At 44.9% G+C, this 144,179-nt stretch overlaps 1 protein-coding gene across 3 annotated transcripts; it reads right to left on the reverse strand.

Moving 5' to 3' along the window:
* Window positions 1-41,505: 41,505 nt before the first annotated feature.
* Window positions 41,506-91,559, reverse strand: LOC138266030 (prosaposin-like). Of its 3 annotated transcripts, none has more exons than XM_069214347.1 (14): window positions 91,422-91,559; window positions 74,192-74,316; window positions 71,304-71,486; window positions 70,463-70,631; window positions 63,196-63,320; window positions 60,301-60,483; window positions 59,468-59,636; window positions 54,227-54,372; window positions 49,192-49,401; window positions 47,983-48,169; window positions 45,542-45,699; window positions 43,932-44,012; window positions 42,287-42,338; window positions 41,506-41,696 (listed from the first exon to the last, which is right to left on the reverse strand). In XM_069214347.1, exons 1-14 carry the CDS (start codon window positions 91,477-91,479, stop codon window positions 41,626-41,628), a joined length of 1,917 nt encoding a protein of 638 aa, XP_069070448.1. In that variant the 5' UTR covers window positions 91,480-91,559; the 3' UTR covers window positions 41,506-41,625. The 3 variants fall into 3 exon arrangements, with proteins under 3 accessions (XP_069070448.1, XP_069070447.1, XP_069070446.1); XM_069214346.1 differs by lacking the exon at window positions 91,422-91,559 and adding an exon at window positions 89,151-89,291; XM_069214345.1 differs by lacking the exon at window positions 91,422-91,559 and adding an exon at window positions 88,315-88,531.
* Between the last annotated feature and the right edge of the window lie 52,620 nt (window positions 91,560-144,179).

The following is a 144,179-nucleotide window of genomic DNA, read 5'->3' on the forward strand; positions in this document are numbered from 1 at the left end:
ACATTCTCCCTCTCCTAAAGAGTCTTAAGTCTCTTCCCTCTGTGGCGTTGTTATATCAAAGTCACCTAAACTGTCCCCTAATTCCCTATTGGTCAATTAATCGTGTGTTCATACTTTGTTCACTAAATTTCTATACCAAATCTATGAATTCTAATATTTCACCATTCAAATGCAGTTGATTGGTCCGCCTTACGATGTTCTCATCATCCAGCTTGTTAGGTAACAATATTGTTGCATCTTCCACTCCAGTCAGTATCTTCATTGTTCTTGTCCTGGGAAAGTCAGTCTCACACACATTACATCGAAAATGTTACACTAGTGGGATCATCATCTCCTTGCAGTCAGTTCACATGAAAAGCTTCCATTAAGCACATTTAACAAGACAATGGACATTTCACAGTTTAATTCACTCCGTCAGCATTTATATTAAACGCGAAGATATACAGCATCTGCATGAGGCCTGGCAAAACAGGCCAAGACACTCGCTAAGTTAAGGCCTACAATTAATAGAACTAAAGCATACTTCATAAGCCTTAATATGACATATTACTGCATTAATTTAGTACATATTCAATATTTCATAAGTATTAATCACTCAGTACATTTCGTGAACATTGGTGGCCATTCTTCGAGGACACATTTTCAAATGCGTGCATTATTTTTCTATGTTATTTAATTTTTTACTTAAACTCATTATTCAAAATACATAAACACTCATTAATAATTTCAAATTAAAACACCTGCGCTAGTAATCCCTCCTCTGATGAATAAGTATGTCATCACACTAACACCCACAAACTTTTACAATTCAATTTCTTCATAATTTTGTCTTCCCCTTGAATTGTCCCCGTAAAAATTGTCCTTTCTTTTCTTCCCTTCTCTGATTATTCTTAGACCTTTTCAATTTAGTCTTTTTACACAATGTGCATAATTCCCATATCCCAATTAGAAAAACCACAGCAATTAATATTCCCTGTAATATTTTAAATAGAATCCCATTCCAAATGTTGCTGAGCCAATTTCCCACTGAAGCAAACCCTTTGCCAACCTTTTCCCAAACACCTGGTTCTTTCAATTCTTTCAAATCAGCACTTGTATTAGTCAGATTAGTAAGTAAGTCTCTTATCTCTTTACTGTTATCAGGTATATACAAACAGCAATGCCTAGAACAAATCATTCTACATACTCTGCCATCCTTTGCTAAAAGAATGTCTAAAGCAAGACGATTTTGAAAAATCATAGCTCTAACCGCAGCTAATTCAGTATCTATCAGGAGTATGACCCCTGAAAAATTTGTCAGCATGTTATCCACAATAGTAGACAACTTTTGAATCATAATCAAATTCAGAATGACTCCCAATGAAGGAATCACTGCTCCAAATATATCTCCCACTATTGCAGAAGAGTACTCTCTCCTCTGTCTCTTATGATGTAATTCAGTCACTTTCGGAAACTTTTTCAAATCCTCCATTTCATAAATCTTTGGGAAACCTATCCCCAAATAACATGTCCCATACCATCCTCTTGGAAGAGGGTAATAAGCATTAAGTCCACAAATATAATATATCCCTGGAATTGCAGGGTCCTGTTCATTCAACATAAAAGTCCATTTACTCTGAAACAAAAAACACATGCCTGCATTCACTCGTACCCACAAATAAAGTGTCAGTGCGTGATTTAGGCCTATATATACAAAGCTTCCCTACGTGTTGTGCATCTAAAGCCAATTTCCCTTGCATTTTAATTGCAGTATAAGCATAATCATTCTTGTAAGTCCTTTTCTCTAAGTCTTTTTCTAATTTCTCCTTTAACGTCTTTCTCCTGTTGTCTGTGTGATCTAAAAAGCTCTTCTCTAAAGGTGTAAGCAAGCATGTCAGATTGTTGCTGTGTGCATAAGCTGTGCCAAATGTTAATGTAGGTTCAAAGAATCCTCTAACTAATACCTTAGCTACCTTATTCAAATACCTAATTATAGAAGCAAACGAAAACACCATGCCATGCTTTGAATAGAAGTATTGAATGTACTCCTGGTTATAAAACCTTGTTAGTGACAGACTACAACTTATCCCGTACGTTAGGGGTAAACTATGATATGTGACTCCTTCCTCAACTCATGAAGGAATCTGCGTACACACAAAACAATTCTTCCCATCCATTGTCTCAACATACTCACTCAATAAGCGATAGAAAACGTTAGAAGAAAGTTCTCCCTGCGCATTAGTATAATCATGCAAATAGTTCTCATCTAACTTAGACTTCTCTAATGCCGTTAGTGCAGTAGTCATCTCAAAAGCATAAGTATGGTTGGCTCCTCTCATATCAAGAACAGACATACCCACAATCAACACCACAAATAATATCCCACACATAGGTGGTCATTCTGACCCTGGCGGTCTTTGACCGCCAGGGCGGAGGACCGCGGGAGCACCGCCGACAGGCCGGCGGTGCTCCAATGGGGATTCCGACCGCGGCGGTAAAGCCGCGGTCGGACCGGCACCACTGGCGGGGTCCCGCCAGTGTACCGCCGCCCCATTGAATCCTCCGCGGCGGCGCAGCTTGCTGCACCGCCGCGGGGATTCCGACCCCCCCTACCGCCATCCAGATCCCGGCGGTTGGACCGCCGGGATCCGGATGGCGGTAGGGGGGGTCGCGGGGCCCCTGGGGGCCCCTGCAGTGCCCATGCCACTGGCATGGGCATTGCAGGGGCCCCCGTAAGAGGGCCCCTACATGTATTTCACTGTCTGCTGCGCAGACAGTGAAATACGCGACGGGTGCAACTGCACCCGTCGCACAGCTTCCACTCCGCCGGCTCGATTCCGAGCCGGCTTCATCGTGGAAGCCTCTTTCCCGCTGGGCTGGCTGGCGGTCTGAAGGCGACCGCCCGCCAGCCCAGCGGGAAAGTCAGAATTACCGCCGCGGTCTTTCGACCGCGGAACGGTAACCTGACGGCGGGACTTTGGCGGGCGGGCTCCGCCGCCCGCCAAGGTCAGAATGAGGGCCATAATTTCCAAACCAATGCTTATATATTTACAGTGCCTAGCACCTCTACCTTGTTTATTAAAGTCAGCCATGATCTGTAATAAATCAAATAGCAGAAGAAATTTAGAAAAACTTGCAGCAAAAACACAAAAAAGACAACTCTTCTTTCAACAGTTCAGTTTCGCTTACCAGAACCCTCTTCCTTGTCAAAATCGGTTAGCAGCTTTGTCAAAATCAGGTTTCAAAAGTCAAATCAGGTTATCAGTGTCTCTTACGGTTATTTTCAAAGGTCTCTTTCTCCAAAACGTTTTTCTCTCAGATAGTTTCAACAGTTCAGTTCATTAGCTTCCTTCAGGTCACCTCAAAATACTGACCCGGAACTTCTCTATCAAAACAAAAAGACAAAAACTCTTGCTGCCATTCCTTTGTAGTTGCATATGCCCATTCAGGACCTGCTTATCATCAATTTGCTATTCTCTTTCTCTTCAATTTTCGATCACCATTCAGTTCTCCTTCACTTAGATCTTCTTTCCTTGTGGTGTCTACTTCTTCCTCGATTGTTGGTTTGACAACCACCTCTTTCCCTTTCTCCACTTGCCGGCCACTTATCTTCTTTTAGTGGACCCAATGTCAGTATTCTCTTCCATATTGAACTTGAACCTTTTCCTTGTTCTGTGGTGTTTTCTCTTGACGGACCTGCAACCAGTTCAGAAGAAGTCAGATCACTTTGACTTCGATCCACCTCAACTCCTTCCACTTCTGGGTCTGGCAATTGCTCTGTTTGTCTCTCAAGATCGTCTGCTTCTGGGAAAACCCTCCTCTGACTAGGCCTTCCTGCTGCTTCAGTTGAAATAGGTTATTCAATACTCTCCTGGAGGTCTCCTCCCTCGTCTCTCACAGGAGTGACTAAAGCGTCCTCAACGAGCTCAGATCCGATCTCAGTTCCTCTTTGCTCTACTTCCAGCCCTGAGACGTCTCTCTCTGTTGTTGGTACTCTCAGCAATGCTTCTTCATGATCCAGTGGACATGCCACTTTCTTCGTGTGACTTGTTTGAATCCAGTTTGGGATCCCAGCACACTTCACAGCTGTAGTAGTCATCAGGACCACTTGGCATGGTCCCTTCCAACGAGGCTCTAAACACGTCATTCTCATGTATTTGCGGACAACAACCCAGTCCCCTGCTCTCAGGTTGTGCCCTGGGTCATGGATCGGTGGCAGTGTGGTGGCCTCCACTTGATGAGAAAAAGAGCGGACTACATCAGCCAGACCCTTGCAGTAATCCAACACCATTTCATCTGTAATGTTGACAAGTGCATTTGCTGGCACTGCTGGTAACCTCATTGCTCTGCCCATGAGGATCTCATGGGGTGACAATCCTGTTTTCCTGTTGTGACATCTGTCAACAAATTAAAGTTTCCATGGCCAAGCGCCCGCCACAGACACCCCTCTTAATTTCCAATAGACCATTACAATGTGTGTACTTGGACCACTGCGGTCCATTAACACCTGATAGTGCATACAAATACATATTAGTCGCTGTTGATTCATGCTCCAGATTTGTGTGGGTGTGGCCACAACGCTCGGCTGACGCTCAGACTTTTATTAAAGATTTGCCAGTCTTTATCAGTACATATGCAGTTGCGGCGAACCGTTCGGACCAGGGCCCTGCTTTCGCCTCAAGGGCATTCAGGGACGCCATGACTTCATTGGGGGTCCAACTGCAGTACTCGTCTCCATTTCATCCTGAGGGAAATAGTGTCGTGAAGCGATTAAACCGCGATTTAAAGCAATCCTTAACAGCCAGAGTCTTAGGTACGGGTCGTAGTTGGCTAACCCACCTGTATGGAGTTCAGAGAGCACTAAATAACTTGCCTAGAAGGTCCCTGGGGGGTCGTACTTCATATGAGTGCCTGTTCGGAACTCAAATGTTTGTTCCGGATCTTAATGGTCCTGGCGTGGATGCAGCAGAAACACCTTTTGACATAAATGATCGTGTCACTGTTTTACAGGAGTTACAACAGTTCCATGAGGATAACTCTTCTAAAAGTGCTGCCTCCACAGGAATTAAGGATGTGCCTGTAACATCTACTGGCTGGATTCCTAGGGTAGGGGATCTTGTACGTGAAAAGGTCGCAGTGAAAAAATAATTTGGCCCTTCTTATCGGGCACCAGTCCCTGTACTGGGGATACACGGTACCAGAACTGTTACTCTACCACCGTTGCCAGGTGCCAAAGAAAATGGTTTTGTTTCAATTGACAATGTCAAACTACAACATGTGGCCGATTCTGCACAGCCGACCAAGAGGAACATCCAGTAGTTCCCGAATACCTCTCACTACTGGAGAAGAATTTCCGCTTCAAGTTGTTTATACCAACACTGACACCTCTCTGGGCTTGGGGAGGGTGGATGATGATCTTACATTAGTTCCACTAACAACAAGCAATTTAGAAACGTTTGATCAAGTCACCACGACTACTAGCCAGACGGATGGTGCTGTCCACTATTGACCACGGCTACACTTTTTGCACAAACTGCCTCTGGTTACTTTGCCGACTTCAATGATGGTCTATCGGACTAATTTGCCTCTTCGACAGCTGACCTGTCAGGTGCACGTAAGCTAATACATTGGCTTAAAGACACATATTTCATTTTGCCATGGAACTATGTATGTCTTTCTTTGACTGTCCTAGTATTTCTACTTTGAATTGGGTTTGTTATTATCTTTTTCTTGTTGATACATGGTCATTTTCTTCCCGAGAGATCAGCGGTTGAACAGGTGGAGGAGGTTTTGAAACCACATTTTTCATCACATAAGGTCCGAAGAGACTTATCATTTGTGAACATTTCCGCAGTGCCAATTCCTGATGGGATTGTTTGGTACAAAGAGATGTTTGATATATATGGTCCCACGGAAATCATTCAAATACCGTATGTGTTAAAATTATCTATGAAAGATGTAGTCATACCAGGCATTGTGTCTGATTATTGGGATGTGAAAACAGTTGATTCTATGATGACAAAATTGCAATATTATACTGTCTATGAAAACGAAGATGTTTACCAGTTTAAAGAAAAATATGGTGATATGTTTTGCTATAATTATTATGGGCACCACTTCATACACAGAGCGAGTAGTCCCAAAACGATATTTAATTACACGCAATGGGAACATTGTCCAACTCCACCACCAGGGAGTTCAAAAACTTATACTGAAAAGTTTGCGTATTTTTCTGGGCATCGTCAAAAAAATGCTGAGCCATATTATTTTAAAGTAACTCCTACTAAGGATATACATATGTTATTGACCAACATGAAATGTATATATTCGGAATCCTTTGTTTCCCAGTTATCAATTGAAGGTTCTGAGAATTAGTCCAAATATATTTATTTGAAAAGTGTTTGGGGAACAAAAAATTGGCAGACTAAGGGTACAGAAACATTGTTTAGAGCATGTCTATTCTCTGTTCAAAATATCTTTTTAAATGAAACAGTGCAACAAACAAGTTGTTTAGGCTTAGCGACAATTAGAGAATTATACATGCCCAGTATATCTGCCCCTGCAAATTTGACAACTGGCAAAAATACACAAATGCAACCATACACGAGCCTAATGAGTGGGTCCAGAATGGTACGTTTAATGCTTCACTGACACGTCCAGGCGGGTGGTTATTGTGGCCCATAGATACCAACAGGTGTCATCAACGTTTTGTCACCTCCTCGGGGGGTTTACGGACGAGTAGGCCAGACCCTCGCTATATATCACCAGAACATGCTGACATAATTACAACATATAGGCCCTCATTCCAACCCTGGCGGTCATGGACCGCCAGGGTGATTGGACACGGAAGCACCGCCAACAGGCTGGTGGTGCTTCAGTGCCCATTCTGACGCTGCGGTCAGAAAAGGGGATCCGGCGGTTTCCCGCCGGATTACCCCTGGCTGGGCTGAATCTCCATGGCGGCGCTGCTTGCAGCACCGCCATGGAGATTCCGACCCCCTTCCCGCCATCCTGTTTCTGTTGGTTTTTACCGCCAGGGACAGGATGGCGGGAACGGGTGTCGTGGGGCCCCTGGGGGCCCCTGCACTGCCCATGCCACCGGCATGGGCAGTGCAGGGGCCCCCTAACAGGGCCCCAGCATGATTTTCACTGTCTGCTTAGCAGACAGTGAAAATCGCGACAGGTGCAACTGCACCCGTCGCACCCCTGCAACACCGCCGGCTCCATTCGGAGCTGGCCTCTGTGTTGCAGGGCCTTTCCCGCTGGGCCTTGGCGCTCCCTTCCCACCCGGGTCAGAATGACCCCCATAGTGTAGGAAAATTGTGCCAACAGTGGCTAAAATCGTCCTCACTTGATGCAGTTAAAGCGCACCTCAATCTCTTGTCTAACAACACTGACTTATAAGATTTCTTGTCAGGCCCCAAGATACCACGTAGGAAACGGTTCTTGTATGAAGTATACAATGAAATATGGAAACTTTCTCAATAAGAGGCTGCAGCCTGGGTAAGGCAAATAGATCAGGAAAATTTGAAAAAGGCATTAGATGTTGTGGATAATGGGATACACACCTTGTCCGACCGGATATATACAATTAATAAAATTGTTTCTTCTGCTATAGACATTATACGATTGGGTATGTCATCTTTATATCATAGACAGAGTCAGACCAGGTCCATTATGCAGTTGGGTTGGACACTTCAGACAGTGAAGGCGGGTCGTGTTCCATGGCAGCACATCAGTGCCAGGGAAATATTTTTTTCCTTTAATTTGACGCGGCAACAACAACTAATGGCTAAGAAAGAAGCGTCTTATGTCATGCTTAACATTGAAAACATAGAAAGACTGCCTTTTACCGTGGCCGAGATTCCTTTGGCAGGGTGGTTATTACATAGGGTTATTAATCTGCCTATTTCAACATTACAATTCACTTCTTGTTTGCAACACATTCCGGTAGGCAGATATGAAAAGTTGGGAGATAGTTACATCCATGAGGTGTGGGAGTTTCCCTTCTCGTACAAATGCCTCAATGGCATGAAAGAGGTCTTTCTTAACGGTAGCGAATGCAAGACTTCAGTCCGCCATTTGATGATTTGTAAGCAGCTGTCCTTGCATGGGGCGTGTAATGCCTCTGTTGCAAACTTGGCTTGCTATCAACTTGGGAGTTTCAGTCCCCTTGATTAAATGCACGTTCCAGGTGCTTTCACACAGCAGCCACGTCCTTCTCAATAGTGAAGACTGTTGTGGCATGCAGGCCGGAATAGTTTACGTTGTTTCGGTCTCTAAGGTCGTTACATGCTGCAGGAACGTGTTGTCTCCCCCCACTAAATTAAGGGAGGTAGCTGACATCTGGCCTCATATTGCTACCTCCAAGGTGAATTTTGACAGGTTGAGTAGACTCAAGGCTTTATTGTTTCAGAAGCATGTGGCCCTTACATCTGCACGCGAGACCTACGCACTTCAAGTGGCAAGGTCGTCGGCAGAAATACAGACCCTGTTAAATACGAACTTTCCAAGACACTTTGGTGAACTTGTGGGACATATATTCAATGCGTCCAGCACGGCTGGATTAGCACACTTTTTCAAAGCTGTTGGTATTGGTTTTGTTCACACCTTCTCCTCCATATTCGGTTTGATACCTTCAGCTATTCACTCAATTTTCGGAAGTCTTTTTGGGGTTTTTCCAATAACTTTGGCTTTATTAGCCGGCATTTTGCTGTTGCTGTAGTTTTTCTGCAATGGCTGTCCCGCCGCAACAAGGACAAATGAAGGCGCTCCCATCAGCGCAGCTGTGTCGTGAACGCATTATGCAGCAGTTTGGAGCAGCACTCCTGGAACATTTGGGGTGTGACTGGTCTTTGTCATTCAGACCGGTTTTAGATTGTGTGCAGCCCGTGTTTCGGTGCCATTGGTGCTCTTTTGAATATGCACTAGAAGTTTGTCTTTCACAGCAACGCCCCTCAGTGATTGATGCTGATCTGTTATTGTTCTTGTTGAGGGTTCATTACCAGACATGCACAGTGCGGCTGCGTTTGCTGAGAGAAGCTGATTACGAGCTACCCTTCCTGGAGGAAGTTAACATCGACTCATTAATGGTCACTGCACGGGATGCCGCCTTGGTTGATACTGGGGCAATGGAACACACCTGCTCCTTAGTCGTTTTTGGCGCAGATTTACCGGTTCTGTCATCTGCCAAAGTGGAAGATCTCCTGCTTTCCATGAATTGTGATTGATTCGGAACTGTTCTAAATTGGCATTTCAGTTTGAATTTGGCTCTGAAGCACATGCTCATTTCTAAATTGTCAAGTAATATGCTTGTGTGTCCTCTTAACTTTTCAAAATTTAGTAGGGTTTTAAATATATTTTAGGTTAGGGCATTTTAGCTTTGGCTTGAACCACTTTCTACCGACAAGGGAAGGGTGTTGTGTAGCCATTTTATGTGTAGCTCCATGCACATTAGTTAACATACTAGGCCGCTGTGCACTTTGCCCTAGATATATTTTATTCAGATTCATCCTAGTACATGTCAAGAGGGAGATTCCAGCCAGGGAACCACAACTGTATGCTGAATGCCCCGTTGCAGATGCTGATACAGATTACAGGCCTTTGCTCAGTTATGAGGGTTGATGTCAGGTTTAGAGCTTAACATGCTGTGCTCGAAATATAACTTAGAGAGAAAATAATCTAGCGGCAATATGATAGCCTTATTCTTCTGCTTCACTCTTGTCGTTACTATTTTAATATTACTGTGTTGTGTAGTTCTGGTTATTGCAGCTCACGCTTTGCTATCCAAAATGCAGTCAGTTTATTAAACCCATCTTTAAAACTTATACTGCCTTTATTGTCATTTATATATGAGACCGCACTGTGTATGAGAGAACCGGTTGTGACCTGAGTGACCACGACTTCCCTGAGAAGTACTGATATGTCATGCGCTCGGCTGCCCAATTGTCTCTGCCATTGGGGGGAGATGAGGCACTGCTAGGTAGCTGGAGCAAAACCCGGATTTGGAGTGACAAGCGTCATCCACCGTGGGTCAGACTCAGTCCCCCACATTGTAGGCGATCTTGCTGCTATAAATTCAGTAGTCTCATTAAGATAATGAGAGGCTACGCGACAAAGGTATCATTCATCTGTTCCACTAGTCCTGATGCTTCAGGGCGGTAACTACTATGCAACTTCTGCTCAATGTTCAGTGCTGCGCACAGTAATTAAATTATTTTGTTGTTGAAGTGAATTTCCCTATCTGATTCTAAAGAGATTGGAAACCCAAAACACGGTATCAGTTCCCTAAGCAGTAGTTTCACTACTGTGAGACTATCATTTCTTAATGTAGGGTACGCTTCAATCCAGTGACTAAAGATGCACACAATCTCCAACACATATCTCAAACCACCACACACAGGCATCTCAATAAAATCCATTTGCATTCCGCTCAATTGTCCTCCTGCTCTTCCAATGTGGCTCCGATTAACCACTGTCCCTTTCCCCTCATGTAACTGTTGGCAAATGGCACAAAAATGGCAAACTGCTTCCTCAACTTGTCTAAACTTTGGGTTGAACCAATCATGTTTAAACAGATGAACCATGGCATCCCTCCCAATATGTGCTTGACCATGATAGTACCTTGCCATTTGATACTACAAGCTGATTGGCAAAACCAATTGACCCTCCTCAGAAACCCACAGTTCATCTTGTCTTTGAACACATTTCATTTTGACCAATGAACGATTTTCCTCCTTGTCAACATTATTCTGTAAAGATTTTCATTCTTCCAAAGTGTCAAATACCTTCGAAGCATAGCTTGCACAAGTTTCGTCTTATTCCGGTAACAGTTCCCACTTGTCTTTGAACTATATACAGTTCAATGCGCAAATCCTTGTGACTTGATCCACATATCCATTTCCTAATGGCACATAGTCCTGCGACTTTAGATGTGCACTGCATTTCACCATGGCAATCTTTTCAGGCATTTGAATTGCAGATACAGTTCTTTAATTCACTCACCATTTCTCACTGGTGAACCAGGAGAGGTCAGGAAACCTCTCTGTGACCACAATTGACCAAAATCATGAACTATTCTGAATCCATATTGGCTATCCGTATAGATTGTAACTCTCAACTGGGCAGAAACATGGCACGCTCTAGTAAGGATGACCAGTTCCACTACCTGGGCAGAATTCACTCCTCGAAGCCAGGAAGCTTCCAAGGTACCTGTAATTATGCACATAGCATATCCCGCTCTCAGTGTCCCTGTATTGTCTCTCAGACAAGAACCATCAACAAAAATAATTTGGTCATTTTCCTCCAATCGGGTATCTCTAATGTCAGGTCTTGGTTTTGTGCACAACTCAGTTACTTCGAGACAATCATGTTCAACATCTTCCTCTTTTCCAATTTCAGCATTTTCACTCGGAAGTAAGGTTGTCGGGTTCAGCACTGTACACCTTTTCAATGTCACGTTCGGTGACCCCAAAATGCTCATCTCGTACCTAGTCAACCTAGCACCAGTCAAGTATTGTGTTTTCATCCTTGTCAGTAAAATCTCAATCAATTGAGGGACCATTACATTCAAGGGATATCCCATCACCACACCTTCATACTGTGAAAGACTTTGACCAACTGCGGCAACTGCACGCAAACAACCTGGTAAGGCTGCTGCAACTAGGTCCAAAGTAGCTGAAAAATATGCTACTGGGCAATGTGCGCATCCATGGACTTGAGTCAAGACAGACAATGAACATGCGTCACGCTCCTGACAAAACAATGTGAAAGGCTTTGTGTAGTCAGGCATACCCAACGCTGGAACTCTGCACAAACTCTCTCTCCACTCAGTGAACGCTTTCATCTCATCGTGGTCTAACACTATGGAATCAGTGACTTCCTTATGAGTCAGATTCTGCAATGGTTTTGAAATAACTGAAAAATGTGGGATCCATTGGCAACAGTCGCCCACCATGCCCAAAACATCCTGACATCTCTCTGTGTGATTGGGGGATTTATCTGCAATAGTGTTGTAATTTTTTCTCTGGATATCTTTCTCGACCCTTTCTTAATCTGATGACCCATATACTTCACTACTTTTTGACAGTACTGCAATTTCAGTGGAGACACTTTATGACCCTTCTTTCCCAAATGGTTCAACAAGGCAATAGTATCATACTTGCACTCATCCCTTGTCTTGGACGCAATCAGTAAGTCATTGATGTACTGCACCAGAGTTGATCGGAAAGGCAATTCCAACGACTCCAAATTATTTTTCAAAATCTGATTGAATAAGGAAGGTGACCGTGAATACCCTTGAGGAATTCTGCACCAGCAATAGACTCAATCCAGGAGTTTGAAACAAAAGAGAAATTGGCTATCCTCATGAAGGGGCGCAGAAAAGTGTGTTTGTGACATATCAATCATTGTGAACCACTCTGCATCACATGGAATCTGAAATAGTATCAAAGCTGGATTTGGCACTACAGGACAACATTTGACCACTATCTCATTTATTTTTCTCAAATCCTGAACAATCCGAACCTTCCCACAAGGCTTCTTCAAACCCATTATCAGTGAGTTACATGGACTGCTCAACACTTCCTTCAGAACTCCCTGCTTCACAAAATCTGCAATTATCTGAGCCACTTTCATCAGGAGATTTTGTGGCATGTGGTACTGCGGAAGTTTGGGAAAAACTGCATTCAGTTGTATGGTGACTTTGACTGGCTCCACTCCTTTAAACAAACCTACTTCGTTTCCTGTCAGATCCCACACTTTCTCTTGTACTGTTCCCTGCAAATCAGGATGGAGCTCTTTCACAGTGAACATCGGGAAAAACTCAATCAAAGGGTACTCCTTATTTGTATTTTCACACTGTTTCTGGGGCTTGGTCTTCCTCATCATCACTATTTTTCAGACTCTCAATTCCGTCATTTGAGCAAGTAATCACACATTTTGTCTTACACAGCAAGTCTCTTCCCAGTAGAAATACCGGACTTGAATCGCAGACTACAAACTTATGCAGTCCCTGAAAATTGCCAATCTCTTATGTACCTCTAAAGAAGTCACAAGCACACATGGCTCCTCGTTTGAACTGTCACTCGTCCATTCATCATTCATTCCATCCTCACTATGTAAGGGGAATTGGTGTACTGTGTCACTATTTCTGTTTTGCCTCTGACCTGTGGCCTTTTGAAAAACCATCATCTGTTGCTGCTCCATCGGGGCTTGTGGTATTTGCATATGCTGTCTAGGTACCATGGGAACCTGCTGCTGCATTGGCTGTGACTATGACACTTGTGCATGGGGCATTTGCACCTGCAGCATGGGCTGAAAATTTTGCACTTGATTCACATTGTTCTGAAAATTGGAATTAGGACCCCTCAGTATCGGTCCTCTCACATTCTGAAATAAATTGACGTCATTACTTTGTTGAAGACCACCTTCTTGTACCATCATTGGACACTCCCATTTCAAATGAGCCACAGCTCCGCAAATGTGACACGGCAATAGCTTCTTCGTTCCCTGCACATCATTCGGAAACACTACAGTATTCAAATCCAGACCACAATTCATATTACCGCCACGACCTCTACCTCTCATCTGGGGCTGAAACATAACATTTCCCTGCTGCTGTGGCACCTGCTGCACAAAATTCCCTTGCACATCTGTTTGAGCTGCTTTAATCTGCATCACCATCGCCTTCTCTTTCAACTTTTTCTGTTTCAACTCAATCTCATCGCTGCAGTATTTCCCATACTGCAACACCTCATCAATCGGCTTCAATTGCCAGCAAATCAAATGATTCCTAATCATCTGGCTAATTTCGGGTCTCAATCCTTCCACAAATATGAACAAAAAGTGTATCATGTCTTTCACCTCAATTGTTTCTGTACCACTGTAATGCTTGAACGCCTGCAACAATCTCTCATTGTACGCATGTATTGACTCCTTTGCTTCCTTAGCTGTCCTGCCAATCAATATTCTTCGGCGAAATCCTCGATTTCAGAAACTCATTCACGTTATAGTAATATTTCATTACCTCAGGAGATGGCGCACCTGTATTCTTATCTCTCTCCCATTCACTTGTTGGCCAGTTTTCACTCCTCTTACACTCGACCCACAAGTCAGCTGGAACCACTATCTCTAGTAATGTGTTCAAGTCCTACCACAAACCTGTCTGTCTGCTGATACCATTCTACTGGCTTTTCTCCCAATTTTGGATAATCATTTGTAAATGATGGCATGTCACTTCTGCTCCAAGGAAACATGAACAGAAATCCCCCTGGAATTTCTTTCATTGGTAATATCTTTACTGGATCTTTGTTCTGTTGCACATTTTCAGTCAACTCCAAAGAGTCCCTTTTTCTCTTGTCTCTTTTCTTTACCCATCTGCCTTCTCATTTGTCTAATGCTCCCCAGGTCTGAGCATTCTGCAGTAATTCTTTAAGGTGTGCCTTCATTTCGGCCGACCTCATATGTTCAAAATCCTTTGCCTCAAAATCTAATCTGTAACTCCTTTTCAAATGCTTCATTTTCTCAATCCCTATGCCGTATTTCTCTGCCAAATCTGCTAATCTCTGATGCACCCTGCTCACTTCTCTTATAATCTTTGGGCACAAGTATCTCAAATCTGCCACTGTGTAGGACTCTAACTATTCACCCCCATCGTTCCCTCAATTAGTTCACCCGCTTCAATGCTTAGTCTGGCACAATTCAAATACTCCTCTCCTTTAGGAGCATTCTGTGGGGTATTCAGTTTGTCTAACCATTCAGTCAATTGCTGACCTGTCAGTCCCTGTAACGAAATGTTACTCGCTTGAATCGATGGCACCTGCTGGGAAACTGCATTCGAATTCTGCTGTATCAATAATTTCAGGCTCTGGCTTACATTCGATCCTGTCACAGCATCTGGAAGTGCAACAAGTGGACTGAAAACTAACAATGAACTTGTTCATTATGTCCTCCCCTCATTAGACTCTGGGCCATTGATCCCTGTTCACTCACAGTCGGTTTCTTTTGTGCAAATAATGGTACTGCTGGACCAACAGTAATCGGCAGCGATATAGCATCCGGGGCTGCTCTGTCACCTACACTCTGTGGGAGAGTAACCCCCATATTCTGATTCATCATCGGAGTCATGTCTGACTGTGTCCCTGTCACTGGCGTAAATCTCGGCGTTACCTGTGGCTGCACTTGGGGCAACAAAATCGGAGTCAGCTAACTCTGGACCAGTATTGGCCTCGGAACCACTTGCTCCGTGGGCACCACTAAATTTGAAGTTGTATCTAAAATGGGCACATCAGGATATATTCTCTGTACCTGCGACGCCTGCATCAGAGTCTGTACTACAGGAGTAGTCTACACATTAGGACCATTTTGCACCGCATTCGGTGTCAGGTTGGCATTAACCCACACCGGACTCGCTGTACCATTAACCTGTGTCAAGGCTGTCAGATCAGCACTAGTACTCGGACCACTCTCACGTACAGTATATGGTGGTAGTAGATCTCTCAATAACTTTGTAAGGAACTCTTCATCGTCCGATTCTCCTATTCTTGGTGACTTTCTAGCTCCCTTACTTTCGGACGGACTTCTATTTGTTTTCCTAGTTGCTTTCTTCCCTTCCTTCTCATCCTGCTGCGTAATCACCGTAAACAACTTAATCCTATGCAAAGTCTCTGTTCTCCATATCTTTTGATCTCAGTCCCATTTAGCCTCTGCTAAAGTCTTTTCTGTCCTTCTCATCCTTCGCTCAAATTTCAATTGCTGTTGCTGTCTGGCTACTAGTTCCCAAACCGCTAATGCCTCAAACTGTGCTGGTCTGGAAAGGGGCTTCGATTCATATAGCACCAGTCATAAATGCTCCAAAACCCTCAAATTGAATGTCCCATTTGCAGGAAACACTAAGTTCCTGTCTTTCTCTGTCAATTTGCATCATTTCTTGAACCAAAGACATGGGACGACACCTCTCTCTTTCATTACAATGTAAGCCGGTGTACCTTCCGGCGGTATAGCCTCGCCTACACTCGCTGTACTGTACGCATCTCCCCTTAGGGCACTTCTCAATGCTTTTAAAAACTTCATCTTTTCTACTTTTGTTTATTCAAAATCAAATCAGGAACTTACTTGTAATCCCAAGATTCCTTTTACCCACGTTTCTCAACCAATTGCCTCTTACAGACAGCTGCCAATCCGTGCATGACCCTTCTCACTAACTGATCTATCCCAACGTGGCTCCCATGGAGTCACACTAACACGTACTGCATCTGACAAAGTCTTGCGGCTTGTCCTCCTAAACTCCAATCCACATAAAACTAATGCAAAATATTGCGAGCACTAATCAAAAAACAAAAACCGAAAACAAATCTGCTGGTTTACTACAGGAAAGGTAACACAAACGCTTCAGAAACCTTACGGATTTTCACTGATGGCCCTTTCTGCACTTATAGCTATTCCTCTTTCTCAGTCTCCCAGATACGCAAGCAAAATTTGACTTGCAAATTTTACTCTCAGCTGATCAATGGGTCTGTCCAGGTGCACATAGGACTCGCCAAATCTCAGTCGAAATTTTCTCTCGCCCACTTTAACTCACACACACGGACTTGCTGACCACGCCCAATCAACCTACTAAACCAGACAAATTACAACATATAACCAAGTGTCTCATACCCTTTCCAACATACTCTGGAGCCTTAGACCACTCAGGGTCCATACATCAACAACGACATGGACAATTTATGAGCACAAAGCACCACACACATTTGAAGTTCGACGACTTCCCTACTCTAACACTGCGGAGTATGCACACTCCTACTACAACTTAATTTGGAGTATGAAAGCTCCCTAAACCCTCACAATCCTCACAATTCACCTACGATTTGCATAAGCTTAGGAATGCGCAACCTTTTTCACTCACTCTATCACTAGAATGCCGGAAACATTCTCAACAACCATTAGCAGGATCCAGAATGTGGGAAAGTCATTTCTGGGCTTAAGGGAACATCATTTTTTCTCCAATTAACATCATTGAAAAACAAAATCTAAATCTCAGAAATAATGACTCCCGAAAGGACCGCTGCAAACTGCTACCATAACTGGGGGCACCTGTCACTGTATACTGCACATCTATGATCTCTTACCGTCTCTGTTATCACTCTGTACCAAACATCTATGGCAAGCTCTTAAGGAGACAGACCATCAGTCTGCTACCATAACTGTTAGCACGTCAGACCTTAATAAGTATGCTTACAATGGGACACAAAATAGGTTCATGAAACTTTTAACTCGCAGTTAGGAAGTTCTTACCATAGCTCCAGTACATAATCAATAATCAATACAAAATAATCAACAATCATTAGTAATCAATAATCAATGGAGTCAGTAATTGTCACACACCATGACCTTTCAGCCATGAATAACCACACCTTTAGTAAAAGTTTAGTAAGTTTATTTCCCTACATTAACACTGCTAGATTAATCTGAAAATCAAATGAAACACATATAAAAACAACACTGGTTGTCCAAAGTGGCGGAAGAAACGCAATCCAATCAAAGCTCTAACCGCGACACAGCCTAACGTTACAGTACAAATCAATAGCAGATTCAGCTGCGACAAAGTTATAGAGGGTCATTACAGCATTGGTGGTAAAGGGCGCTTACTGCCGTGCAGAAGACCGCCAATACACCGCCGCGGAAATCCACCACAGCTATTATGACCCACATCTCGTCGAAATTCAGACACCCACACAAATCCGCCACACCAAAGGACAGTGATAAACTGGCGAAAACAAAACCTCCACCGTCACGCCAACAGAAACACGCCCATGCTATCACGATCCACGAATCCACGCGGCGGTCTTTCAACCGCGGTATTCCATTGGCGGTACACACCGCCGCGCTCAAAATACACACACATCTCCAAAACACCACCACATTGGACAATTCAAAATACACACACCTGATACACATATAAACACCACTCCCACACACCCAACACAATATAAAACACACACCCACATCACCCACAAACCCCTACGACCAGAAATTATTGACGAAGGCGAGAGAGAGAGCACAGCATAGACAACCCCACCACACAGAGGCACACATCACCATCACCCACACAACATCCATGCACAAAACACCCCACACCATTACACATCACCACACTCATCACCACATACACCAGGAAGAGGTGGAACGATCTATGGGGGAAGGTGCGTTCCGTGGTCTCCAGGCACAACATTGCGGTTCAGCGGACTGGCGGCGGACCCCCACCTCCTCCCCCACAACTAACAACATGGGAGGAGCAGGTCTTGACCATTATGCATCCTGAGGGCCTCGGAGGAGTCGGTGGAGGAATGGACACTTGTAAGTCAAATCTTAACTATCATATCCCCCACCCTACCTGCATGCTATCACACACCCCAACCCTCAACCCCTCCCCTATCACTCCAACTCCTCACTAATGTACTAATAACACAAACCACCCATCCCAACACCAAGCCCTGCATGACACAACAAAGCATGGTCACCCCTCACTAAAGCATGCCCACTGCACATACCCATAACACCCCCCCCCAACCATCATCACACAAGCCCCCTCACAGGAATGCTAGCACTGGGATACACGCTCACCCACCCATTGCATACCATCACACACACAGATGCAATTATCATGCTGTTACACCCCTGCAGGACCACTACCTAACGTCACCAGACAGGAGGGTCCAGACATCTCTACCCCACCCACAGAAGAGGCCCACAGTGATGACAGCAGCTCTGGCCACCTGGATCCAGATGACCAGCCCGGACCATCGTGGGCCTCGGGACAGTCGGTTCCCCTCGCACAGGCACAGTCCAACACTGACCTTCCACCCTCTGGAAACACCAGCACAGCACCCACCCAGCGGGCCCATACCTCCGTCCCCAGGACACGTCAATCAGCTGTGTGTCCACCACTACAGGGAACCCAGGATAACCCACCACCCCAACAACAACAGGGACCTGGGGGCAGTGGTAGTGGGCACACGGTCCAGGGGACGGAGTCCCAGGAACACAGGGGAACTGGGACGGCTGCTGTGCGACAGGGGGCGGACAGGCCAAGGGAACCCACTCTTCACGAGGCCCTCTCCTCCATCATGGGAGCCTACCACCACTCCCAGGAGACGATGGCTACGGTCCTGGCCAAGTTTCAGGAGACCCAGCGCCTGCAGGAGGAACAGTATTTGGGGTTCAGGGAGGAACTCAGAACCATCAGCTCCGCCCTGGGCACCATCGTAGGGGTGCTGAAGGACATACAGAACACCATGAGGGGCACGGTAGCACTCCAAGGGGCCCCTGACACTAGCATGGACGATGAACTGCCCACCACCTCCGCCGGCGCTAGTGGACAGGACGCCCCGCCACAGGACCACCACACCAGCACCCCACCCCCTGCAGACGGAGAACCACCCCGCAAGCGGTCCCTGAGATCCAGGAACAGGACAGAGCAAGATGGCAAGACCCCCGCCAAGAAATGAGACCACCCTGATTGTCATCCCACTGTCCCACTTTGTAACCCTGTCCATATTGGAACTGCCCCAGCTCCACTTCCTATGCCCATATGGGCAGTGCACCTGTGAGACTAACAGACTGGACTCTGCCATGGACATTACTCAACCATCACCAATCACCATTTTACCACCCCCTCCAATAATTAGCACTTCAATAAACACCCTTGAAGCACAAAACAATCTGGAGTCAGTCTGTGATTTAGAAAATGTGTATTAGCAATGACAGTGACAAAATGCGTTTTCAAATGTAATGTCAACATACCTATGTCACACATCACAAGTCCATGAAGGATGCAAGCAGATGACACAAGTTGGTAACCACACCTGTGAAACCGTAATGGATAGGTACAACTCAGTTACCTAATACTGCTTGAAATTGACAGACAGGATAAAGGTAGAAGTGTGAAAGTACTTGTAGTAGGCAAGAAAGTGTTCTCACCTGTGTGTCACTGGAAATATTGCTGGATGACTGAGTCCCTGTTGTCAATGTCTTCTTCCTCTGCTTCCTCCTCATCACTGTCCACAGGCTCCACAGCTGCCACAACACCGTCATCTGGACCATCCTCCTGCAGAAAAGGCACCTGGCATCGCAAAGCAAGATTGTGAAGCATACAGCAGGCTATGATGATCTGGCAGACCTTCCTTGGTGAGTAGAAGAGGGAACCACCTGTCATATGGAGGCACCTGAACCTGGCCTTCAGGAGGCCGAAGGTGCGTTTGATCACCCTCCTAGTCCGCCCATGGGCCTCATTGTAGCATTCCTCTGCCCTGGTCCTGGGATTCCTCACTGGGGTCAGTAGCCATGACAGGTTGGGGTAACCAGAGTCACCTAATAGCCACACCCGGTGCCTCTGGAGTTGACCCATCACATAAGGGATGCTGCTATTCCGCAGGATGTAGGCGTCATGCACAGAGCCAGGGAACATAGCATTTACCTGGGAGATGTACTGGTCTGCCAAACATACCATCTGTACATTCATGGAATGATAACTCTTCCGGATCCTGTACACCTGTTCACTCCTGTGGGGGGGGGGCAGAGCTACATGGGTCCCATCAATGGCACCTATGATGTTGGGGATATGTCCAAGGGCATAGAAGTCACCTTTAACAGTAGCCAAATCCTCCACCTAAGGGAAAACTATGTAGCTCCTCATGTGTTTCAGCAGGGCAGACAACACTCTGGACAACACGTTGGAAAACATAGGCTGGGACATCCCTGATGCCATGGCCACTGTTGTTTGAAAAGACCCATTTGCAAGGAAATGGAGAACTGACGGCACCTGCACTTGAGAGGGGATTCCTGTGGCATGGCGGATTTCTGACATCAGGTCAGGCTCCAACTGGGTACACAGTTCCTGGATTGTGGCACGGTCAAACTGTAGGTGATGATTAAATGTCGCTCCTCCATTGTCAACAGGTCCACCAGCGGTCGGTACACAGGAGGATTCCGCCATCTCCTCACATGTCCCAGCTGACGGTGCCTAGGAAGGACAACAGCGACCACAGAGTCAAGCAACTCAGAGGTATGTACCCACAGATACGATACACAGAACATGAAACATAATCCAAAAAGTTGTCTGTAAGTGTGTTGAGTCCAGGCCTAGGTATGTGTGACGCAGTTGAAAATGAAGCCATGTGGGCCCCCTGAAATGGCGGCTGCCTGACTTCTAAAGTGGGACAATGGGATGTGAGGTAACTGCGCTGGCGTTGTACACCGTCGCGGTAGGCGGTCGAAGACCGCTGCGCAATGCTGCATTGGTTAACATTGGACCCTATGGGTCCCAGGAGCCAATGACAAAGTGCGCCGGCGGTGATGATACGCACCGCCGTGGACGTCACTGCTGCGGATGTGACCGCCATTTTCTATCTGTTCAATCACTCGATACCTGATCTTCGACAGGAGATGACCTATACTGCAAGTGCTGCTGTGACCTTGGTCTGGAAGAGACAATGGCTCGTGCGTCTGGGGAAAGGGCCCCTGCCTTCACTGCACAGGAGTTGGAGAAGCTCGTGGACGGGTCTTCCCCCAGTACACGCTACTCTACGGTCCTCCAGACCAACAGGTGAGTACATAGGGTGCAAGTTGTATGGGCTATGCCTGGGTGGAGAGGGCTGGTTGTAAGAAGGAAGGGGGCAGAGTTCTACGAGCATGAAGGACTGTGAATGCATGTGCCACATGGCAAGGGTAGGGATGTGGGCCACTCACTTCGACGGTGCAGTTGGTAATGACTTCTCTTCTTCCCCTGTACATGTCATGTAGGTCAGCGCCCACCAGAAGAAGGCTATTTGGTGTGCCATCACCAAGGACGTCCGGACCCTGGGGGTCCACCAGAGACGGAGCACCCACTGCCGGAAAAGATGGGAGGACATTCGCCGCTGGAGCAAGAAGACGGCGGAGGCTCAGCTGGGGATGGCCTCCCAACGTGGAAGGGGTGCCCGTCGCACCATGACCCCTCTGATGTTCCGGATCCTGGCGGTGGCCTACCCTGAGTTGGATGGGCGCTTGAGGGCATCACAGCAGACACAAGGGGGTGAGTACAAAATCATTCTGCGGACTTTGCGCGCAGTGAAGGTGTCTGGGTGGGCGAGGAGGGCTGTGGGTTTCCCTAGGCCAGGGCGAGTTCCGTAGGCAAGGCCCCTCCGTAATGCAGGCCATGTGGCACTCCACCCCACCTCTGTAGAGTGCCAAGTACAGGTATACATGCCCCTGTGTCATCTATGTGTGCTGATGTCCACCATAGCCATGTAGGCCATATCACAGGAACTGCATTTGTAGAGGCCAACAGCGCGGCGTAGTATCGCAGGGTGCTGCTTTGTCTGTATTGTCCACCAATGGTAGCGGTAAGCCACACACTCAACCTGTCTTTCTTCTGTTCCCCCCCCCACTTTTTGTGCTCTCCCTGTTCTTTTGTGCATCAGCATCATCAGGCGGAGGTACAGTGGCACCAGAGCACGAGGGAGCTGCATCCCACATGGCCATGGAGGGCCACACCACGTACTCTGAATACACCAGTGGGACGGAGGGCGAGGGGAGCTTCACGGCGGTCACCGGATCAGCAACCAGGGACACGGACTCGTCCACCGATGGGAGCTCCCTTGTGGTGGCGGCAAAATCTGTGCCCCCCACTTCTACAGGTACAACTGCCACCCCCCCTGCCAGCACCGCCCTCCCAGCAGCCCCTCAGCCTTCGCCCCGTGCCCGCTCACCCAGGAGGGTGGGCATCACCTTCACCCCAGGCACCTCAGCCCCTGCCCCTGCCACCTCTGCTGCCCTCAGTGAGGAGGCCATTGACCTCCTCAGGTCAATCACTGTTGGGCAGTCTACCATTGTGAATGCCATCCAGGGTGTAGAAAGGGAGTTGCAACACACTAATGCATTCCTGGAGGGCATTCATTCTGGTCAGGCTGCCCATCATCAAACCCTGCAATCTCTGGCCTCAGCACTGATGGCAGCCATTGTCCCTGTGTCTAGCCTCCCCCCTACAACTTCCTCCACCCAGACCCAATCCACTGTACCTCTACCAATCCCAAGCACACCATCAGACCAGCCTGCACACACGTCAACACACAAGGGAAGCTCAGGCAAACATAGGCACCACACATCCCACAGGCACTCACACAAGCATCACACACATACAGACACAGCAACATCCACTGCCTCCACTGTGTCCCCCTCCTCGTCGTCTCCCTCCTCCCTCCCATTGTCGTCTATACTCTCACCTGCATGCACTACCACTACAGACACTAGGACCCGCACCAGCACACCCACCACCACACCCCGCTCACCTGCACTCACCACCCCCACTACCATTTACACATCCCCTGTGTCCTCTCCCAGTGTGTCTGTGACGCCCCCTCCCAAAGTACACAAACGCGGGCACACACACACCCAACATCCATCCACCTCACGACAGCCTCCAGCACATGCACCTGCACCCAAATCATCAAAAGTTACATCTCCTACAACTACCTCCTCTTCCTCCACTCCCAGAGCCCCTCCAGCTACCTGTACCATTGTTCCTAAGAAACTTTTCCTGAGCAACGTTGACCTCTTTCCCACCCCCCCCCTCCAATTCATAGGTCCCATACTAGCACCTCAGCCAAAAAATCTCTGGTACCAGTGGTGCCTGTTAGAGGTATGTGGAGTGCACTGGGCACCAGGGCAGCCAGTGTGACACGGAGCCAAAGCACAGCCAGTCCCCCCCCCCCTGTGAAGCACCAGAAGTTGGACAGTGCCCAACAGGATAGGGGGAAGACTCCAGCCGGCAAAGCCGCTCACAAGCACCAATGTCTGGGAAGACCAGCAGGGCGGAGAAGGCCGCCATCATCCCCGCTGCCCAGGAGGCCACCGCCAGCCCGACCGTCAGTGGCCAGGAGACCACCGCCAGAGTCAGTGCCCAGGAGGGCAGTCCCATCGTCACTGGTCAGGAGACCATAGCCAGAGTCAGTGCCCAGGAGGGCAGTCCCATCATCACTGGTCAGGAGACCACCACCAGAGTCAGTGACCAGGAGGGCCCCGGCAGCCACAGCCCCGCTGGGCAATGAGGGACCGCCATGGCAAACACCGCTGCAGAGGTCAGAGACAGCAAAGTCAAGCACCTCTGAACAGGGCAAAGACTGCCATGACAAGCACCGCTGAACAGGGCAAGCACCGCTGAACAGGGCAAAGACCGCCATGGCAAGCACCGCTGAACAGGGCAAGCACCGCTGAACAGGGCAAGCACCGCTGAAAAGGGCAAAGACCGCCATGGCAAGCACCGCTGAAAAGGGCAAGCACCGCCAACTCAAGCACCGCTAGCCCATGTGTGGCAGTGACGGAACTGGGACCGTCACGCGGAGAGTGATGCACTCTGGGCACCAGTCCCCCTCCAGAACCAGTGGAGAATAGCATCCACTATCTCAGTCCTTAACAGGATGAAGCACTCTGGGCACCAGTCCCCCTCCAGAACCAGTGGAGAACAGCATCCACTACCTCAGTCCTTAACACGATGAAGCACTCTGGGCACCAGTCCCCCTCCAGAACCAGTGGAGACTGTCATCCACTTGAGAGACTGTGGCTTTGCACTCCCCAGGATTGAACAGTGGGCAACCCACCCACTGTAGAGACTTGTGAGACTGTGGCTTTGCACTCCCCAGGATTGAACAATGGGCAACCCACCCACTGTAGAGACTTGAGAGACTGTGGCTTTGCACTCCCCAGGATTGAACAGTGGGCAACCCACCCACTGTAGAGACTTGAGATACTGTGGCTTTGCACTCTCCAGGATTGAATAGTGGGCAACCCACCCACTGTAGAGACTTGTGAGACTGTGGCTTTGCACTTCCCCTCGTGGATCTGGCGTGGTGCTGTCATCCGGCTGAGGTGCCCCCCTTTCCTTTCCCCCTGAGGCGCCTGTTGTATTTCGAGCTGATGCCCCTGCAGTGTTCTCTCCGTTTTGCTCAGTTATCGTGTGTGGGCCTCGCCCATGCATTTTGGGCCCAGTGGTCCACGGACATTGAATGGTGCATACCTGCACTACTAATCGTGATGTATATTTTGTTGAATGTGTATATATATTTCTGTATATATTAGCTTACTGTATTTTGATACATTACAATGGTTGCACTCATTTCCTTTTGTCTTTGCATTCTTCCGGGGGGTTTTGGGGTTGTTACTGTTATGTTTGGATATGCATTGGTGTGTGTGTTGTAGTGGGTGAGGGTCGTGGTGGGGGTGGGGGTGTTGCGTGTGTGTGTGTCTGACTTTTGCCTCCCCCTCCCCTATGTCGTAAGTGCAGTACTCACCGTTGTCTTCGGCACCGGCGTTGATGATGATCGTACAGGAGCAGGAAGACTATCGCAGGGAGTATTTGGAGTTCCGGCTCCATGGTGCCCTCCTTCCTCGTGGAATGTGTAGAGGTGAGCGTTTTCCCATTGAAATGGCTGTTTCCGCCGTGTTTTTATCCACGGTGAATCCGCCCCGGAAAAGGTGGCGGATTGGTAGGTTGTGATACTGTGGGCGGTACTTTGTCTCCCAACTGTCTGTTGGCGGTGACCGCCGCGCTGCTTGTCTGTACCGCCGTGGCGGTCAGAGTGTTAAAGTGGCTGTCTTTGTTGGCGGTTTCCGCCACGGTCATAATTCCCTTTTTTTTTTCGCCGGCCTGTTTGCGGTCTTACCGCCTCTTTAACACCGTCCGCCAGGGTTGTAATGACCCCCATAATGTACATGGAATTAAACAAAGTAAGTCCTCAAACATTTAGACCCTGTAATCGTCAGTCATTTATGAGGGCCCTTAACTAACACCAGATTAGCATCAGCATGTTCGGCTTCATAGAAAACATTTTAGTAACACAAATTTAGAAAACATCTAACTATGGTTCTATCAAAACAGCGCAGTTGGTACCTAGAAAGAAAAAGCAAGTCACAATTTATCATCGTATACCTATCCTAGGTATGGGTCAGCAAAACAGAATCAGTCTTCGTCCTCAGGTCATCTGTCGATCAGCAAAGCATCAGGCTCTCAGTCAGAGAGTATGAGCCCAATGTCAGTACGAAGGTTTCTCTCCTAAAATATCAATAAGTCTCACTAAAATCTCTCCCTCTCCTAAAGAGTCTTAAGTCTCTTCCCTCTGCAGCATTGTTATATCAAAGTCACCTAAACTATCCCCTAATTCATTATTGGTCAGTAAATCGTATGTTCATACTTTGTTCACTACAATTTCTATACCAAATCTATGAATTCTAATATTTCACCATTCAAATGCAGTTGATTGGTCCGCCTTCCGATGTTCTCATCCTCCAGCTTGTCAGGTAACAATATTGTTGCATCTTCCACTCCAGTCAGTATCTTCATTGTTCTTGTCCTGGGAAAGTCAGTCTCACACACATTACATCGAACATGTTACACTAGCGGGATCATCATCTCCTTGCAGTCAGTTCTCATGAAAAGCTTCCATTAAGCACATTTAACAAGACAATGGACATTTCACAGTTTAATTCAGTCGGTCAGCATTTTTATTAAACGCTAAGAAATACAGCTACTGCATGAGGCCTGGCAAAACAGGCCATGACACTCGCTAAGTTAACGCCTACAATTAATAGAACTAAAGCATACTTCATAAGCCTTAATATGACATATTACTGCATTAATCTAGTACATATTCAATATTTCATAAGTATTCATCACTAATTAGCACATTTCGCGAACGCTGGTGGCCATTCTTCAAGGTCACTTTTTCAAATGCGTGCATTATTTTTCTACGGTATTTAATTCTTTACTTAAACTCATTATTCAAAATACATAAACACTCATTAATAATTTTATTATTTAACACCTGCACTTGCATAATATAGGTAGCCTCTAGATATTCACTCACCTTTGTGGGTCTGGTCACATTGATGTGCATTCCTGCGAGTCTACCTGTATGGAGCTAGATAAATGCCTCTAGGCCTACTGGGACACTTTGGGCATCTTTAGATTTGCCTGGCATGGAATAAAAGCTAGAAAAGTGAGCCATGCAGTTTGATGCCACATTATGATTTGAAATGGGGGAGAAGCCCCCTTGGCTTCCCGTGGACACAATATTCCAAAAGTATTGGCAATCGCTACCTCTGGTTGCGGCCAGCAAACTTTCTAGTCTCCTGTGCTCCCAATCCTTTTTAGCTTCTGTAACAGTGTTTTTGTACACTCCCTGTGCTCCATTTGGCTCTGCGGCAAATATTGGCCATTCTCAGCCTCCTATCGAATGGCTTGACACAGTTAGTGGGGCCAGTGCAGGCTAGAATCCTGAGGTCAAGATCAAGGACATTATGGTCCCTGTCTTGGCAGGGTGTTACAATCATGTCATTTAAGTGGGGCCACAGCCTTACATCAAGCAGTATATAGTCAATAAGGCTAGTACTTTGTGCACAAATAAATGTATGGTTTTCCTCTCTGTCAGAACTTGTTCTGCAATTACAGGCTCATAGCCCCTGATTCAGGATGAATGCATTCAATTGAACTTCCAGTGGGGACCATTGTTTTATGGGTGGAATTACTAGTCCCAGCATGGACCATACATTATCTTCCTCATGTGTGAGGGCCTCACTATTAGCATCAAGTGGTTCATGTTGACAACTGAGGACTCCCCCACAATTTGTATTACTCCAACAGGTAATGCTGCCTGATGGGAGGTCAGGAACTACAAAACCAGGGATTTGGTTTTATTTCCCACTGTTCTACAGTACACATTGTAAATAATCTAGACTACATTGTGCAGAGAAGTCAAGCTGATGCTCAATATGTCAGGTGAGGCCAACTTAATCTCCTTGACCTTACAGAATAAGATGGCATTAACCCTAATTGGAAGCATCCCCCCAGGCCCTACATTTCCCACTTGTTACAGCTTCCTGGCTGAAGTTGACAAAGCCTCTACAAAACAGGGGTTTGAAAGAGCAAGTCTCTTGAAAGAGACAAAGGTCACGTTTGTCAATGTATTGACACTAATCGGGGCAATTTAATTTAGAGGTGGGCCCGTCACTATTCCAGGATACTAGTTTGGTAGAGGGAGCTAAAAGGCTGGTAGAAGAAACCCACTCATTACCTGAGCAAGGAGCTGTGCCCCTGCTCTCTATTTATTCAGAAGGCATGCAAGAGTAATACTATCAATAATAAGTCTAGGCTTTACATGATGCCTCTGATTAGATAATTCACCTTGATGTTACCGTCCCACCCCTAAGGAGCCTACTCTATGACCATGCTCAGGCATGGTTTAGAGTAGATTAACACTAGGGGGTCCCTAATTCAGAAGATCCTTGACCATTATCAACTTCTTATTTAGTCAGACAACAATTACTGGAGTCATACCTTGTTCTGAGGTCACAATGAGCGGTGAACATCTGCTGCCCACTCCCAGAGCCCCTAAAATAGTCACCCCTGGTATCTTTCCCCAATTTGCCAGCACTAGAAGGAGCAATCTGAATGGCATTAGCAAGTCAGTCCACACCAGCTAGAGTATCGCAGCAGTTAGGGATGGATATTTTGGTATTGTGAATGAGTGACCAGAGAGGTGCTCTTATCTTGTCTTAGGGCACAGCATTGTGATGTAGAAAGGAATGTTAGAGGTAGGTGTGCAAATTATTATTATATTTATAGTTAGGACTAAAGCATATAGGCATCTAGGCATTTGCCAGAGGCACCCTGTGGTGCTGCCAAAAATTAAAAGGCTAGTGAATGCCTTAAGCAGTCACTAACTGAGGATGGTATAGATAAATGTTGGCCAGTCTAAGTCTAGTAGGATACAATTTTGAAAACTGTTTTCTAAATTGATCTCATGTGGACATCCTGAAAAGCGTGCATGGATCCAGCCCTCTCAGCCTAAGAAAAACACACCCTGCCTTAGCTATTTTCCTGGAAAAGATGTGTCTCTCTTCCCCATATCTCTCTTAGATAAAGATTGTTCAGTGCATGTCCAAGAGAGTGGTATCCATGCCATATTTGCAGGCTAACCACAGACTATGTAAATGAGTTCCATTTTGATAAATGTTACCTAACTTTATCAGATTCACATACCCTAAAAATCTGGTATGGGTCCATCCAACCTCAATCTAAGATGGACACATATGACTGGAGAGGTTACACGAACCTTCCTTTTTATGACATATATGTCCCCCCTAACGTAGACCCTGCAGGCCGAAAGGGCAGTGTGCATTGTATTTAAAATATAAAAAAGGACATGTTAACTGAAGCCTGGAAATTCGCAGAGATCAGACTCCTCATCAAGTAGCCGTCTGATGACCCAAGTGAGTTCCAAAATTACCTACAATCTCTCTGCTCCCGTTCCCCACCAAAGTCCCGGAGAAGGCCATTAACCTCCAACTCACAGAACACCTTGCAAGAAACAACCTGTTAGACTGTTCCTAATCAAGCTTCAGAGCCAGTCACAGCACCGAGACAGCTCTGATCACCGCAGCAGACAACATCCGTGCCTTGCTCAACAGAGGAGAAGCAGGCACCCTGATCCTGCTCGACATCTCTGCCACCTTCGACACCTGACATGATCAACCGACTATGCCAGATTGGGATCACAGACGATGCGCTCAGATGGATGGCACCCTTCCTCATGGGAACGCAGCTGCCTGACTGATCCTCTACCTGCTCAAGAGAACCCACATCATCTTGCCCCTGAAGGACCTCCATTGACTCTCGATCCAGAAAAGATGCTACTTCAAGCTCCTGACCCATGCCTACAAAGCCCTCCATAACCAAGGACCCGCCTACCCGAACCACTGCCTTCACCTCCACCAACTGACCGGGAACATTTGCTTGGCACACATTGCCCTCAAAAAGATACTGTGCATACGCCGCTGCCATGCTGGAGGACGCTCCTTCTCCCACCTCGCCCCCTTAGCCTGGATTCCCCTGCCCCCTACACACCGCACCCTTGCTGACCCACTTCAGAAAAGGACTGAAAACCTGGCTTTTCAAACACCTGCAGCAAGCACCTGAATGCCCACCCGTGTGACAAGTCACAATATACAAATAAAACTTGATTGATTGAAGTTTTGTAAACTAGTTTTTCCCTACTGTAAGGCTTATCTCTCTCATTAGTTGATATTGGATTACCTTATTTCCTTTATTAAGTGCAAAACCTATGATTGGGAGCAGATAGGGATTTCATGTTTAGAATCAAATGAATTGTAATTTAAAATCTCCTTTAGTGGTAAAGTTGGATTTTAAGTCACAATTCTGGAAATGCAACTTTTAGAAAGTTGGCATTTTCTTGTTCTGATCATTTGATGCCTGCTGCCAGTGTCCTGGGTCACATAACTGTGAATGGCTTAGCTGTTGGGCTATGTGTATTTCTCACAGACAGTGAGCCAAAAGGGGACTAGGTATTGGCAGGATGGGCCATCCTATGAGGATGGCTGAGGCGCAGCTGTTTCCTGCATCACTTACGCTTTAAAGGTTTGATTACGCACACACAAATGACCCTTACACTAGCTTTTTGTCACCACTTTCCTTGAGCATAGTCTCTTTTTGATCCATTAGATTGACTGACTTGTGCTCTTTCACTGCTCATGCTTAGGGAATTCCTTTTTTTTTCTTTTTCATTCAGTATTCCAGTAAAGTGTATGTGCTTTCTACCTCACTCCTTTATGTGCTCCTTCCCTCTTCAAATACCGGATCCCTGCACTGTGTTGCTCCCCACCCCTTCTAGCTTGTCTTAAAAGCACTGCAAGAGGGATATTGTTGTGGAGGTATCACTGAAGTGCAGGTGTTAAGGATTGTTTTCATTTTTTCATCTCCTGCATTCCACTAATTGCATGAAAGATATTTTGGCAAATAAAGGCTTTTACGGTGTTAGTGGAAGGGCCATCTGCTGAACTTACTCAGTTGGCTTCTGAGGAACAAAGGTGTTCTTAGCATGACACTGGGCCCATAAATCTGCTCTCTCAACTCCTACCAAACGAAATGGCAAAAAAACAGTGGAAACGAAATTAGGCCTTAGGAAGTGTTTTCCTTTACATGCTGACAATTACATATTCTTTTAACTCTATTCAGAGACCCTTAGTAAAAAGTATTTGAAAAGTATTTGAAAAATAAATAATGTCATTAATAAAGATCGAAAACATTAAATTCAATGTCCAATTTTGGGACACCATTCAATTCGTGGTTGCTTTTCCTCCAGTTTTTCAAACTTTCTTTTCTTTTACTATCTGTACACAATACTTTACAGACAAACATTAGCAAAGCCAACAGTTCAGCACTCACAGTGGCTTTGCACATGCTTGTTTCTGATGCTCACCATCGGAAATGACGGTCTCCATGAGATGTGATCATGTTATCATGGTGTCTGCTGGGTGTTGGGCACTGTGGCACATCTGGTTGCATGTACCTCGGCAACACCAGCTACGAGTTCTCACATGTTTAGGGGGAGTAGCACAACCTTTTGTATTTTTGGGGGTGATGGTATGTTCTGTATTTGAGATTTTTTTTACCATGATGAGAATGTTTTTGAGATTCTGGGTAGTCCATTGCTGGTGTGTTGGAGGAATCTTGTGTGTGCTGCCTCAGCACCTGGGTAGGTTTGGGAGAAGATGGTAGTGCAAATTAATGAGATTTGTCAAGAGCAACATTTGACAATGTCCTATTTTGAATACTAGAAAGCTCGGGCCAAAATGACAGAACTAAATTTTTAGGCATTGACAGCGTACACGTCCACCAATAGTGTAAACAAATAGGTTGCAATAATGCTTGGTGTGCCAAAATGGATCTCGTAAGATGCTTGGCTCTTTTACATGCACACCTCCCTCACATGTCCCCTTTCTTTGATTTTATGCAGTAGCGGCTCGTGGGCCACAGAAGGGGCAGGGTGGGGAGGCACAGGAGGGGGGGGAATAAACATTTAATTTAATTTTTAAAAAATCACTTACCTCCTCCACTGCTCCTCTGTCCCTCGACGCTCCTCGCTGCAGGCACAGGCTCCCAGCCTGCCCAGCACCAATCCTGACACTGCTCCGAGAGGCGCCAGGAATGGCTGGGTGCACCCAGCCAGGGCGCTTCCAGGCAGATTGGGAGGCTGTGCAGGCTCTCTGAGCCTACAGTGCATGTGTGTTTGGCCTGCCCTGGACGGCCGGCCAAACACACATGCGCTGTGAAGGGGGGTGCTGAGTACTCCCCCTCAGTGCACGTCACCCCCGTGGCCCGACCCTTTCAAAGAAAATGATAATAAACATAGTTTATTATTGTTTTCTTTAAAAGGTTTTGCAGCTGCCGCTGCTGGCGGGTCAGCAATGCTCCTCCACCCAAATGGAGGATCTGCCACTGATTTTATGTCAAGACACAGAGACCAGTATTATGCATACTTCATTTATTGCTCTCAAACACAGCAGCAACAAATAGAATCAGAATAAGAACATTAAATATTCTGGAACTTCTTAGAACAGGCATATAACCCTGGAACCCACAGCCATCTTCTTTCTTTGTTGCAGCTCATACACACATACGTCCAATCCATACAGTGTGTGTGAGAGTGACTTAATTTTTAATAAAATTTAGCTAGGTGTTGTCTGAAGAGTGTTTGAAACAGGTGAGACCCTTATAAAACCTGAAGGGTTAAGTTGCATGTATTTAGGAATTTGACAGTTGGTTGTTATGGGTTAAGGGCCAGGTGTATCAAATGGCCGTTAGGCCGTTTGCTATCACAAAAATGCGTTTTGTTATGTAACAAGTACAATTTGCGATTCAGTAACTTGTTACCGAATCGCAAATTGGATTTGTGACTACATACCGTTTCCCAAGGACCACTGCCTGCTCTTAAAAAATGAAGAGAAATATTTTCATTTTTCATTTTTAAATGCAACCAGTTTTCCTTTAAAGAAAACGGGCTGCATTCAAACGGGGTACATTCAAAAAAAATTTGCTTTATTGAAAAGCAATTACAGACATTGTTTTCTCCTGAGCCCAGCAGGCCACCATCCATGTGATTGTAGCCATTCGCAATGGCTCGCAAATTGCGACCTACCTCATGAATAGTCATGAGGTAGGTTGATTTGCGAGCCCTTGCGAATCGCAGTATGAAACTCTTGGAGTTTTATACATTCCAATAGCGATTACTTAATTGTGATTCGCTAAAAATCGCAATTAGGTAATCGCTATTGTGAAAAATGATACATCTGGCCCTATATGCTTTAGAAGTTGTGTTAATACTTTATAAATTGTGGATTTACTGAATGTTTAGAAGATGGAATCGTGCTGGAAATAGTTTTTTACAGCTAGTTTTCTACGAGCGCTAGATTGGGGCCAGAGCACATCCGACAAGGGAAGACAGGCTGAGAAATGCGATGTGGCTATTTTTAGAGAAGAGTTTATCGGGCAAAGGAGAACTGTTTTAGAGGTGCTTCCGCACACAGCCACTAGCAGTGTTGTTTTTGCCTCAGTACAGCATGTTTATGGGGACTAAGCGGCGTTTCCCGAAACATTGGCACCTTGCGGTAAAATGGAGGAATTATTTAAAAATAAACTGTCATCTGTCACGGTAAATGCAGGATTTTGGAGGCACCATATTTTGGTAAAATCGCAATCTCGTGGGGAATGACAGTTGCCTAACAACAGTAGAACAATTGTTTTGAGGCATCACGGAAGAGAAGGAGTTTTTATTTGATTGCTGAGGAAAGTATTTTTTTTTTTTTTAAAGGTAGAAATATCGCAATGGACCCAGTTGAGCAGCAGGCGCTTGACGTTCAGGTCAGGGGTCATGTAGAGAATTTTTGTTGGTGACTTGGCAGATAGACTGGATAGAAAAATAGATGATTGTGTGGAAAGGTAGCTAATAAAAAGGGAAGCCACTCAGAATGTGGTAGAGGATAAAAGGAATTGGTCAGTGAAGGACATTGAACCTGCAGCAGGTGGCCCTGGTGTGGTTGGTCGAAAAAACACGAAAGAGGAAGCACATTGAGGTGCATAGCAATAAAAATGTGAGAGGTTCTGGGCGTATGGCTCCAGAGCTGGGGAAAGCTAAAAGGCTAACGGAAAAAGTCATTATGCAGTGGCATGTCACGGGACATCAAGTAGTGGGGATATGGAATTGTCCTGTTCATCAGACCTAGATGAAACAGAGGAGGAATGCAAAAAAAAAAAACTAAAACAGAAAGTAGAACTTAAAAAGATTAAATTAGAGATTAGTGATTTGTGAATCAATTGGAGGAGGAGATGTTTAACCTCTTCCCATTTAATACAGCACCCACTATCACCTCAGTGGAGGCCGACTGAGCATGTGGCTCAGTATATATCCTACTGGATCCAGAGGGAAATACCAAAGTAGGTATGGACTTGGTTGAGCTCTGAGTGTCTAAGGCCTATGTTGGACTCTAAGGTGGCATATATACCAGAGTTGGATCTGAAGACAATGAGTTTTCTGAATAAATGAGGCCATAACCCCAAAAAGGGTTTGGATAAGGGTCTAAACGGATGCCAAGATAGGCTCTTAGACATACTAGACCCATTTTCCAAAGGCATTTGATATGTGTGAAGAGGCTCACATTGGTAATGCAGACATAGGTGTAGTGGAAATGCACCAGTGGGTCCCGGGGCTACATGCCTATTGCCATATGCAAGTAATGGCTTTGTTGAGGTTAGGAGGAGTATGTCTGATAATTTATCTAGATAATATTCTGATTATGGTGGAGACGAGGGGACTGGCAGTGGAGCAGAAGGAGTTGGTTGGGAGGATTCGGGAGGATTTAGGTTTTGTGGTAAAGAGGGAGAAGCCATGTTTAACACCCATACAGGAGATTAATTTTTTAGGTTTTCAGATACAGATCTTGGAGGCTATGTTGAAATTGCCCATGGAGAAAGTGAGAAAGGTTCACAGGGAATTGAAGAGAGTGGAGTGGTCAGAATGGATCTCTTTACAACAATTAGCGAGGTTTTGGATTACTATTGGTGTCGATTCAGGCCATTTATCCAGCACCCCCGCATTACAGCGCACTTTAGAGGTTGAAAGGATATCATTTACGTTTGGGGGCAAAGTATTCACAACAGGTGAGGTTAAGTTACGAAGCAGTGTAGGTGAATCAGTGGTTGATGAATATAGAGTCATGGAATGGCAGGGTAATTTTTGGAGAGATTCCAGAAGTGGTGATTGAGTCAGATGCAGGTCTTCAAGGATGGTTCAGTGACAACTAGGGGGCGTTGGTCAGTCAACGAGAGTGGAATACATATCAATTGCCTAGAGTTGTTGGCAGGATTGTTTGCAGCAAAGAGTTTTGTGAGGATCAGGTGAGGTGCTGTGTTTTGTTGAAAATGGGCAATGTCTCAGTGGTGAGGTATGTCAACAAGTTGGAGGGACCTCGGTCAAGACTGTTGGCGGAGATGGCAAAGGAGTTTTAGAATTATTGTTTAGACAAGGAGATCATAGTTCAGGTACAGCATATTCTGGGGAAGAGCAATGAGGAAGCGTATCAGAGCACAATAAATTTGAGGGATTCAAGCAAATGGAGGTTGGACAGGGAAATATTTTTTAGATTGAGCAGAAAATGGGGTCCATTGGAAGTGGATTTGTTTGGAGACAGGTTGAATGCACGACTTCTGAGATTTTACAGTTGAATCCAGAGGCAAGTGCAGTGGATCCATTTATTCAGAAATGGGGGGATGGAAAGCTTTTTGTGTTTCCTCCTTTCACAATGATTTAGAGGGTACTTATGAAGGTCAAGGAAGAAAGGGCAGCGTTGTTGTTGATAACTCAATTTGGGCAGTCACAGGTGTAGTTTCCAGACATGATGAGTCTATTGATAGATGATCTGGTGTTGTAAACATGCTTTCGGCAATTGCTGGTGGATGTTCAGGGAGGATACCATGAGTTGGTAGAGCCAGTACAGCTGGTGCTTGTGGAATGGATGATTTCAGGATAGTTTGGCAGGTGTCTGGATTATCAGAAGGAGAGCTTATCAAAGAGTCTTAGGCACCAGGTACAACAAAGGCATACACAATGGTATACAGGACAGCATGGAGGAGATGGAGTGGTTGTTGTACTGCAAGGGGTTTGGATTCCGTATCAGCACCTGTATTGGAGGTAGCAAACTACTTGACGGAGGTCTTAAAGGAAGGTTTTTCCTATAGTTCAGTAAAATTAAGTAGGTCAGCAATTTCAGCAGCTCATATTTTGGTAGATGGGGTACCAGTAGGACAACATATATTGGTGACAAGGATAATTAAGAGTGTTTGTATGGAGGTTCCACCAAAAGCCAAGTATTCTTTGCTATGGGATGTGGCGCTGGTATTGAAGGAGATTGAAAACTGGGGAGTAATGAGCTCCTCTCTTTAAAGCTGTTATCTTGGAAGATGGATGTTTTGCTTTGTTTAGTTTTGCTAAGCAAGGTGCCAAGACATAAGTCTTTTGGAAGTGCCTTCAATAAGTTTTCCGCCAGAGGGTGTGATTTGAGGTAAGAAAGCGCACAAAGGCAATGTCAAGGATGATTTTGTATCCTAGAATGGAAGGTCATGATAGTTTATGTGTGGTAAGGTGTTTAAAGGAGTATGTGAAAAGAACTTTGAGATTGAGAGCTAATGGAAGTACTCAGTGTTGATTTTATTTAAGCATCCATATTGTGCAGTGTCTACGACTTCACTGTGAGTCAGTCTGGAGCACATTCTACTAGAGGGGCAATGGCAAGTAAGGCTTACATGGCAGGCAGTAGTCTTAGAGTTATAATGGAAGCATGCAATGTTTAACAGATTTTACTTTAAGCCTGTGGAGGTGCTGTAGAGAATATTATGGATGCAATTTGAACATGCATAATATTGGCCTCTGTGCTTTGACATAAAATGCAGATTTTCCACCTTTTTAAAGAATAGAAACTCAGGATTTTATTAAAGACATGGAGGCTAATATTATCCCACGCATGATCTACCAACCATATTGATGTGTTTGAATTTTGTTTTTCAGGACAAAGTTAAGAAGGCATTGAACGAGAGTGGATTGTTGGTATTATGGAGGACGATTATAGTTAACAACAAAAGAAGACTATTTTTTATTTAAGAGTTGGATTGGATTTTGAGTTATTTCAAGCAAAAAGAAGAAAGATCCCTGTGGGTTCTAGGGTTATGAGCATTTTCTAAGAAGTTCCAGAATGTTTAATGTTCTAATTCTGTTTCTGAGTTCATCTGTTGCTGCTGTGTATGAGGGCAATAAAGGCAGAATGCAAAATAATTGCCTCCGTGTCTTTAATAAAATCTTGATTTTCTACCTTTTAACACTGTGAAAAATCTGCATTATTCAACTTAAATGACTTCCTAACTGTTTGCCTTTCCTGTGGTCAGAAGACCTATAAAGAGCAGTGAAATCACTTATACTCTTATGTTTAGATTATGACAATGTCCTACCTGAATATCCCATCCAAAATATCTTTTGGCCATAATATCATTGGCCAAAATGCAGTTGTGGAACAGAATATCGGGGGTAAGAACATGCTTTTTATCTCTGTAAATAATGTAAATGTTTAAAATATAGCATACTAGTATATATTAATATTTTTTTTTCCTGTTTCTTTTAATTAAGTTTTAATTACAAGTTCAAGTTTTCAGTCAAGTTTACAAGTTTATTCTTGATAGTTTAAATTACTATTTGTTAACATATTTTTATTTAAGTTAATTTTTTTATTTTGAGGATTTGTTTGGTAGTGTTTAATTTCAAAAGTGTTGTATTTTGTATTTTATGAAATAAATAATGTTTTTTTAAATAAAACATTGGGCTAATTTTATTTTTAAACATTGCGGGGTTTTTATTTCATAGTGTTTTATTTTATGAATATGTGCATCAAATTGAAAATATTACATTTTAATTACATGCTATTTAATCAAATGTTAAATTATTTAAACATTGGTCATATTTGTTTATATGTGATGAATTGAAAAAACGTTTTCTTTTTTTCATTAGGGTATCTGTCTATTTTTTTTAGGAACATTGGTTTTCATTCACTTTGGGGATTATGGTTAATTTATTGTATTAAATATGTATGTTTTAAAGAACAACTGTGGGTTTATGTGTTTAATACCTATAATTATTTAACTGAAAACAAATGTTACAAATATTTTAAACATTATATGATTACTGATAAGATAATGTAGCACATATATATAATACATGTTTAATTTCACAAAAAGATGTCTACTTGCAGTAATATTGAAATAACAACACCCCCACTTCTTTCAAGGTATCTATTTTTCCCTAATGGTTGTAAGGCAGAGCTGTGTCATGATGGACCAAGCGCCATTTGGTTTTCATGTGAAGTGTCTAAAGTTCAAATATATAACTCGTAATTTTGAAGTTAAAGCATGAACTTTAAATAGAAAAAGATGGAAACAGTGAGCATGTATTGTGTCTCTCCATTTCCAACTGTGCCTAAAGTTCATGCATTATCTTGGAGAAATCAACACCTCCCATGAAAACAACAGCCACTTGAATCTTCACTGTACCGCCTCTAGAGTTAGAATATTAAATCGACCCCATTCAATTCATTCAGTTTTTCCAGTATTTTTTTGGACTGGAGCAAGAACAGGAAATATTATGCAGTAGGCACACTGTCTCTGTTTACGGCACAGAGCACCTTTAGACAGGTGCAGCAAGCACAAAGTGATTCCCTCTTTTGCCTGGGGCTGTGCCCTCATGCAAATGAGTATTTGAGAAATTAAAATGTAGGATGGAGAGGTTGCTATGATCTGTAAGAATTGGTTTTTAACTCTGCGAAGATCAGGTTGGGATTTGAAGTTTAGCAATATGTACTAGAATAAATTATAATATTCTTATTCACATAAAACATCGTCTTATACATATAATGGGATCTCAACGTTTTATTCCAGAAGCTCTAAAAGACACTAGTTAAGATAGGATTAAAAAAAGGCAGAAAGTGACTGCCATAAAGACATAAAGGGCCAGATTACAACCTTGACAGAGGGGATTACTCTGTCCCAAAAGTGACGAATATCCCATCTGCCGTTTTACAAGTTTCATAGGATGTAATGGAACTTGTAATACGGCAAGCGAGATTCCAGTCACCTTTGGAACGGAGTAATCCCCTCTACCAAGGTCATAATGAGGCCCTAAGTGCCTGATTGCAAGATTGGCGGTCTCCCCAACTTCCCAATTACGAATTTTCCACTGGGCTGACCGGCACAGTGAAAAATGTGCAGCAGCATTGTACTCAGCTCCACATGGAGCCAAGTGCAATGCCGTCGCACAGGGGGCCTCCCTAGTACATTTCGAGGTTGCTGGGGAAACGGTCCCCTGCACTGCCCATGGCAATGTTTCATATAGAGTTACATAGCTTGGGAGCAGATCCAGAGGGTCCTCTTCTTTTTAGAGGCAAAGAGCTCCAATTGGAGGGAATTCCTCCTGCATTATGACATTACCTGCTTGAGATGATGAGATTCAATGAGAGATTATTTGGATTTTTGGAATGGAACGATTTGAAATTGCCCAGAAATACATTTGTTGGGGAAGAGAGGGTGTTTAGAACCCCACAAAGGTGTTTTCCTGCCATGTGTTGCTGTGATTTTTACACATTCCTTCAGTGATGATCTCTCAGACCAAGGAAATATGGCTTGAAGAAAGAAGTTCCAGACAGCAATGTTGCTGCTGAATTTTGAAGGGTTTGTAAAATAGCTTGGGACTGACGTGATTGGCTAAATCATGGCATAGGCTTCATCACTCAAAATTTGGCAATATGAACTTAGTATTGCTATAGGTTTCTAACTACAAACACCTATATATGACTTGTAATGCTCTTGTGTGTAAATCTAACATACATACTCAATTTAGTAGGCACAATTGGCCTGAGCTCTGATTACCTCTGTTGCTTCAAGGCTTCAAAAGTACAAAACACATCTTTTAAACACATGAAATTCCTTTGATTTCAATCAATTTGTATTCTCAGTTAAACACCATTACATCTGAAGAAGAGATCTTCCCGTTCTCAAAAGTTAATGTACTCTTCCATGTTGCTATCAATTTATATCAGTCAAATTCCAGAAACTGTCACTGCATTACACTCTGATGATTAGATGCAATAGGAACTATTTAGTCTAGTTTTCAAATTTTTCAACGCAATGTGAAATAATCTTGTATATGTTTCATGAAGTTGATCTATAACGTTCAGGAACAGATTACTTTCTATGGATTTCAAGTATAGATTGAATGATTTATCTGCATTTCAGTGAAAGGTTGGATTTCCCTATTTTGGGAATTTGTATATACCTTTCAGGAAGATTAGATTATTTATATAGCCTGCAAGGACGAATGTGGTAATTTTTATAAATTCCAGAGTGATAAAAGGCTATATATTTCACAGAGATAGAGGGTCATTTAGATGATCTTCTCAGACTTAGGAAGACATTTATAGACACTATCGGGCAATTTGTATAGATTTTAGAAAGATAGGTGGCCAGTTCTATACATTTTAGGAAGGCAGTGGGCCCCCTGAATATGTTTCATGTAGTTACTGGGACATTTCTAAATAAATGTTTATTAGCTGTGGGGCACATACTTTCTACATATTGCAAGTACAGAACAGTGAAGGGTTCTTAAAATGTTTTGTAATTTGCAAATTTATTTGGATATTAGAAAAATGTGCCGATTCCCTGCACTGAGAAAGAGTTGAGTGTATGCACTGGCTTAAAGTATGTCACCTACCAAATGTAGAAATTTGGGTGTTTAGTATTTAAGAACATATTTACATTGTTACAAAATAGTGATATTTTTATGAGTAACTTTGATTTTTGTCATAAATTATTTTGTTTTGAATTCCCAAATCATGCATTTTTGTACATCTGTGTGAAAAATGGGGCAATTCACAACTTGCTGAGATCTTAATTTTGAACTGTTTTCAATACGATTTGCTTTGAGGTGAATTGTCCTACTGACATTTTAGGGATAAATGGTGTCATCTTTATTTAAACGAAAGGGTAATTTCCATGAATTTGAAGGGATGTGGTTGTAATATATTTGCACTTCAGAACTATGTCAAGTATCTTATCTGTAAGTGGTAGGATAAAAGAAGATATTAAGTGCTTTTTATAAATACCAATAACATGTTGGTAAAGATTGTCAAATGCAAAGACGTGGCCATTTATACATATTTCAGTAAAATGTGTCTAACTAATTTGCAATTCAGGAGGATGTGGGCACCTCTATCAATTTCAAGAGATATTTCAGTTAAGATCTAAATGTTCATGAAAAATTGTCTAATTTATTCATCACTTATCTATGACTATTTGTGTTTACATTTTTGGAGTAGGGGGTGATTTCTGTGTAAATGACAGTCATGTTGGTTAATGTTTTTACCAATGTTGGAAATCTGTGGTTAATATAAAAATTCGAAAAGTGTTAAAGGAGGCATGGACTACTGTATCATTTAAGGAGCTGTCCAACTAGTACTTCTTAGTTCCATTAACTGATGTGCATGATGTATTCCACTGTACCCTCGTCCCACAGACTGCATCAAATAACAGGGACCACAGTACAAGTGCTCAAGAAGAAACTTTATTTCTCTCCATTGTGAAAGCATCAGCAGCACTGCAGGTGATAAGGTGTGTTTCCACTTGCGAAGCTTGAGAGTAGCTGTTCATGAAGCTCATAGAAGGGCCAGTTGCCCTTAGACATTGACAATTGCCAGCTGAGTGGAACGCATATTTTCCAGGCCTTTACGTAGTGAGGCAGCACCAACTGAAGCAGGAGAAATAGATGACCATCAGTAAGGATCAGTGTCTACAATTGCTACATCAAGGCCGATAATATAACATAATGTGTAATCAGGCACCCCTTTTTCCACATCAAGTTTCCCATGTATACCTCACTGTAATCAAGAACTTTAGTTCAGTTGAGGTGAAGTAGAAATACATGTAGTCCATGTAACCTAATACTGCCTAATCTCCTCTTGGTGATCTATTAACCCCACCAAACAACTACATGAACTTAACCTAACCACCTTTCCCCAATAATGATCACACATAACTCCCATTTCCATAAAGCACCCCAAAAGAGCTGGAGTGAATGCATGGAATGGTTTGCTTGAGTGCACTGGACTAACCACTAAACCTTGAGTTCTGGAGCAGTGTGCTGCCCACCTGGTATTAAGTGCTTCAATGCCTCTTCAGGAGTATTAAGCGCTATATAAATTCAGATACAATAAAGAATCCTACAATTTACTTCATCATTCATATATTGTGGTGCCCCAGTAGGACGACTGTTTGCCACCTCTGGATAAGCAATGCATTGAAGGCTGTATGTACCAGGTTAAGGCATGTGTTACTCACATTTCACACCAAACTGTGGCTTCGGGATTCTTGCCTCACATGCACCAACCTCCTGTAAAAGCAAAATTCAGGTCATTATTCTGGCAAGTGCACTCCCTCACTAGCAGTCAGTGAGGACAAAAGAGTCTTTGGAGGGGTCCGAAGAAAGAGTGCTTCCACGTCATTCAGATTTTATCCACAGCTTTTGAATTATGAAATGGAGAACTAGTAGAATTATATTTTGTGGTGCTGTAAGGAAAGAACACCCATGGCTGCAATCCATCAATGACCATAACCTCTTTACAAATAATAAACAAAGAGTTCACTGTTCCAAAGTGACAACTCCTCAATACCAATTCAGAAGAGGGGAAGGGGTCATCAAAGCAGTTGCTTATTAGGAGCAAGGGCTCTAACCCACCATTAGGTGGCATGCTTCATCTTGGGTTTGCTCCTCATCAGATGCGGCACTATAGTGCCTGACGGGACCCGCAAGAGGACTCTTTGCTGGAGATCTTTTGTTGAAAGGTGCAGAAAAAAGTGGCATGGGTGTTGAGTGTTCCCTTGTCGATGACTGGTGAGAGACTGGAAGGAGTGTGAGTATAGTCAAAATTGACTATAGGTACCAGTGCTGTAACTTTACTCTAAGCTGATGGAACCTATGTCAAGGTTAAAGACAAAGGGTGGGAATTGACAAAAGTGATGATTTGGTAAACTACAGGGATGCAATAGAAACACATCAAACTGTATGCAGGATTACCTACACTACAATGATGTGGTCCACATGTTTCACTCCCTAAATAGTCACCAAGGATCTAACGGCGCTGCATCAGGACATACAATTGTGACAACCTAGTCCTCACTTAGAGAGTACAGCTCCTATAAATGTGCATGCAGAGGCTGTGGTCTACTGACCTACCCGTCATCCACAAACCCAGGTATAGGAGCTGTAGCATCCTCGATATCCCAAGGGCTCCTTGTCTGAATCTAGGAGGGTTACTTAAATTAGGCAATACATAACACCTATGTAAGTGCGATATGTTGTAGGCACACATTACAATGAGAGCACCCTTACTCTCTTAATGAGGACTAGGTTGTCCCAATTTTAGGTACTGATGAAAAGCCGTTAGGAAATACAAGAATGACTTTGTTGTCACTTCAGAAAAGTGAACATTTAAGCTATCACAATATCTGAAAGACATCAGTTCTCAGTCCCACACGAGCCAAGGTACGGTCTTCAGTCCATAAAAAGGGGTGACCAGAGTAGTTTCTGCTGGTAGATCTATTTCATAGGCTGCAGCCTCTGGTCAGTTAATTGTTGGATTTTGGGGGGCTAATGTTGTGCCATGAACACCCTTTAATCTCAAGCTCCAGGTGCAGTTCATTCCAGCCCAGTGGTCCCCAAAGTCACTAAAGTTTGATGTCTTGATCCAAGCAGCCTGGGAAATGTAACAGTACTCAAATGATGGAAAGATCCTTAAAAACAGTTTAATAGTGCATTGCTTGGGAAGTGACACCACCATGGGAGCCTCCATAACAGGCCATGGTTCTGAGGCTGGCTTAATCAGTTAAGAGAAGCTCACTGACCATTCCCTCATACTCTGCTCTTCTGGAGGTCTCAAGCATACCACAGTACCCTGATGGTCTCTTTCTGGACACTAGCACTTACCTGGCAGGTGGAGACTTTGTTCCAGGGCTTTAGTAGGGCATGCTTCAACATTGTGCCATAGGTTGATAGGAAGTTGTTGCACTGTGGGGGAAATATAAAGTGGCCGAATTAAACTTTAGTAGAGAGTCGAATGAAGAAACCTATATACATAAGAAACACAAGAGGAACATAACATGCAGAGCGAAATATGGATAGATTCAATGAACAAGTCTAACTGCACACTACAAAATCTGCAAAATCAGTGAATCTCAATTGGACCACATTTCACACGTTTCATGCCCTGGAATTCTCACAGTGATATTCACGGAGTCTGAGCCCCTCAGCCTGACCACACATCCCAGTCTCTGAGTCACATATTCTGACCCACACACCCATCTCAGAGCCCCTCACATTGACCACACAAACAGTATCATAAACCCTTTTTCTGACACCCACACGCCCTTCTCAATGCCCCACAACATGAACATACACCCCAGGCTCAGATCTCTGTATTCAAACTAGTCTCTCCATTCTTAGAAACTCCTTAACCTAGTCCATTCTGCCTATCTTTGGGCCCTTCTTCTGAGTGCGCCCCAGAGCCCCTTAACCAAACAACACTCCCTGGTCTCAGGGTGCCTTATTCTGTCCAAGTCCCCGGTACATTACAAGTCCCAAAAATCATTATCTTTGTTCGTGGGTTTTATTCCGTACTCCCAGGTTCTTCTTGGCACAAAAAGTTGGAGCTATTCAAAGAGTACACTGGACATTGACTGTGGACATACTTGCCTAATTTACCAAAACACCTGACTTGGGCATTTTCACCAGACTCCTTTATGATCTGTATACAAAAGTTAATGATCCTCATCATTTTGATGATGACTTTGCTAATGCTAATACAAGAGCCAAAACTCATTGACTTTATTCACAGATTTAGAAGTTATAGTATGACTAGCGGATTAAATGGTAGGACTCTGTTTATGATGTCACAACAGTGTTACACAGAGTGGTAAGAAACACCAACAGAGCATTTATAGATAAATGTGTAATAAAGCATTCATATTTTCTCCCTATTTTGTCCTGCATATATTCTGACTTACAGCTATGTTCAGACTTCTTTGTTCAATTACAGATGTTCAGATTCATACCTGTAGGTGTTTTTTAGTTTTATAAATGTGTATTATGTACATTTATATATTTATATTTATGTAGAACATATCACTTCTATTTATGAAACGTTCTGGAAGTAAATATATCAGAGTTAATGTACAAATTGCTTGGTTCTCAAAGTTATTCAGAAGGAATATGTTTTGATTGAAGCCTATCATACTACACATTTATTCTGTGAAAAGCTTTTAGATGGCTAATTAAATTACACCATTCTCAATGGGAAAATGTAACCTTGATGTGTGCTACCTGGCCTGAGGTTTATAGGAGTCCCATTGAATCTTTTAGTACTGCCCGCAAGTGCTGAAATATTAAGTCAAAAAGGCAAGTGGCACATGGACACCAAGACTGCCATTCTGTATGTATGAGGAATTATTTCCACATTGAGTCATCAACCCATCATTCCCCACCAACAAGCACATTTTTCCTTAAAATACTTAAAGGGAACACATTGCAGCAAAACTTACCATAGTCGAATTGCCAAAGTGTCCAATGCAGACATTTTCCAGCACTTGCTCAGTGTCTTTCTTTTGCATGTTGTCAGTAAGCAGAGGTTTCACAAAGCTGATGAATGCTTGGCAAAAGATGCAGGTTGGACTAACACTTGGAGCAGGAACAGGGGGAACTGCGACAGGAGACACAAGGACCATTCCAAGTGAAAATACTGTAAACAAAAAAAACGCCCACAAGGCGAGCCCCCACCTTGCAGTTGGTCCCATGAAGCGCAACATTATCTATCTATCTATCTATCTATCTATCTATCTATCTATCTATCTATCTATCCATCTATGTTTCTATCCACGTATATGGATGGAAGTGTATGTGGGTGTATGTGAGTTTATGCATGCCATTCTATAGATAATTACCTAGCAATAGATAGATAGATAGATAGATAGATAGATAGATAGATAGATAGATAGATAGATCACCCAGAATCCTAAGTTTTGTTGGCTAAGAGAGCCAGTGCTAACTGAAGGGAACCATCTCAAGGGGGAAATTAGCAGTTATGTGGACCCTAATAAAAGAAACATGTAATATCGACAATAACAGTTCTTTCAGGTGCCACTGTGTTCATTTTCACTCAGAGTGGTGGTCCCAGTAACAATAACACTTCAATATACAAGTAGTATAGCTATGTTGAGTACTTGAACCTTAGTTCAGATGGAATCTTCTCCTATATGGCTCCTTAATCTTAAAAAAAACAAATCACCAGAATCTGTCTGGCAAACTTTTAATTTGGGCGATAGTCACAAATCTCCACATCTTCCCATTGAGTGTTTTTTTTTTATTTGAGAAATAGGTAGGAGTATTTTAAGCAGAAAGGCTTCTTTAAATATTGTGTGTAAACACTAGTGAGGAGAGAGAAACTGAATAGTTTAGCTTTTTAGAGAGTACTGAAGACACTTGAGGAAAGAGCCATAGATTTGATGATTTGAGAAAAGGAACATTTTGAGAGGGCAAAGAAAGGTTCTTGGTTTTAAGGATAAGAAAGATCCTGTTAGAGAGTGTGGTGGTGGTGGAGTTTAAGGTGCACGGGGGCCTGGTGAAAGGGCAGCGATTAATAGTGGAAACAAAATCTTTCTGATAGTGGTGATATTATTGATATTATTAGCAAAAATATTAAGATGTTGGATGAGGTGATGGTGGTCTGTGGAAGAGGATCCACCTGGGAGGGTGTGTGAGGGCAAAGAGTGTATTGACTTTGTTTGTCAAATGTATTGTGAGGCTAGAAAGAGAGATAATTAAGTCTTGACAGCACCTTGCCATCATCAAGGGCAGCATTGTGGTTAAGCGCAGATCTGTACAATTCAGAATTAACAGTGGTAAGTGTTATTCTCCACTTACAAAGGCATGTGCCCAGCATGGTTCTTGGCAGGAAAATATAGGAAAACATCAATGGTTAAGGATGGGGTGGATCAGGTGAAAATGAGAAGTGGCTTTGGGAAATTGTGGGTGGAGTGCAGAGTGATTTTGGAATTTAGTATAGTGTTTTGAACCACCTAGAAACAAAGCCTTGCCAGCCAGAGACTCCTTTTTCAGAAGAATATAGAAGTCCAGGCAACTAGTTTTGTAGTCATTCATAGGTTCTAACTTGCCAAGGAGTCATTGGACACCAGAAAATACCCAGGACAGCAAATGTTAATTAGAGAACCAGTCTTAAAAAAACAAGGACCATCTTCACAATAGGCGACTAGATCTTGACATCATGAGAGCATCTTCTTCTCAGAGTAGGCATTGGGTTCCAGCACCGATAGTGTCCAACTGGAGGCCCAAGAGGAGAACTCTCCTCTAGGGGCAGAGATTGCAAACCAAGATGGTAGTCCTATATCCTTATCAGGTCATCAACTACCGGAAGAAAGAACCTAAGGTCAGGGTACCAATCAAAGATCCTTATTGAAGCACTCTCACACAGAGATCAGACATCATCCGGGAAACCCCAGTTCGACATATAATAGCACCATTCAACCTCCAAGAGATGATGGAGACATCAGTGATGTTGATGCAAGTACCTGCAACCTAAACCACAGAGGAAGCAGCCTAGGACTAGCTGTCCTTGATTCGTATGAGCCTCTTAACAAGATGAAGTGAGCAGAGGCCAGATCAACAATCCTAGATCTAAAAGAACCCTACTCTTTAGAACAAACATTAGAGTATAGGCTTACAGTGATAGACCCATAACAGCATCCATTCCCAGGGACAGGAAGCAAATGCCAACATGGTATCAAAAGGCCAATGAGAGCATACTCTCTCTGCAGTAAATGGCTAATCTCAGGAGACCATGCTCCATAGGTGAAGTGTACAATGATGAGAGAAGATCGGAGCCCATGGGCTCTGACTTATCTACTTGAGGTCTAGATTTGACATAACAACTTTGAAATGCTGGATGCGTCCCACCTCATGGCCGTACCTACAATGTCCTCCAACTCTTGGCCTTCACACATCTGAATCTGTGTGCAGACATCTTTAGGGATATCCCCATTCTTCACAGCTTCCACAACATCATCTCTGTTGTTCTCCTTCATGTTTGTGCAGATTTCAAGGATACTCTCATCCACCTCATCGCACATGGAATCAACAGCTCCATTGATAGTATCCTATAAAAATATAGGATGTGTTAAGCAAACAAATGAAAAGGAATCTGGAGAGTGTAAAAGACTTTCTATAAGGTGAAGAGTGAAAGAGGGAAACATATAGTGATCCGAAACGGTCAATACCACATATAACATTTCATCAGTGATTCCCACCACCATTGGCTATCGATTATAGATTTACAACTCATGCATGTATATTGGACAGCTGTAGTTTTAGGTCTTCTCAACTACAGCTAAACTAAAAATCACCAGAATTGGAGAGCACACTAAATGAGGATAAGCTGTTAGTGCTTTCAGTTTTGGGGGGTTGTCATTCAGCTGTTTCTTGTGAAATCTCACTGTGGAATTTCTCGTTGTGACATTAAAAATAACGTTTTTAGACCCTGCTTATAACTTTGCAAAGTTTATTACATATATTAGGCTGCATTACTTTGGACATTTTGTAAGTGCTGCGCTGTTTTCAACAGAGAAGGGAAAAAGCATATGCATAGGTAATAGGTATTTTTCTGTGTGTATGTGAGGTAGCCCATCATAAATTTAGTTTGTGCTATGACATCGTATTTAATTTTCTGAATTAATGTCATTGATGGCTAAAGGTAATATGTTATTTCTAGTGATTCGAGGAATTAGTCTGTAAAGAATAAAGGATTTCTCTTCTGTTCTAGCAATCAATTTCTAGGGATCAGCTATTTATCCATTTAACCATGAAATTCCGTAATCCAAACTGCAACTTTAAGCACTGTTCGTAGACCATCTTTGAGTTGTGGAACAACTTTCCCCTTTAACTCTGCTTGCCCTCCACCTCACCCACCCACAGTTCTGTGTAGTTACTCTGCCTTGACAAGAATGGAGAAAAAATGGGGTGCCCCTGGTCTCTCGCTAAGGAGAAAAGGGTAGTAGAAGCAGATTGCTGTACCTGGCAAGAGGCTTCCAAACACCAAGGAGAGAGTGGTGGAAGTAGAAAGGTATGTTTTAGTGCAGTGCTAGAGCCCAGACCTGTCTGACATCAAGGTTAAGTCACTCACGTCATCAAGATTTTCCCCAACATAATTCTGTAAGTTTGTCAAAATCTTGGTGCAGCCTGAACATTTCAGGTCACTTTTGTCTTTTCTCTTCTTGTTTTTCTTGTCCTTCTTTCCTTTTTTGTCCTTCTTCCCCTTCTTGTTCTTTTTCTTCTTTTTTTTCTTCTCCTCGTTGGTAGCATCTTCAGGAGCACCATGTGACGAGGTTTTGTGCTGTGGAGGTGATGGAAAGAAAAGTACAAATCATTGAGATATGGACTTCAATTTAATAAGGGTTTCCTAGGCACTTGCTCTGTGCTGCACAATTTGGCACTGTGCAGCAGATATTTTTAATTGTAAGTTGGCCTAATGGTTTACATCATATTCCATTGCTCCTGTCACTTGCTCCACACGCAAAACATTAGTAAATACCTCTAATAGAAAAGTCAGGGGGTGAGCTAGAAACGAGGAGCTAGGGTGAAGGGCAAACATGCAGTATAGTAGGCTTTGAAGAACTCCTAATGACCCTGTGATGCATTTAAAAAAAACAATTTGTACTTGATACACTGGCTTTGTCTTACACACACACACACACAAACACACAGTCCCCAACCTTGCCCAGCCTGATTGAACTTGTAGCAGGGTCCTTGGTACTAGGGCCTACTCCTTACAGCCTGACCTGGTTGTAACGAATGCAATACAGGCACATAATAGTTTTTTCTCACAGGAATAGTGTAATCCAAACCATCCTAAGATATCTTCAGCACTCAAAGTCCTTCTCTATGATCCCTTTTATGTGTAGGGAGTGGCGGTGAGCACATGCCTCTCTGAAGGGTTTCTCTCAGATCAAATGTAAACCATAAAAAGTCATTTTTGGTCAAAGACATATGTAACTGAAAATGGCTAGATTTATCTGTTACTTAACACAAAAGAGGTATTAATCCATATAGTCTTCTATAACTAACAATAACCAATAAACCTAGACTAACCACTAACCTTAGGTTCTGGAGCAGAATGCTGCCCCGCGTAAAGTGCTTCAACACCTTGTTAGGAGTAGTAAGCACTAGATAAATGCAGTTACAATTACACTATAATTTCAGGTCCACTGCAATAACTCTCCTTTGAGGGGTGGAAAGTGGTCGTTACAAGCTTCCATTGTGGAGCAACTTTCAGCCGCCAGTCACTTTTCCGTTGCCCTTCTGGGACCATTTATACTACAAATGTGAGGGAGTAGATATGATTGGATAGTTTGAATGTTTGACAAATCATATTTGAGCAGCCTGGAAAACCAGAGCATTCCATAACATTTTCCCTTTCAGGGCTGAGGATGCTTGTGGTTTAAATATATAATGGTGACATTTGAATGTGTGTTCTAGTACAGTGTTGATGCATGATGCACCAGGCCCCTCCCAATTGTGGAATCTAATGGCTCACAGAAAGTATTCAGGCTATTTGTGAAAAAACTGCAACGACTACATTCTTGGGAAAGGCACTGTGAACATTGCACTGCTAGGCATCTTGAGTGCCAAGCCTTCTACTCTGTCACTGCGCCATGCTTGCTTGTTCACAAGTGATCAGGCAGAACTCAATGGAATTGTATGCACCAAATACTACTGCTTCAGTGACCTGTCAACACGTGTGCACTGTCCAGGCTAGGATTTTAAATAGGCCTGGGCAGAGTTGTGACCCAAAAACTCTTCTGCACTATGTGGAGTTCCACAAACGGAGGAGTGTGTTGTGTCATGCCGTTCGCTCTGATATTTAGCACCAGGTGTTTATCCCGCACTGAAAAATCAGCACAAACTGCACCCCATACAGCGCAAGAGGGCGTTGCTTCTTTTCTGCCGCTCAAGCAGCAATTTCCTCAACACGAAAGGAAGGTTTCTCAACTTAAGCGGTCGCGACCATATGCGGCCGCTCGCATTGAGAAATCTCGTCAAGAGGTGGTCTGGAGTAAAATTTTCTCTACTCTTTAAGTCCACTTCCTTAGTGTGCGTTGTTTTAGCGTCAAGAGGTAAATATGGCGCTGGAGCGCTAGCATCATTTTTAGGAAGGGAACGCCTACCTTGCATATTATTGTCGCTATTCAGCCCAAGGTGGGTTTGCGCTTCCTAAAAATGATGCTAACTCAGATATGTGGATGCTAGCCAGGTCAAAATATAAATATGGAGTTAAGTTAGCGCTGCTTTAACATAAAAAAATTATGCTAAAGCAGCGCTAACTTTCCATAAATATGGGCCTTGGTGTCTGTGTATATTTATCTCACGGGTAAAGTGCCTTGGGTCCAGATACATGAAAGCATTTATGAGGTTGCAAACAGCCCGATTTGAAAAATCAGGTGACTGCCACCGCAAAATGCTTTTTTGAAATTTACTACAGGCAAATTGGGATTAACAATTCACAATTTGGGATTGTGAATCAGTATTTAAAAGAGCTGTTTTAGGGTGTCCCTCCTAAATACCATTTGCAGTGCAGTATGAATGTTTTGCAACCGAACTCCAGTTGCAAAACATTAGTATTTTACCAACACTCCAAGGAGGTGGTAACCCCAAGTAACCACTTCCCTTTTGAGAATGTAAAATAGTCTATTTTTTTAAGAGCAGGCAGTCATCCAATGATCCCATGGTCCTAGGGACCACTGCCTACTCTTGAAAAATGAAACTTAAACTTTTCTGGTTTTTAAACACATCCCATTTTCTTTAGGGAAAATGAGATACTTTTTTTTTTTTATGCATTATTTTAAAAAAATCACAGACATCACAAGGACACTCTTCGGAGCATCTGTCGCTCTTTATAAATTCTTGTTGTTGTTGCTGCCCCCAGCAGACCACCATTCCTGTAAAGGCAGCGTTTCCCAGTGGTCACAAATTGTGACTGATCTTATTAATATTCAGGAGGTAGGTCGATGTTATTACCAAATAGCGATTCGGAAAAAGTCACTATTTGGAAATCCATATCTTAAAGGTACATACACCTGGCCCTAGGTTTGTTGTGATCCTACCACGATCTTTGTTTCTATCACACTTCAGAATTAGAAAAAGCAATATGCCTCATTTGCTACTAAAATATTTCTAAGTATTTGCAAAATTTAATGACAAGTATTTCAATTTTGTGTGTTGAAATCTTTTGACATATTGCTGCCTTCTACTTTCACACTCTCTGTGCTCCATGAGGATTGCCACTTGGTTGCAAAATTCACTGCTTTGCACTACGAGAAGGGAAAAGTAAACACCAGTCTCCACATTAGAGAAAAACAAGCAGAAATTTGTCAGAAGACATTGCCTGACATGTGACCTTGTTTTGAATGCATAATTTTTTTGTATTTCCATGTTGTTTTCTATTTGCTTTTTTCGTTTTTCCCCGTCCCTTTTGACACCTTATTGTGTAATAATGCTGTGCAAGTTTATATAAGTAAGCAAATGGATCGCTAAATTATTAACAGCCACTGTACTGTTGTGTGAATGTTACGATTAATAAACAGATAAGAAAAAAAAAAGTAAACTTAAAAAAAAAAAAAAAATGTTACCTGCCATATACTGGACAAAATACGTTTTGCCCGTGCTGCATATTATTTAGAGAATTTTATCTTTAGAGAATTCGAGCCATCTGTATCAGTTCAAGTTGTGCACTGTTTTACACGTTCAAAGAAACATATCACAGACAACCATTAGCAAAACCACTGTCTGGTTTTGGCTATTAGCCTTTTGACTTTGTCAATGCTATTCTTATAGTCATGGTTTTTACAAAGACCTTATTGTTGGGGCTGCTTCTTGGCCCTCGTCAATGTAAAAAAGAAAACTGTCTAAATGCTAAAAAATGTTTTGGTCTCAAAAAGAACACATTATCATAGCATTCCCTGGCAATTAAGGGAATTACTATGTTTGTGTGGAAGTGCTCTTTGGGAAATGGCAGAATGATGTCACTTCCACTGAAGTTAGCCAATGGATTAACTTGGCTGACCTGCTGCACCATGCTATGTGCTGCAGTGAGCAGGAGGAACACTAGCAAACAAAGCTAATGTATGAAGAGGGCTGGTGGAAAGACCCTATGAGTAAATATATTATACACATGATTTTAGTAAAATGTAAAAGTCATAGCTAGTGCCAGACCTAATGAATTGCCTTAGCAGATGTATCTGTTAATCAGCTACACCATCCTAGAATGGTTTGATACATCATATGCCAGATACATTGCTGAATGGAAAAAATGAACAGAAAGCAGCTCCATTGAATACTGTTCTGGGGTATAGCAGTGCTCAGTGTATGACAACAGTGGCTTTCAAAAGTATATTGCGGTGGCATGCCAAAATTGAACAGTACTAGTTTTGTGGCTGTGAGTTGGAAATGTGAAACTAGCATGCTTTGTTACTTATTTACTATTCCTTTATAGTTTATAGAAGAATAACACATTTTAATCTTTGTGTCAACATTGAATACGTTACAGTAAGGAGAAACACCAACACTTTTTTAGTGAGCATTGTGTACGTCTTACGTATTTCTCACCACATAGATCATAGGAGTTTTGGTCGCCATGTTGAAATAAGCCACCTTGACAAATAAGAGTGACAGGAGTTCTTTTATATGTCTTACGTCTAAGTGATACTGCATTTCGTTCACAAGCAGCATAGAGTAGCCTACACGTCAGAATCTTGAATCGATCACCATCTTAAATCACACCACACCACAAAATCACAAATGTCACTTTAACAAATTCCAGATACCCATGTAAAATATCAGAAAACAGCAGCCCCTTTATAGCTGTGCCAGCAGGTTCAGGGAGGGGTGGGACTTGTCTATGGGAGGGGAGAGAAGGAGGAGTGGAGTCAGTGCACTAAGAGCGCATATCAGTTTGGCTGTTTTTCTTAGGCCAGACAATCTGACATGTACACATAGGTTTCTCCAACCTGGCTGTGTTGTACAGCCGGGTTAAAGAAACTGCACATACTCCCACGCGGTATCTGAGTGGAAGGACAAGCCGCTCAGACAAATCCTAGTGCTGCTCTCATGCTAGGTATAGCATCAGAGCATTTCAAGGTGAGAATTGTTTTGTGAAGGCTTACCTCTGAAGGGACGTTCTGCCAGAGCTCCATGCAGTAATCGTCTTTCATGCATAGTGAGGCTGTCTCTTCACTTTGGCACCAGTATTCGGAGCCTTGCAGGCACAGTTTTGGGTCACCTAGATGGGACAGTTCCAGATCAGTTTCCCCTGCATCAAGACAGAGAGGAACACAAATAAGTGATCCACGATTGTGAATTCAGAAATAAACAGCATGATTACCGTAAAACTTAATTGTTATCTAGCATGGTAAGATTCTGACCAAAAATGTTTACTTAGCAGAAATAACAGTACATAGATTGGTGAGGGAGGGGTGGCTAGCATAATTTTGTGACTAAGGGCCTTATTAAGAGTGGGTCAGTTAATTGCAACTCATGCAGCAACACTGTTTACAAATGAGTGAAAATTATAAATTTGAAGGTCTTTAACGTATCCGATAATTATCGAATGCATTAAATAACTCAAGCTTTGTTAAATATTGGCAGGTCAATTTTGCTGAAAATTAACATGGGAAATATGTACATTATTTACCATATCATGCGATGTTTGGTGCATTAAACACAAAAATCCACGTTATTCCCCACAAACTCCTAATAGGGGCTATATATTGCACATGATTAAGCACCCCGTGGTATCGTTATTTAACAAGTGTGCTAAATAGCACCTACACTTATAATCACGGCTTAAGTAGGTAAGGTGTGGAATGCTTGCAGCATAATTATATATCATTGAGATCTGCGGTGGCTGCAGCTGGTCCTAAGGTAACTATAACTTGCACCGCCGCCATGCACAGTTATCTTATCAATAATTTTACTGCAGATGTTACACTCACATTATCAATGATGTCATCAAAGATGTCATGAGTGCTGTAATTTGTGAGGTAATTTGCAGTCCATGGCAAGGGCTCGAACTATAGTTACCTTAGGGCACAAGGTGTAGTTTCTTGAGAAAACTCTAACTAAAACTGAGGAATTTCTATAGGTTGGCACATTTAAAATGTGAGTCTAACTATAAGTCCCTGTAACCTTTGTGTTTTTTAAGTGAATTTCTATGTTTTTTAACGTCCCTGTAACTTTTGTTTTTTTCAGTGAATTTCTATGGTTTATTTTTACCTAAAGTGGTTTTCATTACTATACGTTAATCCAACCACCGCTCCCCATGGCGAAGGCCAGACCCTGCAGCCAATCACGCTAACCAGCCAACCCCACGCTACGCACAGCCCTTTGGTTGTGTTCAGCAGGAGTTGGCACCGGCCTGTCTCTCTAGGTGACAGGGTGTATCTGGGTGTGATAGTGGCTGTGAGAGTGTCTGGGTGTGAGAGTGGGTGCATCAGTGTCTGTGTGTGTCTTTGAGTGGGTGTGTGAGGGTTTCAGTGGGTCTGTGAGTAGGTGTGTGAGAGTGTGAGTGGGTCTGTGAGTGGGTGCGTGAGGGTCTGAGTGGGGCTGTGAGTGGGTACGTGAGTGTCTGAGCGGGTCGGTGAGTGGGTGTCTGAGTGTCTGACTGGGTCTTTCTGTGAGTGTATGAGTGTCACTGTGTCTGTGAGTGGGTGCATGAGTGTGTCATCCTGCCTGTGATTGGGTGTATGAGTGACTGAGTGGACCTCTGGGTAGGTGTACAGGTGTCGGTCTGGGTCTTTAAGTGGGTATGGGAGTGTCTGAGTGGGTCTTTCAGGAGGTGTAGGAGTGTTATTGTATCTGTGAGTGGGTGCATTAGTTTGTCAGTGTGTTTGTGAGTGGGTGTATGAATGACTCAATGGACCTCTGAGTGGGTGTACAAGTGTCCGGGTCTGTGGATGGGTGTGTGACTGGGTCTGTGAGTGGGTGCATGACAGTCCGAGTGTGTCTGTCGGCAGGTGCGTGAGTGTTCGAGTGCGTCTGCGAGTGGGAGTAAGGGTGTCCGGGTCTATGAGTGACTGAGCGGACCTCTGAGTGGGTGTACAAGTGTCTGTCTGGGTCTGGAAGTGGGTCTGTGAGTGTCTGAGTGGGTCAGTGCATGCACCAGTGTGAGTAAGTGTGTGAAAGTATATATATCTATATATATATATATATATATATATATATATATATATATTCTTTTTCACTGTTTACAGCCCCTATTTCCATACCCCGGGACCGTGCACTGGTTGATAAGATGACGGATGCAACTTTCTCCACACGTTGTGGCCAGCCAATCACAGTACTGCCTTGTGTCGCGAGGAGCCGCAGCGCACTGTGCAGCAGCCACAACAGAACCGCGTCCCTAAATATGCAAATTTGGGTTTTCTTTAAATTCTTAAAAATACTGAATGGATTTACACCAAATAACAAAAAGGGCTCTTTTTGGGCCAAGAGCTACCTTTCTGCCAAATTTGGTGCAATTCCGTCCAGTAGTTTGGGCGCTATGGCTGTTCAAAATCTCTAAGGAAAAATTAATAGGGAAAACTTGTTTTGTGACCCCCCCTCATTTTTCTCGGTCCCCGCTTGACAGGTCACCCCAAAACTTTCCAGAAAGCAGCTGAAGTCAGAGTTGTATTTTCTTGGAAAATTTAATAAAGATTGATCAAACAGTGCCAAAGTTATTACTAAAACAGAAAAAACACTTTTTCTTTAGAAACTAGGCCCTAACTATAACTACCTAGTGGCAGTCGCCACTACGGAATATCTATATATGTATGTGTTTATCTAAATATGTGTGTGTGGGTGTGCGTGTGTGTGTGTGTGTGGATAGAGATATATATAGAGAGAATATATTATACATATATGTGCAATATGGTAATATGGTCTAATATTGCAATGGAGGTGTTCTGGTGATATCATAATAACCGAGAAGGCGAAATGATCAGTGGTCTGTAAATGTCACCAGAACCCCATTATGGCAGTATAGGACCATAGTATACATGGAACCAGTAACTTAATTTTTAAATCACATGTTTACTTATTGGAATCAGAATGTCCTGGCTTTGTTTTCCTTTCTTGAATAAACTGTTAATACATCAGAGGAAACGGTGAGGGTCAGTGAATGTAAGTGATTCTGTGGCTGCAGCTTTTACCATGTAATTATGAATTTAGTGCAGTTGCCTCGTAATTTACCAAACTTGCAGATTTTACCAACAATTTGTATCCCATTCCGAATGGGTACAAATGATACTGACAAAGAATGTAATGCAGATTTGCATTTCTTGCCACACCGTTTAAATGACCTTGCTGCATAATTTGATCCTCCACACTGCCTAATCCTAGTAGCTCTGGCAATGTTAAAGCTCTGCAGAGTGGTTTTGGTGATGTCTTGATGATGAAATCTGTATTTCACAGGCGACAGTGAAATGTTTCCCATAATTTTCAGTTCCCTGCAAAATATTGGTTTAAATGGCATATGCAGATGAGCAGAGTGCTACTTATTACCATTGTCGAGTGTGAGGAGGAGTCGGTATTTGTGAGAGGCAAAGCCTCTTCACATCTGCAAAAACGGGCTACTCCATGATGGGTGTTGATGTGTGCTTATTTTCACAATTTACATCTTTAACTAATACAATAGGTAATTTTTAATTTTATATAATTTTTTACACTAAAAATATACATTTCAGTTAAAAGTCAAAATAATGTATGTATTTTAACATTATTTCCTATGGTGTGATATTTCAAGTCTCCAACTCCAATAGTTCCTATGGTAGTGTGTTGCAGCACCTGTGAGCGGCCATGTGTGGTGCGAGACCTACCTCAGTGCTGGGCAGCAGTATATTTACACCCTATTTTAAGTCTGTAGCAACTTTAGAAGTGGAGTTTGTGCATAGCGTGACCTTTACTCTTTTATGGGTGCGTGTCTGTAGTATCATGCCACCCCCTAAACCTTGCTTTACGCTTACCTAAACTACTCCTATTTTTGAGTAATTATTTCCCATTTTCCTACCACTCCCCCTTATCAAGCCCACAAATACATGTAAATCACAAACTTATGTGTGGGATCTTTACCTACTTGACACATATGTGAATAGCATCTTGAAGTACATAAGTAGTTCTACTTCACATACTTCAAAATGCATTTTGTGACTAGTACCCTCAGCAGCTTGAACAAAATTCTGCATGATCCCTCCCTCATTGCCCATACATGGATCTTTTAGGGGTTCAGCATTGCACCCCCAGGTTATGATCTTTCACAGACCAGTACATTGATACAGCCAAACACAGTGGTTCTGGAATCGTAACATTAATTTAACCAAAAACCCATCATATGAATTAGAGGAAAAGGTTGACATAGTAGCTTCACTGACCCAGCTTCTCACCCACACACACCTACCATGCTCACATTAAGACACTGGCTTTCTCCTCCCAGGAGAGACAAATGTACTCTGTGCCCATTTCCCCGAGGCACCCTGAGTGCATCTGTTCAAAATATTGACAAAGCGAAAGTAAAAGAAAATACAGTGCTTATAGGTGATTGGGTGTGTTGGGTGTTTGGACTGGTGACATGAAGGAGATATGAGAAAGTGCATTCAGGATACAGTTCAAAGAGTGTGCAGAAGAAGAAAGGGATGAGGTGTACGATATGCACATGGAAGACAAGTGGAGACTAATATGACGTACATGTTTAACATGAGTGAACATAAGAGGAGTGACTTATACACTCTGAAGCCCACTACCGCTTCCATAGGCCTCAGCAATGTTTCATTCACAGTCTCACAATTACTGAATTGAGACATTTGCCATAACAACTATTTATAACAAAATCATTGTTGTTACTCATTTAGCATAACAAACAACTATTGACAAAGCCAATAGCCCTACTTGGTTTTAGATGTATATCAGTTGTTGTGGTATATCTGGAAGCAAAAACTGAAAGCTCAGGAAGGAAACAAAATACCAGCTGGGTGACACACTATGGGAATATCAGAAATTTAGTTTACGTGTTTTAAACTATGCTCATAATTTCATAGTCCGCACCCCTTAGAGACAGCCTACTTTTTATCATCCCACTTAAAGCCCTGCATAAACCACATGACCGAAGATCTGGTGGTTTGTGTATTTCATCAGTACCCAGATGTTTTGCAGTTATTAAGATAACTGAGTAGCTATACTTGTGCACACTGCACCTACTTCTGTCATCATACTTAAGTGGTTGTTACCATGCTTATAAATTGAGTGGAGGAATACAAGAACCTGTTGCTTCAGAATAATCGTTTTGGGACACTACACACCTAGTCAATGTTTTATGTGACACACCCGTGACTCTTGGAGGAGAATCACTTCCAGGGTCCATGAATGATCCTCACCTGGGTTTTTGCACATGTTTATGCTGGCACAGAATGTTGCTGGATCCTTGTGCTCTTCGAAAGCCTGTATAATCTCCTCTCTGAATCTTCTAATCACCTTTTCGCAGGGCCACTTAAAAATAAATGCTAGATTGTTGCACACTTTGTCCAGTGCACTACTGACCTCTTCCTACAGCAGGTGCGAGAGAGTCGGGGAAATAAACAGACAATGAACAAAAAGATGGTTTACTCACATACATGTGCTCATATATGAAACATTCATTTTATTTGTTAAATACTGAAGGGGAGGAGGTTTAAGATTAAATGAAGAGAGGCAGAACCTGTACCCTCCTGGGGTGGATGGCTCATGAGACTGGCAGTGGGATAGAAAGCTAGTCACCTTTAGAACTAGACTGCCCCTGGTATTGATACAAGTGAACAGAGCCAGCCTTCTTATACTATATGAGCCCAAGGTCTTGGCGTACAGATTGTATGTGCCATATCCTATAGGGCTGACAAGATCGGGACACGGATATTTGGTTCAGTCATCTTTAGAGTTGGACACACACACACAGAACCAGTGTTGTTTTAAAGATTTTGGGGCCATCTGTTCATACTTTTTCTGCTAATCAAAGCCCTCGTGATATCAAACAAACTTTCAGAAAGAGGTTCACACAGAAACAGTTGAACTATCCCTTTCCACAGCCCACAAAAATCCTTGCATGACTGTAGCAGGAATCCAGAGCTAGTCATCCCCCAGAGCTACATGACACGAGGAATTAGACTCATCCTGCTATTCCTATGGTGAAATCTTAGAGGGGACTTCACACACAGTTTCACGCTTTAATACTCACATCGTTGTGGTCATTAGCCACTTTTTGTTTCAAAACCATGAATAGCATTTTGCAGACATGGCACTTGATTCCCCAGCCGTCACTCATCTGGTTTGTTCCCTGTTTCCTCCTCCACTCCATGTTCTCCCAGAAGGGAGTCTTCAGACTTTCAGAAGACTCTTCAGTTCCCGAACCAATCAATGTCTGGGGCGAAAGCAAATAGTAAAAGTGAATAAGAGTTCATTCTACATACCCAGGACCCGGGCCTGCCTTTCACAACCCACCGGGCAGACCAATCCACAGGAAAACTGGGAGATTTACCCGCAGGAGATTGCTACTGAAAGCCCTTTAGGCCTGAGGTAGAGTCAGTCTCGTCTCTAGTGTGCCTCTCAAAGGTTGGCCAAGCAGGATCAGTCAGATATAGGTTGTCCTGCTGGCTCAAAAAAGTGGGTCAATTGGGACAGAATCAGTTATATCATGTCAAGCTGGTGTCAATCAGAGACCTCCAGGACTGGGATCAAGTCAGCCATATGTCATGCCAGTGGCTTAAATAGTCTGGCGGGAGAGGGAAAAGGTAGTGGTATCCTAGGGCTGTGTTGTTTGGAGACTGGATGGGTAGCAATAGAGTTTATCACAAGTCTGATTGGTGCCTCTGAAAAGGTGACAAAGATGTTGAAAAGCTAATTGAAATGCATGCCAGACAATACTTCTGCATGGCTATTAGAGTTGGAAAAATGAGCGAAACATTCTGATGGAAATAGCTAATGTACATTTCAAAATACTGTTTTCACTGTCCCAATATGCATCTGGAGATGTTTTCTTCCATTGAGTATGTGACCTACCAGTTTAATGACAGGGATGAAATTGTGTGAGTAAGGTTAGTCTATTTTATAAGTGGTGCAAGTAAGACAAACGTTTATAGAAATGCTAAGCTACCCTACAGAACTACCTTAAACAGCCAAAACTCTGAAATGGAAAATACCACTCTGATGACTCCTGACTAGTTACAATCCATTTTGAAGAAATGCTAAGACTTAGAAAGTCATGTCCACAAAATACAAATGCGTTATTACATTCCACATTTTGCATGCCCCCCCCACATGTTTTGAGGACTTATGATCCTCATTTTTTTTTAACTCACACAACTTTAACTCTGTTCACTAAGGCACTGATGTACCCTCCCCAGTGTATGTGCTCTGACCCCTAAAACATAGTAAAATTGTCCAAGTTAGAAGGTCAAAACGTTGACCTTATTGGCTTCATCACAGTCAGCCTGAAACTGCGACTAGTTCCCAGTCGACTGAGATCAGTAATTTCTTATTAGCACTTTATTTTTATTTGGTGCTTTTTGTCTCAAAGGATTTAAAAATTCATATCTCCTCCCCCTTGTAGGATTTTAGTGGTTTTGGTGTACTTTTCTTTATTATTGTTTTCATAATCCTTAGAAATTGGTTGTGGGATTTTAATTACATTGTGTTTAGACTTTTTGACTGTTGCAGTGTTGCAAAATGCGTGCATAATTTCCAAAATTAAGCCTGCCTGCTCTGTGCCACAGCAACAGTGGTTGAGGTCAGGTTTAAATCATTGAAAGTTCGACCTGACAGGATTTGGGAACTTATTACTTGGGAATGACTCACATCCTCCTCAGCTAATAACCAATTTTCTTACAAAATGATTTCCATGGGCAAACCATTTTCATGATAAATAACTAACTAAAGGGAAAAATGATACCAGACATAGGGTAAAATCCCAAGTTAGCTATACAATAATTTCAAAACATATTGTAATCCATAAAAGAATATGAATTGTAACAACAATTAGGCCGAAATAAATAAAAGACAGGGTGTCCTATATAAGGTACTAACCATTGCTGTTGTGTGTTTTCTGTGTCAACTGTTTTTCAGCCCAGACAGAGACCATTAAGTGAAAGGTTAAGTACAAAAAAAACAGATGAAGGAGACACAAAGTGAGGGTGAAAGGAGCAACACCAGACTCCTTTGTCAGGAATCCCCACGATAAAACAAGAAAAAAAATCTAAATAGCAGGGGAAAGGAAAGATTTAAGATGGTCAGGTAACAGAAAAAGTTGTTTTGTTTACCTCCACTTTAATTTGGAGTCATTAATTTACTGCAGTCCTGAACAGAATGCTGACGATTACATATAGGATTATATATGGGTAACAGTGAATAACCGATGAGTTCTGAGTGATATGAAATAGAAAACAAGAGCATAGAAACTTGTTTTTTTTTGTTTGATTTCTCTTATCTCTTTCTAGTTTTACAAATTTTTAATTTGAAAATATATTTTTCATTTTTGTTAAAGTATAATTTATTTATCGATTGTTAGTAACGTTAGTAATTTTTGAAATGAGTTGCATCCAATTAGCAATGTTAATGAACTTGACCAAAGCAGTTTGCGGGGGAGGGCAGTCCGCAAGTATCCATTCATATCTTCACCAAAACGAAGCCTGTGTTAAGTTTCTGAGGCTCATTTCTGGCTCCTTCTGATATTTGGTATATTTGTCCACCCTAAAATAAATTGGGAGTAGACAGGCCACGTCACGTATTTCAGAGTTGCAACAAATGTGGGATAAAAGCTTCCACTTGCTAGGAGGAAGATAGACATAAAATCTGAAATCAGCCACCCTCAACTCCAGCTGCTTGAAGCCTCAGCCACTGTTTCCTAGTTTCCTGCAGTGCTGTAAAGTAAGCCAGCATGATTAAAGGATCACTAGTGTGCATCATGATTTTGTATTAGTTTAAAAAATCAATCTGATATATAGCGAAAGCCTTCTCCAGGTCACACCTAAAAATCAAAAAGAAAGGTCCCTGTTCCATTTCTCTTCTTCCTTTTTAAGTCAATACAAGTCCTAACAAAAAAACATTTCACGGAGATAATCCTTTTTGGAAGACTTACCCAGCGCTCCATGCAGTAATCTTCTTTCATGCACAGTGAGGCAGTCTTTTCACTCTGGCACCAATATTCAGGGCCTTGCAGACACAGCTTCGGGATCTCCAGATGAACCTGCTCCACACTAGCCCCTGCTCCACCAAAGCACAGACAAGAAGACTACTAAGTGATGCACAAATGTGGTTTAGAATATACAGGAAAATATTACAAACTAAATTTTCATTGGTCCCAGAAAAGGAAAGCTTAGGAAGCCCTGATAGGGTTCGACTCAACATGTTGAATTCATAATTATAATTGCATATTAGATAGGACCTCTGAGGCTACTTCAAGAGACCTGCATTTTAGGCCTCATCTACCTGGTACTCACCAATTTTTCCAAAGAAAAGATTGTGCATTTCCAAATGTATTGGGGAAGTTCTAGGGTGCATGGTCAAAAGGGGACAATGAGTTCCAAAAACTGACTTTCTTATTCAGCACATTTTGGCTCACAGCTTGTAAAAAAATGCTAACCTATCTTCATGAACTTTTCACAAAATTTCCCCAAAAAGGTGTGCCCAAGAATCTTATTGTGCATGGGAAGTTTCAGGGTGATCCGTAAAGTGCGGCAGAGAAAAAGGGGGGGAGGGGTAAAAAATAAAGTGCATTTCCCATGATAATTCCCATATTAGCTTTTAACACAACTGCAGCCTAAACCGCTGGACGGAATTGAACCAAATTTGGCAGAAAGGTAGCTTTTGGTATGCAGATTACGCTTTTTCTTATTTGGTGTAAATCTGTTTGGTAGTTTAAGAGAAAATAAAGACAAAATAAATTTGTATATCTGGAGGTGCAAAGGATTGGCAAATCCTTCCAATCTCATGCAGAGATCTGATTGGCTGCCAACACTTCAACCAGGAAGCATTTGTCAGCCATTTAAAAAACAAATGTTAAAAAAAGAAAAGGGGGCAGGGTATCCCTGACCCTGTAGCCTTGGTGCAGTGGCCCTCCTGGGACCTCGCCAGGGCAAAAAAGCATTTTTTTAAAAAATCACGGCAACATTTTCGATTATTCACTAATTTCACCGTGATTTTTTTTTTAAAATGGTAAGCACGGTCTCCTGCACTTGCTTTTAATGTTGCCGTTTGGGGAGCCCGGTCCCGGGGACATGCAGACTTAAATAAAAAGAGGAGGAGGGCACGGGCCCCCATCCTAGGGTTTACGAAAATCCCGGGGACCACCACCTCCCTGGGCCAATAATACTTGATGGTCGGTCCAGAGAGAAACAGTTTAGAGAGCCAACAGCCCATTCCCATCACTGGTAGTCAATGCAGCGCCCACTCCCTTCCTTCTGGGTCTTTGCACACCTCTCCTGCCCAATGTGCTCAGGGACATATTAGATTGCTGCTGGGGCCCTGCGCGTTTGCATTGTGTTTACCTTTCTCTGTGCTTTAGGTGCCGGCAGCAGTGAAATGTTACCCCCCTTTCCATTGCTCACTGAAAGCATTTGCATTATACATTGTGTTTTTTTCACAGTTGTTTGCAGCTGGCTTCAAGTTATTTTAAATGAGGTAGAAAAGACACAGCTGAACACACAACACATCAGTTACTTAGCCTGTGTGAAATGGGGGTTATTGTACTATAGATTTCTGAGAGCTAAAAACTCCTTAAACAGCTTTGAGGAGTTAGAAATGAAATAGGAAGACCTAGAAACGTCTTGACACGGTGTGTTAAAACTTGTCCTAAGACACCAGTGTGCCATTTGCTCTGGGAGTTACCTTTGGTGTACAGTGTGTGCAGTTATCTCATGGGGAAGTTCAGTGCAGTGCTTAATTTGTAAATAAAGAGGTGCCGGTGCCCAAAGCCCTCCCCTTAAACACGCAGCTGCTGCATTTAAATGTGTGAACACGGAATAATGAGGCAGCGTAACCCTAAAGCCATCTCAGGCCTCCTCAATCCATGTAAAGCCACTCCCTGCCCCTCCAGCTCACTCTTGCAGCTTTCTGCTTTCTCCCATTGTGACGCTTTTTCGTTTTTCCCTTCCTCCGTCTTTCCCATATGTGTCTTTTGCTTGCAGTAAATGCTTGAGGCAGAAGAGCAAGCCCCGGTACTCAAAAATAAGTGCTGGTGCTCAGCACCGGAAACAACAAGCAGAATTTAAGCACTGGTTCAGTGGCGCTTAAAAAACACAATATTAACATGAAATGTGGGCTCTTCGCTTGTGCCAGGCAGGGGACACAGTCGACCTCTTAGACTTTATTTGAGTGAACGTCCCCATATGCACCTTGACCTCGGAGTGCTGACAGGACTGTGTGCACGTGTTGCTGGAGGTCTACATCCTTTGCACAACAAATCCCCCGTGCTCACTGCACAGACCCGTCAGTTAATTGCAACTCATGCAGCAACACTGTTAACAAATGAGTGAAAATGATAAATTTGAAGGTCTTTAACTTATCCGATAATTATCAAATGCATTAAATAACTCAAGCTTTGTTAAATATTGGCAGGTCAATTCTGCTGAAAATTAACATGGGAAACATGTACGTTATTTACCATATCATGCGATGTTTGGTGCATTAAACACAAAAATCCACGTTATTCCCCACAAACTCTTAATAGGGGCTATAGATTGCACATGATTAAACACCCCGTGGTATCGTTCTTTAACAAGTGTGCTAAATAGCACCTACACTTATAATCACGGCCTAAGTAGGTAAGGTGTGGAATGCTTGCAGCATAATTCTATATCATTGAGATCTGCGGTCGCTGCAGCTGGTCCTAAGGTAACTATAACTCTCACCGCCGCCATGCACAGTTATCTTATCAATAATTTTACTGTAGATGTTACAGTGACATTATCAATGATGTTATCAAAGATGTCATGAGTACTGTAATTTGTGAGGTAATTCGCAGTCCATGGCAAGGGCTCGAGCTATAGTTACCTTAGGGCACAAGGTGTAGTTACTTGAGATAACTCTAACTAAAACTGAGGAATTTCTATAGGTTGGCACATTTAAAATGTGAGTCTAACTATAAGTCCCTGTAACCTTTGTGTTTTTGAGTGAATTTCTATGTTTTTTTAATGTCCCTGTAACTTTTGTTTTTTTCAGTGAATTTCTATGGTTTATTTTTACCTACAGTGTTTTTCATTACTATACGTTAATCCAACCACCGCTCCCCATGGCCAAAGGCCAGACCCTGCAGCCAATCATGCTAACCACCCAACCCCACGCTGCGCACAGCCCTTTGGTTGTGTTCATCAGGAGTTGGCCATGGCCTGTCTCTCTAGGTGACAGGGTGTATCTGGGGGTGATAGTGGCTGTGAGAGTGTCTGGGTGTGAGAGTGGGTGCATCAGTGTCTGTGTGTGTCTTTGAGTGGATGTGTGAGGGTTTCAGTGGGTCTGTGAGTAGGTGTGTGAGAGTGTGAGTGGGTCTGTGAGTGGGTGCGTGAGGGCCTGAGGGGGCTGTGAGTGGGTGCGTGAGTGTCTGAGCGGGTCTGTGAGTGGGTGTCTGAGTGTCGGACTGGGTCTTTCTGTGAGTGTATGAGTGTCACTGTGTCTGTGAGTGGGTGCAGGAGTGTGTCATCCTGCCTGTGATTGGGTGTATGAGTGACTGAGTGGACCTCTGGGTGGGTGTATAGGTGTCTGTCTGGGTCTTTAAGTGGGTATGGGAGTGTCTGAGTGGGTCTTTCAGGGGGTGTAGGAGTGTCATTGTATCTGTGAGTGGGTGCATGAATTTGTCAGTGTGTTTGTGAGTGGGTATATGAGTGACTCAATGGACCCCTGAGTGGGTGTACAAGTGTCCGGGTCTGTGGATGGGTGTGTGACTGGGTCTGTGAGTGGGTGCATGATAGTCCGAGTGTGTCTGTCAGCGGGTGCATGAGTGTCCGAGTGGGTCTGCAGTGGGAGTCTGAGTGTCTGGGTCTTTCAGCAGGTGTATGAGTGTCACTGTGTCTGTGAGTGGGTGCATGAGTGTGTCATTGGGTCTGTGAGTGGGTGTATGAGTGACTGAGCGGACCTCTGAGTGGGTGTACAGGTGTCTGTCTGGGTCTGAAAGTGGATCTGTGAGTGTCTGAGTGGGTCAGTGCATGCACTAGTGTGTGAGTGACTGTGTGAAAGCATATATATATATTCTTTTTCACTGTTTACAGCCCCTATTTCCATACCCCGGGACCGTGCACTGGTTGATAAGATGGCGGATGCAACTTTCTCCACAGGTTGTGGCCAGCCAATCACAGTACTGCCTTGTGTTGCGAGGAGCCGCAGCGCACTGTGCAGCAGCCACAACAGAACCGCGTCCCTAAATATGCAAATTTGGGTTTTCTTTAAATTCTTAAAAATACTGAATGGATTTACACAAAATAACAAAAAGGGCTCTTTTTGGGCCAAGAGCTACCTCCCTGCCAAATTTGGTGCAATTCCGTCCAGTAGTTTGGGCGCTATGGCTGTTCAAAATCTCTAAGGAAAAATTAATAGGGAAAACTTGTTTTGTGACCCCCCCTCATTTTTCTCGGTCTCTGCTTGACAGGTCACCCCAAAACTTTCCAGAAAGCAGCTGAAGTCAGAGTTGTATTTTCTTGGAAAATGTAATAAAGATTGATCAAACAGTGCCAAAGTTATTACCAAAACAAAAAACACTTTTTCTTTAGAAACTAGGCCCTAACTATAACTACCTAGTGGCAGTCGCCACTACGGTATATCTATATATGTATGTGTTTATCTAAATATGTGTGTGTGGGTGTGCGTGTGTGTGTGTGGATAGAGATATATATAGAGAGAATATATTATACATATATGTGCAATATGATAATATGGTCTAATATTGCAATGGAGGTGTTCTGGTGATATCATGATAACCGAGAAGGCGAAATGATCAGTGGTCTGTAAATGTCACCAGAACCCCATTATGGCAGTATAGGACCATAGTATACATGGGACCAGTAATTTAATTTTTAAATCACATGTTTACTTATTGGAATCAGAATGTCCTGGCTTTGTTTTCCTTTCTTGAATAAACTGTTAACACATCAGAGGAAACGGTGAGGGTCAGTGAATGTAAGTGATTCTGTGGCTGCAGCTTTTACCATGTAATTATGAATTTGGTGCAGTTGCCTCGTAATTTACCAAACTTGCAGATTTTACCAACAATTTGTATCCCATTTTGAATGGGTACAAATGATACTGACAAAGATTGTAATGCAGATTTGCATTTCTTGCCACACCGTTTAAATGACCTTGCTGCATAATTTGATCCTCCACACTGCCTAATCCTAGTAGCTCTGGCAATGTTAAAGCTCTGCAGAGTGGTTTTGGTGATGTCTTGATGATGAAATCTGTATTTCACAGACGACAGTGAAATGTTTCCCATAATTTTCAGTTCCCTGTAAAATATTGGTTTGAATGGCATATGCAGATGAGCAGAGTGCTACTTATTACCATTGTTGAGTGTGAGGAGGAGTCAGTATTTGTGAGAGGCAAAGCCTCTTCACATCTGCAAAAACGGGTTACTCCATGATGGGTGTTGATGTGTGCTTATTTTCACAATTTACATTTTTAACTCATACAATAGGTAATTTTTAATTTTATATCATTTTTTACACTAGAAATATACATTTCAGTTAAAAGTCAAAATAATGTATGTATTTTAACATTATTTCCTATGGTGTGATATTTCAAGTCTCCAACTCCAATAGTTCCTATGGTAGTGTGTTGCAGCACCTGTGAGCGGCCATGTGTGGTGCGAGACCTACCTCAGTGCTGGGCAGCAGTATATTTACACCCTATTTTAAGTCTGTAATAACTTTAGAAGTGGAGTTTGTGCATAGCGTGACCTTTACTCTTTTATGGGTGCGTGTCTGTAGTATCATGCCACCCCCTAAACCTTGCTTTACGCTTACCTAAACTACTCCTATTTTTGAGTAATTATTTCCCATTTTCCTACCACTCCCCCTTATCAAGCCCACAAATACATGTAAATCACAAACTTATGTGTGGGATCTTTACCTACTTGACACATATGTGACTAGCATCTTGAAGTACATAAGTAGTACTACTTCACATACTTCAAAATGCATTTTGTGATTAGAACCCTCAGCAGCTTGAACAAAATGCTGCATGATCCTTCCCTCATTGCCTATACATGGGTCTTTTAGGGGTTCAGCATTGCACCCCCAGGTTATGATCTTTCACAGAGCAGTACATTGATACAGCCAAACACAGGGGTTCTGGAATCATAACATTAATTTAACCAAAAACCCATCATATGAATAAGAGGAAAAGGTTGACATAGTAGCTTCACTGACCCAGCTTCTCACCCACACACACCTACCATGCTCACATTAAGACACTGGCTTTCTCCTCCCAGGAGAGACAAATGTACTCTGTATCCATTTCCCCGAGGCACCCTGAGTGCATCTGTTCAAAATATTGATAAAGCAAAAGTAAAATAAAATACAGTGCTTATAGGTGAGCGGGTGTGTTGGGTGTTTGGACTGGTGACATGAAAGAGATATGAGAAAGTGCATTCAGGATACAGTTCAAAGAGTGTGCAGAAGAAGAAAGGGATGAGGTGTAAGCTATGCACATGGATGACAAGTGGAGACAAATATGACGTACATGTCTAACATGAGTGAACTTAAGAGGAGTGACTTATACACTCTGAAGCCCACTACCGCTTCCATAGATCTCAGCAATGTTTCATTCACAGTCTCACAATTACAGAATTGAGACATTTGCCATAACATCTATTTATAAGAAAATCACTGTTGTTACTCATTTAGCATAACAAACAACTATTGACAAAGCCAATAGCCCTACTTGGTTTTAGATGTATATCAGTTGTTGTGATCTGGAAGCAAAAACTCAAAGCTCAGGAAGGAAACAAAATACCAGCTGGGTGACACACTATGGGAATCACACAAATTTAGTTGACATGTTTTAAACTATGCTCATAATTTCATAGTCCGCACCCCTTATAGAGACAGCCTACTTTTTATCATCCCACTAAAAGCCCTGCATTAACCACATGACCGAAGATCTGGGGGTTTGTTTATTTCATCAGTACCCAGATGTTTTGCAGTTATTAAGATAACTGAGTAGCTATACTTGTGCACACTGCACCTACTTCTGTCATCATCCTTAAGTGGTTGTTACCATGCTTATAAATGAGTGGAGGAATACAAGCACCTGTTGCTTCAGAGTAATCGTTTTGTGACACTACACACCTAGTCAATGTTTTATGTGACACACCCGTGACTCTTGGAGGAGAATCACTTCCAAGTTCCATGAATGATCCTCACCTGGGTTTTTGCACATGTTTATGCTGGCACAGAATGTTGCTGGATCCTTGTGCTCTTCGAAAGCCTGTATAATCTCCTCCCTGAATGTTCTAATCACCTTTTCGCAGGGCCGCCTTAAAATAAATGCTACGTTGTTGCACACTTTGTCCAGTGCACTACTGATCTCTTCCTACAGCAGGTGCAAGAGAGTCGGGGAATTAAACAGACAATGAACAAAAAGATGGTTTAATCACATACATGTGCTCATATATGAAACATTCATTTTATTTATTAAATACTGAAGGGGAGGAGGTTTAAGATTAAATGAAGAGAGGCAGAACCTGTACCCTCCTGGGGTGGATGGCTCACGAGACTGGCAGTGGGATAGAAAGCTAGTCATCTTTAGAACTAGACTGCGCCTGGTATTTGATACAAGTGAACAGAGCCAGCCTTCTTAGACTATATGAGCCCAAGGTCTTGGCGTACAGATTGTATGTGCCATATCCTATAGGGCTGACAAGATCGGGACACGGATTTTTGGTTCAGTCATCTTTAGAGCTGGACACACACACACACACACAGAACCAGTGTTGTTTTAAAGATTTTGGGGCCCTCTGTTCATAATTTTTCTGCTAATCAAAGCCCTCATGATGTCAAACAAACTTTCAGAAAGAGGTTCACACAGAAACAGTTGAACTATCCCTTTCCGCAGACCCACAAAAACCGTTGCATGACTGTAGCAGGAATCCAGAGCTAGTCATCCCCCAGAACTACATGACTCGAGGAATTAGACTCATCCTGCTATTCCTATGGTGACATTTTTGAGGGGACTTCACACACAGTGTCACGCTTTAATACTCACATCGTTGTGGTCATTCGCCACTTTTTGTTTCAAAACCATGAATAGCAATTTGCAGGCCTTGCACTTGATTCCCCAGCCGTCACTCATCTGGTTTGTTCCCTGTTTCCTCCTCCACTCCATGTTCTCCCAGAAGGGAGTCTTCAGACTTTCAGAAGACTCTTCAGCACCCGAACCAATCAATGTCTGCGGCGAAACCAAATAGTAAAAGTGAATAAGAGTTCATTCTACATACCCAGGACTCGGGGCCTGCCTTTCACAACCCACCGGGCAGACCAATCCACAGGAAAACTGGGAGATTTACCCGCAGGAGATGGCTACTGAAAGCCCTTTAGGCCTAAGGTAGAGTCAGTCTCGTCTCTAGTGTGCCTCTCAAAGGTTGGCCAAGCAGGATCAGTCAGATATAGGTTGTCCTGCTGGCTCAAAAAAGTGGGTCAATTGGGACAGAATCAGTTATATTATGTCAAGCTGGTGTCAGAGACCTCCAGGACTGGGATCAAGTCAGCCATATGTTATGCCAGTGGCTTAAATAGGCTGGTGGGAGAGGGAAAAGGTAGTGGTATCCTAGGGTTGTGTTGTTTGGAGACTGGATGGGTAGCAATAGAGTTTATCACAAGTCTGATTGGTGCCTCTGAAAAGGTGACAAATATTTTGAAAAGCTAATTGAAATCCATGCCAGACAGTACTTCTGCATGGCTATTAGAGTTGGAAAAATTAGGGAAACATTCTGATGGAAATAGCTAATGTACATTTCAAAATAGTGTTTTCACTGTCCCAATATGCATCTGGAGATGTTTTCTTCCATTGAGTATGTGACCTACCAGTTTAATGACAGGGATGAAATTGTCTGAGTAAGGATAGTCTATTTTATAAGTGGTGCAAGTAAGAGACACGTTTATAGAAATGCTGAGCTACCCTACAGAACTACCTTAAACAGGCAAAACTCTGAAATGAAAAAACCACTCTGATGACTCCTGACTAGTTACAATCCACTTTGAAGAAATGCTAAGACTTAGAAAGTCATGCCCACAAAATACAAATGCGTTGTTACATTCCACTTTTTGCATGGCCACCCCCATGTTTTGAGGACTTATGATCCTCATTTTTTTTTAACTCACACAATTTTAACTCTGTTCACTAAGGCACTGATGTATCCTCCCCAGTGTATGTGCTCTGACCCCTAAAACATAGTAAAATTGTCCAAGTTAGAAGGTCAAAACGTTGACCTTATTGGCTTCATCACAGTCAGCCTGAAACTGCGACTAGTTCCCAGTCAACCGAGATCAGTCATTTCTTATTAGCACTTTATTTTTATTTGGTGCTTTTTGTCTTAAAGGAGTTAAAAATTCATATCTCCTCCCCCTTGTAGGATTTTAGTGGTTTTGGTGTACTTTTCTTTAATTATTGTTTTCATAATCCTTAGAAATTGGTTGTGGGATTTTAATGATGTTGTGTTTAGACTTTTTGACTGTTGCAGTGTTGCTAAATGCATGCATAATTTTCTAAATTAAGCCTGCCTGCTCTGTGCCACAGCAACAGTGGTTGAGGTCAGGTTTAAATCATTGAAAGTTCGACCTGACAGGATTTGGGAACTTATTACTTGGGAATGACTCACATCCTCCTCAGCTAATAACCAATTTTCTTACAAAATGATTTCCATGGGCAATCCATTTTCATGATAAATAACTAACTAAAGGGAAAAATGATACCAGACATAGGGTGAAATCCCAAGTTAGCTATACAATAATTTCAAAACATTGTAATCCATAAAATAATATGAATTGTAACAACAATTAGGCCGAAATAAATTAAAGACAGGGTGTCCTATATAAGGTACAAACCATTGCTGTTGTGTGTTTTTTGTGTCAACTGTTTTTCAGCCCAGACAGGGACCATTAAGTGAAAAGTTAAGTACAAAAAAACAGATGAAGGAGGTACAAAGTGAGGGTGAAAGGAGCAACACCAGACTCCTTTGTCAGGAATCCCCACGATCAAACAAGAAAAAAAAATCTAAATAGCAGGGGAAAGGAAAGATTTAAGATGGTCAGGTAACAGAAAAAGTGGTTTTGTTTACCTCTACTTTAATTTGGAGTCATTAATTTACTGCAGTCCTGAACAGAATGCTGATGATTCCATATAGAATTATATATGGGTAACAGTGAATAACCGATGAGTTCTGAGTGATATGAAATAGAAAACAAGAGCAAAGAAACTTGTTTTTTTTGTTTGATTTCTCTTATCTCTTTCTAGTTTTACAAATTTTTTATTTGAAAATATATTTTTCAATTTTGTTAAAGTATAATTTATTTATCGATTGTTAGTAACATTAGTAATGTTTGAAATGAGTTGTATCCAATTAGCAATGTTAATGAACTTGGCCAAAGCAGTTTGCGGGGGAGGGCAGTCCGCAAGTATCCATTCATATCTTCACCAACACGAAGCCTGTGTTAAGTTTCTGAGGCTCATTTCTGGCTCCTTCTGATATTTGGTATATTTGTCCACCCTAAAATAAATGGGGAGTAGACAGGCCATGTCACGTATTTCAGAGTTGCACCTAATGTGGGATAAAAGCTTCCACTTGCTAGGAGGAAGATGGACATAAAATCTGAAATCAGCCACCCTCAACTCCAGCTGCTTGAAGCCTCAGCCACTGTTTCCTAGTTTCCTGCAGTGCTGTAAAGTAAGCCAGCATGATTAAAGGATCACTAGTGTGCATCATGATTTTGTATTAGTTTAAAAAATCAATCTGATATATAGCGAAAGCCTTCTCCAGGTCACACCTAAAAATCAAAAAGAAAGGTCCCTGTTCCATTTCTCTGCTTCCTTTTTAAGTCAATACAAGTCCTAACAAAAAAACATTTCACGGAGATAATCCTTTTTGGAAGACTTACCCAGCGCTCCATGCAGTAATCTTCTTTCATGCACAGTGAGGCAGTCTTTTCACTCTGGCACCAATATTCAGGGCCTTGCAGACACAGCTTAGGGATCTCCAGATGAACCTGCTCCACACTAGCCCCTGCTCCACCAAAGGACAGACAAGAAGACTACTAAGTGATGCACAAATGTGGTTTAGAATATACAGGAAAATATTACAAACTAAATTTTCATTGGTCCCAGAAAAGGAAAGCTTAGGAAGCCCTGATAGGGTTCGACTCAACATGTTGAATTCATAATTATAATTGCATATTAGATAGGACCTCTGAGGCTACTTCAAGATACCTAAATGTTAGGCCTCATCTACCTGGTCCTCACCAATTTTTCCAAAGAAAAAACTGTGCAATTCCAAATGTATTGGGGAAGTTCTAGGGTGCATGGACAAAAGGGGACAATGAGTTCCAAAAACAGACTTTCTTATTCAGAACGTTTTGGCTCACAGCTTGTAAAAAACTGCTAACCTATCTTCATTAAATTTTCACAAAATTTCCCCAAAAATGTGTGCCCAAGAATCTTATTGTGCATGGGAAGTTTTAGGGTGATCTGTCAAGTGCGACAGAGAAAAAGGAGGGGAAGGGTAAAAAAAAAAGTGCATTTCCCATGATAATTACTATATAAGCTTTTAACACAACTACAGCCTGAACCGCTGGACGGAATTGAACCAAATTTGGCAGAAAGGTAGCTTTTGGTATGCAGATTACACTTTTTCTTATTTGGTGTAAATCTGTTCAGTAGTTTAAGAGAAAATAAAGACAAAATACATTTGTATATCTGGAGGTGCAAAGGATTGGCAAATCTTTCCAATCTCATGCAGAGATCTGATTGGCTGCCAACACTTCAACCAGGAAGCATTTGGCAGCCATTTAAAAAACAAATGTTAAAAAGAGAAAAGGGGGCAGGGTATCCCTGACCCTGTAGCCTTGGTGCAGTGGCCCTCCTGGGACCTCGCCAGGGCAAAAAAGCATTTTTTTTAAAAATCACGGCAACATTTTCGAATATTCACAAATTTCACTGTGATTTTTTAAAACAAATAGTAAGCACAGTCTCCTGCACTTGCTTTTAATGTTGCCCTTTGGGGATCCAGGTCCCGGGGACATGCAGACTTAAATAAAAAGAGGAGGGGGGCACAGGCCCCCATCCTAGGGTTTACAAAAACCCCAGGGACCACCACCTCCCTGGGGCAATAATACTTAATGGTTGGGCCAGAGAGAAACAGTTTAGAGAGCCAACAGCCCATTCCCATCACTGGTAGTCAATGCAGCGTCCCACTCCCTTCCTTCTGGGTCTTTGCACACCTCTCCTGCCCAATGTGCTCTGGGACATATTGGATTGCTGCTGGTGGCCTGCGCATTTGTATTGTGTTTACCTTTCTCTGCGCTTTAGGTGCCGGCAGCAGTGACATGTTACCCCCCTTTCCATTGCTCACTGAAAGCATTTGCATTATACGTTGCGTTTTTTTCACAGTTGTTTGCAGCTGGCTTCAAATTATCTTAACTGTGGCAGAAAAGACACAGCTGAACACACGGCACATCAGTTACTTAGCCTGTGTGAAATGGGGGTTATTGTACTATAGAGTTCTGAGAGCTAAAAACTCCTTAAACAGCTTTGAGGAGTTAGAAATAAAATAGGAAGACCTTGATACGTCTTGACACGGTGTGTTAAAACTTGTCTTAAGACACCAGTGTGCCCTTTGCTTTGGGAGTTACCTTTGGTGTACAGTGTGTGCGGTTATCTCACAGGGAAGTTCAGTGCAGTGCTTAATTTGTAAATAAAGAGGTGCCGGTGCCCAAGGCCCTCCTCTTAAACACATGGCTGCTGCATTTAAATGTGTGAACACGGAATACTGAGGCAGCGTAATCCTAAAGCCATCTTGGGCCTCCTCAATCCATTTAAAGCCACTCCCTGCCCCTCCAGCTCACTCTTGCAGCATTCTGCTTTCTCCCATTGTGATGCTTTTTCGTTTTTCCCTTCCTCCGTCTTTCCCACATGTGTCTTTTGCTTGCAGCAAATGCTTGAGGCAGAAGAGCAAGCCCTAGCCCTCAAAAATAAGTGCCGGTGCTCAGCACCGGAAACAACAAGAACAAATTAAGCACTGGTTCAGTGGCGCTTAAAAAACACAATATTAACATGAAATGTGGGCTCTTCTCTTGTGCCAGGCAGGGGACACAGTCGACCTCTAAGACTTTATTTGAGTGAACGCCCCCCTGTGCACCTTGACCTCTGAGTGCTGAAAGGACTGTGTGCACAGGTTGCAGGAGGTTTACATCCTTTGCACAACAAATCCCCCGTGATCACTGCGCAAACCCGTAATTACAGAGAACAACGCTGAACTCCGATGTAATAAATGGAATTACATAACAGTTGCATCTCATTCGCTACCTTTAAGCGAACGTTGAAGAAAATGCATATTTTCTTGCCCCATCTTTTCCTGGCCGCTAACCATACAGCAGGTGATATGTTGAAAGTGGAAGCAACTTATTTAACTTTGTGAAAAAGCTGCAATGAATGGAAATGACTTTAAAAGCAGTTTTGATGCCTCTTTCAGGAGCTTGCAGCAACACCTAAGGGAGGATGGTGTGTGTCTGTACGCGCACCAGAGAAGTGGTTGCTGCCCTCACATCCGTGAGTTCTTTTCAACAGGATCTTGTGAGTGTCTCAGTGCCCAGTGCCTGACTTTAAACTCCTCCATGCAGCCTACTCCCGAAAACATAATGATACCTGAGACCTTTATGTGGTTTTGGGAAATATTGGCTGCAGTTTATTAACACTGATTTATAGCAAGACCACCCTTATATTCTTTATAAGGACCATAAATCATTTTGTCAAACCCCTTTCAACATGTATGATAATTACCGACCTCGAATTGTTTCCCTGTCATAAATCACTTTTGACATTTACATGTCACAAGTCATTGTTGACAGGCTTACCGTGAATCATTCGACATTTGCATATCACATGCCCATAAATCACTTAGCCATAAATCAATCAGTTTTTTTAGTACATTGTGCCTTGGCGTTGGCGTTTGTCCTTTCGTGTAGGGGGATACTCTTTTTACCTTTTAGGCTTAACTCGCTATCTTTGGTTAATCCTTGCGTCCAGCCCTATGGCGGACCTGGGCTGCGAGTACCGTGTTTCATGTACCTCCTCCACTGACTTGCCTTACCCTGCCATAAGGCATCCTATGGTAAGTAATGCTGCCACCCTGGCGTGTTCAGTGCGACCTCCCATCATCCTTAATGTTCCTTTCTGCCACGCCATCTTTGGGTTACAGCCCACAGGCGGCTCCCCTCAATTCCATCCCTTTTTATTCACAGCCCACTAGCTGCATGGCTGCCCAATGGTTGGCCCAGAAGACCTCCGTCCCCTCTGTGGACAGATGTATCCCATCGTCACTGAAATACTCCAGCCTCTGGCAGGTTGATCAGGCCATGCTGGATGCTGTCCCAGCAGTTAGCAATGCAAAACATTTAACTGTCACGTTAAGTTTCTCTAATGGCTCCCGACGACTTGGTCCCCTCCAATTCAGCCTTGTATAAGTCATGATTATCCAAACATGACTTGTCTTGGACCTCCTCAGTAGTATTTGCATCTGCCTTGTGTTTATCTGCACATCCTGACTCTGTAGGCATGTGTGAGCACCCCCTAGAGTAGAGGGGGCAAAGGCCACTAGCTCGCTTACCCAAAAGCCCCAAATAATGCTAGTGTGAATGCTGGTTTGAACAGTGTGCTTTTAAAACTGTGTAGGCACTTCAAGTCAATCACCTCCACCAGCTGCTTCAGAGTGTGGAATTCGATTGGGGGCCTCGTATCCTTTGTGTGTCCCTCTAGTTTGCGCCTCCCTTTCATTGCTGCCCTTATATAATGTGAGCCGTGGGGTCCTGTCTTGAAGCGCTTTTGCTGAAATGTGTTACCGTTGTTAGGTGGGCTTGCACCCATGACTCTGACTTCTTTTGGGTGAATTCACACTGTATCTCCCTACCGATTCCTCGTGGCTCTCAACGCCCTTAACTCTATTGCATTCTGTACTGTTCTTTCATAGGTTGCATATTGTCTTGCTGTCTTTGAGGCTAACGCATGTTCTATTACATGAGACAGTTCACCTCCTGCAGGCCCCACAGACTGCTCGGAAACTGTGTCATCTCCTGCTTTTCTCCTGGCGGCAAACTCCTGAATCTCTCCACCTGGAAGCGAGAGAGTGCATCTGCTCTAGCATTATTTACTCCTGGGACATGCTTTGCCCTAACATCCATAATGCTTGTCAGTTGCATTTTTTCCAAGTACCACAGCAACTTTAACACTCTTGGGCACTGGGCAGCTCCCTTGTTAATCGCTTGTACCACCGCTTGGTTTTCTGACCACAGCGTGATCTTTATGTTCTTCAGCTGCTCCTGTCATGTAGTTGGAGCCACCACAATGGGGAATAGCTCGAGGAGACTGATGCTTTTGGTGAGGCTTGCTGCAGTGCATTCCCTGCGCCACTTTTCGGCACACCATTTGCTCTTAATGATCGCCGGAAGCCTATGCTGCCAGATGCATCAGTGTATTGCTCAATTTGTTTTGCTGACACCCAGCCTTCTCTCCCAATCAAGGTCCTGTTAAACTCTTCTAGAATTGTTAGCCATGTCTTTAGGTCCTGTTTTACCCCTGAGCCCAGCCTAGTGTGGTGGTGCTTCTACTGAAGCCCCTTTGTCAAGTGTATGAGTCGCCTAGCGAACACCCTACCGGCTGGGATTGCTTGTGCTGCAAAATTTAGCTTACTGATTAGCCCTTGTAGCTCCCCTAGGGTGACTTTCTGTTGCCCAATAGCTTTTGAATGTCCTTTCTCATGTTCTACACCTTTCTCGGGGCATGCTGGATGTGCATGCTCTGGAGTCCAGCTCTATGCCTAAGAATACCAATCTAGTAGTTGGACCCACTGTCATGTCGTCTGCCAGCGGTACTTCCAGCTCTGCTGCTAACGTTTGGAAAGTCCTTAGTAAATCTCTGAACTCTGGCCTGCCGGGTTGCCCTACAAATCGAAAATCATCTAGGCAGTGCAGATTTTCACCTATATGTGTTTAAGGGGGAGCTAGCCAACCACTTCTCTCCCCAGCCAGGCTTTGCTCTCACTACTACTACTACTTCTTCTTCTCTTTGTCCCTCTTGTGGCTGCCTCCCCTGCTTTTCCTGCACTCTGCTGCTGGGTGCCCTCCCCCACATGTGGAGCACACATGCCTGATTTTGCACGCTGCTCCCCAGGTACATTCATCTTTGCCATATTTGAAACATATGGATGATGCCCCTTTGCCTGACTGTGTTCCTTTCTAGTTTGTGTAGTGCTGCTGCTTGTAGAAGGGCCTCAGCATCTCTTGCCTCCCTTTCTGATAGCTCCTACAAAAGGAGTGCTCTCTTTTTCCTGACTAGCTCTTGGTGTCCCTTGCTGTCATCATTTTGTGCCTGTACCCTGCCACGTCCTCCATGTCCCATTCTATGTCTGGGTGGGCCTGCATTTTTACCTTGAAACCTTTTTCATAATCTAGCCATGCGTCACCCACAAAACTGTCTCTGTGCTTCATGTATCTTTCACTCATAACTCATGTCTTTTGCACCATGCGGAAGCTTCTCTATGATACAAACCATAATCCTAAATGTGTCACACCAGTTATCAAAATTCCTCTCCATTCTTATCCTATTCCTTTCTCTTTTCTCCTCTTCTTTCTTGTCTACCATGGTCAAATCAAGGCCCTCCACTTGTATCTCCAGGAGTGAGAATATATCAATGAATTCTCTGTGCCAAATACACTACTTGACCGCTAACAGTATCATAATCATTCTAAGCCAGGTGATCTAGCGATCATGTAAGGCCTCCCTAGGCTGCCTCTTTTGTACGCCTCTAGTGCCTATCCCCCCTGTAGCTGAGCTGACCTGCTTCAGCGCTTTTGCCCCCAAGTTGTTGCCCCATCCCTGTGTAGGCAGTGCACCAGTCATTGTGGATGCTGGTGTGCACTCCCCTCAGTGTGCATGTGTGTTTGGCCGGCTGTCTCAGGACGGCCAAACACATGTACACTGAGCTCTCTCCAACACAGCAGGCACAGGCTCCCAGTCTGTCAGGGAGCGACAAGCCAGGGCGCTCAGTCCAATCCTAACACTGCCCTCATGCTGCCAGCAGCCTGAGAGTAGCATTAGGATTGGCGACAGGGTAGGCTGGGAGCCTGTGCCTGTAGTGTGTGAGGACAAAGGAGTGGCGGCAGCGAGTCAGGTAAGTTATCTTTTTATTTGTAATGTTGTTTGTTTTGTGCCCTGGCACCTTTGCCCCAGTAGGAGCTGCCCCTGCACAGTATGCATACCAAGAGGCACACACATTCTGCTTTCTTATCTACATGAAAGGCGTCTTTCAGCCAGAGAGCCGCAACCCGGGTCCTCCCTGCCTCCTCGTGGGAAGTTGCTAAAAGTGGGGCTGAACGGAGCATCAATGAGATCAAAGCTCCAGGTGGCACTGTTGTCACATCAGGAGCCGCTGAAGTCCTTGGAGGATGCGTTGCACAAAATGCTTGAACACTGCATGTGCAGAAGGTAAATATAAATCAGGGCTTCCACAAAACAGATTATTTTTGAAGAAATGGTAATGCTACTTTACTGCAGTGAGTTTGGATTAAAAAAAATTATTTCAGGGAGATCATGACAGGAACTAGGTGAAGTCCACTTTAGTTTATGGAACCCATGATAATTTTCTCCTTCACAGTATGGTCGCTAAATCATTGGATATCTCTCTCCAACGTCTCTCTCTCTCTCTTTATCTTTGTCAATATCTTTCTCTGAGCGTCTCTCTCTCTCTCTCTCTCTCTCTCAATCTCTCACTCAAAGAGACAGAGAGACTCTGTTATTGTAATGTTAGGTTTGACTGTCATAGTTATGTTTTACTGCACCACAGCAGTATAACGTTGCTTGTGGCCTGCTAGTAAAGTGCATAAACTGGAACTCAATAGATTGATGGTTCAAATCCTGGTATTGTATGGTGGCATGTCTATTTATTTACTAGGCTTTTTAATATTTAACACGCCTAGTGATGGGACATTCATGTCTTTTTCCCATCAAAATCGTTGCTTCGAATGTCATAGCTATCTCTGAACAGTGGATAGTAGGGAGGCACTTTTGGCCTGGTGGTTAAGGTCTCAGACCTCCACCTTGAAAATTGAGTGTTCCAGTGTAGGTGCATCAGTGGTCATCACCCTGCTTTATTTTCTTTTTAACTTCAAATATTTAAGATGCATACCAAAAGGTGATCTCACTCTTTTTACATCACAAATAATTTTTTCTTTACAATTTGTCCGGAAATATCTCACACTAAGCATATCATTGATCAAAGCCTAAAAATTATCTCTCTCTCTGTCTCTCTCTCTCTCAATTTCCCTGTCAATCTATTTCTCTAAATCTCTCTCTTTCTCAATCTCTCACTTTCTCTCTCTCTCTTTCTTCCATCCCATAATGGGATGAAAGAGAGAGAGAGATTGGTATTGCAATGGTCTCACCATACAGTGACTTCAAAGTGTCACACTAGCAAGCTGTTTGATTCAAATGTTATATTTAGGTTTTAATGTAGCGCATAACAGAGGCACATCTGGCCTAATGGTAAAGCTTTTTGACTCTCACCCAGTAGGTTGATAGTTCAAATCCTAGTATTTCATGGTAGTGTGTTTGCTTATTTACTAATATTTCGAATAATAAACATTCCTAGTGATAGAACATTTGTATTCTTCTATTCACAATCGTTGGGTTGAATGTCATAGTTATGTGTGGACATTGTCATCTCAGGAGTCATCTGTAGCCTAGTGGTTAACAGCTCACGTCCTCACACTGAAGGTTGGCGGCCTAAGTCTAGGTGTGTCAGTGGTCAGTTCTTTGTTTAAATTTATTTTAAAGTTTAAATATTTCAAGTACATACTGAAAGGGCATCATAATCTATGTATACGACAAATGCATTTTTCTTTTCAATTTGTCCAATAATATTTCATTTTAAGTATATCATTCATCAAAGCCTAAAAAAAATCTCTCTCTCAATTTATCTGTCAATCGCTTTCTCTAAATCTCTCTCACGCTCTCAATTTCTCTCTCTCTCTCTCTCTCTCTCTCTCTTTCCCTCTCTCTCTCCCTCTCTGGTCCATCTCATAATGGCGGGTTTGAGTGCTTATATGGGGTTTTCCACAGGTCCAGGCCAAAGGACATGCACAGTGCAGGGTTTAGTGTTTATAGGGAGTTGGGAGCAGAGTCTGGCCACAGGCCAGGCATTGCAACCGTCCCCCACTGTGCACGGCCACATGGTGGTTGTATTAACGTAACGTAATTAAAATTACTTACGTTAAAAAAAAACATAAAAATCCACTGGAAAAAAACAAAGATCACAGGGATGTTACAGTTAGAAAATAAAATTTAAAAAAACAGAGAAAGTCACTTAAAGGATGTTATAGTTAGGTTCTGAATTTACCCGCACAAAACCATAAAAAAATCAGCAGTTATAATCATGGTTAACTTAACCAACTATACTTGCTCCCTAAGGTAATTGTAACTCACACCCTCGCCATGTACTGCTAATTACCATACATATTACATCAGTGATAACATCTTATATGACATCAGAATATTTGCAAAAAAATATTGATCAGAAAACTGTGCATGGTGAAGCTGGGTAAAGCTGGACACACTGAAGCTCCTTTGGAGGGATGACAACCTTTAGCTACCAGATCTCTGGGGAATAACTCTGTTTTCAGATATGTATGACCTGTATGCCCTACTAGAGGTAGTCATGATTGGTAAATTGGTTCCAAACTCCCTCCAATACTTATTGCAACAGGCAGGGCAAGTGTAACATAGGGTGGTGACCACGGTCCTGTGAAGAGCACCCTGCACAGAAGGTATGGGCCTTGAGGTCATCCTCCACCTTCCTCAAAAATACGTCCTTCACTAAACGACATGAGGGAGGCTGCACAAATGCAGAAGATCTCTATCTTAATAAGCTGTTCCTCTCCTTTGAGTAGGCTCAGGAGCGGTTTGGGGTGGGCCAGGGACAATTCCTGCAGTTTACTAGGCTGGCTCATATGGGCCTAGGGCTCTGGACCTCATTCCCGGAGGAGCCTAAGGAGCATGCATTGATGACACAGCTGGTGGGTTTGGTAGGGTGTAGGAGACTCATTACACACCTCCAGGTGTCTCTACTCGCAGATATGGGGGGGAGGAGACAATGTGTGTGAAGGATAGGCGAAACACAGTTTGCCCAGATGAGTTAACAGATCCAAAGTGGTAGAGGGCATGCGCTCAGGTCTAACTGGTATCACCCAACACCCATTTCAAGCTTATTCAGTTTAAATTTCTACATCGAACCTATATGACTCTAAGAAACTCACTAAAATGTATCCCATGACTCTGGCCAAGTGTGGTAGGTGCTGCCAGCCTTCAGCAGACATTTTGCACCCGTATCTTGGAGTTTTGGACAGAAGTGGTCACTATACTGTTGCATGTAGTTGGAGTTACCTTGATGGGAATGCTGAAAATTTGCTTTCTAGGAATGGGGTACCGAAAATGCCAACGTGGTGCTAGTGTTTAAGGTAATTTTGGCACGATGATGAATTGCTATCTGATGAAATGTGTCTGAGGCGCCAGAGATCTGAGTTTGGAAGCACAGTATCCTTGAATGAGTATTTGGAGATGAGCAGCACATCAAACATGCCCGCAGAGATGACATAGTTGTTGAGGATTTAGAGATCTAGGGGGAGATGTTTGTGAAGGTAATGGAACCCCCACATACCAGACCTACGTAAATGCTGCAGCAGAAATGACTACACTGTTTATAGATGAATAAATGGTTGGCTACATTGTGGGCTGGATTGTGGGGGGTGAGGGTTTTTGGGCAAGCCCTACTACAACAATTTGTAAAGATAAAAATTGTAGCTTGGTTGCACTTGTGACACTGATTTGATATGTCTTTTTTTAAATACATTTTTTAAATAAAATATCTTTAAAAAACAAGCCTGCAAACTTTAAGCTCCAAAGAAAGCCAGAGCTCAGCTAAACTCATTTGCAAGACCTTATGAATGTATTTACAAAAGTGTGGGGAGCAAACAATGTAAATATGTTCCAAACAGTTAGGAGCGCACCTGCCTAACATCCCAGCAAATAATCTGCCCCATTGCATCATGATAAATGTAGTTTCCTCAAAAAACGAACTCAGTTACTTTTAAATATTTCACCTCTAAGTAGGTGCAGCCTTTGCTGTGCATCTCTGGACACATGTGTTTCTGGGTTAATCCCTTCTTCAGCAGAGAACAAATTTGCGGGGTGCTGGAAATGCTGCCATTAATCATCCGATTTCAATACCTCTTCACTGGCATGCAGTGCCTGCTCCAGAGCTCGTCAGCCCAGTGGCTCAAGGGAGCCTTTTTAAAGTCACAAACAGTTTGGAGCGCACCTGCCTAACATCCCAGCAAATAATCTGCCCCATTGCATCATGATAAATGTAGTTTCCTCAAAAAACGAACTCAGTTACTTTTAAATATTTCACCTCTAAGTAGGTGCAGCCTTTGCTGTGCATCTCTGGACACATGTGTTTCTGGGTTAATCCCTTCTTCAGCAGAGAACAAATTTGCGGGGTGCTGGAAATGCTGCCATTAATCATCCGATTTCAATACCTCTTCACTGGCATGCAGTGCCTGCTCCAGAGCTCGTCAGCCCAGTGGCTCAAGGGAGCCTTTTTAAAGTCACAAACAGTTAGGAGCGCACCTGCCTAACATCCCAGCAAATAATCTGCCCCATTGCATCATGATAAATGTAGTTTCCTCAAAAAACGAACTCAGTTACTTTTAAATATTTCACCTCTAAGTAGGTGCAGCCTTTGCTGTGCATCTCTGGACACATGTGTTTCTGGGTTAATCCCTTCTTCAGCAGAGAACAAATTTGCGGGGTGCTGGAAATGCTGACATTAATCATCCGATTTCAATACCTCTTCACTGGCATGCAGTGCCTGCTCCAGAGCTCGTCAGCCCAGTGGCTCAAGGGAGCCTTTTTAAAGTCACAAACAGTTAGGAGCGCACCTGCCTAACATCCCAGCAAATAATCTGCCCCATTGCATCATGATAAATGTAGTTTCCTCAAAAAACGAACTCAGTTACTTTTAAATATTTCACCTCTAAGTAGGTGCAGCCTTTGCTGTGCATCTCTGGACACATGTGTTTCTGGGTTAATCCCTTCTTCAGCAGAGAACAAATTTGCGGGGTGCTGGAAATGCTGCCATTAATCATCCGATTTCAATACCTCTTCACTGGCATGCAGTGCCTGCTCCAGAGCTCGTCAGCCCAGTGGCTCAAGGGAGCCTTTTTAAAGACACAAACAGTTAGGAGCGCACCTGCCTAACATCCCAGCAAATAATCTGCCCCATTGCATCATGATAAATGTAGTTTCCTCAAAAACGAACTCAGTTACTTTTAAATATTTCACCTCTAAGTAGGTGCAGCCTTTGCTGTGCATCTCTGGACACATGTGTTTCTGGGTTAATCCCTTCTACAGTATACTTGAATGAGTATTTGGAGATGAGCAGCACATCAAACATGCCCGCAGAGATGACATAGTTGTTGAGGATTTAGAGATCTAGGGGGAGATGCTTGTAAAGGTAATGGAACCCCCACATACCAGACCTACGTAAATGCTGCAGCAGAAATGACTACACTGTTTATAGATGAATAAATGGTTGGCTACATTGTGGGCTGGATTGTGGGGGGTGAGGGTTTTTGGGCAAGCCCTACTACAACAATTTGTAAAGATAAAAATTGTAACTTGGTTGCACTTGTGACACTGATTTGATATGTCTTTTTTTAAATACATTTTTTAAATAAAATATCTTTAAAAAACAAGCCTGCAAACTTTAAGCTCCAAAGAAAGCCAGAGCTCAGCTAAACTCATTTGCAAGACCTTATGAATGTATTTACAAAAGTGTGGGGAGCAAACAATGTAAATATGTTAGACGCTCTGGACAAAATGTTGCCCCTAAATTGCCACTCTGACAATAGGAACAATACAGCTGTGAAGGGCCTTTCCTTGCTATTTGGCACCACCTAGTGTTTGCACCCTGAGGCTGCTAGTTTACATTGCCTTATAAATACATCAGCACTACAGGAAAGTCAAGATATGGGAAACAGACTCATCTCCACTACTGCCCTTCTACAACCCCATTTACTGCCAATCCTTCACATAACCAATGCTTGCTCTAATGTTCAAAGTTCTAGAACAGTAGTTAGAATAGTATATATGTCCTGTTTCTGCAATATTAAGTCGAAGTAAAAGCCAAAGACTATGTAGTAGGTATGGAGGAAGTCGCTGGCAGCTGACGTAATTGACAGTGAATTGATGGCTTTCATCCCAGGTGAAGACTGAGTTAAAATAACTGGAACCCTGAACAGGTAGTGCTTTCTATACAAACTACAAATCATTACCAGGAGCACTAATATTTGAAAATTATTTTAAAAAATATCAAATGGACGCGTCTATTTCCGAAAATTACAACTAGGGCCGTTTTTCAATACTAGCGGAATTTGCATCAAACACAAGAGTAGTCCTAGTGGTGCAAATGAATCCATGCAGGCGTTCAATTAGCTCATCAAAATTCAGAACACATACAGTCAGACTCTTAAATAAGGGAATTGAAAATGAAGGCTGTTTATGCATGATAAGGTGGCCCAGTGTGTCCCTTTTTCTGCAGGTTTGGTCCCCCTTTTGGATGGTCAGTCCTGTGGCCCATCCTGAGCCGCTACAGGGCGCCAAATGCTTTTGCGCTTTGTGGGACAAAGAGGACAAAAGCTCACTGGAAGGATTGGGCTGCCCGACTGCACACCTTGAGTGACCTGGCTGAATGTCCCACTGTCAGCCTTTCAGCTGATAAAGAGGTACCTATCGGTGGCTAGTATTTGCTACTGCATGACTGGAGGGAGGGGCTGCAAGCAGGTGAAGCCCTGCACAATGCAGCTTCAGAAACATGCCCACTTCAGCAACGCTGATACAGAATGTGGACATCTGCAGTTACAGGGTCCTGGAAGTGTGAATGAAAACCATTAAGACTGTTTCAAAGTTCTCAGGTCTCCTCAGAGTAGAGGCAAGGAGCATGATATTTGCCAAAAATCGAATGGATTGAATAGGTTCTGAGATGACAACGCAGCACTGCTTGCTCCAAAGACTATAACTGTATCCTCTAATTACATTTTGGCTAATAAACCATGAAACTGAAGGCTGCCAACTCCGAGATAATACAGTAAATGTTCTTTTTATCACACACCTACTCACACGTTTTAGAATTGATTTACAAATTCTCAATCTTGACAAAGTATGGTAGTTGAGAAGTACGTTTAAAGGGGGATTGGGCAAGAGCACATGTCATCAAATGGAAAGGCCAGGATGAAAGTCCATGTCTCCAGACCTAGATCGAGAGTTCTTTTTCTGTGTCCTAAGATAATATGTGACTACCGCCTTCTGGGCATTATCTGTGGTGTTCACATTGGCTTTTCAGGGCCTTATACAATTTCATTACATTTTTATGACAGAGTTATTTAGTGTGTTAACTTAAATATCAAGAGATGGCAGTAAGAGAAAGTCAAGCTTTACTCAAGGGGTGGTAAGGAGAATGGAACTCAAATACATAGTGACACGGTAATCACACTCTATACGTTAAATTTCCAGCTGAGGTATATCATATAAAAGAGCCTGATTTAGAGAAAAGGAGGTTAAGGTACGAAACACAAAAAATGTGCTCCCCGATTCATAGGCCCCTTACTCCACAACCAACATCTTCTCAAGCCTCCATGTATTCAAAGTGTCTCCACGTGCAAAGGTCCATGCAAAGTAATAACGGAAAGTTGCCCACTCTATGGACCAGGCAATGACTCACTGGTCACAGCAGCGTAGGAAAGGTGTGCGCTCACCACTGAAGGTGTCATGCTTATCAGCATCCTCATAGAGATCTGCATGTGACTGCAAACTATGACCCCGTTCTACCCACAGCTAGCCGTGTGGGGTGGTGGGAGGGGGGTAAATAAATGTAAATAAAAAATGAAAAAAATAAACTTACATCCGCGCCACTCCTCTCCTCTCTTCCGTCTCTTCTGTCTCTTCCGTCTCCTCAGACTGCAGGCAGGCATAGGCTCCCAGCCTACCCTGCAGCCAATCCTGACGCTGCACAGAGCAGCATCAGGATTGGCTGGGAGCACCCTGGCTGTATGCTCCCAGGCAGGCTGGTATCCTGCGCAGGCTTTCGCTGTTGCCGGGCTGGAGAGAGCCTACTGTGCATGTGTATTTGGCTGGCCGGAGACAGCCAGCCAAACATACATGCGCAGTGAGGGGATTGCACAATGCACTCCCCTCACTGCTCGTCACCCCATGGCCCCGCCCCTTTCACAAGGAAGGGACAATAAACATATTGTTCCTTACTTGTGAAAGGTTTGCAGCGTCTGCTGCTGGCGGGGGGCAACGCTCCTCCGCCCAAACGGAAGAGCCGCTACTGAAAAAACAGAATTTCCTCCAACAGCCCCTTGAGTTTTGGTGTTCAAGTTGTACCCGCGCTATAACTTCTGCTGCAAAAGAGGCATCAATATGTGACTATTCCTCAGAGTTTAAATTTGGGAATTTTGTGTAACATGCTTAATGTAAAATTGCCATAATTATATGAATTATGCTGGCATAATTCAAATTTGCCCTGAAGAAGACATACAGCATCTTAAACAAAGCGTTCCCCGATAAGAGCACCCCTCCACAGCTAAAACCTATCCACAATAAGTAGTTACTTATGTCATGAGAGCATTCAAGTGACAGGAATATATCCCAATATTCAGGGGCATGTATTTCCATTAAACCCCACCTACCTGCACGGTCCGCCTGACCAAGCTGAGATGCATTCCATTGTTTTACCTGTGGTAGTGTGTAGCATCAGTGGCAAGATGAGGAGAGTTGCCATTAGTCCAGCCATTCTCTACTCTTCTGACCCACAGTACAAAAAGCTTCTCTGGCTGTCTGATTCGAACTGACTGTGGTGGTTTCAGATAACATGCTTAAAACGCTTCACTCCATATTCTCGTTGAATTATTTATTCACAATTCTGTTTCCTTGTTGGGAGGGGCAGATCTTCTCCTCACCAATCGGTTGCTCTTAGCACATTCTCATGCGATTAGTACAGGAAACCTCAGACCACCTTGCTAGACTCTTCCACCATCATCTTTTCTACAGAGCTCAGGCTGTCAGCACAATAGCTCAAAAGGTGAATGTACCTGCTGCTGAAATTCAAGTCAAATCTGTCCCTGTGATACCTCCAGGGCTTAATGTTTGTTTAACCTTCTGCTGATAGGATAAATGCCAATAACAAAGTGCAACGAGATAATTTGCCCACTTTATCTAATCCTGAGTAGTGTCTCCCTCATATGTTCAGAAGTTAGAATGTGCCCAGTGCAAAGAGAACCACATGCATGAATGCACCTGTTCTAGGTAGAATGGGTGTGGGTCTGTGAATGCTTGTGTGTGCGCAATGTTGTTTGAGTCCTGCTGAGGTCATTGTGTTATCTGAAGGACACCTTTCTCAATCAATCAATCAATCAATGTATTTGTAGAGCGTTCTACTCACCCGTGAGGGTCTCAAGGTGCTTTGGGGGGTGGAAGGGCTGCTACTGCTCAAGCAGCCAGGTCTTTGGGAGTCTCCTGAAGGTCAGTAGGTCCTTGGTCTGCCATAGGTGGATGGGGAGGGTGTTCCAGGTCCTGGCCGCTAGGGAGGAGAAGGATCTGCCACCGGTTGTCGTCTTGCAGATGCATGGGACAGTGGCGAGGGCGAGGTTGGTGGAGCGGAGCTGAGGATTCGGTTTTTTTTGATCCCATAGAGCTAGCCCAGCGGTTTAATGCCTGCCTGTCTACGTAATCTTCAGCTCATGAACTTAGGCCCTTGTTAGGAGTGGCCCTTAAATCTGATAGCCCCGGTAACAGGAGTTACAGGCCTTTCCGAATTGCAAGTTATGTTTTTTCACAAGGATATTTTGTTGCCTTCTGGCTGTTATTTTCCTGCCCAAGATTTACTAGGATACTCAGAAAAGGTAATTAGGTGGCAGGGGAATTCTTTCAAATGCACTACTTTCCTCGCTCTATTTTTATCTGCAACCTTTTTCACAGACACTGAATGTGGTATTTTCAGTAACCTGTTAGTACTTATTCTGTTAGAAGCAAACAATATGGTTCAATCACCTTGATTCCTCATCAGCCCTGCATCCCCTTCAAGCCAATTAAATTAGAAATGTCAAGTTTGGTAATATCTACCTATAAGATAATAAGACAATTCAGTTTTTTGTGTAGTCTGCATATTATTATGTTATTAATTATTTATGTAGAATACTCGATAATTGCAGTCCTGACTCACCAGGATGATTATAATCACAAATGTACATTAAAAACTATTTTCATTTCTGTACATGGGACATTAGATGGACTATGTGAGAGTACAAAACCAAGTGTGGTGATAGAGGTATATATGGCGTTACGTCAGAGCAAGAACACAGCAAGTGCTAACAGATAGGTCGTCATGTGACAGCAAGAACACAGCAAGTACTAACAGATATCTGTATAGGGTACAATACAAAGCATATACAATGCAGTACACTGTGCACTCCCCTCACTGCTCATCACCCAATGGCCCGCCCCTTTCATAAAGGAAGGGACAATAAACATATTGTCCCTTTCTTGTGAAAGGTTTGCAGCTGCTGGCGGCGAAGGGCGATGCTTGGGCGGAGGAGCCGCCACTGAAAAAACAGAATTACCTCCAACAGCCCCTTGAGTTTTGGTGTTCAAGTTGTACCCGAGCTAAAACTTCTGCTTCAAAAAGAGGCATCAATATGTGACTGTCGTCAATGTGTGAGTTTGGAAATACTGTGTAACAAGCTTAACGTAAAATTGCCACAATTATATGAATTATGCTGGCGTAATTTAAATTGTGTCCTGAAGAAGATATGCATCATCTTAAACAAAGCGTTCCCCAATGAGAGAATCTCTCCACAGCTAAAACCTGCCCACAATGGTAGTTACTTACGTCATGAGAGCATTCAAGTGACAGGAATATATCCCAATATTCAGAGGCATGTATTTCCATTAAACCCCACATAGCTCCTCAGTCCGCCTGACCAAGCAGAGATCATTCCCTTGTTTTACCTGTGGCAGTGTGTAGCATCAGCGGCAAGATGAGGAGAGCTGCCATTGGTCCAGCCATTCTCCACTCTTCTGGCCCACAGTACAAAAGGCTGCTCTGGCTGTCTGATTCGATCTGACTGTGGTGGTTTCAGATACCAGGCTTAAAACCCTCCACTCCATATTCTGTTTGAATTATTTATTCACAATTCTGTTTCCTTGTTGAGAGGGGCAGATCTTCCCCTCACCAATCGGTTGCTCTTAGCACATTCTCATGCCATTACTACAGGAAACCTCAAACCACCTTGCTAGACTCTTCCACCTTCATCTTTTTTTTACAGAGCTCAGGCTGTCAGCACAATAGCTCGAAAGGTGAATGTACCTGCTGCTGAAATTCAAGTGAAATCTGCCCCTGTGATACCTCCAGGGCTTAATGTTTGTTTAACCATCTGCTGATAGGATAAATACCAATAACAAAGCGCAAAGAGATAATTTGCCCACTTTATCTAATCCTGAGTACTGTCTCCCTCATATGTTCAGAAGTTAGAATGTTCCCAGTGCAAAGGGAACCACATGCATGAATGCACCTGTTCTAGGTGGAATGGGTGTGTGGCTGTGAATGCTTGTGTGTGCGCAGTGTTGGTTGAGTCCTGCTGAGGTCATTGTGTTATCTGAAGGACACCTTTTTCAATCAATCACTCAATCAATGTATTTGTAGAGGGTGCTACTCACCTGTGAGGGTCTCAAGGCGCTTTGAGGGGGGGGGGTGGCTGCTACTGCTCGAACAGCCAGGTCTTGAGGAGCCTCCTGAAGGTCAGTAGGTCCTTGGTCTGCCGTAGGTGGATGGGGAGGGTGTTCCAGGTCTTGGCCACTAGGTAGGAGAAGGATCTGCCGCCGGTTGTCATCTTGCAGATGCGTGGGACGGCGGCGAGGTTGGTGAAGCAGAGTTGACGATTCAGGGTTTTTGATCCCATGGAGCTAGCCCAGCGGCTTAATGCCTGCTTGTCTGCGTAATCTTCAGCTCATGCACTTAGGCCCTTGTTATGAGTGGCCCTTAAATCTGATAGTCCCGGTAACAGGAGTTACAGGCCCATCCGAATTGCAAGCTATGTTTTTTCACAAGGACATTTGGTTGCCTTCTGGCTGTTGTTTCCCTGCTCAAGATTTACTAGGATACCCAGAAAAGGTAATTAGGTGGCAGGGGAATTCTTTCAAATGCACTAGTTTCCTCGCTCTATTTTTATCTGCAACTTTTTTCACAGACACTGAATGTGGTATTTTGAGTAACCTGTTAGTACTTTTTCTGTTAGAAGCAAATAATATGGTTCAGTCACCTTGATTCCTCATCAGCCTTTCATCCTCTTCAAGACAATTAAATTAGAAATGTCAAGTTTGGTAATATCTACCTATAAGATAATAAGACAATTCAGTTTTTTGTGTAGTCTGCATATTATTATGTTATTAATTATTTATGTAGAATACTCGATAATTGCAGTCCTGACTCACCAGGATGATTATAATCACAAATGTACATTAAAAACTATTTTCATTTCTGTACATGGGACATTAGATGGACTATGTGAGAGTACAAAACCAAGTGTGGTGATAGAGATATATATGGCGTTACGTCAGAGCAAGAACACAGCAAGTGCTAACAGATAGGTCATCATGTGACAGCAAGAACACAGCAAGTACTAACAGATATCTGTATAGGGTACAATACAAAGCATATACAATAGACTGAAGAAAGTTGCAAATGCCTGCTGCCTTGACAAACAAATGATAGATTTTCAATGTATGGTCATAGTGAGATTATTTAGCTTCCATGGCTTCAAGTTTTCAGGTGGTTAATGTTGGACTAACTCTGATTTTCAGTGGGAGAATGTTGCAATGTGAGGGTCGAAGAAAGTGAAATGACTAGAATGTGGACGGTGCACAGGATAATTTGGGTGCAGTAAGTGGGTGCTAATTGGGTGATGTGAAGTAGCTTAAGACGTTGCATTGGGATATAGGGCCGGATTTAGAGTTTGGCAAATAGGGTACACGGTTGCAACAGCAATAGAGTACCCTGTCAACCAAACTATCCGATCATCTGCCTAATTTTGACTCTGATGGATAACCAGGTTTATGCTGCCAGAATAACATTTACTTAATTGGCGTAAACCTTCTTCTGATGGCCAAAGGGAAACAGTTTGTCAGAAGTAATCCAGCTGGCCATCCACCCTATTTAGAGTGGGCAGTCGTGTGACTTTTGTTTTCTATAACCACCAGGAAAATCTAGCAGTGGGGGACAGTTAAAATAAAAAAAAGACTCCCCCACACTAGTCCAATGGTGTTGGGGCCATTAGTTCTTACGTTTCCAGAAACAAACGTTTTCTATGGGAATTTGTTTTTGGGAAATTAAAACTTTTAAATGTTTGGTGTAAGCGTCCATCACCAACAATGGACGCACACCAAACTTTTAAATGTTTTTTTATGAACTGCTGTGACAACGGTTCATACAAACTTGAGCCCTCATTACAACCCTGGCAGTCGGTGTTAAAGCGCAAACAGCCCGGCGGGAAAAAAAATGGGATAACGACGTGGCGGAAATCGCCAACATAGACAGCCACTTTAACACTCCGACGGTGGTACAAACAAACAGCGTGGCAGACACCGCCAACAGACAGGGGGAAGACATTGTACCGGCCACCCTATCACAAGATGCCTATCCGCCACCTTTTACGGGGAAGAACCAACGCGAACAAACACACGGCGGAAACAGTACACAGAAGGGAAAACACTCACCTCTCCACACCCCACGAGGAACCAGGATGCCATGGACCCCGAATTGCAGATACTGCCGATGATGGTCTTCCTTCTCTTCTATCAGGAGCTCCAAACGACAGCGCCGACGACCACGGTGAGTACTGCACCTACAACTCAGGGGAGGGGGGAGGGAAAAGAGAGCGACACACACACGCAACATGCAACACCCCCACCCTCACCCTCACCCACAACACCATACACACAAATACATGCAGCAACAGTACACATACACACCCCACCCTCTGGAAGAACGCAAGGACAAAAGGAATTGATTTGAACAAATATAATCATGGAAAATTTAATTATCAAAGTTCAAAATCCAGTAAACGCAATTATGTACATCAACTACACACATCCGAATAGTGCACCAATCATTGTCTGTGGACCACTGGGCCCAAAATGCATGGGCCAAGCCCACACAAGATACCTGACTGGAAACGGAGAGAACACTGCAGGGGCATCAGATCGAAATGAAACAGGCACCTCAGGGGGAGGGGCAGGGGGAGGGGTGCACCTCAGTCAGATGAACGCACAACGCCATTGCTGCACGAGGGGGCTCCATGCCCATTGATGTATCCTGGGGAGTGCAAAGCCACAGTCTCTCAAGTCTTTTCAGTGGGTGGGGTTGCCCACTGCTTTATCCTGGGGAGTGCAAAGCCACAGTCTCTCAAGTCTCTTCAGTGGGTGGTCTGCCCACTCCTTTATCCTGGGGAGTGCAAAGCCACAGTCTCTCAAGTCTCTCCAGTGGGTGGTTTGCCCACTGCTTGGTCCTGGGGAGTGCAAAGCCACAGTCTCTCAAGTCTCTCCAGTGGGTGGTTTGCCCACTGCTTTATCCTTGGGAGTGCAAAGCCACAGTTTCTCAAGTGGAGAACAGTTTCCACTGGTTCTGGAGGGGGCCTTGTGCCCAGAGTGCTTCATCCTGCCAAGGACTGGGTTAGTGGATGCCTTTCTCCACTGGTTCTGGAGGGGGCTTTGTGCCCAGAGTGCTCCACGTGCAGTGTGGCCAGTACAATTCCCTCACCTGGTTGTGTGTGTCAGGAGATAGCCGACTTACAGGTAGCATGATACGCCATGGAGGCAGAGACATACCTCACACTGCTGCGGCTTCGCATTCCATATACAGGTGACAACTGTGATGATAGTAATGCTTCATTAAAGCTGCCCAGGGTCCTGGAACTCACCACCAGCCTCGGACGACTGACCACTGGGGATGGTAGGCATGTCTGCGGTGGTGCCACTGTCCGAGGACGTCGCGGTGCCTCTGGCGATGCTTGCAGTGGTGTCAGTCACGGCGGTGCTGGCTGCAGGGTCCGTCGTGGCAGTGCTGGCTGCAGGGTCTATGGCGGCGCTGCTGGCTGCGGGGTCGGTAGCGGCGGTGCTGGCTGCGGGGTCTGTGGCGGCGGTGCCGGCTGCAGGGTCTGTGGCGGCGGGGCATGTGTCAGCATCTACTGAGGGAGAAAGCAGGATGTCTCCTTCAGCCTCGAATGGCTGCCCACCAGGGAAGAGGCTGGGGGCTGTCGCAGCGGGTGTAGACGTGCCAGAGGTGGTGCAGGTGGCGGTGCAGGTGGCGGTCTTCACTGCCGTACAGGCTGGCGTGGACGTGGACAGAAGGTGTGACACTCGTCCCTCTGTAGGTGTCACCATGCCCTCTCCTGACCTGCCCTTAATTATTTTGCCCTTCCTCACCTTTGATGGTGGCGCAGTTGTCTTGCCACTATCCCCTTTCGTTTTCGCTGACCCCTTGGTGGCAGGTGTTTTCGGCTTCTCCCTCTGGGATGTGGGCACCTTTTTGACTTTGGCAGGTGGCGGAATGTCCTTGCCCTCACTCCGTGGCACACTGGCAGCCCTGATGGTTGGCGCACTCTATGACCCCGCAGTTGCTGGCACCACTGTGCCTGGGGATGTGGTGGCTGAGGTGCTGGGCTGGGACCTGGAAAACCTGGCCCTAGGGGAAGGACGGGGGGAGGTGAAGGGAAGAGGTCAAGGTTTGACAGGAAAAGTTTTTTAGACACACTGGGACGGGTAGATGGAGGGGTTTTGGGAGTGGAGGAAGAGGTAGTGGTTGTAGGAGGTGTACGTCTGCTAAATTTGGGTGAAGGTGCATGGGCTGGAGGCTGTTGTGAGGTGGATGGCTGTTGGGTGGGTGTGTGCCTGCGTTTGTGTACTTTGGGAGGAGGGCTCACCCTACACAGTGGGAGAGGACACTGGGGATGTGTGAATGGTACTGGGGGTGGTGATTGCACGTGAGCAGTGTGTGGTGATGGGCGTGCTGGTGATGGAGGCAGTGGCTGAGGATGTAGTGCATGCAGGTGTGAGTGGAGATGAGACTGGGAGGGAGGAGGGAGATGTGGAGGAGGGGGACACTGTGGAGGAAGTGGATGTTGGTATGTGTGAATGGGTATGATGCTTGTGTAGAGCCTGTGGGATGTTTGGTGCTTATGTTTGCCTGAGCCACTTGTGTGTTGATGTGTGTGCATGCTGGTCTGATGGTGTGCCTCGGATAGGCTGAGGTACAGGGGATTGGGTCTGGGTGGAGGAGGTTGGAGGGGGAGGCTGGACACAGGGACAATGGCTGCCATCAGTGCTGATGCTCTCTGTTAGGCTGCCTGGCCAGAATAAATGCCCTCCAGGTATGCATTTGTTTGTTGCAAATGCCTCTCAACACCCTGGTTGGCATTCAGAATGGTAGACTGCCCAACAGAGAGGGATCTCAGGAGGTCAATAGCCTCCTCACTGAGGGCAGCAGGGCTGACTGGGGCAGGGCCTGAGGTGCCTGGGGCGAAGGAGATGCCCACCCTCCTGGGTGAGCGGGCACGGGACACATGCTGAGGGGCTTCTGGGAGGGCGGTGCTGGTAGGGGGGGTGGTGGCTGTACCTGATGATGCGGTGGGCACAGAGGGGCGTCATCAGAGGAGGAGTCCCTGTCGCTGGCCTCTGCTCCTGTCCCCGCCGTGGAGCTCCCCTCGCCCTCAGTCCCACTGGTGGCTTCAGACTCCGTAGCTTCACCCTCCAGGGCCAAGTGGGATGCATCTCCCTCCTGCTCCATTGCCACTGCTCCTCCGCCTGATGATGCTATTGCAAACAAGAACAGGGTGACCACAAAAAGGGGAGGAGACAGAAGAAAGACATGTTAAGTGCATGCAACACCACTACCGTTGGCGGGCACAACAGACAGTCAGCAGCCCTCTGCACTACGCCATGCACTTATAGTTCTTAGATTAATCACATGCCCATGGGGTACGAGGCCTAAGCCCAATTGCTGCACACTGGGAAGTCACAGGAGCCTGACTAGGTGTAGATGGCTCTAACCACTTGTGGGGTTGGGGTGCCACATTGCCTGCCTCACAAGGGACCTTGCTTACCAAGATCGCCCTGGCCTAGGGGAACCCACTAAACACCACCCCCGCCCAGACACCTCGTAATGCGCACAAAGTCAGCTGAATGAGAGTGTACTCACCCCCTTGTGGCTGCTGTGATGCCCTCAAGCGCCCATCCAACTCCAGATACGCCACCACCAGGATCCGGAACATCAGGGGGGTCATGGTGCGACAGGCTACCCTCCCACATTGGGAGGCCATCCCCAGCTGGGCCTCCACCGTCTTCTTGCTCCAGCGGCGCAGTTCCTCCCACCTTTCACAGCAGTGGGTGCTTCGTCTGTGGTGTATCCCCACTGTCCGGACGTCCTTGGCGATAGCACGCCAAATACCCTTCTTCTGGTGTGCACTGACCTAGAGGAATGGTATGGGGGAAAGGAAATTCATTAACCTTCCGGACCGTCAGACTCATTGCCCCCGTTCCCACCCTTGCCCTGACGCACATACACTCACCATCCACACATGGAGGCCTCAGCCCCCCCATGTATCTTCCATCCACACCACTCAAAACAGGCATTGCCCATGCAGCATGCCCACAGTGTACTCACCTGTTTGTCTGGAGGACCGTAAAGTTGTGTGTTCTGGGGTAGGACCCCATCCACTAGTTTCTCCAACTCCTCCGAAGTGAAGGCAAGGGCCCTTTCCTCAGACACATGAGCCATCGTCGCTTCCAGATACAGGTCACAGCAGCACTTGCAGTGTAGGTCCTTTCCTGTTGAAGGTCAGGTATCAAGTGAGGGAACAGACAGAAAATGGCGGTTACGTCCGCGGCGGTGCGTACCGTCACCACCGGCGTACATCGTCATTGGCTCCTCGGACCCATAGGGCCCAATGTTAACCAATGCAGAATTGCGCCACGGTCTTCAACCACCCACCGCAATGGTGCACAACGCCAGTGCACTTACCTCATATTCCCTTGCCACACCTTACAGGTCAAGCAGCCGCCATTTCAGGGGGCCAAATGGCATTAATAAAAACTGCGTCACACCTATGTAGGCCTGGAATAAACACAGTTACAGGCACATTGCGGCTCAATAAATTTGTGCAAATTACATTTTGGGATACCTCAGTGTTGGCTGACTCTCTGCTCGCTGTTCTCCTCTATAGGGCACGTCTGCTGGGGCAGGTGATGATTTGGCAGCATCCTCCGGTGTACAGACCGCTGGTGGACCTCTCTACAATGGAAGAGAGACACATAATAGTCACATACAGACTTGATCTTGCAACAATCCAGGAACTGTGTGCCCTGTTGGAGTCAGACCTGATGTCAGCTATCTGCCATCCCACAGGAATACCCCCTCTAGTGCAGGTCCTGTCAGTACTCCATTTCCTGGCAAGTGGTTCCTTTCAAACAACAGTGGCTATTGCATCAGGGATGTCCCAGCCAATGTTCTCTAACGTGTTGTCCAGAGTGTTGTCTGCCCTGCTGAAACACATGCGCAGCTACATCGTGTTCCCTCAGGTGGAGGATTTGCCCACAGTGAAAGGTGACTTCTATGCTCTGGGACATATCCCCAACATCATTGGTGCCATTGATGGGACACATGTGGCATTGGTACCCCCCGCAGGAGTGAACAGGTGTACAGAAACCAGAAGAGCTACCATTCAATGAATGTGCAGATGGTGCGTTTGGCAGACCAGTACATCTCCCATGTGAATGCCAAGTTTCCTGGCTCAGTGCATGACGCTTACATTTTGAGTAATAGCAGCATCCCTTATGTGATGGGGCAACTCCAGAGGCACCGTGTGTGGCTAATAGGTGAGGCCAAAGACCCAATACAGTGTGAATAGGTGTCTGGGTATTAGGTTGGCCCTAATGGTTAGTGTGTGTCTAACAGTTGTCCCTCGATATTTTCAGGTGACTCTGGTTACCCCAACCTGTCATGGCTACTGAGCCCAGTGAGGAATCCCAGGACAAGGGCAGAGGAGCGCTACAATGAGGCACATCGGCGAACTAGGAGGGTGATCGAACAAACCTTCGGCCTCCTGAAGGCCAGATTCCGGTGCCTCCATATGACAGGTGGTTCCCTATACTACTCACCAAAAAAGGTGTGCCAGATCATCGTGGCCTGCTGTATGCTGCACAACCTGGCTTTGTGACGCAGGTGCCTTTTCTGCAGGAGGATGGTCCAGCTGGTGGCCTTGCGGCAGCTGTGGAGCCTGTGGACAGTGAAGATGAGAAGGCAGAAGAAGAGGATATCGACAAGCGAAACAAGATAATCATGCAATACTTCCAGTGAGACACAGGTATGAAGATGTCACTGCCTCCCACATCTCATACTATTTCTAGCAGAAGTCTGTCATTTTCACTCACTTTATGGACCCTGACTTGTCACTTTGCCTTTCCATTTCACAGATGTGGGTCCCACTTTGTGCCCTCTGCTATATTTCCTCCAGGCTTACAGCTGTGTTACATCGGTATGTGCACAAGTAAATTGACATTGCTATATTCCATGGTTATTGCAACTACATGTTTGTGAAAGCACAGACTGACTCAAGATTGTTTTGTGATTGAAGTGTGTTTATTTCTGTGCAGATAAGTGGAGGGGGTTGTAAAATGGGCTGGGGGGATCGTGGAGGAATGTCCATGGCAGAGGCCAGTCTATTTGCTTCACAGGTGCATTGTCCCAAGGGGCATAGGAAGTGGGGCAATGGCAGTTTAAGGATGGACAGGGTGACAAATTGGGACAAAAGGGTGACATTCAGGGGGGTCTCATTTCCTGGCGGGGGTCTTGGCAATGTTCTCTGTCTTGTTCCTGGATCTCAGGGACCGTTTGCGGGGTGGTTCTCCATCTGCTGTGGGTGGGGTGCTGGTGTCGTGTTCCTGTGGCGGTGCCTCCTCTCCACTAGCTCCGGCGAAGGTGGAGGGCTGTTCATCGTCCAGGGTAGTGTCAGGGGCCCCTTGTTGTGACACAGTGTCCCTCCTGGTGTTGACAAGGTCTTGCAGCACCCCTGCAATTATGACAAGGGTGTTGTTAATGGACTTCAGGTCCTCCCTGATCCCCAGAAAGTGTTCCTCCTGCAGCCGCTGGGTCTCCTGAAACTTGGCCAGTACTGTTCCCATCGTCTCCTGGGAATGATTGTAAGCTCCCATGATGTTGGAGAGTGCCTCGTGGAGAGTGGGTTCCCTGGGCCTGTCCTCCCCTGTCACACAGCAGTCCTCCCATCTTCCCTGTTTTCCTGTGCCTCTGTCCCCTGAACCCTGTGCCCACTGCCCCCAGGCCCCTGATCGTCCGGTGTTAGTGGAGTTGCCTGGGTACCCTGTAGTGGTGGACACACTGCTGATTTACCTGTCCTGGGGACAGAGGGATGGGCCCGCAGGGTGGGTGCTGGGTGGGTGCTGTGCTGGTGTTTCCTGAGGGGGAGGCTCTGTGGTGGCTTGTGCCAGTGTCAGGGGAACCAACTGCCCCGAGGTCCCTGATGGGCCGGGCTGGTCATCTTGATTGAGTTGTGCAGAGCTGCTGTCATCACTGTGGGTCTCTTCTGTGGGGGGAGTGGATATGTCTGGCACCTCCTGTCCGGCGACGTTGGATAGGGGTCCTATAGGGGTGTAAAGGCATGATTATTGCATCTGTATGTGTCATCGTGTGCAATGGGTGAGTGACCCTGTACTCCAGTGCGTGCATTCTTGGCTTGGTCCTTGTGTGATAGTTGGTTTGGGGTCTGTGTGGGTATCTGTACTGGACATGCTTTGGTAATGGGTGTCCATGCTTTGGTGTTGCATGCAGGGCTTGGGATTGGGATGGCTGGGTTGTGATAGTGGGGCATATGTGAGGTGTTGGAGTGATGGGGGTGAGGGTGAGGGTGTGGGTATGTGATGGCATGCAGGTGGGGTGGGGGATATGGTAATAAACATTTGCCTTACCAGAGTCCAGTCTTCCTGCTAATCCTGCGAGGCCCTTAGGATGCAGTATTGCCAAGAATTGCTCCTCCCATGTTGTTAGTTGTGGGGGAGGAGGTGTGGGTCCACCGCCAGTCCTCTGTACAGCAATCTGGTGTCTGGAGACCACGGAACGCACCTTCCCCCGTAGGTCGTTCCACCTCTTCCTGATGTCATCCTGTGTCCTTGGATGCTGTCCCACTGAGTTGACCCTGTCGACTATTCTGTGCCATAGCTCCATTTTCCTTGCAATGGAATTCTGCTGCACCTGTGATCCGAATAGCTGTGGCTCTACCCAGACGATTTCCTCCACCATGACCCTGAGCTCCTCCTCAGAGAACCTGGGGTGTCGTTGACGTGCCAAGATGTGGTGTGGGTGATGTGTGAGGTGGTGTGTGTTGTGATGTGTGAGGGGATGTGTTGTTGTGTGTTGTTTGAGGTGAGTAGATGTTGTGTAAGTGATGGTGTTGTGTGTCTGTGGATGCTGGTGTTGTTTTAGGTAGTGTCTCTCTCTGGCGTGGTTTCAAAATTCTGGTAGTAAGGGTTTGTGGGTGATGTGAGTGTGTGCTTTATAATGGATTGGGTGTGTGGGTGTGGTGTGTGTATGTGTATCAGGTGTGTGTATTTCAAATTGTCCAATGTGGTTGTGTTTTGTAAATGTGTGTGTATTTTGAGCGTGGCGGTGTGTAACGCCAATGGATTACCGTGGTTGAAAGACCGCCGCGATGATTCGTGATAGCGTGGGCATATTGCTGTTGGCGTGACGGTGGAGGTTTTGTTATCGCCAGTTTATCACTGACCTTTGGTGTGGCGGACTTGTTTGGGTGTCTGTATTGTGGGGGATCCCGAGCTGTGGGTCGTAATGCCTGTAGCGGAATTCCGCTGCCGCAGCGGTATGTTGGCGGTCTTATGCACTGCAGTATGCAGCATTTACCGCCAGGGTTGTAATGAGGGCCTTAGTGTTAAGCACAGGGCTGGAGGTGAACTCTAAATTTGCTGAGCGTAGCAAAGGCAGGATAACAGACGTATTGTCCACCATCACCCTGACTCCGTTTACTCCGTCAGCCAAACCTTATATCGGGCTCTCAGTATCTGTACACTGGGATGGTCCAGGAATGGCTTTGAATAGTAGCATTTGAAATCTATAAAGATCTATGCTTTAATGAAGAGACAAGTGCCTTGATGGTAATAGTGTGAAAAAAGGGGATTTCATCTAAAAAAAATTATTATTATGCTCAAATGGCAAAGTATAAGACTTTGGGCCTGATTTAGATCTTGACGGTGTCACAGCCAAGCTGTGTTGTCAGCGCACCGAAAAAGACCGTCAAGCCAACTGCATTCTGCCCGCCGTATTTAGATGTTTCAGCTCGGAAACTGGTGGACCTGCAACGGATTGCTGATGGAAGGAGACGGCTGCAAGATCCAATGGACTTCGTACCATGGCAGTGGCTATGGACTAGGTAAGTGACACACACCCAAACTGTCCCTTAGTCCCTTATGTGTACCTCTGCTCAACACACTTCGCAATACACCACATTTGCACTACAACCCATTTCCATTTTGACACAACACAACCCATACATGCCAAAAACATCAATTGACATACATCCATGGCACAACATACACACACCATTGACACAGCACCCACAAACATATATGCCTGTAGTGGTCCTCACCTCCCATGCAGTGCTCACCCAATGTATCCTTGCAATGCATCATCCCTACCTTCGAGTCTGGCGAGTGAGGGGGTCATGTTATCTCAGTGGATCAGTGGCTGCAGTGACGGCAAGTGCTGTCCAGTTGTGTCCAGTTGAAGATGTGGGTGGAATGGGGAAACCCTCCCCCACCCAATCCGCCAACTCAGAAATGGATGTTGTATCACTATTTTTTTCTTAGCGGTAAGGCACATTCAAATCTTTCCTTGTGGTAAAGGTGTCTGGGGTCCCACCGGCATCCACTGTTTCTTGGCGGAGACTGTGGTTCTGATGGGGGGTTTTGTCTATGGGATTGTTAACACCTAAATCTGTCAGACGGACCGTCATGGCGATGAACAGGTTTTCAGTTGAAAAGTCGATGGAGGGACCATTGCCGCCAAGATCTAAATCAGGCCCTTTATCTAGCGGTGCAATGGCATGAGAAGGGAGGTTTTTCTAAAACACTACTGCAAAGTTGCTGATAATCATGAGTTAATCTGCTCTGTACCGAATTGCAGGTTTTTTTTTTTTTACATACCTAAAACCATTTTTGCAGTCAGGAAAATGTTTCCTACATGTGGCCCATAGTTGTCTGAGGCAGAGGAAGAAGAATGTTAATTCTGTTTGCCAGTCGTTGTGGGTGTAGATGAACATAGGTTCTGAAGTTCTGGAAGTAGACCGATTTAGCATTTATGAGGGATGTGGGTAGTGTGTTTCATTACTTATTTGTGTGTATTAAAATTTTCTTTGATCTTATTCTTGCACCATTTATAAATAAGTGAGTGCATCAGTATTTTGGGTGAAAAAATGCATAATATAATTCTTGGTTATGAGCAAGAGGCTTTTGGGGTCAATGTGTCCATAAGACAGTCAGAGTTGAAAGCATATTGTTGAGTCTGCTTGAATTTTTCAAATGTTGTGCGCTGTTGTAAGGGTGTGAGGTGGTTTGGGATTTGGTCTATGAATGCCGGAAGAGTGTTGTTTTTTGGCCAAGGAGGAAGTAGGAATGAAGACGATGGTAGAAGAGGACTGATATGTTAACAATGGCATGATCAGGAGGAGAGGGATCGATGATGCTTAATGTGGCCACCTCACTCCAAATTAGTGCAGTCACTACCTCTAGGCCTGAACTTTCACTAAAAAATAATTGATTCCATGTAGGTGTTTTGAAGCATTAAGCAGTATGTTCTTGGAGAGACAGGCTGTATAAAGAGTGTGTACTCTAGTTGTTTGCCCAAATCCAGGTTTCAGACTTCCACAATGATGAGGGGAGGATTGGGAATTATCTATTTGAGGACATAGTCAAGGTCTTCAAAGAGGAAAGATGCAGCACTTGGAGGTAAAAGGCCAGAACTATACCCTTGAAGGGGATGATTATATGGTATTCAAAGGTGGATAGGGGCAAGAATAGTGAAAGCTGTCTGGACAGGGTAAGCCATGAGTGGTTTGTGGCAGAGAATGCCAGCTCTTCTGCAACGAGCTTGAGAAGATGGCATTGGAATAAAGATCAGCAGGACTGACAGTGTCTTTAGGATCAATCCAGTTTTCAGTATAGGCTAAGCAGTGGAGGGGGAATGTCATTGTATTCAGTGCTGTAGGAAGTCTTATTGTAGGCCAAGCAGACATTCTACAGAGAACAAGCATTGGCAAAGACAATAGTCTTTTAGCCATGTTCTACAGCAGCGGTATAGAGTGGAGTGGCGTAGAGTAGAGTGGTGTAGAGTGGAGTGGAATGGTGTAGAATTCTGCAGAGTGGCATTGTGTACAGTGGAGTGGCATGGAGTGGCATAGACTGGAGTGGAACAGACTTGAGTGGAGTGGTTTAGAGTAGACTGGTATAGGAAGGACTGGCACAGAGTAACAAAGAGCACAATAACATAGATTAGAGTGGCATGACGTAGAGTGGGGTGGTGTAGACTTGGGTGGCATAGAGTGGGGTGGAGTTGAGTGGTGTAGAGTGATGTGGCATAGAGTTGAGTGGCAGAAAGTAGAGTGACATAGAGTGTCATGGTGTGGCGCTGAGTGGCGTGGAGTGGCATAGACTGCAGTGGTGTAAAGTGGAGTGTCATAACGTAGAGTGGCATAAAGTGAGGTGGAGTGTAATAGAGTAGATCGGAATGGCATAGAGTGGTGTGGAGGTGAGCAGAGTACACAGTTGTCCGACCTCTGTGTACATGAGACCTAAGTGACACAGAAGTGCATTGCGCCACTTTGTAAGCCCTTGCCCCACATTATACCTGCCCCAGGCCTAATGTTTACTAGTGGGGGGTGTTACCCCACCAGGAGGCCTGCAAAAATGGCACAGTGAAATTTAACAGATTTCACTGCACCATTTTTGGCATTATTGTTACCGCCTGCTCATAGCAGGCATTAAAACGATGCACCCATAGAAACCTGCGGGCCTCTGTGCACTTGCTACAGTGGCGTTAAAATTCTAAATGCTAGTGTATCAAAGTGCCACAATAGCATCAAAAATGCTGATGAGCGTGTACTAACAACTGCCATGGTGCACCGTATTATAAATACAGTGCAACCACAGTTTTGTTAGGTGGCGGTAGGGGGCGCAGAAAAAGTGGCACATCAAAGATGGTGCACCACTTTTCCCTACATATGGGCCAAAGTGTATCAAACCAGATGGTGGAGCAAAGTCACAGTGTGAAACAGAATAGTTTGAGGAGTTCTAGAGGTTTCGGTACGTATTGCAAGACAGCAGCAGCAGGATTCGGGGATCTGCCCCATGCATACCACCATCCACATGGGTTTGTATGATTAATACACATTAATATAAGGCTGATCTGAGGCTGTAATTTCCAACTAGATGAGGTTCCTATTTGCACTATAACATGGTTTTGTTGACTCACATTTTCTGTGTCTTTCATAACCAGAGTCTTGCCCCAGACCTCAGCACATCCTGTTAGCTGCCAGCTCAGTTTGCACAGAGAAATTGGATCTAACTGAACTGAAACCTTATTTAGCAAGCTTGAGATGCAACATTGTATCCTTTCAGACGGGAAATCTGATAGTAGCAGAATAATATATTGTGCCTCAATATATCAAGACTATAGAAGCATGATAGGGAGTGCTCTGACATGTTCATATCTGTTTTGCAGACAAAGCAGGGGTTTAGTCCCCTGCATACCTCCGTGCTTTGGGTCTCCAACCTTTTCTGTAATAAAAGTTACTGGTGTTCAATGCAAATCATAAGAGCTACTATGTTTATTGCTGTTGTAATAATGACCACATGTGGTCACCATATTCAAGATTACCAGCTGCGGTCACCTTACTGCATCAGCCATGGTTGCCAGTAGTAATGTATAGAAGACTTTTGACAATTTGGAATGCCTCTCAATGGGTAAAACAATAATAGTAGCAATACCCTTGGCACCAACATAATAACATTTGTTATAGGTCTCTCCAGTTCCACATGATTTATCTCTCATGTATCAGTTGTAAATATATTTTGGAAATTCAGCAATCAGCACTGTGAATATGTAAGTCGATCAGACTTACACACAGTATAAGACAGTCAGCTGCAGTTTAAAAGAAGCAATGGCAAAGCCAATAGGTCTCACCCTTTGGACCTTTTGGCATTGCCATTGCATACTGGCGATGCTGTATAGTGTTGGGCTTCTATCGCTGTGCAGCGTTCTCAAAATAAATAAATTAAAAATGGGTGAAAGGGGTGATGACACAACCACTGCAGGCATCCTTGGTGATGTAGGTGTGCAATCTGTCAGAATGAATGTGTGCACCAGTAAATTATGTGGCCACTATTTACTTTCATTGTTTTTATTTACTAATCCAAGATGTAGCAGGCCACTTGGATTAGTAAAAATAAAAATAATGCTTTCTTTCACTGTGAAAGTGCAATATTAATTTTAACAGATTTTAGGGCTGCAGTAACAGAAGCAAATGGGGGAGTGAGGGTGAGGAGGGGGAAGCACTGGATGAAGTAGAGAGCAACATATGAAGCGGGGCAAGGGAGAGAAGACCATGGAGTGCGGGCATAGGGAGAAGAAGTACTCAAAGCATCTAAAAGTGATGGCATTAGAGGAAGCAGGGGAGAAGCACACAAGGGTGAGGAAACATGGTGGAGGAGAAGTAGGGGAGAAGTACACAGGAGAGAAACACGGAGCCTGAGTGGGCTCTTGGTGGGAGCATATGAGGAGAGAAGGAGACAGATGGAAAACAGATGCACTACCATGGCTTGCTTAACAAAAAGAAAAAAGGTTCTCCTTTCCAGTTGCTCTGGAAAGATAGAAGCCAGCAAATTATATATATGGTAAAGAGGCTAAGCTCCAGGGGAGGGACAAAGGCAAGATGTGCAAGCTGTGTTAAGGAAAGCCATGGAATAAAAAGCAAGCAAGTACCAGTGATAGTAAAGCTAACTAATGGTAAGCAATGGGTGGGATGTAAGCCCCTGTGCTTTCTAGTAGGCATAACTTAAAAGTGTATTGCACACTGTATAAGACAGGTTTTCCAATAGCTTTTAGATTTGTTGATTAACTAATTGCACACATTTACATTTCTTTCCGGTAACAGGCACATCAGAGAGAACGTTTCTCTCTTCTTTAGCTCTCTGTCCCCCTCTCAATTAATAGTGTAGGAGACCCTAACTTTCTCTTTCAGTATAAAGGAATTCAAGATCAGCATTAACTGTTCAAGAGCTGTTTTTTACAGACGTAATGGAGCTGTTTTGGTAAAACTAAGAAATCAAGAAAACATTGTTCCAGGTAGACGTTCACCACTTCTACCTCTGTGCGGGAACCTGAAGAAGAGTTGTGCACAGATATCAGCAACATATTGACTGTCCCTCACAGCTCCCTTACCAAAGTATACTATTGGGATTGAGGGATACAATGAAAGTTATAAATTGATGCTTCACATAACCTCTCCTTTCACTCCCTTTTCAACCTCTTCCATGCTCACCTTCCCTGTTCACTGTCTGTCCCCTCCTGTTTCCTACCCTTGCCAACCATCTCTGCCTCTCTCACTCCCACATGTTTTCTCTCTGGTTTCTTTACCCCACCTTTTGTATGCTCCCTTTACCATTTTTCTGGTTTCATCCTTCCCGCTGTCATGCTCACTATCTTTTAGTATCCCTTTTTCGCTCTATAGTCGCCTTAATTTTCCTCTGTGATCCTCTTTTCTCTCTATACATTCTTTCACAATCATCAGGCTGACATTCATTTGCTTTCCACTTTTCTCACTGTTCACTTTCAGCGTTCCAACCTTCTGTCTCTCCCTCTCTGTTTATACCTCTCTATCCTCCTTGCTCATCATTACATCTCTCTCTATTTTACAATCTCTTCCTCCTCCACATCTTCTTTTCCCTTTCTCGCTCTTTTATTTCATTCACTTGTTTACTTTTGCTATTTCTCCTAAAATACTCTCCAACTCTGCATCTAGGTGGAAGACGTAGAATGCAACATAAAAGGATGACTGACAGACTGCTTAAACTTTTCAAACACTCACCCCCAGTCACAGGTCTGCGTTAAATCCATTGTTCTTTTGCTCACCATGCCACCCCAGTTTGGACCCAGCCATATGAAAATCAGTCTTGACCCTGCTCCCCATGAGAACAGCCCAGCCCGAACTGCCAAGCCAGGTCCTTCCTGGAGCAAAAGCAAGCATACTGCAATCAGTTTACAGGTATCACCCCTCATCAGCCAGGCTAGCTTGAATCTAGTGGCACAGTAAGGAAGGGACCCACGTCTGGGCATACCCTGGCCACATAGGGTGACTTTCAGAACACAAAAGGATGATGGATGGAGTGCTGACACTTTTCAAACACTCACCCCAGTCACAGATCTGATTTAAATCCATTGTCCGTTTGCTCACCATGACACCCCAGTTTGGACCCAGCCATGTGCAAATCAGACTTGACCCTGCTACCCATGGGAACATTCCAGCCCGACCTGCCAGGTCAGGTCCTCCCTGGAGCAGAAGCAAGCAACCCGGGATTGGTTTCGGGATATTACCCCTCATCAGCCATGCTAGCTTGAATCCAGTGGCACAGTGAGCGAGGGTCCCACAGCTAGGTATTCCCTGGCAACATAGGGTGACTTTAACAACTTTTGTGTTGCTAAAGACATAGGGGCATATTTATACTCCGTCTGCGCTGAATGTGCGTCAAACATTTTGACGCACATTCAGCGCAAACCTTGCCCCATATTTAAACTTTGACGTCTGAGCCCGCGGATGACAAAAGTCAGCTGTGTGCGTCATTTTTTGGATGTGGCAACCCGCCTTGCGTTAATTATATGCAAGGTAGGCGTTCCCGTCCAAAAAATTACTTAAACGGCCGTGCGTCGTATTTATGTTTTCGGGTAAAAATGACGCACAGCCGGGATGCGGAAAATGACGCACAGCCCGATTTGCGTAAAAATGTAATGCCTGGGTCAGGGCAGGCGTTAAAATGGGGTAAACACACCTGTATTTAATCAGAATACACAGAAGCAACAGCAGAGCAGCAGAACAGCAAAAGGGAGACATGGAGGTGATTCTTATCCAGCGTGCACGCAGACGCAGAGCCCAGCAGCTACAACAGCAGCTACCACAACAACAGCAGGGACCCCAAAGGCAGCGCAGAAGGCAGGAGAGGATGTTCCATCCCAGAACAACCCTTCATGGCCTCAGGGAACACAACATCATCCAGAGGTACAGGTTGAACTGGCAGGCCATTCAGCAGCTGCTGTGAAACATTGAGCCGCAGTTGGCACCCACTTTGCTGACACCCCGCACCATCCCAACAGAAACCAAGCTGCTTGCCGTACTTCACATGCTGGCAAGTGGCTCTTTTCAAACAACTGGTGCCCTGGTTGCCGGAATATCACAACCATCATTCTCTGCCATTTTTCCCAAAGTACTGGATGCCATCATTGGACTTACACCCGCCACATCTGCTTCCCTAACACACTGCAGAAGCAGCAGGAAACAAAACAGGGATTCTACCTCATTAGTGGCTTCCCATACGTCCTTGGTGCAATCGACTGCACACATGTACGCCTTGTGCCACCTGCTTCAACTGAACGTCTCTATCACAACAGGAAGCACACACATTCCATCAATGTGCAGGCCATTGTCGATCACCAAGGATTGATCACCAACATCGTGGCTAAATATCCTGGGAGAGTCCATGACTCATTCATCTTCTGTCACTGCACCATCAATGAACACTTCCAGGATGGACGGTATGGCAATGGACTACTTGTTGGTAAGTACAGAAACCTACTTATATACACACTGCACAGCAACCCTCTAGGACACACAACACATTCTCCGCAACAGCAACATGTCGACAGGAACACACTGAGGTCGTGACACCGCTAGGCATGTTTCTTAGGTCACCATTGAACCTGTCACACATCTGAAATTAGTGTACTGTCTAATGTTAAGACGTCAAAGATCACAAAGTGTGGAGTGGGTTGCCTAAATGTCACCTTGCAAATTGTAAGTGTCCCAATGATGTTTACATTAATCCTTTGCATAAGTCTAAAGGTATGGGATGTCCAGGGTACATTGATATGAACGTGTTAACAACACTGTCAAAATGAATCTGTGTATGGAACTATCATCTCACCCCCACTGAAGAGACAGGGACACCTGTATCACAAGTCACAATGCTAGGGAGGGCACACTGTACTGCAAATCCCAAAACATACTGCTGACAACCGGTCAGCAGGCAAACACTCGTTCAGCCAAGGAAACAACACAATGCAGATGGTACATCCTACAAGCCTAGGATGCGACATAATAAACCAAAAGAGTCACAGACAACACAAGATAACTACTGCCATGAAAGGTTATTTCAATAGGGCTAGCTACATCAATATGATCCCATTCATTTTCTCTTGCAGCTGATCAGGGGTATGCATCCAGCCATGGATAATGACACATATTGGCAACCCGAGCCTACAGCGTGCCTACAATGACGCACATAGGAGGACACGCACCATAGTCAAGAGGACCTTCGGCATCCTCAAGTCAAGGTTCCGGTGCCTCGACATCACTGGTGGTGGCCTCCTATATTTCCCGGAGATGGTCTGTAAGATCATCCTAACATGTGCTATTCTGCACAACATTTGCATAAACAGGAACATTCCCCTCCTGGAACCCGAGCCACATATGCCTGAAGAGGAGGAAGAGGAGGATGGTGGCCTGCAACATGAAGGGGAACAACAGAACACAGCCGCCGGTTTACGCAGGTGGCAGCATATCGTGAACAATTTCTTTTAAATATCATCACCACTTTATGAACTAATTTAAATAAACACCAATAATAATCACCATATCATCGTTTGGCTATTCATTTTTGCACACCTTCATCTCTAACTATCAGATTTTGTGTTGCCTCATGGAGCATTGATGATATACCGATTAGGACACTGAAAATCACAGAGCTAAGGTGATGCGTATCATACAATGGTCACATACACACACACTGTAAATGACATATATCATGTACATTTCTCCTTTGAAGGCCAATAGCAGAGGACCACACCTATTTCACACATACATGTTGAAATCATGGTCCAACGCAGCACATGGCTCACAACTAAGACACCATCGCTCAATAAGGGGAAAACAAGCCTCATACATGAGGCAGTTGATGTGCTTTTGCATCAGTAACAGGAATGTCTGACCAGACCCTTGACAGCAGTAAGTCCAACTGCATCCAATATTTGCAAGGACTATCTGTGACCAGAGTTCCATAGAAGCAGTACATAGATAGCACAAGTGCCACACATATGAGCAGCATTGTGCACATGACATTCCATGTACATGTCAGCCCATTTCCTAACTCCTGACACACCCATGCACCTGGTCACAACCCACCAGTCTGAAGAGGTCTCTAGAATACTAAGATGTGTACCCTGATATTCCCTCCTCTACACACACAGCTTGTCACACCCTTTCCTATGGTATGCCATTGTCATAGAACATCTGACTGCATGGACGTCAGGTCAATTAATATACTGCCTTCTAGTTTCCAAGCCCTGTTAGCACCTGTAGATTGCTTCCCGTGTGAAAATGTCTGTTGGCCATTAGAATGTAAATCTCACCTACAGGACTTGTGAGAAACAGATGCAGCCCACACCTGTGATCACCTCCATGCACACCACCCATTTCAACAAGCACTGCCCCTGCTGATGCCGGGAACAGCATAGGAGTTGCCATTTTGTCAAATACACCGTTAAGCATTGATACTAATTAAGCCGTGTAACACAGCCCTTGGGTTCATTTGTCACCTTCAAAAACACAGGACATACACAGTTTGACATGTCAACTGTCTAGTTTGTCCTCCAAACAGTCTTAGTCATACCACTGATTATGTAACTTGTCAGATTGCTTGATCCTGATTCACCCTGCGTTCTGTCAGCCTGACTGGCATCTGTCTGTGCGTCACACTAAAGTATCCCTGTGTCTACATATGTACCACACTTGCGTTAGCAAACCTCTCATTCATCAGGGGGTATTTGGGCATGTGCTTCTTCAATGCATACCCAAATACATTGTATAGCATAATCTGCCTTTTAACTGTAACATATGAGTTAAATCCCTTCCTTAGCCCATCCCTTGTCTGGGTCTCATTTATGCATGAATGACAAAGTGTGACAGTGTCCCAGGGCTGTTTGCAGGGATTGGATACGGGGCCTTCAGCAGAACCAGCAACCTCTGATAATGTTCATGAAAAATCCACACATGTCAGGACCCTGACAGTTCACACACAGAATTACATTGCTCACAACATATTGATGGGCCGTGTGTGGTGTATAGCTGCGAGAATAATCAGCACAGAGGCTATGATGTTCCCAGAAGCAGTGGGAATTGCAGAGGCTAACCTGTGTACAAATGTTGTAATGACACCTGCCGGAACATGACACCTGAGACATTATCTCACTCAGCACACCAAGGTTGTCCTGTTGACTGTCTCATTACACGTCTTTAGTGACAGGGTGGGACCATCCCCATGTAGGTTCTTATGTCCACATCCACTTTACTCACATTGATCAACAAAGGATACTCAGTAGATACAGGAATAGCTGCCACTGACGTATGATGAGTCCTGGACCGAACTGTGACAAATTACACCACAGAAAAATATACAGGATCAACATTGGACCACACACATGAACAAGACACCTATGTACAATTGATCACTGGAAATATGTGGACACATGCTTCCTTGTCTGCTGGTCCACCACAGCCACTTGAGTGACCTCAACTGTGGTGTCATCATACATTTGTGATTCACCTTTGTCTGTCTGGGCAAACAACATGGTACCCACTTCCTCAATGCATGTGTATGGCTCACTGTGGAATTCACCAACTAGTGCTTAGGAAGCTATTACCAAAACTCTAGGACAGAGGATGTTGAAAATGTGGACCATTGACATGAATAAGCATCTGCCATCTATCTGGTGAATGCTTTGTCATATGTGGTGTCTACGTTACCCTAAGTCTTGGAAGTGCACATTACGGATGTTGCTACATGTATGACTAACACATGTCCTCTCTCATTTCCACAATGACTTGCATCTAAGGTTTGGACACATGGACTTCACATTCATAAAAGCATATGTGCAATAATGCATCATGTGATACACACACACTTGGTCAACAAATACATTGGTTGCCACAGCACACACATTGAGCCAAAGGCATTTAGGTATTGTACATATGTGCGTCACATTGCTATCTTCTCCTGATGCCAAACATGCCCAAATTGTGCAATACATATATGTAGGCCAACCGTCAAAATACTGTGATGTGGATCATGGTCCGCTGCAGTATGATGTCACACATGTGAACATACACCATCAATACCATAGTGGATGCCATAAGGCTATCTCTGATGTGCCCCAAATGTAACATAACATAAAAACAAAAAAAAAGCCCAAAACCAGTGCATGCACTGAAATTTTGACGTTGCTAGCGTTATGCGTCATTTTTTGTACACCAATGCAGAATTTGCGTCATTTTTTTTGACGCACAGGAGTGAAAATTAGGCCACATCCAGATAATTGTACAGGCTATTTACTATTATTTGGATGCGGCCTAATTTTCACTGCTGTGCATCAAAATAAATGACGCACAAACTGTATGCACGAAAAAAATATGACGCATAACGGGAAAAAGGGTGGACATTTAATTCAGGAAGTGATGTAATAAGATATCCTGTTTACAGATCATGTACAGTGGGTGTACTTTCACTTTGCAGTCTATGATTCTTCTAGACTGTGTGGCTGTGTAGAGAGTGGTGACCATTGATTTTGTGCTTTTGTGTCCTGTGTTTTGTGTACATTTGTCCATTTTTCTAGTGTTTTTGTTGTTTGTGGGAGTCTGTTGTGGGTAGTGGTAGTTTGGGGATAGTTGGGCTGTTTTAGTGGTTAAGTTTACTTTTCTTCTGTATTTGTACCCCTACTATCCCCCTTTTCCCCTTTCTATGTCTTTAACCCCTATTCCCTTTCACATTTCTACAATGTCTGGTAGGCCTCTTCACCCATCCTGCCACGTCTTGGCAGGATGGGTGAAGAGGAGTTGGGGGGCTTCATATGGCTTGTGTGCCATTTCTTGCCACTGATGGGGCAGGGTGATACAGGGGTATCCCACTGAGGCGCGCAGAATCCGGTGGGGAAAGGTGCTGCATCACCTGCAGTGTGTGTATGCCAGCCAGAGGAGTGACCACCAGCTGAAGCACCGGTGGGCTGACCTCATCACCAGGGAGCAGGATCTCTTGGACCACCTGGGCATCGTGATTGGTGGCACTGTTGGTGAGTACTAATCATGTAAATGTGCACGATTAAATGCTCTTTAGTGACATCAGATGATTTGTACAATGTCTGCCAGCTAAGTTGCTGACTGTGTGTAATGCAGGGGAAACATACTGGGTAATTGATGCAGTATGGGAAGGATCACAATTGCTAGCTGTCAGGTAGCACGTGATCAGCAAACTTACAGGATATTTTTCCGTGAAGTAAAGTGTTGCTGCCTTTATGTCAGACAACCAAACAAAATAGGAGCCAATCATGTCTGTATAGGCCACATTTGCCAAAGAAGTAAAGATGTACCAACATATTGGCTAACTATGTTGACGCAATAGCTAGACTGACTTTAGAATCACTACATGATGCAGAAAATTAGTGCTGGCTTCACGTCAATTGATGATAGCAAAGGGGCCCAGACATATGTTTCATGTGAGTCTGGTGAGTGAGTAAGGAAAGCGTTCACGGAAGTTCTATGAATGTTAGGGATTATTGTGGTCCTTTATCTTTTTGGATACATTTCAGATCTGGATTTGAAAACATTGTGAAAAGGTGTAAGGTGCCCTCAACTAACATCTTAGAATGGTTTTTGGAGTTAGTTGTGCCACATTCCAATTAGGGATGGCAGTCCAAAGGTATGCACATGGGTTCACATCTCCATGGTTGGTGCAAGTCACCATAGCTGGGCCACATCAAATGAAGAAACTGTAACAACATGAGGGCTTACAAAAGTCCCTGTCCCTCTGTACATTGTACCTATGTGTAATAAATGTGTCATGGCCACATAGGCTGTTTGACTGGTAATGCAGTCCTCAAGTAACCAGGCTTTGGATGTCTCTCTTGGATGCACATGATGAGACGATTACACTCCATATTTCTTTCCTCTTCACTAATGACGGGGCATGTTTGCCACCACATGATAGTTAGGGCCACTGCATGTGTGCAGATATGTGTGTAACTGTCACAGGAGACCCATGCTATGTACAAGTTGGCCGTGATATATCAGATGCAGTATCATCATGTCTGAATGGCTGCCATTTCCTTATTCAGCCGACACATTGTATATGTTTATGAAATTGTTGGTCAGTGCACAGATTTGAGCACATTTCTTCCTTCCATGCCTTACAGATGGACCGGCACCCTACACTGTGGGAGAGGTGGCTACATTTGAGGACCCCGACCACTCCAGTAAGTGTTCATATGTCTATTATGTGTTGTGTTTGCTGGTTATGGACTCCTGTGTGTTGAACGCATAGCAAGGTGTGATGCGTTGGGCAATCATTTGTCTTGTTCCATGAGTGGGATTTCAGTTTCTCAAATGTTTTGAGTTGGCCAATACGTATCCTATTGTATTATCTAGGGATTGTAGGCCATTCCTGTAGGCACCACAGTGAGTACTGGGGTGAGTCATGTGGATGACGCTTGTATCAAGAGTCACACTGGAAGTCAGCTCAGATTTAGTCAGCCTGTCAAACCCACATTCTCCAAGATTGGTACAGAAAATTGCTTTCCAATAGACTTCTGCTTCCCTATTTACCAAGGTACTTATTAAACTGTAGGTAGAACTTCCTAGCAGCATGTATTTCCACATGTAGTGCTACAAGTATGTGTAACTTGAGTGCAATAGCCTAGGTGTGCATGCTAATCATGATTATGGGTGTTCTTGCAACTCTGTGTCTGATGTAAGTCATGCCTTACTGGAAGTATTTGTTGTGTACCAAGCTCTGCATTTCCTTACATGTGTGGCGCTATGATTGGTCAAGGGTTTGCAGACTCCTAATTGTTGATAGACCTTGTCTGTGGTGTGTGTGTAGATCCAAACACGTGTGGAGTTTTCTATACACTCCTCGGTGTCCATGTTGTTTGGAATTGATAGTTGTTTATCCACCTCCCCCCCCCCCAAACACAGGCATTGGTTTGTGAATAGGGTACCTAGGACTGATGCTACCAGTATGTTACACATACATGTGAATATGTGACTGTTTGGTTGGAACCTAGTGTACACACTCAGGTTTGGCACATGGGTGTAATACTGGCAAGTCCTGTTACAACTTGCAGACCATGTGGCTTTAGTTTTGCATTCCGTACACTGACATTTTAGTCCAGGTATTGGCGGAGGATATGCAACATGATTGTTAGCTGATAACTGGCAGAACTCAGATGGCAAGTCAATGCCAGTTGTTACCCATCTTGTAGGTTTTGGATGTGCTATGTGTGATGTGACATTTGTAGGCTGGCCTGCCATGTACTTCCTCAGGGACATTCAATGATCTGTATTGTGATATGAGCTGTTACACGTACAGTAGATGTATTGTCTGATTGACTTATTGTGCCATTTCACACAATGCAGTCCCTAATGTAGATTATTTGCATTTGTCTTCACAGCTGCAAACATGACTCCAGACCAGGTCCGTGAGTTCCAGCGGCGGGCCATGAGATACCAGCACATCCTGCTGGTGGAGTCGGGATTCAGAAGGATGGCCCGTCGATATCGCCATGAACGGGCCTCCGGGGCATGGAGGGCCTTCCCACAGGGTGGCCCTACTTTGCCAACCATAGCCACCACCAGCACAACCACCACTTCAAGCCAGGTGGTCACACCCACAGCTGGGACTGTTGTCCCTACATCTGCCGGATTTCCAGACCTCAGCATTGCTACAGGTGCAGGATAGCCCACTGGCCTTGGCTCCACACACACAGACCTCCTCCACCGGTACTCAGACTGCCCCAGCTCCATCTGTTGACCCTGCAGCATTCCACAACATGGAACAGAAGATGGACTGTGTGTTGCGCAAGTTAAGCCATCTGGGCTGGGATGTTCGCCACATTAACCGGCGTGTGAAGTCCATCAAGAGTACCATCCGGAGGGCCAACCTTTTTGATATGGGCATGATTCCCTCCCCTCCCTCCTCTTTCCTTGTTCTCATTCTTAGTGGGCTTAGGGGGCTTAGTGTTAGGTTAGTATAGGCTGTTAGTTTAGTTAGTGTTAGTGGGTGGGGGGGTCCTGATTCTTTCTATTTTTACTTATTACGTGTTTTTTGCTATGCTGGGGTTCCTGTGTGTTTAAAAAAGAAAATTAAAAAAATATATATAATTTTTTTTTACAAAAAATATATATTTGTTTAGTATAGGATAGTATGTGTTTAGGTTAGTATGTGTTGTCCTCCATGTGTCCCATCTCATAAGGGGTGTGGGGGGTGGATGTTTAGAACGTTTCGTTACATGTGATAAGTACGTTTAGCTTAGGTTAGTTAGGGACAGTTGTGGGTAATGAGTAGTCAGGGTAGATTAGGGTAGGTAAGACTTTTCCCTCAGTTTCCTCTTCTGTGATTAGCATTCAATAAATATATAGTTAACCCTTAACAGTATGTGTTAAATGCTACTTGCTCCTGGGCTTGGAATTAGTGTACATGAATGTTGTTCTATTACATTTGTGTCCTATGCTACAAACAAATCCCAACTGAATAAAATTGGTAGCTACCCCAGAGCTACCTTGCAAAGTTTCCACCATTTGTTGCAACCACCAATCACAGTTAATATGGATCCCAATGTGTTTCTGTTGATAAGTAAGTTTTCTACGTCACAAACAGTGCTTCCAGACTTGGTATTGGGGGAACAGTTTTAGGTCTGACTGCAGTGTGATGATCAGGGACACCCTTATAAGATGAGTTCTCGTAGGCACTCTTGTATTCTTGTCTTCATGACTCACATACGTCATTTGTGACACAGTTCAGCGTGAGTACCTATTTGTATGTAAACTCAGACAGCTTCATTCATGCAGTTTTTGTAGTGTTTGCTTAGATTTGTGTGCACTGTTATATGTGTTAGTATTGCATGGTGACAACATTTTGCAGCCACTATTTGATGACTTAGATATCCCTTGAGGAAGCATTATTCTGTCCAACACAGCATGATGGTGTATGGTTTCTCACTTCATCAGATATGTCCCTCAGGATGGGCAGAGTATGATGCAATCATGGGCACTGTGCAGAATTATCTGACTACATAATATCAGGACAGTTGTATTGACAAGCTACGTTATTTGACAGTAGGCACATTTCAGTTATCTACTGCACAGTTGATATGCCACATTACCCAGAGACAGATTTGTTGTGTAAGTGCTATTTATTGAAAAGTGCTGTAGTGCTATATGTCCATTGTCCATGATTGTGAGTCCATTAGAGTGACATCTTACATTGTGATCCTACACAAGGGGTTACGGAAATGCTTTTGACATGCTGGGGTGATGTTTCAGACAGTGCAGAGGGACAGGATTTGCCAATGAGTAAGAGAGAGACAATCACTGGGCAGGCTGACAAGATATACAGTGGTAAGCAGAACAGTCATTAAGTAGAGTTGTTGTAAGACTGGCATGTTACAAAGCACAGGACCTTGGTAATAGTTGGCCATGTGGCAGGGACTAGTGCTTCCGGGTACTTTTCCGTGTGAAGGTGATCTGTTCCATGTCTTCTTCTTCTGATGTGTGTGTTGCCTCCTCTGTTCTTGGTGGTGGTGGTTGTGAAGGGGCAACACACACCTCAGTGTTAGAAGACGTGGAGTCAGACATCTTGGTCACTGCTACCTGTGAAGGTCTTAAGGCAAAATCTTCAAGTGGATTCCCGTCGAAACCAGGAAAACTGTCACCCACACCCTCGTCAGCAGCCGATTGGACTACGGAAATGCCCTATATGCAGGAATGACAACCAAACTCCTAACAAAACTGCAAAGAATCCAGAACGCATCCGCCCGCTTCTTTCCGGACATCCCACGCCGTGACCACATTTCCCCCCACCTCAGAGACCTTCACTGGCTACCAGTATCAAAGAGGATGATCTACAAACTCCTCATCCACGCACACAAGGCCCTCCACAACACAGGCCCAGCCTACCTCAACGACAGACTCACCTTCCACACCCCCAACCGCAATCTTCGCTCTACCAGCCTTGCCCTCGCCTCCATCCCCCGCATCCGCCGCACCACCGCCGGAGGAAGATCCTTCTCTCACCTAGCCGCCAAGATCTGGAACTCCCTACCGCTCCACCTTCGCCAGACCCAAGACCTCTTGACATTCAGGAAATGCCTCAAGACATGGCTCTACGACCAGTAGCTCCTCTCCCCAGCGCCTTGAGACCCTAATGGGTGATTAGTGCGCTCTATAAATCCTTGATTGATTGAGTCCTCAGCTGTGTTGGAGCTGGCAGGTCTTACAATTGGGGTGGTGGGTGGATCCTCTGCGATGGCTGCTTGTTTTGTGCTCTTCCTTGTGACTGAAGGTGGGGTCTGGAGGGTTTCAAGGACCTCTTGGATGGTCTCCTGGGGAATGTTTATCAGCTCGTCATCCATGTCATCACGGTAATCTGGGACAGGCATATCCGCAGGAGATCCATTGTCCTCTGCAATGAAACAGGGTACAATTAGTGTGTCTGTGTTGTGGCATTAGTGATGTGACATGCCTGCCTTGTGATGAATTCACATTGTGATCTTGTTTCGTGTTTATTGCTCCAGTCTTTCAGATGGGCATTCTCCCAGGCCTATGTCCCACCTGCATGTCACATGTATGTTATTAAGTTATTAGACTTGTCGGCATCATCTCTTCTAGGTGTTGGTTTTGGCCAAATAGTGAATTGCCACCTTCTTGTCCTACTCAACCCTCGGTCTACATCCATTCTCATGGTGAGACCTTTCACTGGCTATGGGTGTTCTGATGGCACTGGCAGCACACTTAACAATCTGGACCTGCCCCAGTCTCTGATCTTTCACATCCATTTAAATGTAGTTGACATGTAGCATATCCTATGCATAGCAATGTTATGGCACGATATGGATGTTGGCACTGGTAATGTGTACAGCTGATGTTGGGAATGTGTGGTACATTGGATTGCCCTGATAATCGTATCAGTGTCCTATTTCCTCCTCTGACTGTGCAGGTGTATTTCAGTGACCGGTTACATTTGTCCTCCCCCTCAATGCTGTTGTCTGAGCAGTATGACATTTGGGATGCAACATTGTGACCCAGGTACAGGATGGACCCTGACATCTGCAGCATGGGTATGTCCTTAGTGGTGTGTAGCTCCTATTGTTGTTGACATTGGCTGATGTTTGCGACAACTATGGGCATTGATATTTGACAGTACTGGGGCCTTTGTCTTTTTTCAGGGGATTGTTGAAGTTGTCATCCTCAACCCTCTAATTTAGGTGTGTATGATCCATGGGGAGGTTACTGCCATTGGCTACTTGAGCTGCACACAGAGCGGAGGCGATAGTGGCAACTGTTGTCGCAGTTACATTCCAGTTGTTGGTATGGCTAGAGGTTGTTAATAGGGCCCTAGTTAATGTGGGGGGTATGGTGGCTGACATGTGCCGGGATGTCAGTTTGACGCTGTGCCCTTCCCTCCTGGCGTGGCTTTCCCTTTGCTCCATCGTTGGCATGGCAGCATGCCCCCATGGGACTGTTGTTGGTGTAGTGTAATGGTTTGCCCCAGCTTCTGTCTGTGCAGGCCATGCCCCCATGCCCTGCCCCTTTTCCCATGCCACTCCATGTATATGATGACTTACATGCAATGTGTAGTAGGTATTCCCCCCCAGGTTGCAGTTAACATTAGTGCATTTTAATTCCCCATGCGATTAACCCTGCATGTGCATTGTCTCCTGGCAGTCTGCGCTGTCCTGTCCTTGAATCCCTGTGACGATCTCCTCAGGGATGACGGCTGCGACCATCTCCTCCATGTGGGCCAGGGCCTCCTGGTGTGCGTGACTCCCACCTCCAGTCTGCAGTGCTGCCTTCCTGTTCCTGGCCATCTTTTCCTTGGTCCTGCGCTTGCAGTCATGCCAGCGTTTCTTGCCCTCGATGACTGTTCTGCGTACTTCTGCCGCACTGTTGATCTTGTCAACAATTTGTTGCCATATAGCCTCTCTCCTACTAATTGGCAATTTTGAGGTGACAAACAGTTGGTGCTGATGTTCCATCACCTCTTTAACCAGAATTTCCTGCTTTTCTGCACTGAAGCGACACTTTCTTTTTTTCTTATAAGTATCCTGGTTCTTGTGTGGGTCCTCCTGGCTGGTTCCTGGTCTGTTGTCATCTTTCTGGGGTCTGTAGTGTCATCTGGGTTCCATTTTGGCTCTCCTCTTGTGAAATGGCAGTGTTCACGTTTTTTTTTTACGCTATTGTGCCAAAAAAACGGCGCATATCCAGTTTGCAGGGTCGTAAATCGACCCACAGTCATTTCTGCTGCGTTAACGTCATTTTGCTTTACGACTTGACTCTGCGGTGTGCGTCAAAATAAATGACTCCCACCTGTGGTTTGCGCCACCGTGCGTCAAAGTATAAATTTGACGCCCACACGGCGCACCAAAATGGCGTTAGCCGGCGGTATTATTTTTGACGCAAAACTGCGCCGGCGCAGTCTTGCATCAAAAAGTATAAATATGGCCATAGAATGCCCAGCCACTAGTGAAGTAGATACTGAATTTGAGCGTTCTACCCGAACAGTATAATTGTGTGAGTTGTGTGCGCATGTAGGTCAGGGGCAAGTGGTCTGTCTCCAAGGACGCTTCGAGTACGCACTCAAACCTAAACTCTCACACCCAAATGTCGCATTGTATGCTGAGCACACACATAACGCTCTCACACCCTGTGCTCTCTCACCATGACCGCTCTTACCGGAAAGCATTTTCAGGCATCCAACACTTTCACAACTTTAGAACTCTCTGGTACCCGGCACTCTTGTCACACCATCGCTCTCCAACACCTGCACTTTCTCACAGTCAGCATGCTCATAACTGCACTGCCTTACACCTTACAATTTCACAATGCCATCGCAGTTTTGCACTGACCACTCTCACAAAAACCTCTTTGGCACACAACTTCTCGAGATCAAGGAACTTGTTAAATCTGCCAACTCTATTAAAAACACACATTCAGAAAGAAAAATTACAACTAGTAGTGCTACTTCCTATGAACTTTAAATTTATGTTCAGCAATTGAGCACTGCTTCTTATCATTCATATATATATATATATATATATATATATATATATATATATATATATATATAAACCTATAGGGTAGAACACTGCACTCTGTTGCTATATATTGATCAGCATTTACTCTATTTAAAAATTCAACCATTTTTCTCCAATATCAGGAATGAGTTTGGAAACACACATTTTAATCTTGAATACACACTTTTCAATTTTGATATCAATAGAATAATTCAACTAAGTCAAATGTTTCCAATTTAGTAGGCTGGTTGCACACAGGAGAGATACTGACAAATAGCTGGACACCTCCCAGTAGCTCATGAGTTACTCTTTAGAGAAGCCTGCTCCATAGGCTCCGATCCACAACTGGGTAACAAGTTTTTATCCTAAGTATTAGTATAAGTAGGTCCTCGATACGGACTAGAGGTAATTTACTGCTGATTTTGCAAAATTACTTACCTAAGAGTGGACCCATGATATTCCATGAGGATTCTCCCCACAACGGTCACAGTCTGTCTTTGTATCTTCAGTGATAGTCACATACTTTTACCTTGTTCCCCTTCATCGCCATGGTTCCTTTGAAGTACCTCTGATCAGTTTTGATATTGTTTTTTGCACCAAAATGTAATCTTGTGAACTTTGTTTAGCTAGGGGCAAAGCACTCAGATACAATAGTAGCGCAACACTTATTTGTGGCAGGTGATCTCTGCTAATGAAAGCTAGGACTTCTCCCTTGTAACTTATATCTTAATATATAGCCAGCACCCTAGTGTGTGATTCATATGTCTGGACAACAAGGCTCAAATTTATACTTTTTGATGCAAAACTGTGCGATTTTGCGTCAAAACGCATAGCCCTGGCTTGCTCCATTCAAGGACTCCAGCCAGGTGCCAAATTAATGGAATGGTGCAAGCAGGTGCAAAGCGTGGGCTAATGTCATGGAAAATGACGTTAGCAGGGTGGGGGTGGCAGTATGGGAGAATGGTGTTTTGCAAAAAAAAATGACATTAGGCTGGTTAGAGTAAAAAAAGATGACCCTAACCAGCCTAGCATCATTTCTTGATGCAAATCCATCCATACCACGTCTCCTGTCTTATAAAAGACAGGAGTCATGCCCACCAACCCAATGACAGCACAAGGGACAAGGTTCCCCTGGGCATGGCCATTGCACCCAGTGCCGTGTAGGGGAGCCCATTTCAGGACAACAATGGCATTTTAAAAAAAGTTTGAAAATACTTACCTCTACTTACCTGGAATGGGGTCACCCATCCTGTGGTGTCCCTCAGGTGTGAGTAGGGGTGTTCCTGGGGCTTGGGGAGGGCACCTGTGGGCTCTTTACATGGTGCTAGACCATGAAAATGGGTCCACAGTTTGCCTAAAGCCTGCCCTGACCCACTATTAGGCCCGCCTCCCTCACATGCACCATTTCTGCACAGGAGGCTAAATAAGGCGCGAGGGCCTTAGAGTCATTTTTTGGATGGGAATGCCTACCTTGCATCTCATTGACGAAAGGAAGGTTCAAGCATCCAAAAAATGACTTTAACTCCGATATTTTGGTGTGAGGCTAGTCTAGAGCCAAAATATAAATATGGAGTTAAGTTTGTGCTGAATTAGCGTAAACAAATGACGCTAATGCAAAGCAAACAGAGTATAAATCTGGGCCCAAATGTTTTGTTAAAAGCAGGCACTTTCAGAGAAAGAATAGCAAAGTGAGAACACTTCAGACAAGTGGAATTATTCCTGACAAACCTTTATCGAAATCATCTTCTTGAGCTGTTTCTTAGATGCCATTTGTGGCAGAAGTCCAATGATGGGCACACAGCCAAAAGAAACCTTATGACAGAAGTCAGGTATTTAAGGGGTGCCTTTTATTGCATTCTATTATTTAGACAGTGCTTTATACTTCTATGTGGGGTGCTAAGTGCAGTTTCAGATGGGTAGCAAGTTTCACCGTTCTGGAGTGCGCGGTTGGCAAAGCGTATTTGTTGTGATCCCATGTGGGAAGCATTTTGGTGTGGTGCATGAGTGACTAGAGAGGTACTCATTTTGTTCTGGGCATGGCATTGTGATGGAGAGAGAAGTGTTAGAGGTAGGCATGCAAGTATAATTATGTAGAGGACTAAAACATATAGGCAGCTGCACAGCACTAGCTTAACCAGAGGGCTCCTGTTGTGAGGCCTGCACATAGACCAAAAATGAAAAGGCTGGTCTATGCCTTAAGCAATCATTAACCAAGGGCGGTTTAGGTACGAGTTTACCTGCATAAGTCCAGTAGGGTAAGATCCCTGTTCGATTTGTAGGATAACCACTAAGCAAATGAGTTTCATTTTGATATTGTTTTTCCTGAATTGATCTCATGTGGGCATCCTGAAAAATCGTGCATGGTTCCAATCCTCCTCAAACTAAGAACACTCCTGCCTTTGTTATTTGCCTGGTAAAGCTGTATCTGGCTTCCAAATATGAGGCTTAGGTAACGGTTGTCCAGTGTACGTTCAGGAGGCTTGTATCCATGCCATATTTGCAGGATAACACTGACCACAAATGAGTTCGATTTTGATAAATGTTATCCACATTTTTGTTATGCACATACCGTAAACATCTGGTGCATATCCATCCATCTTCATTCTAAGTTGGGCATACCCACCTTTCTCTGTTTGACTGTCAAGGCTGTACCCTGCTCCAACGTACCTGTTCTCAATGTAGTTAATGTAGTTAATGAGGCACATCTACGTACGTTTTGCGACTTGCAAATGGGTTGCAGCGCTATTTGCGACAGTGCAAAAAGTGAAATGGTATGTACAAATGCCATTTCCGAGTCCCAAATAGTGATGCGACCAATTACCGAATCGCAAATAATTGCGACTGGATTTTGCAAATCACAAATAGGAAATCACAACTTGCGACTCACAAACCATGTGTACATGGCAGTCGCAAATTGCGACTAGTCGCAAATAGGCCATTTTGCACATCTATTTTAGCACCGATTCTGAACAGGTGGTAAGCAGATTCAAAGTATAAAAGCAGATCCAGAAGGCATCTGGGTTTTCCACAATGGCTTCACTCTACGTGATTTGCATGGAGGAGGCAATTCCAGGCTGCCCAGCAGAGGAGGAGGAGGAGGCAGAGACAGGAGAGAATATACAGCCCCAGGCAGACCGTATTTCAACAGAGTGAGGAGGAAATATATGATAAATATAGACTTCGCAGCACAGTCATCTTAGAGCTCATAGAACTGCTAAAACCTCAGCTAGAAATCCTAACCCTGCGCAGCTGCTCCATTCCCACACAGGGGCAAGTGCTGTGCTCACTGCACCTCTTGGCCTCGGGAAGCTACCAGGAAGTGATTGCTGTCGCTGGGGGGGTGTCCCAAAGTGCCTTGTCACATTTCTTCAGACGGTTCTTAGATGCCATACACGCACACATGCCCAACTACATTTACCTTCCCAGGAATGCAGAGGAAATACACAACACCAAATTGAGGGGGTCGGCGGGAACCGCCATTTGGCCGCTACGCAGTCAAAAGACCACTGGCGGCATTCCAACCTTCCCGCTGGGCCGGCGGGCGCTAACCATGTTAGCGCCCACCGGCCCAGCGGGAAGGAGGCCTGCAACACAGAAGCCGGCTCCGAATGGAGCTGGCGCTGTTGCGGGCGTGCGACGGGTGCAGTTGCACCCGTCGCGCTTTTCACTGTCTGCTAAGCAGACAGTGAAAAGCTTCATGGGGCCCCCAGGGGCCCCAGGACACCCGTTCCCGCCAGCCTCTTCCTGGTGGTGAAAACCGCCAGAAACAGGCTGGCGGGAAGGGGGTCAGAATCCCCAGGGCAACGCTGCTTGCAGCGCTGCCCTGGCGGATTAGCCCAGCCGGGGGAAAAACGGCGCGGAACCGCCGGCCCCGGTTTTCTGACCGCGGCTTTACCGCCGCAGTCAGAATGGGCTTGGAGGCACCGCCAGCCTGTTGGCAGTGCTTCCGTCATTCGCGACCCTGGCGGTCAAAGTCCGCAAGGGTCAGAATGACCCCCTGAATCTCTACAGAATTGCAAACTTTCCCCATGTATTAGGGTGTGTTGATGGGACACATGTACCCACTCATTCAACATACAGGTGGTATATGATGCCCACAATGTCAATACTGATATAGTGACTAAATACCCAGGGAGCATACATAATGCATACATTTTCAGGCACAGTGGGATACACCAACGTCTAGAACATGCAAAGTATGACGATGGATATTTATTAGGTACTGTGTAGTACACACCACTGTCACAAATAGGTGTCAGTGCATAACCAGGTAAACCCATGCTCACATTTGCTGTTGTGTTACACAGTTGACAGTGTATATGCATTGAGGCCATGGATACTCACTCCATACCTAACACCTGCAGATCAGAATGAGAGGCACTATAACATTAGATATTGGCGCACCAGAACTGTAATTGAAAGGACCTGTGGCCTGTTAAAATCACATTTCAGATGCCTGCACAAAAGTAGAGGTGAACTCCAGTATGCCCCGGGGATTGCATGTAAGATTGTGGGGATGTGCCATCCTACACAACAATGCAACTAGGCGTGGGCTACACCTCACCACAGATGACACAAAATCTGAGGATGGGTAACAGGAGCTACCACTACAACAGCCTGGGGATGGTAGCATCACAATGGAGGGCAGATGGCGACAGGATCCATTGCAACCCATTACTTTGCCAGGTAAGTGACAACCGACACTGCCCTCACAAATGTCAAACACACATAGCCAGGTTGTCAAAAACAAATATCCTTTAATGTCAGGAGTGCATTATGTGAATAGGAATACAGTGGCATGTGCCAATAAGTAAACAAAAATGGTGTTACATCACCAGACACATTCTAGCCATATGCATTTAAATAAAGCCAGACTCATTACATCACACCCTCCTACTGCTACGACCACCATGGTCTGTGCCTGGTTGGTCCACAGATGTCTGGCGGACACTGCTATGCCGCAGGATGGGGGCACCCGATGCGGAAATGCTGCTCACACTGGATATGTCCTCACTGTCCTGAGGGGTGTCACCAGTCCCTCTTGCTGCCTAGGAGGTTTAAAGCAGGTCCACAGCTGCAGTAATGCGGCCTAGTCCCCTGGCCACATCTCCAGCAAAATGTCCCAATTTAACATGGAGCATGACTGTGCATCATGACATTCACGTAGTAGTTATGGTTAGTCGGTCAATGGACTGACTTAGCCTGTCCATCCGTGCAGGAGTGCTGCGTTCATGGCGCCTTGCATGGGCACGATCTGCCACCATTTCCCTGCATAGATCTGTGATTGCAGTGGTGAGGTTGACCATGTTGCCATTCAGGGAGGCCAATTGAGTTTCTACATTCCCAAATCCCTGTGTAAGAGTCTGTTGCATATGCTGTTAATTCCTGTTCATTAAGTGCATATGTTTGTTTTGCAGGCATTGACTGTTGAGTGGGGATGCCTTCAGTCCCAGAAAAAGGTTGAGTAATGGCATCCTTGCCACCTGCATCATGTGCTAGACGACGCCTTCTACGCCCATGCCCTGCAATTCTCTGTGGCTGGCTATCACCCATCTGGGGACTGGGAAGGAGGTTTACACCCTCATTGTCCAAATCTGTGTCCTGTGTGGGTTCATGTGCATTGTAAATTATGGTTTGTGGGTTGCACTCATTTGTGGTAATTCTTACTGACTCCTCTGCCGCTATTGTGGCATCATCACCTCCCTCCACACTGGCGTCATCAGTGGATAACTGAGGTAGACCTGTGGGACCTCTCAGATATATGGTTTACCATAATAAAATTACATCACATTTTGGACTACATTACCCATAATGTACTATACTTGGCCTGGACTTATAGGCATGGAATTATCTGAATGATGCATGCTTTTGTGAACTGAGGTTGTGTGCATAGTGCCCTGAGAAGTGTGAAAATGTGATATGTTCAACTTACTTTTGGAGGTTCCTGGTGCTGAACTCTCCAGGTCACCTATTCCCACAACAGGCTGTGGCTCCAGTGTGGTCTCCACCATACTTTCTATTGCTGTGGGTGGTGGTACTGTTGATGGCCCCCTACCTGTTCCATGCACCTCCTTCATCTGCTCTGCAACCTTTTCCTTGGCTCTTGACTTGAGGTATACCACCTTTTGTGTAGTTCCTCAATGGAGCAGTGGCTGGCTTCAATAGCATTGATATTGGTTTGTATGTCCATCTATATTTCTTTTCTCTTTTTCTCTGAGTCAGGTACAGTCATTGCTGCCTTACCAAACAGGACCAAATGATGTAGGCAGCACTCCTCAGTGAGGACTTCCAACTCTTTTTCAGAAATTTCTTAACTTTCGCTTCCTCCCTGCTGTGTTTGTCCCCTTTGTTTGGTTAGCCATGGCTCCAGTTGCTCCTCTCTGCTTTATGTGCCTCTGCTGTGAGGGCTGCCTAGACTCCACCTACATTCATGGGAGGCACTTCCTGATTCTAAGGTCATTACCCAGTATCAGGAAGTGAGGTTTCTCTATTCTTTTGCTCCCGTTCGCTAATTGCGACTCAGTCGCAATTTGCGAGTCTGGGTAGCAAAATGAGATTCGGTAACACTCCCATTCACAATTTAGATAATCGCAATTTGCAATTTTGCAAATTGCGATGCAACTCGGCACAGAATCGATAAATTGATGTTCGCTTCCAATGTACATTCCGAATTGAGAGTCGGTAATTGTGATTCGCATTGAAACACAATTACCGACTTGCAATATTAGTTTTTCGTACCTGTGGCTCTTGGTGACCTAAATGAATGGATTGAATGATTTCAGCACCTTTCATGAACCTATGGTGTTCCTCCTATATGAAAGTGAACATGACACTATAATATAGATATCCCACGTTGTGTTCATCCCTGTCAGACAGCAACTTGGAAGAAGCAACAAAGTGCTGTGTGCAATCTTGAACTTAAAAGGCATTGAAGTCTGAATCATCATGCTAGAACATCACAATCACTTTTGCATTCCCCATGGAAAGGCATATTAGGCAGCTCTCACATGACTCTTTACAAGTGGAGGAGGGAGTGGAGACTGTGGACGAGAGTATGTTTGAGACTAGGGATCTGCAAAGACTAGACCACATAACAGAACTGCCAGAGACATTCACTTCCAGGTTAGTGGGATCACTTCTGGAATAACTTATGAAGAACAGTATTTTGGGAAAAACAGGACATGTGGCAGATGCCTAATTTTACTTGAGTTGTTTTGGCTTTCTGATAAACTGTAGTTGGAACCTGGCTTTGCAGCAGTCCCTCACCATTCTTTTGTTTTCTCTTCCCAGTTCTCCCATGGTTAGGGTTCACCTACCCTTTACCAGTTGGCATTGTTTCCTCTCTCATTGTTTCCTCGTTCTCCTTCCCCATAGACTCTCTTTCTTAGACATTGCTGATTTGACAGTTTGTCTTGGCATCCTGTGGCTTCAGACTGGATTTATGATAAGTCTGGGACTTGTGATAACACCCCCATGCCAAGAAACTGCTCAGCCAATGTCTGAGCACACTTCATGATAACTTGATATATAAACACTGTTTTTTTAAATATACTTTTTGTAAAATTGTGTCAACAATTTGTACAGTTCAATATCAATTGTCGTATTGCATCATATGGATTTCTGGAGGATTAAGAAAAGCGTACAATCACAGGATCTGATCCAAATATCACATAAACTAATTGAATCCCTAACTCCATCCTCCCCCGGCTGCTCGTGCTGTTAATATCATAATCCTGCTTTTTATCATGTATTCATAGATTAAGAATCATATGGTGTAAATAGCATATCTCACATCTTTATGTGGGCTTTGTAGGCCCAGTTACCCCTCACCCTGATGTCGCTGTTATATACTCATTGTCTCCTGCAGAACATAGGCCCTCATTACAACCCTGGTGGTAGGTGATGAAGTGGCGGTAATACCGCCACAGGCTGGTGGTAAGTACCGCCAAATTATGGCCATGGCGGTGAGAACTCAGATAGACAGCCACTTTACCACACCGACCACCAGGGTGTAAACAACAGCCACCACGGCGGTAGCCACCTACAGCCAGGCAGAAGTCAATGATCCACCCACCATATTAAGACCCAGGAAACCGCCACCTTTTCCTGGGCTGTACCAACGACATCAAAAGCATGGCAGAAACACTGCAGAGAAGGGAAAGCACTCACCTTTGGAGACACAGGGAACAACCACGCCGCCATGGAGCCCCAGCTGCAGACATTTCCAATGATCTTCTACGTCCTGCTCCACCACGAAGATCAACGACGGCGAAGATGACCGCGGTGAGGACAGCCACCTAACACATTGGGAAGGGGGGGAGGAAAAAGAGAGTGACACACACACGCAGCAAACACCCCCCCACCCCAAACACCATACACAGAATCAGATGCAGTAATAAAACATATTTACCCCGTACCCCTGAGGAATAATGCAAGAACAACAGGAATGCGATAAAGTGAGTGCAATAAGATCAACACAGTAGAAAAACGAAAATGCTTTGCAACTGATATATACATATGTACAGTTCAAGGGACACTGCCCAGTCCACATGGTACGTTGGCCACAGGGCCACAGGCCAAAGTCCAAGGCCCCACTTGTCACCTTCAACAACATGGAGAGAACACTGCAGGGGCATCAGTTGGAAAATAGGCAGGCACCTCAGGGGGATGGGGAACGGGGGGTGCACCTCAGCCGGAAGATGGAACAAGACCACTGGTTCTGGAGGGGGCAATGTGCCCCGTGCTTGATCCTGTGGAGTGCAAGGCCACAGTCTCTCAAGTGGGTAACTTGCCCACTGCTTGGTCCTGGGGAGTGCAAGGCCACAGTCTCTCAAGTGGGTAGCTTGCCCACTGGCTCTGGAGGGGGCATAGTGCCTTGTGCTCTTGATCTTGGGTAGGCTGGGGTCGGTGGGTGGCTTACCCTCTGGTTCTGGAGGGGGCATTGTGACCTGTGCTCTTGATCCTGGGGAGGGTGCGGTTGGTGGGTGTCTGACCCACTGGTTCTGGAGCGGGCATCGTGCCCTGTGTTCTTGATCCTGGGGAGTGCAAGGTCACAGTCTCACAGGTGGGTTCATACCCACTTGATTTGCAGAGGGCAGGCCGCACAGCAGCCCATGGATGCAGGACTACATACCATCTGCCTGCAGTGACAGCTGCTCAATGGTGGTCGTGGTGCTGCTGATGGTGGTCGTGGGGGGAGGCTCCAGTCCATCCCCTGCAGTTCTCGGATGGCTGCCCACTGGTGGTGGTGTGTGTGGTGATAGTGCTGCTGCTGGTGGGGGGAGGCTCTAGCCCATCCCCTGCTGCCTTGGATGGCTTCCCACTGGTGGTGGTGCTGCTGCTGCTGGTGGTGGTGGGGGGAGGCTCCAGCCCATCCCCTGCATTCTTGGATGGCTGCCCACTGGTGGTGGTGCTGCTGCTGGTGGGGGGGAGGCTCCAGCCCATCCCCTGCAGCCTCGGATGGCTGCCCACTGGTGGTGGTGGTGCTGCTGCTGCTGGAGTTGGGGGGTGGAGCTCCAGCCCTTCCCCTGCAGCCTCGGAAGGCTGCACAACCATGGTTGGTGGTGGGGGCTCCGTCTGAGTCCCTGCACCAGGCCCCATGTCCTTCCTGCCAGCTGGTGCTGGCTCCTTGCCCTTCCTGGCAGAAGCTGGGGCTGGCTCCTTGCCCTTCCTGGCATCAGCTGGAGCTGGCTCCTTGGTCTTCCGGCCAGCAGCTGGGACAGGCACCCTTTCCTTGAGGCTGCCTGATGCAGGCTCCCTCAACCTCTGCACAGGTGCCCTAGATCCTTTCCCACCACGAGTGGGTGTGGAGACTACTGGGCCCGTGGACTGGGTGGCTGATGTTCTTGCCTGGGTTATTGCCACCCTGGCCAGACGTGAAGGATGGGGGGAGGGGTAGGGGTAGGGAAGAGGTCAGTGGTGGAGAGGAAATGTTTCTTAGGGACATTGAGGCAGGAAGAGGGAGAAGGTTTGGGAGTGGAGGAAGAGGGAGGGGTTGTAGGTGGTGTCTGTCTGCTGTGTTTGGGTGCAGGTGCATGGGCTGGATGCTGTTATGAGGTGGATGGCTGTTGTGTGTCTGAGTACTTGCGGTTGTGTACCTTGGGAGGAGGTGAACAGACACAGTGGGAGAGGACACAGGCGACGTGTGCATGGCTGTTGTGGAGGCGTCTGCCAGTGAGGTGTGTGTTCTGCTAGGTGTGGTGGTTATGCTGGCAGTGGATGAGGATGTAGTACATGCAGGTGTAAGTGTAGACAGAACTGGGAGGGAGGTGGAGGAGGAGGGGAGACAGTGGACATTGTGGATGTTGGTATGCCTGCATCTGGATGGTGTTTGTGTGAGTGCCTGTGGGATGATGTGTGGTGCTTGTGTTTGCCTGTACCACTCTTGTGTGTTGTCTTGTGTGCATGCTCGTGTGCCTGTGTGCTTGGGATAGGTTGGGGTTGAGGGGAATGGGATTGGGAAGAGGAAGTTGGAGGGGGGGAGTGGAAACAGGGACAATGGCTGCCATCAGAGAGGAGGCCAGAGCCTGGATCGATCTCTGTTGGGCCGCCAAGCCAGTGTGAATTCCCTCCAGGAATGCATTAGTCTGTTGCATCTGGACTGCCAGTCCCTGGATGGCATTCACAATGGTTGACTGCCCTACAGAGATGGATCTCAGGAGGTCAACAGACTGTTCACTCAGGGCAGCAGGGCTCACTGGGACAGGGCCTGAGGTACCTGGGGCAAAGGAGATGCCCACCCTCCTGAGTGAGCGGGCACTGGCAACTCGATGAGGGGCTGCTGGTAGGGTGGTGCTGGTACGAGGGGTGGCGGATGTACCTGTAGCTGGAGTGGGCACGGAGGTGTCCACCACCACCAGGGAGCTTCCATTGGAGGAGGTATCTGTGTCTGAACTGTCCCATCCAGTCCCGGCTGTGGTGCTCCCTTCGACCTCCCTCCCACTGCTGCACTCAGTGTCGGTAGACTCTGCCTCCTGGGTCCTGTGGGATGCAGCTCCCTCCATCTCCGGTGCCTCTGCTCCTCCGCCAGATTATGCTAATGCACATGATGACAGGGTGACAAAACAAAAAGGGTGGGGGGAGAGACAAAGGATACACTGGGTCAATGGCTGCGCCAACACCACCGTTGGTGTACACAGCACCCTCACACACAGGGAAAAGCCCTACGCACTATGCATTGCACTACCAGTTATATTCCTAGCCACCAAGGCATGGAGAGGGGCACACAGCGCCAAATGCAGCGCACCTGGGACCCAGAAAGCCCTGACCAGTTGTGGATGCCTACGTGCTAGGTAGCAGAATTATCACTTCAGAACCCTGGCCAACATGGGGTCTACTCTTCAATGTCAGGCCTGGCCTAGGGGCACCCACTGACACACATCCCCCACCCGCATACCGCCCTACTATATGTAAGTTGTGATGATGGGCACTGTACTCACCCCCTTGTGGCTGCTGTGATGCCCCCAAGCGCCCATCCAGCTCAGGATAGGCCACTGCCAGTATGTTGGCCATCAGGGTGATCAGGGTTTGACGGGCACCCCTTCCTCGTTGGGAGGCCATCCCCAGCTGGGCCTCTGCTGTCTTCTGTGCCCAGCGTCTAAGGTCCTCCCACCGTTTCCGACAGTGGGTACTCCGCCTGCCGAAGACCCCCAGGGTCCGCACCTCCTTGGCGATGGCTCACAATATACCCTTCTTTTGATGGGCGCTGACCTGCAAAGGAAATACACACAGGAAATTGTATCAGTCAGACCGTCTGGCCTGTTACACTTATGGCCCACCATACCCGTTTCCCTCACCATTTACACACACATGGCCCAGCACACAAGCTGTACGCCACAGAGGGAACATCCACCCAATCCCCCTACACGCGGCCTTCACACACACCACTCCATGCATTCATGCCACATGCATTGTACCCACAGTGTACTCACCTGTTGGTCTGGAGCCCATACAGCAGTCCGTACTGGGGTAGGACCCCATCCACCAGTCTCCCCAACTCCACCAAGGTGAAGGCAGGGGCCCTTTCCAAAGTCACACGGGCCATGGTAGGTTCCAGACACAGGTCACAGCAGCACATGCAGTGTAGGTCCTCTCCTGTGGAAGGTCAGGTAGCAAGTGAGGAATCAGATAGAAAAGGGCGGTCATGTCCATGGTAGTCCATACCGTCACTGCCGGCATACATCACCATTGGCCACTGTTGTACCCCATAAGGCCCAATGTTAGCCAATGAGGAGTTGCATGGCGGTTCCCGACCACCTACCGCAACGGTGCACAACGTCAGCGAATTACCTCACTTCCACTTGTCCCTCCACTCAGGACAGGCTGATGCCATTTGGAAGGGAGCAGGCCCTGCGTCACAGTTAAGAATTGGACATACAGGACAAATCCCACTTACACATTACTAGTAATATCATGCATTGTACTGTTGTGTCTCCAATGTTCAGTTTGTGACTGGCTCCTCACTCTTTTGTCCCTTAGACTGCAACTGCTGTGGATGAATACGAGATGGAGACATACCCCGTGTACAGACCCCTGGTGGACTCGGCAACAATGGAGGACAGGCACATTATCCTCAACCATAGACTTGACAGGGCCACAATCACAGAGCTGCGGGTCCAACTGAAGCCTGACCTGATATCTGCTATCCGTCACCCCACTGGGATCCCCCCTGTTGTGCAAGTCCTATTTCTGCTCCATTTCTTGGCAACAGGTTGCTTACAAGTGACAGTGGGCTTGGCAGCAGGAATGTCACAGCCAATGTTCTCAATACTGCTGACAAGAGTGTTGTCTGCCCTGATTAAATACATGTGCAGCTACATTGTTTTCCCCCAGGTGGAGGATTTGCCCACAGTGAAAGCTGTCTTCTATGAAAGGGGAGATATCCCCAACATAATTGGGGCGATTGATGGAACTCATATTGCATTTGTCCCCCCCTGGCAAAATGAACAGGTGTACAGAAATCGTAAGAGTTTTCACTCCATGAATGTGCTGATTGTGTGCTTAGTGGGCCAGTACATCTCCCATGTCAATGCTAAGTATCCTGGGTCTGTGCATGATGCCTTTATCCTGAGCATAATAGGTGAGCCCTGGTTCCCACCCAGCATATGTTGGTGTATGAGCATGGTGTGGGCCATATCGGATAGTGTGTGGCTAAATGTTGTCCCTCGATATTTGCAGGTGACTCAGGTTACCCCACCTATCATGGCTACTGACCCCTGTGAGGAATGCCAGGACAAGGGCAGAAGAATGTTACAATGAGGTACATGGGCGAACAAGAAGGATAATCAAACATACCTTTGGCCTCCTGGAGGCCAGGTTTCGGTGCTTCCATCTAACAGGTGGATCCCTGTGCTACTCACCCAAGAAGGTCTGCCAGATAATCTTGGCATGCTGCATGTTGCACACCCTTGCCTTGAGACGCCATGTGCCTTTTCTGTAGGAGGAGGAGGCTGGAGATGGCCGTGTGGCAGCAGTGGACCCTGTGGACAGTGAGGATGAGCAGGCAGAGGATGAGGATGAGGACAACAGAACAGCAGTGATACAACAATATTTCCAATGACACACAGGTAAGACAGTGTTACTTCACATTTCATTGTCATTATTTAGATTATCTTTGGCACTGGCATGCTGTCATTTCCCACTTCTATGGCCACTCACAGTACCCTTTGGCAATTCCTTTTGCAGATGTTGTTGTCCCACTATCGCTTCTGGTGTGATCACTGTAGGACACTATAGGTCTTTCCTATGTGAACATTACTATACAGTTGAATTGCAATGTTTGAACCTGGTTAAAAAATACATACTTAAAAATCTTACATACTCCATACTTGAATTTTTTCCAGAGGTGTTTATTGAAGTGCTAAGAAGAAGAGGGGCAAGTGCAAGGGGATGAGGTGATGATGGAGGAAAGTCTGTGGTATTGTTCCAGTCTGTTTGTAGCACAGGTGCATTGTCCAAGGGGACATAGGAAGGGGAGCAATGGCAGTTCAAGGTGGAAAGGGTGACAGAGTGGGACACAAGGGTGACAATCAGGAGAGTCTAATTTCCTGGCGGGAGTCTTGGCAATAGTCCCTGGCTTCTGCCTGGATCAGAGGGGACGTTTGCGGGGTGGTTCTTGTAGGAGGCTGGCCTTGTTTGCAGTGGGTACCTTAGGTACTTACAACTTATACCAGGTCCAGTTATCCCTTATTAGTGAAATGTAGTAGTGTTCTAGCAGCTTAGGCTGATAGAGGTAGGTATAGTAGAGCAGCTTAGGCTGAACTAGGAGACATGCAAAACTCATGCAATACCACTTTTAGTTACACAGTACTTATACACAAGTAAAGACAATACTCAGTGTTACCAAAAATAAAAGGATTTATTTGGGTGACACAGTACCAAAAATATCTTAGAGACAATACGCCTTCTGGAGGTAAGTATTCTAAACAATATATACACTAGACACTAAAATTAGACAAGTAAATAGTCATAGACAGTGCAAACAATAGGAAATACTATAGAATGCAATGGGAGAAAATAGTTCTAGGGGCAACACAAACCATATACTAAGAAAGTGCAATGCAAATCACAAATTCCCCCCTAGACAAGTGTAGTGTGTGCAGAATCACTGGGAGAGTAAGAATACAGAAAGGTAAGTAAATTACCCCACCCCAGAGCCCAGAAAAGCAGGAGTAAAGTAGTGCAAGATTCCTTAGGACACACTACACCTCGTGATATGGATTATTGCAGTAACCAACATGTTTGCAAACAAAACTGCTGTATTCCTGGACCTGAAGACCTGCAAAAGAAGGGGACCAAGTCCAGAAGTCAAAAGAAGTTCCAGGAAGGACAGGAGACCCTGCCAACCCAGAAGAGGGTGCAAAAGAAGAGTCCCCGGTTAGCTGAAGACAGCAATGCACCCTAGGAAGATGCCAGTGGGTTTCTGCATGATGTAAAGGATGTCCCACGATGTGAAGATGGATGCAGATGTGATTTCTTGTTGGAAGTCACCAACAACCCTTGGTTACGACAAAAGCACGTTTTATGTCAAATTGGCGCTGTCTGGACCCAGCAGGGACCTGGGGGCCTCAACTCTGTGTGAAGAGGAAGAGGGGTCTCTCAGCACTTTAAAGAGCCCTCAGGATGCCAGACAGTATCCAGGGGAGTCCCAGGACACGGGGATAAAGGAGGTGCAAAATGCGTTGCTGCAGCAACACAAAGGAAGGTCCCACGTCTCCAGAGAATAACTCAGCGAGTTGAGCATCGCAGGATGGAGTGCTGGGGACCTGGGCCAGGCTGTGGATGAAGGAATTTTGTAAATAGTGTACAGAGGCCTCAAGAGGTGAAGAAGATGCAGTACACAGGGGTACCATCACTCTCAGGGATGGCAAGGTCTTACCTCCTCCAAATTGCGTCAGCAGGACCAGGACAGTCTATGTTGATGGTGTCCAACCTCTGTGCCCTTAGGAGCATGCTCGTTGCTGTGAGAGGAGTCCAAATGTACCTGTCGTCATCTTGGAAGGTGCCTGTTTGAGCAGGGGAGTGACTCCGTCACCCCACAGGGAGATTTGTTTGGTCCTTCAAGTGCAGGGTGAAGACAGGGAGTCCCTAGAGCGTGCACACCATGGAAACTGTTGCAGTTGCTGGCTGGAGCTGAAGTTGCAGAGGAAAAGTATCCATTGTGGATACTTTGTTGCTGTTACAGCAGTTCCTGGAGGAGGCTGCGGTTGATCCGAGGTCAGAGGATGAAGTAGTAGTTGCAGAGGATTCCTGAAGGAAACTTGCAAGCAGAATCTGAAGAGCATCCACAGGAAAGACCCTAAATAGCCCTGAGAGTGGTGCTGGCTACCTTATCAGGGCGGTCAGGAGGGATCTCTGACGTCATCTGCTGGCACTGGCCACTCAGAGCCCTCCAGACTGCCCCCACACCTTGCAAAGCAAGATGGCTGAAGTCTGTGACACACTGGAGGAGCTCTGGGCACCACCCCAGGGTGGTGATGGACAGGGAAGTGGTCACTCCCCTTTCCTTTGTCCAGTTTCACGCCAGATCAGGGGACAAGGGCTCCGTGAACCGGTGTAGACTGGCTTATGCAAGGAGGGCACCATCTGTGCTCTTCAAAGCATTTCCAGAGGCTGGGGGAGGCTACCCCTCCCCAGCCTGTAACACCTTTTTCCAAAGGGAGAGGGTGTAGCACCCTGCTCTTAGAGGGAATGCTTTGTTCTGCCTTCCTGGGACTGAGCTGCTCAGACCCCAGGAGGGCAGAACCCTGTCTGTGAGGTGGCAGCAGCTGTAGCTGCAGTGCAAGCCTCAGAGAGCTGGTTTGGCAGTACTGGGGGTCCATGGTGGAGCCCCCAGAATGCATGGAATTGGCTCTCCAATACCAGATTTGGAATGGGGGAACAATTCCATGATCTTAAACATGTTACATGGCCATATTCAGAGTTACCATTGTGAAGCTACATATAGGTATTGACCTATATGTAGTGCACGCGTGTAATGGCATCCCCGCACTCACAAAGTCCCAGGTAATGGCCCTGAACTATGTGGGGGCACATTTGCTAGTGCAAGGGTGCCCTCACACTTAGTAACTTTGCACCTACCCTTCAGCAAGTGAAGGTTAGACATATAGGTGACTTTTAAGTTACTTAAGTGCATTGAAAATGGCTGTGAAATAATGTGTGCGTTATTTCACGCAGGCTGCAATGGCAGGCCTGTGCAAGGGTTTGTCTGCGCTCCCTATGGGTGGCAAAAGAAATGCTGCAGCTCATATGGTTCTCCTGGAACCCCAATGCCCTGGGCACCTAGGTACCATATACTCGGGACTTATAAGGGGGGTCCAGAGTGCCAATTGAAATTGGTAAATGAAGCCACTAGCCTATAATGACAAATTTAAAAGCAGAGAGCATAAGCACTGATGTTCTGGTTAGCAGAGCCTCAGTGACACAGTCAAGCACTACTGACAACACACAGTAGGCCACAAACTATGAGCACTGGAGTCCTGGCTAGCAGGATCCCGGTGAGACAGGCAAAACACACCGACATATAGGTTTGTATCTATGAGCACTGGAGTTCTGGCTAGCAGGATCCCAGTGACACAGTAAACACACATTGACATACACTCACAAACAGGCCAAAAGTGGGTATAACCATGCTAAAAAGAGGCTACTTTCTCACACAACCCCCCCCCCCAAACGAAGGACAATAAGGCTAACCTTGGCCAGTTGAGACCTTGTCTAAGTGGTGATAAGTGGAGAGTAGATCTGCAATAGAGTGGCTACTCCCTTTATCATCCACTATATGGTTACTTTCCTGTGGGGATGTAAACCACCCTATTTGGAAATGTTTACTTAAACAACAGTGTGAGTGTAAATTCTCAGAGTTCCTTTTAGTATGTTTTAAAGTTGGGCAGTGGGATTGGTCCACTGGGCCTATGTCAAATACAGGAAATGCTAGACAGGGATGCTGTCTCAATAAAGCCATAGCTGGGCAAAACCTTTGTCCATATGGCTGTAAGAGAGAAGAGGGTTGCTGTTTCTCTTGAGTTGAAGCAGGGTAGGGCTGCTGTCCTATAAGCTCCACACCAGGACAGGGCTGCTGTCCTAAGTGTTTAGAGGCAGTGCAGGGCTGCTGCACTAAAGTTTCTCTGGGAGGGCTGGAGGGATGTTCCATATTTATTAAAATGGTACAATTTTGCACATCTGGCTTAGTAGTTCCACAGAGAGGTACTTTTACCTCGGGAATCCAGCTGTGGTAGCTGATGGCTCCTTTGGCACAGGTTCCACCCCAGGAGAGGTTTCTCCCAACACAGGAATGGTAACCTTAGTGGTAGGGTGGGGGAACAGATACTTTGATACCCTTCTTACCTGTTGGAGGTGTGGGATCCTGAGATTTCAGGTCTTTTTCTCTCCTTTGCTTTTTCATTTCCAGAAATGAGAGGAAACAATTCCTCAGGGATACCCAGGGATACCCAGGTGAAACTTTACCTCAGCCAGCCCTATAGGTCATTTCCTAAGAGACAATCTAAAGGTAAGCTAGGTGATACTACCACCTGCTTAGGGCCAGTAACTGCACCCCAACTAAGTTGAACCACAGCTAAGGGGAAAGACTTAGTGGAGTTATTGACATCAGTAACTTGGTACTTCTGTCCAAGGACATGTTGTGCAGGTGACACCAAGTGTTCACTCACCAAAGTGATACTGGCACCTGTTTCCCTGTAGGCCTGGGCCTCAACACCATTTATTGAAATTGACTGCCTGTACTTATTCATGTTAAGGAGACAAGCAGCCAAGGTGGCAAGGCCAATGCCACCTGGTAGGACAGAAACTGTCTTGGGACTGTCTACCTCAGTTTCTATTATGGACTCAAACGTGAACCCAACTACACCTTTAGTTTGACTATTGCCAGTAGTCCCACCACTATCACCACTACTGCTAAGGGCACTAGAGTCTGATGCCTTAGTGGTGGTAGGCTCATGGGCTTTACCTGTGCAGGTCTTATCCCCAGGCCAATGGCCTTTATTTCTACACACATAGCACCAAGGCTTTTTCTGATTGTGTGAAGTGTTTGAAGAAAATGAAGAAGTTTTATTCCCACCCCCATAGGAGAGTTTTTGACCTGAAGAAGGATCTTTGTGTTTACTTTTATCCCCATTCTTGCCCTGAGATTTTTCACCATCTTTCTTTTTTATGTCTTTGTCACCCCCTGTATGAACTTTTCTGTTCACCTTTGTTCTGACCCATTTGTCTGCCTTCTTTCCCAATTCTTGGGGAGAGGTCAGATCTGAGTCCACAAGATACTGAAGTAACAAGTCAGACACACAGTTATTCAAAATATGCTCTCTCAGAATCAAGTTATACAGGCTTTCAATAGTCAGTCACCTTATTGCCATTTAACCAACCTTCTAAGGCCTTCACAGAACAGTCTACAAAGTCGGTCCAGTCCTGTGATGACTCATTTCTGGTCTTTCTGAACTTAAGTCTATACTGTTCAGTGGTTATGCCCAGACCATCTAAGAGTGCATTTTTTCAGAATTTGATAGTTATCTGCATCATTCTCTCTGTCAATAAGAAGTCTGTCTCTCCCCTTGCCAGAGAAGATAACCAAAGGATAGCAGCCCACTTTACATGATGGACCCTCTGAACTTTACAGGCCCTCTCAAGTGCAGCAAACCACTTGTAGATGTCATCACCATCCTTATAAAGAGGGACAACTTTGTGCAGATTTTTAGAATCAAATGAAGGTTCCCTAACATTTGAATTTCTAAAACTGCTGCTGCCACCATGGGGAACTAACCCCAAACCCTGCCTGTCTTTCTCCACAGCCAGGGATTTCCTGTCTAAGGCCAACTGTTGCTGCATTAGCCTCAGTCTGGCCTCCTCTAACCTCCGCTTTCTGAGTTCCCCATCTAGGGACTGGTCCTCAGGGTTAGAATTGTGGGATGCCTCTGAAACAGAGGTAACATGAGAGTTTGCAGAGGTAAATCTATATCTAACAGGGGCCACTCTAGTGACCTGGCCTCTAGGGGTGAAGGGAGCCCTACTTGTGTGTGAACCCTTCCCACTACCAGTTGTACTAAGTGACAGATAGATATGTGGAAGTACCCTCCCCAGGATTGTCAGTTTGCTCCTCTGAGCCCTCCTGGTTGGAGTCATCCTCTACCTCTTCCCCTGTCTGATCTGGACCAGTGCTGAGTCCCTGGTCATCTTGGAGGAGAAGATTTAAGAGGAACTCCTTATTGGGTTTCTTCCCAATCCCCAAACTTCTTTCAGTACAGAGACCCCCTCAAACTTAGTTACGACTTTCATTTGTTGTTTTCACAACTCCAGGGGTAGCATCTACAGAACACATATTGAAAGAAAAAAGTTTGGGAAAGTGAGTAAAAAGTTAGCAGAATAACAGAGCTAACTTTTTAGAGAAAAGAAGAAAACTTTTCAGAACTTTGTAAAAACTTTTGCAAAGTTTAAAGAACTTTTAAGAAAGTTAGAAAATTACTTTGAGGTATATATGATATATGATGTAAGTATTGGCGCAAGCTTTTCTTGTGAAAAGCACCAGTAAGAAAAGTGGTAATTGCAATTGCAAGTACTTATCCCACCACTGCACCACCAATGTAGGAGGCTGGACCGGTTTGTAGTAGGTACCTTGGGTACTTACACCGTATACCAGGTCCAGTTATCCCTTATTAGTGAAATGTAGTAGTGTTCTAGCAGCTTAGGATGATAGAGGTAGCTATTGCAGAGCAGCTTAGGCTGAACTAGGAGACAAGCAAAGCTCATGCAATACCACTTATAGTTACAGAGTACTTATACACAAGTAAAGACAATACTCAGTGTTACCAAAAATAAAGGTATTTATTTGGGTGACACAGTACCAAAAATATCTTAGAGACAATACTCCTTCTGGAGGTAAGTATTATATGCAATACATACACTAGACACCAAAATTAGACAAGTAAATAGCCATAGAACCATGCAAACAATAGGAAATGCCACAGAATACAATGAGAGAAAATAGGTCTTGGGGCAACACAAACCATATACAAAGAAAGTGGAATGCAAATCATGTATTCCCCCCTAAACAAGTGTAGTGTGTGCAGAATCACTGGGAGAGTAAGAATACAGTAAAGGTAAGTAAATTACCCCACCCCAGAGCCCAGAAAAGCAGGAGTAAGGTACTGCAAGATTCCTCAGGACACACTACACCTTGTGATATGTATTATTGCAGTAACCAACCAAGTCTGCAAACAACAACGGCTGTATTCCTGAACCTGAAGACCTGGAAAAGAAGGGGACCAAGTCCAGAAGTCGGAAGAAGTTCCAGGAAGGACAGGAGCCCCTGCCAACCCAGAAGAGGGAGCAAAAGAAGAGTCCCCGGTTAGTGAAAGACTGCAGGAAGGCACCCTAGGAAGATGCCAGTGGGTTTTAGCATGATGCAAAGGATGTCTCACGATGTGAAGATGGATGCAGACGTTATTTTGTGTTGGAAGTCGCCAACAAGCCTTGGTTACGACAAAAGTATGTTTCGCGTTAAAATGGCACTGTTCGCCGCGCCTCGACGCAGCGTCTCTTTTTCCGACCACGGTCGGAATGCGCTGCCGATTCTCGGAGCGCTGTTCCCCATGTTTTCTTGACGTTTTAGCAACGAGTACCGGGAAGCGTGTTTTGCGCTCCCGGTCGTGTTGCCCTTACCAATTGTAGGGCATTGTCTTTTCCCCTGTCGGTGGTGGTCTTCTTTCTGGTCTTTTTTCTTGTCTTTTTTTCGTTTCTTTTTCTTGCTT

The sequence above is a fragment of the Pleurodeles waltl genome, chromosome 11 (genome assembly GCF_031143425.1).
Source record: "Pleurodeles waltl isolate 20211129_DDA chromosome 11, aPleWal1.hap1.20221129, whole genome shotgun sequence".
Lineage (NCBI taxonomy): Eukaryota > Metazoa > Chordata > Amphibia > Caudata > Salamandridae > Pleurodeles > Pleurodeles waltl.

Bases quoted from the DNA above. Each gene is read 5' to 3' on its own strand.
- LOC138266030 (XM_069214345.1), bottom strand. From the start codon at position 88,384: ATGCCTGCCTGCAGTCTGAGGAGACGGAAGAGACAGAAGAGACGGAAG. The intron at 54,373-59,467 runs GTGAGGATCATT...GTCTTGATGCAG, and splicing joins AAACATGTGCAAAAACCCAG to GGGAAACTGATCTGGAACTG. The intron at 48,170-49,191 runs GTGAGTGACTTA...ATATTTTTATAG, and splicing joins TTGGGGAAAATCTTGATGAC to GATACTATCAATGGAGCTGT.